Raw genomic sequence first — 144,179 nt, forward strand, 5'->3', positions numbered from 1 at the left:
GTTCCGTTCCATCTTAAAAGGGTACAGGCATGACTGTTGTGTGTCACATGCTTGTTTACTTCCAGCACTGTCTGCTGGGAACTTCCGTTTGTATGTTGCTTTTGCTTATAGCTGTTTTGCTGGACACGAAGGGAAGAAGACATGTTTTCCTTTGTTCCTGAACTGTGTTGAATAAATGCTGTAAATATGCTTACACATTTCTCTGTCCGCCTCTTCTGCTGTGAGAAGATTTATTCACTCTACTGATAGAGCGTGCATGGGTATCTAAACATATCTGAGGCTCGTGTCACTGATTGATGCTGTTCCAAGGGAGACCGGTGATTGCCCGGATGCCGGCCGGTGGCTGGAGCCAGCTGGGGGCCTGCCTGATGCCCCCGTCTCCCTGGCAGTATCCCAACAGAAATGCCATGGTGCATCCAAAGCAGCACAACAGGACGCATTGATCTGTCCCAGCTGCAACAAAACATGTCTGTCCTGCACCGGTCTCTACAGGCGCTGTAACATTCCAATGGTTTCACCTCACCCCAAAGGCGCACTCCTCCATTGTCTCCGGAGACAGATGGAGGCCAACAACTAACAAAAAGTTAAGATCTAAAACTGATTAAAATTCACATCAGCATTTCGAACACCACCAATGATGACCCACAGCCACCATAGTATTTATTCAATCACCTTGTTCATAAAACCCCCCTCAGTCAACGTGTATTGACTTGATATTTGTGTCCTGTCATTTTTGTGGTTCACAAAGATGATAAAGTTGAGCCAAATGGAATAGAATGAGTCTATAGTTGCAATCCCCCATAAGACTTTGCAGGGGATGCTTTCATTTTAGCCACATTATCAAGGACCACCATTTGCTACACCAATATGGCAACTAGTGATAGGGGAGAAATTCAGCTCAGTTTGCTTTTGAAGGCAAATCTACCTCTTTTGCATTTTCCAAAATAATACATGAACTGAATCACAGCCATCCTTCACTTCTCCATGTTTTGAGATCTAATTCTCCAGTTGCACATCATGTACAAAAATGCAAGGGGTAAAGTGTGCCTAGAAACACATATATCAGTGAAAATAACATGCAAAAGATGCATTATACTGTGGATCATTCCTTTGCAAAAATGTGCATATTAGGCAAAATTGCAAAACAAAAGTGTATAAATCAGGACAAATTTGCAGTAAAATGAGGGTGACTTTTCAGAAAGGCTTTAAGCAATTTTTTTCACAAATGATGTTGAACTGTAGAGAACTGAACTTCAGGCTGGAAAAAAAGAGAACCCAAAATGGTCAGATTCAGCCACCCCCAGCAGCAAAAGGCCTTTTTCGAGGATGGGAAGTGCAGAAATCTAAAATGGAGGCCAACTGGCTGTGCCCTAGAACAGCTGTCATGGATCTAGGCATTTTGGGGCATAACAAATGAGTTATTCAATAGTACGGCACATTGGAGCAAATAAAAAAAAATACTATTTTAGGTTTTCTGAAAATAAACAAAGGAAGCCAAGGCCCTGGAAGCAGATGTGGCAGACTCTGTCCTGGAAAAAGAATTGGGTTCAGTTCTAGTTGCCATAATTTGAGAAGAATGTGGATGTTGACAACTTCCTCAGGATTGAAAGGAGAGTTAAAAGGAAAAGTTTAAGAGGCTCAGAAGGCAATGAAGGCCTCAGGGGAAAGTGTGTTGACATGTTGTCAGTTTCAAAAGTGTTTTAAAAAGAAAGGGAACCATTGTTCAGCTCGCCCTGAAGATGGGATAAGAAGTAATTGGGTAAATTGCAGGGAAGATTATTTAAATAGGCCTTTAACAATCAGAGCACTATGGAAACAAAGCAAGTTGCTTTTACCACTCCCCAAACAGAGAAACTGGGAGAGACCAATGAAAATGTGCTCCGAGAGAACTACAGTGCAGAAGGATTTGCTGGAGTTGGAGGGGCAGGCCAAATCCTTATCCGTCTCTACCTGACAAGCCAACATTGTCAGTGGTTTGTGTGGGATGTACCGTATTTTTCGCTCTATAGGACGCACTTTTTCCCCTTCAAAAATGAAGGGGAAATGTGTGTGCGTCCTATGGAGCGAAGACGCCATAGCCCCACGACCCTCTCCCGGCTGGAGAGGTGACACGCGGCTATGGCAGGAGCCCCCATAGCCGTGCGTCACCTCTCCAGCCGGGAGAGCGCGCTCGGGGCTAAAGCAGCCCCCCGCGACCCTCTCCCGGCTGGAGAGGTGACGCGCAGCTATGGCAGGAGCCTCTATAGCCGCGCGCCACCTCTCCAGCCGGGAGAGCGCACGTGGGGCTAAAGAAGCCCGGCTTACTCTCTCCCAGCTGGAGAGGTGACGCGCGGCTATGGCAGGAGCCTCCATAGCCGCGCGTCACCTCTCCAGCCGGGAGAGCGTGCTCGGGGCTAAAGCAGCCCCCCGCGACCCTCTCCCGGCTGGAGAGGTGACGCGCGGCTATGGCAGGAGCCTCTATAGCTGTGCGTCACCTCTCCAGCCGGGAGAGCGCATGCGGGGCTAAAGAAGCCATATCCCCGCGACCCTTTCCCAGCTGGAGAAGTGACGCGTGACTATGGCAGCAGCCTCTCCGCTGCACCTTTCCGCTGCTCCCTGACCTGCTCTTTGGGGCTGGTGGTGGGCTTCCCCCCGCCAGCCCCAAAGAGCAGGTTGAAAGGAACCTTCCAAGGTAGCCGCCTGAATGCACCTTAAACGGCACCTTGTTTTAGAGTGGGAAAACAAGAGGGGGAAAATTCTCCCACTCTCTGCGCAGCGCCTCCTGCCGCTTCGCTGAAGGGGTGCTGGGCAGAGAGTGGAAGAATTTTTTTTCCTTGTTCTCCCCCCTCTAAAACAAGGTGCGTCCTATTGTCCGGTGCGTCCTATGGTGCGAAAAATACGGTAATCCACCGGGAGCAGTCAAATACAACATTCCTTGTTTTGCTAGAGTGGACATGCAAGGGAATGTTTGGTCCAGCCAGTCGAAACTTCCTGTTCCTCCTGGCCTGGAGCATCCTTCCTCACATGTGACTAGTGGGTGGGCGTGACCTTTCCAGACCAAGGCATGTGGCCACCATCTCTCCTTTTCCATCTTCCTTTCATCCTGTGAACTGCTAGATTGCTAGCCTTAGTCACTAGGTAAATCTCCCTTATGGGGTAAACCTGTTTGTATATGTTTGAAACTTCAAGCCTTAAGCCTGCCTTCAGGGATCACGCTGCGCTCTACCTGACCGTGAGTAAACTTTCTTTTTGTTACTTATGAATAAGACTGTGGTGTCTTTATTCTTTTAGGAGGGATTCAAGGGGTCTTATCATGAAAATATTAGAACACATTTCAATCTGGACAAGCCAGATTGAATTGCATATTGTCTTAAGAAACTCACACGAGTTTGCAACAAGTTTTCTCCTGGGTAAAGGAGAATGCACTCTGCTAAGTGAAGGAACTTGCTAGCGCAAGTTAGGAAGGATATCAATAGACATTATATCCTCTCCTGCCACCCTGAACATTCCCACAGTTTGGATGACCCATTTGCCTACCTAGTGTCATGGCAAGACAGAGGCAAAATAGTGGTGTTAGTTTAGCCAGGTGTTTATATGTGTTGGCAGGGGGCAATTATTCCCCTGGTAAATGGAGACATATCAAGCCTATATAGCCATTGGAAATATCATGTGAAGATCAGAAACAATGGAACATTGTGCCTCCCTCCCCCAAATTAATTCAGATTATGCAAGCCATGTTATCACACGAAAGAGGCTGTGGCGAGGATTCTTCCTCTAGTGAGAAATGGAGCTCACCAATTTGCTGTAGTGTCTGCCTTGGCTTCGCTCTTTGTAAAGACTCTCATAAGGATTGCACAGATGTTGCCTCCTGAATGGCTTTGCTTCAAGCCAGACAAAAATCAACACTCATAGAAAAAAGTAGCATGATGTCTATGATCCTGCAATGATTCAGTCGAGAACAAACCTGAAATGACTAACTGGAGAAGAGCCCAAGAGGAGATTTCTCCCACACAACTTGCCAGTGTGAAGTGCTTACAAGTAGCTATTTCCTCAGTCAGATTTGTACACTTGACCAACACAAACTACTAGAAAATTACAAAACGAGGAAAGTAGATAATAATTGCAGACCCGTGGAAATGTATATGTCCAGACAGCTTCTCTTTGTGAAGCGGGAAACCTGAACTAGTCCAGTGTAAATTTCATGGGGTATTATCATTTCAGCTTTTAGAAACATTAAAAGTCAGTTCAGCTTGTTACAGCATGGTGTTGATAACGCTAAGGTTGCAGGTTCAGTCCCCGTATGGGACAGATGCATATTCCTGCATTACAGGGGGTTGGACAAGATGGTCTTCAGGGTCCCTTCCAACTCTACAGTTCTACAATTCTCCAAATTGTCAAAATCAGTGCTTTTTTCTGGAGGTAAGTGGGGGTACACATAACCCTAAACAATAGCTGTCAACTTACAGATTTGAAAATAAGGGACCAGCAGCCTTGAAAATAAGGGACCTGCAGCCTCACTTGTTCCAGGCACTCCAGTCTTCCTGTCCTCCTGCAGTCTGGTCAAACTCATGCTGGTAGCTTCGAGAACACTGTCCAACCAACTTTGTAACCAGAGGTTCAACTGAATAGAATCTGAATCACATGCACCACAAGGCCAATGCAGCCTCAACTTAAGATGGCTCCCCGGCCTGGCTTTGCACTGCAAAGTTTGCAGCAGCACAGGCAACAAAATGGCATCCAGCATTCAAAACCCCCCTCAGCTTGCATTAACTAGCCACACACAAGGCATGCAAGCTCCACCCCCCAGTCGTTCTTAGACTTCTCATTGGGTGAGCAACACAGCCAAGCAACACAGTTGGAGCCTCCCTCCTCCCTGGCCGGCCAGCAGGGAGGGAGGGAGAGGAGCTGCTTCCTTTGAAATTTAAGGGACATCATTTAAGGGACATTTAAGGGACATCCATCAATAAGGGACAGCAGCGGGACATGGCGCTGGAATAAGGGACTGTCCCTTCAAATAAGGGACACTTGACAGCTATGCCCTAAACGTTTTGTGAATCTATGTTTGGTCTCACTGAGGGGCAGTATTTTAATATGAATAGGAAAATGAGAGTACCTCTAAACAATTTTTAAGGAAATAAAAAAAGCACTGGTCACAATGTACAAAATGCTTGATGAGTGCCATGGTACAGGCCATGCACTGCTTGGAAAGGAAGCAGAGTGTCTGAATTTTCGCAGGTGTAAAAAGGAACTGAAAGTACCCTAAAGCACCAAGGGCACAAATCAACATGAATGCACAATAGAAAGGATGTCTGGAGTAGACCTTTAAGAATCAGTGCCCAATACTGCTGCACTATTTTCTTTGCTACTCTATTTCCACACCTGTCAGCAGCTGCTACATTACGCAGAACAAGGAAGGGCATGCAGAACCGTTCCTTTGGTGCAGCTACAATTCAAGCACCTTTGGGCTCTGCATCCCCTTGAATTTTTCCATTCCAGCTGGTCAGTAACACCTGCAACTAATAACTTACAGCTGAGCATCCTTTCCCCCCTTCCCAATCCCATTTTCTTTATTGACATGTCTAGGAGTGGAAGAATCTGCCAATTTTGGTTTCCTTCTGTTTTTCATTGTCTCAGTCTTAAGCTTGGCACTCCCCAGTTCATGACAGTTTACAATTAAAAGGAAAAAGAAAACTCAGCCCGAAAATTCATACGCTGTTTTGTGTGCATTTCCAATGCATTTTCTTATGTAATTCTGCCTAATACATGCATTTTGCAAGCAATTCTCCCAAATACAGTGCATTTTTGTATATTTTCACTCATCTAAGCATTTTTGTATGCACTTTCCCAGAATATATGCTTTTTGGTCCACCTTTTGGGGTTCAAGAACTGCACTGCAAAATTTGGAGAAGTGTGAATTTTGAAAGATAGACATGTCTCAGTTTGTGTGTTCGTTAGGGAAATGGAAACTAGGAAGGTCCACATTAAAATGTAAACTGAATGGTCCCATCCCCCATCTCTAGTTGTGTCTTTTTAGACTGGTAAGCCTGAGGGAAGCAACTGTTCTGTTTGCATTGATATACTGGTCACACTGGGAGCCATTTTTGGGTTGAAGAGCAAGAGAAAAATTCTTGGGGGGCGGAGGAATAAATTTTAAAATTATAGGGATTGGGGGAAATGGCACAGGAGTGGAAGATGGGAATTATCCATCTCTCAATTCACAGCCCTTGCATGGGGAAAAGTAATTGAACTACTATTACGGAAAACTTGCAATCACTCATTGTCACTTTGAATTTCTACTGCTCTTCAATGGTCTTGCATTTTTCTGGCACCAGAGACATTTAGCATCTGTGCCTGGTTATGCTGAGGATAAAGCCTTCATTAAGATGGAGGCTGAAGTTAGCCCAAAATTCCTGAACTCCCAACCCATTATTCCACAAGTGCATTTCTCATTTTCTTATTGCTCCATTCACCCCCCCCCCCTTGTTGCTTTGGCGAATCTAATCGGACTCCCTCCCCAAAACATCTGGAAATATTCATAGAGTTTAATAGAGAGATCTGCCATAGATGCAGTATGATTACAATGGCTGCATTCAGAAAGTGATGAGGGGGTTGAAAGGTTTTGTTTCCACATTGGCTTTTAAGCCATAGTTTAATGTTATATCTGAAATACAAACTGTGGTTAATATTAACTGTGGTTTGTCGAAACGAGCCAATTGCTTACATAACCCATTATTTGAAGTTGGATTGTTTATAAGAAACCATATTTAATTCTGACCACAGTTTGTTAGATTTGGATGACACAAGCCACAGTAATTAAAAATAAATAAAAAATTGAAGCAAACATTTCTGATCTCAGACACATAGAAAGAGAAGAGACAGATGTGGAATGTACAAGCCCCAAACTCATGCAGGCTCATTCAAATCATGATAGACCATGGTTTAGTGTAGCATTCAAATGCAGCCACTGTCTGATTTTGCTGTAAGTAAACTAATAAGAACTGCAATTGTAGAAATTGTCCTGCTTGCTTGGGAGTGAACAGGGGCCATTTCCTAACCTTGCTCAGACCATGACAGGTCATGTTTGCCAACCTTCCTTTTGTCTTGGATATCACTTGCTTAGGGACTTTGGTGTACATTTGTCTAATTTAACTACATTTAAAATACATGGGTGCCCCCAAAGAATACTGGGGACTTCAGCACCCCCTTACAGAATTAAAATTGCCTGCGGCCATAACAAGCTATGTGCCAATTCATTTTGCATTTTTAAAAATAATTGCTGTATATTAATAAATAACAGCCTAGTGATGATGGCAGCTGTGTGGGGGATAAGGAAAATTTGTAGTGGTATGTTTTGCAATATCACATTTTTTCACCCAGTAGGAAGGAAGCCTCATTTATCTTGAAGTAAAACATACCCAAGCCAGCCAATTGTGGTTTATATTATACAGACACCACACCTGGGGAGTACATAAAAGAACGTGGACTTGGAGGAAAGAGTTTAAACAAACATACCCCAGTTCACTGTCAGGTTCTCCTTCTCCGTCCAGTGTCATGCTAACAATAATCACAGCGAGATTCTCCCCCATTGCTCTAGAAATCCCCCTTCCATGTCCCAGGTGGGGTTTTCAACATTTCTTCCTGTGATTGCTTAGCAACAGTAATTACGTGATTGCAAGCACCTTTAGCAACAGCCGCTTCTCTGCATCTGCCTCTAATAAACCTTAGAATGTCTCCACATTTTGCTTTTTAACTTTCTTTACAGATGTCCCATTGACTTACTTTTCTTAAAATGAAAGCTTAGGGTCCAGGGCCCATGCCATCTTGGGGCCTGATACAAATGTATCCCCTATCAGCAATGTAGGCTGTGAATGGCCTTAACAAGAACCATGCAATAAAACTACAGGGAAATAAAATGCACTGCTTAATTACAGTAAGTTGAAAAATTGTTACAAGAAGGTGTTGTTGTTGTTGTTTAGTCATGTCCGACTCTTCGTGACCCCATGGACCAGAGCACGCCAGACACTCCTGTCTTCCACTGCCTCCCGCAGTTTGGTCAAACTCATGCGAGAACACTCTCCAACCATCTCATCCTCTGTCGTCCCCTTCTCCTAGTGCCCTCAATCTTTCCCAGCATCAGGGTCTTTTCCAGGGAGTCTTCAAAAAGTGCCTGAGTGAATAGATATGTTTTTAATAGACAGCAAAAACATATTAATGTCCTGAATTCCTCGCCTACCTGGCAACAAGGCAGTATGCCAAGGTCAAAATCTGAGGGTCAATCCACACAAAGTCCAAAGGTTAAGAAATGCAGTCCAAGTTTGAGTTCCAGCAATCAGGATAGAGTCCAGAGTCACACCTGAAGCACAGTCCTATAGATGTCTAAGAACATCCAAGTCAAGGTCCATCAACATGGCAGTTGAACAATCGCAGCTCTTCTTCCCTTTTACAGTGGTACCTCAAGTTACAAACGCTTCGGGTTACAAACTCCGCTAACCTGGAAGTAGTACCTCGGGTTGAGAACTTTGCCCCAGGATGAGAACGGAAATCGCTTGCCAGCCACACAGCGGCAGCGGGAAGCCCCATTAGTGAAAGCTCGCCTCAGGTTAAGAATGGTTTCGGGTTAAGAATGTACCTCTGGAACGAATTAAGTTCGTAACCTGAGGTACCACTGTTTACTTTGCATGCTGATTGCAGCATCTGGGTTTGATGAGACATGTGACCTTCACCTGTTCCAAGCGTACTCCAGCACACCTCCTCCCAGAGCTAGCGAGCCCCACCTGGCCAGCTAGAGAGCTGGGCTGTGGGCCCTTGCCTGCCTCAGCCTCCTAAAGTACCCATACACCTTAGATCAGTGGTTCTCAATCTGTGGGTTCCCAGATGTTGTTGGACTACAACTCCCATCATCCCTGAGCTCTGGCCTTGCTAGCTAGGGGTGATGGGAGTTGTAGTCCCAAAACAGCTGGGGACCCACAGGTTGAGAAAGACTGCCTTAGAGCCTGCTGTTTTGTGGAGACAGGGGCTCCTCTGGCTCTGGTGATGAGTCCTGCTGCTCTGGTTCCTGTGCACTGACCCCCCCCCATCCCATCCCCTCACCATCCTTCATCACCCTGTGAGAACTTCCTTCCTCATCTCCTGCTTGCCATGGTGTGTCTGAGTCCCAGCTTCCCCCCTCACCAGGAACCTGTTCGTCTCCCTGTTGTCCTGCCAGTTCATGACAATTAAGTTAAGGACCTGTCCTATCTCAGCAGCGAGACTTTTCTACAAACTAGGTACCACGATGGAAAAGGCCTTTCTCCAAATTGCCCCAAGATGGTTCCTTGAGAAACTGAATTATCCTTTATATATCTAGGAGGTCACTGCATTCTGCAGTAAATTTTCTTTGTAAGATTCACACAATATCGGAAGCCTGCCCCACAGTACCTCAGAGCAAGGTTTGCAGTGTAGCTCCCTGGTTGTGTAGAAAAGTATTCCTGTCAAGATGTGACAGGTCCCCATCTCCTATACTTTCCAAAGAAAACCTGAAGACATTTTTGTTTTGACAAGTAGATGAAAAGGTCTCTCTGCCTTAGGTTTCATTTTGTGTTGTTATTCAAGCTATACTTTGTTGTTTTTGTACTTTTCTTAATGATATGTCTGTACATCTTGGGACAGACATGTCTTGGGACTTACGGTACATATGAAAAGCAATTCACAAATTAATAAACATTGGTGCTATTAATACTTTTTAATTTATTACCTGCCCTTCATCCTAAGGTCACAGGGTGGGTTTCAGCAACTTAAAATATGATACTAAAAACAGTTTCAAACACTTACAATGCAATTACAAAATGCCAGATGAGTCCTGAAAATGTACATCTCAGATGTCAAAGGCTAGGGGAGCATCTATTATAATTTCTCTATGTTGTAACATGGCCAGTAATTCTTTTAAAAAAGAAACATATTTATGTGTATGTAAAGTCATTATTTATTGTTTGTTAAGACAATATTCCCTCCCTTTTTCCTGGAATGACAATTTGCTCATCTGTTTGCTTATTTTTTTAAAGAGGCTTTCAAACTGTCCCCACCTCCGCTTACAATGTAATTGAATACATTGCAAATGTTTCATTTAGACTCATCTTGTGCTTTCTTTACTGGTTTAAAAATAGGAGCCTGCTTACAAGCTACTGAAGTTTAAAGGGGTTAGGTCACCTCTGTTTACTACTTTGGGTTGTGTGTGTGTATCTGCAGTCATAAATCACTGCCGCCCAGCTGAATTTGGAGGAAGAAAATTCCCCAGCATCAGCATCCTGGTTTAGGAGGGTATACAACTCAGCAAGATTCTTAAGATCCAGCCTAGAAGAAAACATATCACGCAACAATTTAGCTGTGAAATTTTAATGTAGTGCTGTTTATTGGCAAAAGGTAAGGTGAGTGAGTCACTATTGCTCCCCTTTCACAGCTGCTGAACTGTAAGTTAGCCCCCAACAAGATCCTGAATACCACTCCAGCTATCTATTCATTGAGAAGAAAGAAAGAAAGAAAGAAAGAAAGAAAGAAAGAAAGAAAGAAAGAAAGAAAGATAGGACTTTTCCCATAGATGAATGTATTCAGTAGGAGTTTTGGAAAGACAACAAGAGGCTTTTTTCTTTTAATGTCTTTAAATATATTTATGACTATTACTGACAATATTTGACAGTTACTGTCTGCTCTCATGTAATGTCAGTCTTTCTGGGGCTCATAAATCTGCCCAATGCCAAGTGAATATAACAAGAAGTATAATGTGGTTCCTCCACCCAGCACTGCTGGCATTAAGTACATGACCTCCAATGTACATCACTTCTGCCGCTTGCCAAGAAAGTGCCATAAATTTCAATAAGTGGTTATGGTTTATTAGCAGTTAGTTACAAGCTGCAAAAATTGGAGTGCATAGCCTTTTAATGGTGCTGAGTGTGTGCCATGGCGAGGAGGGAGGGTTAGATGTTTTTATTGTCTGCCAAAAAAACCTGAGGACTAACTAGTGATGATCAGTAGGTTACTGAGCTTTGACTCTACAAAGGTTTCACTGGGCCTGGACCACAGCAGTGATCTGAGTCCCAAATATGCTATGCCTTTGAGCTAGCCATCATCCATATTGGAAACAAACATACCGCAACTGCAGAGACATTAGATGTTTCCAATATGTTGAGGGAAGGACTAGCTGGTGGAGCTGCCACCGGGGTCTGCTTGGTTGGCACTAACCCATGCCAGGGCCTTTTCAGTGATGGTCCCCTGGTTGTGATGTGTCCTCCTTTGTGAGGTGCACCTGTCAGTATCATTATCAATTTTCAGGAGGAATTTGAAAGCATTCCTGTTTACCCAAGCATTTGGCATTACTGTTCCTGGCAATCATTGGGTAGGAGAATGTTTTTTAACTGTAACTACCTTTAGATTTTGTTTTGCTTTTGCTTTTAAATTGTGTATCTGTTTGCTGCCAAGGGCTCCCTGGGAAGGATGTGGGGAGATATATAAATTCTAATAAGAGATAGGGGGCAGCCCTGTTCAGTGAGATTCCACTTTTTGTTTCTGTGTTCATCAAGACGAGCTAGAACACCCACACAGGGCTATCACAATAGGGGAACTACAAGTACTTGATTGGTCCATTTATCAAGCATTTTTTAATTGGACACATGCCCAAGTCCATGGGGAGGGTGCCTCCATTCCACTCACTTAGAAACAGGAAGCAGTCCAATATCCAAAATTATACACACCTTCTCTTCATATGACAGGGAAGAACTTCTTTGGTGATCACACATAGCTGAGTAAGATTGTCTTCCATAAACATGGTTTTCACAGTGAGTCCATAAGTGATTGTGGAGGCCAATTCTGGATCCACATGTCCTTCCACAGTGGGGACATAGGTTTCCGGGCAGGAGTTAATCATGGTGAGGGTTTGCCAAACATGCCTTCCTCTTAGCACGTTTCTCCCCTTCGTCCTGAGTTTGAGCATCTTCAAAGCCCATGACACCTTTGGTAAAGGCTGTTCTCCAACTGGAGCGCTCGCAGGCCAGTGTTTCCCAGTTGTCTGTGTTTATATTACACTTTTTAAAGACTTGCCTTGAGAGAGTCTTTAAACCTCTTTTGTTGACCCCTAGCATTACGCTTGCCATTTTTAAGTTCAGAATAGGGTAGTTGCTTTGGAAGATGATAATCAGGCATTCTCACAATTACCCTGATGGACCACACTGAGGGTTCAGCATCCTGCTTTCTACCTGTGGCGGAGGAAGCCTCTTGGGCACCTGGGGCGGCACGGCCAGGGGCGGGGAGAACCACCCATAGGGGCGGGGTGCATGGTGCCCATAAGGACAGGATGGGGTGCTTGGCACTCATCAGGGCAGGACAGGGTGTTTGGCACCCATAGGGGTGGATGGGGTGCTCAGCACCCATAGGGACAGGATGGAGCATGGGGTGTTTTGACATCTCAGGAGTCGGGGGAGGCTCGGGAGTCGTGTGAGCAGGCGGCGCACTGAATGTGTGTCTGTCTGTCTGTCTGTCTGTCTGTCTGTCTCTCTCTCTCTCTCTCTCTCTCTCTCACACACACACACACACACCCGAGGGATGACACCCCCCTCAGGGATGACACCCCACCAGCAAAGCAGCGCAGCTCCCCTCCCCCATCCCCCAGGCTTCCTGCTTCGTTTTGACATCTCAGGAGTCAGGGGAGGCTTGGGAGTCACACAGGCAGGATGACACCTGCCCTCACTGCACCCTCTTTCTCCGCCACTGCCTTCTACACTGACCAACTGCATAATGACTCAGAGCCCACAACCAGTACATAAAAGCTATTGTTCTCCAGCATCAGGCACTGCCTCTGATAGACAGGCAGCCCTACACTTTTTTTTCACTTCAAGTGAATCTCTAGGCTTCTGTTGGGATTCTGTTGCCTTCAGGCTAATCTAATTCAGCTCGCTTCTTTCCTGATAGCTGGCAGCATCGCCTTCAAGTAAGCTTCAGGGCAACTGCAAGAAGTAGGAGGGAAAACATTTGAGGACTAGAGGTCTGCTAGGAGAAAAGCAAATGGGCTTTAAATAATCTTTTGCAGTGGAAACTTTTTAGTCCTCTCCCACTTTCCAGCCAGGGAGATTTATGTGACCCCCTTGGCTGTCGGCAACCTTATGTCGTCAATAGTTTATGGTCTGGACTCCCCTCCCAAACTGTTTGCTGTGGGGGAGGATCAGAGGTATTCCAGCTATTACGTAGGAGAAAATATGGGCTCCAGGCACCAGGAAACTCGCAACTGTGTGGGTTGACCTTGGAATCCAACTAAATAAGGCTGCTTTGTTGGAACTAAATATTATTGTTATCTCTCTTGATAAGAGAACTTTCATCGCAGGCGATCTGTTCACAGCATCGGCCACAAGCACACTCAGTATGGCATGCGGGCCTCCCAGTAGCAAAGGGCAAGGGTTGGAGGGTATGGAGTTATCCGTCTCCCCAAGCCGTCTAAAGGCAATCCTGTACAGGGAAGGGTTTTTTTTTTTAAATGTTTAATGTTTTATTAGGTTTTTATATGTGTTGGAAGCTGCCCAGAATAGCTGGGGCAACTCAGGAAGATATAAATAGTAAAAACATCATTATGGAATAAAGGTAAAGGGACCCCTGACCATTAGGTCCAGTCGTGGACGACTCTGGGGTTGCGGCACTCATCTCGCTTTACTGGCTGAGGGAGCCAGCGTTTGTCCGCAGACAGCTTCCAGGTCATGTGGCCAGCATGACTAAGCTGCTTCTGGCAAACCAGAGCAGTGCACGGAAACGCCGTTTACCTTCCCGCCGGAGCGGTACCTATTTATCTACTTGCACTTTGACGTGCTTTCAAACTGCTAGGTTGGCAGGAGCAGGGACCGAACAACGGGAGGGACGTCCCTATTTTCAACAATGTTGGAGAGTATGAGCTTGCCATTTCATCAGCAGTAATTGGACTATGGTTCAGACATGCAGTGGGATGATGTTGTGATCCTGGAGTCCAGCAGTGATTGGGATGCAGGGCTCAAGGCCACAGTGTGTGTTACCAGCTGGTGGGCCAGGCCAGGTTCAGAGCTCTGGGCCTGTTGCTTGAGGCTGGGAGACCACTGGCTGTGAGGCTGTCAGACAGGAGTCTATGGAACAACCTCCCAAAGCAACTGGGTCTGTAGAGCCAAAGCCAGGACCCTCCCAGGTGTCTTCCATAGCATCTCACAGGTTCAGTGCTGCATGGAGTGCAACAGCCATGTGGCTGTGGAGTCTAGGAGCTGTGCTCGCTGTCAAGCCAAAGGCCTGGCCCTTTAAGAGCCTGAGAGAGGTAGGTTGAAGACGGAGTTTGCTTTTGACCTTGGTTAAAGCCAGTTGTGCACTTGCTGCCTTAACAGGGCCAGAACAGGAGAGAAGAGACAATAACCAGGGATGGGGAACTTCTGGTGTGCAAGCCAGTCTTGGCCTACAAATCCTACAAGCCAGTCTTGGCCTACAAATCCATTTCTGTCCAAACCACTTGTCAAACCACTGGTGTCTCTGGGTGATTCCAGCTGATGGGTGGGGACAGGCTTCAGTGTTCTGGGTGGAATGTTCTGGCAAGGTAGACTCTGCACCCAGAAGGCTTGCTGTAATCATGACTCAGTTGGAAGATCATGAGATCTCAGAGTTGTGGGTTCGAGCCCCACATAGGGCAAAAGATTCCTGCATTGCAGGCTGTTGGACTAAAAGTGTGTATTGCTCAACAGTGGAAATCAATGGATGCAGAATGAATTATTTAAAAAGCTAACAAAACTGACCTGTTACCCAAGAGGTCAGTATAACTCACAAAATGACGCATTTTAGGAAAATGGTCTCTGTTCATTAATTTTTTGAATTGGAAATTTCAGGATAACCGCCCAAAGAATGTGCTTCCCCTCTGTATTTAACTGCATATTGAATGTATCTTCATTTTCGATGCCTATAAATATTTGTTCTAGTGCATTTACTGATATGAATGTGTGTGTCAGGGTATCAAGTCAATCAACTCTGTATATTGGTTCTTACTGGGAGGGCTCAAAGCAAATCTTTGAGTTTTGCTAACCAAAGCTCAGTGCGATGTTCAGCAGTAATAGCTTAGATGAAAATCTGTTGTTGGGTTTACGTGTGCAGCTCTCTCAAACGGTTGCTGCTTATAATTAACTGTTGCTTGTGTTGTGCATTTGGGGTTGTTAAACTGTATGCCAGACCCCATCTACTCCCTGGAGCCAGCATGTGTTAAAAGCTGATCAAGCCTTCTAATTCTTGGATTAGCCAAGCTAGCTTCCTGGTGAGGGGATGGGGTGATTAAGGGGCTTGTTGTAAGATGGCAAATGGGTGGGCCCTCGACAGACGAAGCCAGTTTAGGGCAGAGTTGGCGGTGAAGGGGGTCAAACGTAAAGCAACAAACTGGAAGAAGTGAGGCAGAGCGATGTTTGATGTCTGCTTGACTCCAAGGATGCAGCTATGAGGGAAACAAGAACCTCTTGGGGTGTTGATGCTGTGAACCCCTCCATTGTAGGATCAGGTTGTATATCTGTGTAAAGAAACCATAAAGACACCACATTCTCTCTTTTTTATATATATAATTTTTATTACATTTTCTGTTTTACAATTTAGAATATTCATTTAGACAACCTTAAAATATCAGTGACTTCCCTTCTTCTCTTTCCATGGTTCATTTTGCACAACATAAATCCCTGCATATTTTATATAAACTAAACCATTCAGTACTCCATTGTTACTTCCATCAAAACTTATTTACACTGTTGAATTTATCTTAATGCTGCCAATGTTTTCAAGTGTACACAATTATCCCCCATATATTCAACAAACATTTTCCAATCTTCTTTAAACGAGTGTTCTTCTTGTTCTCGTATTCTGTAAGTTAGATCCTCAAGCTGTGCATATTCCAACAGTTTAAGTCAGGGGTAGGCAACCTAAGGCCTATGAGCCACAAGCGGCCCATGGGGGTCGTTTAACCGGCCCATGAGCCGCCCGCCCCCGAACTGAGCCGCCCGCTTGGTGAGTCCCCATATGCTGCACTAAACTCACTTCCATGGTGCTGGAAATCGCATCTGAGCATGCGCAGACGCCAGAAATTTTGGGCATGTGGGTGCAATCCGGCCCACAGAGGGGTCTCCACCGGAGTAAGCCGGCCCAGGCGAGGTAAACCTTGTTGACCCCTGGTTTAAGTTGCCATTCTTCTTTGGTTGGGACCTCGCTTGTTTTCCATTTTGGGGCTAACAAAACATGGGCCACCATAGTGGTGTACATAAATAACCTTATCTGACACCTGGGAATTTCCGTCTGAGTTATCCCCAACAAAAAGGACTCAGGTTTTTTGGTGAAAGGTGCTTTTAAACATTTTTTTCCAGTTCATTATAAATTAGTTCCCAATACTCTTTTACTCTTCCACCATATATGGAAGAACGTGCCCTCGACCTCATTGCGTCTCCAGCTCTTACCCGATTCAGTCTTATACATCTTAGCAAGTCCATCTTGACCTGCTAAGACACCACGTTCTCCACTGTACCTCATTCTCAAAGTAAACATGAACCCAGGGTAGGCACCCGGAACCCCTGGAATCTCACACTGCTCAGAGATTGGGGTGGTGTCTCAGAATACAATTTTCAGAGATCTTCCAATATATTTTTATTATTCTCTCCGTCTCCACTCCCACCCTGGAGAACAGTGACTGCGCTGGCCCTGAATCCCTGGCATACCCAGGCAGGTGTGGAAAGGACTCCCTGTCTGAAAACATTGGAGAGCGGCTGCTGGTCAAGTACTGTGTATGATACTGAGCTATATGGACTAATGGGTCTGACTCAGGCAACTTCTATGTCATTAGATCATCATTTTTAATGTTAAAAAGCCCAGTTTTCTGTGCTGCACTGGGGTAGCTGAAGTGCCACTCCCCACATTTGATCCTATTGTTTGAAACTGACATGACCCACCTTGTCTGGGTTCAGCTGAGGATATTTTTTTGATGAAGGTAGTGAACGTTTGCAGGGCAGAACCATATATTACAACAGATGCATAGCTGGCTGCTGAAAACAGTTTCTCTGCCCACAATCTCGAGTAAGTGTAATCATGTGACATCATTGCACTATGCATTTTCCTGGCCCTGGAATGGCAACACACTTTGCTGTCACATATTGCATTTTCACCTATTAGATGCTCCCGGAGAAGACTGAGACTCAGCGCATGGACCTTTCAGTGGTATTAAAGAAAACAGAATTCCCATTTAAGCTGGAGTGTTAAATGGAAGGAAGGAGGCGTACAAGTACTCTGTTTGTTTCAATGTGCAATTTCTTGAGTTCAAGTGAGGTTACTTTGTTCTTTTTTTTTTTTTAAGGACATTGGAAAAAGTTTGCTGTTCTTGCCTCCCTGACTTGAGATATTTCTGGACTCTGTTCCCCTCCCCTCATCCTCTTTCTGATTGATTGATGTTACATTCTGAGTTTCATGAGTTTTGTATATCCATCTTCTGGCTCTATCTAGTGGTGAATGCATGCATCAGCTGGTCTACTGAATAGCTCCTAATCCTTTCCCAAAGTAACGCTCTGCACTACTCACTTCTCTGAACAGTGAACAGTTCCAGAGATGCAGGTTTGGTTTCCTCTGGAAGGAGGCAATTGGAGTTGCCTTGGTGTCCTTGTGATACTTGCATTCAGCGCTGGATCAGGGCGCTGAGCCAAGGGGTGCACCTGCTGAATGTATGCTTGTTGTGTTGCTGCACAAAAGGTTGGCCAGGAAATATATCAGCTGTCTCCAGTTTCATGAGCACAGATTGCAAACCTTCATGCCACCCTCACACAACCAATGGTTTGTGTGGTTGTGCTAAATTCTCATCTTAAAAGTACTCAGATAGTCATGGCTTCACGATAAGGAAAACAGGAACTGGGCTTGCTTCAGCCAACTCCCTATGTTACAAAGTCCAGTTTACTGACTTTTTTCAGATTTTCATAGCTCAAACTTACCAGCAGGTGGTGCATTTACTCTGTGTTTAAGCTAAAGAAGCCGATCTGCTTTTCAAAATCTGACTTTAAAAAAAAACTGTGTGCAAGAGAGTGTGAAGAATCATTTCACAGTACTTCACATGCATTACCTCAACAGATTCCTGTGAAACATTTGGTTCACACCTTCATATTTGTTCACAACAACACCTGAGACCACATACACTAGATAGATAGATAGATAGATAGATAGATAGATAGATAGATAGATTCTTTATTGTCATTACACACGTGCAACATTGCACAAGTGCAACGAAATTGGATGCCATCCCTTAAAAACAACAAAAGCAAAACAACAACAACAACCAACAAACCACATTCCAGCCACACCCACACCCATCAATCTCCCAGGTCACACTATCGAGTTACAGCATTCAAAAGGGCCACAGCTCTCGGGTAAAAACTGTTTTTCAGTCTATTTGTCCTTGACTTGATGTTTCTATATCTCCTGCCAGAAGGCAGTAGTGCAAACAGACTGTATCCCGGGTGAGATGAATCCTGCAGGATGTTGTTTGCTTGTATTACTTTATTTGTTTTGCCGCTCTTCTTACTTGTTTTCCCTTTTCTTCTGTTATGATCGGCTCCCTCTCAGTGGCTCCCACCTTGGGGCAAGGGCCTGTCCTTTGGGCCTGTGACCCTCATAAAAGCACCATGTTCACAGACCAGAAAATCACAGAGTTGGGAGTGGCAACTTATTCTACAGGCAAAGGTCAGTGACATCACCACTCCTTAAGCAGCAAACCAGAAAACTAGTATGATTTTCTGGAGCCCAATGGCTTGTGCTGACTGGAGAACTATTTACACATATCTGATATCGCAAACTATCTGATTCACAGTAGATTATATGTCCAACCCTCCTGAACTCCGTGCCTGAGCATTGAACAGAGGTCTCTCTAATTGCTCAAGAATGTTCTGCCAGCATCTTTGAGGTGCAGAGTACACCCATCCCTAGCTTATGGGTGTGGTACCCACCTGTCTTGAGCATCATGCGACACACACTTTCGTATGCCTTGCTTGATCTAGCCATGTGCTGGAGCATGCCAGAATGTGCTGGATGTTGTAATCAGCAGGCTATTACACAGCTCTTGGCTATGTGCGCTCTGTGTGGGGCTACCTTTGAAGGTGACTTGGAAACTGCAATTAATTCAGAATGTGGCAGCTAGACTGGTGACTGGGAGTGGCCGATACCATGTAACACCAGTCCTGAGAAACCTACATTGGCTCTCAGTACATTCCTGAACACAATTCAAAGTGTTGGTGCTGACCTTTAAAGCCCTAAACCAGGCATAGGCAAACTCGGCCCTCCAGATGTTTTGAGACTACAGTTCCAATCATCCCTGACCACTGGTCCTGTTAGCTAGGGATCATGGGAGTCGTAAGCCAAAAACATCTAGAGGGCCAAGTTTGCCTATGCCTGCCCTAAACGGCCCCGGTCCTGTATACCTGAAGGAGCGTCTCCAGCCCCATTGTTCAGCCCGGACACTGAGGTCTAGTGCCGAGGGCCTTCTGGCACTTCCCTCACTGCAAGAAGTGAGGCTACAGGGAACCAGGCAGAGGGTCTTCTCGGTAGTGGACCCTGCCCTGTGGAACGCCCTCCCATCAAATATCAAGGAAATAAGCAACTACCTTACTTTTAAAAGACATCTGAAAGTAGCCCTGTTTAGGGAATTTTTTTAATGTTTAATGCTGTATTATGTTTTTAATATTTTGTTGGGAGCCACCCAGAGTGGCTGCGGAAACCCAGCCAGATGAGCGGGGTATAAATTATTATTATTATTATTATTACTATTATTATTATTATTAACTCTGATGGCTGCAACCCTGGAAATATCTTGCAAGCCAGACTCTGACCCAATTACCAGATTCAGCAGGAGACAATACAGCCAGCCATAGCTCCTCGGTACCCTCCCTGCTTCTGATATCTACTACACTTGTTCATCTGCTATGGAGAGCAGGTATGACTCATGGGTGTTGAATGGAACAAGTGGGAGAAGCAAAGGCTGCAAAGATTGTAGAAGGCAATGTCTGGGTTGTTTGGGGGAAAGCTGCAGTTCGGTGTTAGAACATCTGTTCTCAGGTTCGGTCCCCAGCATCTCCAAATAGGCCTGGGAGAGACTCTCTGCCAGCCAGTGTGGACAATTGTATTGCCAGGGAATGGCCAGCAGGGGGTTCTCCTGCTTTCTTAGTTAATTTCTGTTTGTAAGCTGTGAATTTTGGTTAAATATGTCCTCTGGCTGTCAGTCAAGGAAAACAGGTATAAAAATAAAAATGAACTAGCCATGAACTGGCAGATGCCCAGATTTTGGCTCGTCCTCAGAGCTGACAACATGAACTTTTGCAGACTTGCAGGACAATTGAAGGAGGAAAGCTGGCATGAAGCCTCACAGAACTGTATATAATTCCAGAAGCTTTATGAGATCTCAGACATGGGCTTTCCGAGAGCGCCTGGCACCATCTAACTACTCTATGTGGGGAACTGTTGGCTGCTACCAGGATCTCCAGCAGCTGATTTCACAGGATGCTTTGCCTCATAACTATATCTTTGTCTATCATTGCTTTGTATTGTAAGTCTATGTTGGCACCTTCTGCTTCCTTCTGCTTCTTGATGGTCTGTTGCCCTCCATTTAATTGGGATCCAAAAGAACTTGAAACTGCTTGGTTTGTTGTTGTTTTTTGCCCCTGGCCAGGACAATTATTGAGCTAGCATCACAGCAATGCAGAGCTAGATGGACCAACAGTCTGACTTGGTATAATGCTTTGGGAGATGATACACAAAAAGGCACAGGGCTGCTTTGCTATTTAGAAGAAGGAGGAGGAGGAGGAGGAGGAGGAGGAGGAGGAGGAAGAAGAAGAAGAAGAAGAAGAAGAAGGAAGAAGAAGGAAGAAGAAGGAAGAAGAAGAAGAAGGAAGGAGGAGGAGGAGGAGGAGGAGGAGAAGAAGAAGAAGTAGTAGTAGTTTGGATTTAATATCCCGCTTTATCACTACCCTAAGGAGTCTCAAAGCGGCTAACATTCTCCTTTCCCTTCCTCCCCCACAACAAACACTCTGTGAGGTGAGTGGGGCTGAGAGACTTCAGAGAAGTGTGACTAGCCCAAGGTCACCCAGCAGCTGCATGTGGAGGAGCTGAGACACGAACCCGGTTCCCCAGATTACGAGACTACCCCTCTTAACCACTACACCACACTGGCTCCCTTCTGTTATCTCAGGAGAACATTGAGAGAGCGTCTTTGGCACAGGTGCACCTACATGGCATCTGCCAAAATGTCTTCCACAAGCCACACAGTCATTAGAGGTATACCTGTGCCCTGGCTTTATTTAGAAACATAAGAGGCTGTCTTATACTGAGTTGGCATCCATCAGTCTCAGGAGACGTTGTGTCCCTTTTCACCTTGCCAAGGCACACCCTCCTGACAAACAATATGGAACACCCAAGCAACTCAACCACATCTAGGGATGGGGAAAAAATTAAGACTCAGTTCCCTTTAAAGGTGGACTTACCTGATTTACACTAATAACACATCATTCAGCTTAGAGCTTTGTTTCCAGATTAGTCTCTGTACAAAAGGAGCGGCTCTGGTGGTATTCATAAGGTTGAGGAAATAGTTCTCCTTTTCTGCTACGAAACAAAGTTTGATAGAAGATCACCAAACCATGCAACATGTTTTCATTACAGTAACACTTAATAAACAACACACCGTGTTTGCCTCCTCTTTGGGTGCAAACAAGTATTGTAGTGATCAGAATAGTTTGTTGCTAGGAGTAGTGCTAGTGTCAGCAACACAGAAGTTGGAGAGGTCCTCTTTTATGAAAGAGGTTTGTTTGCTTATTGTATATATGAGAGACTGGTAAACATGCATCTCTCTCTCTAAAAAAAGCCTTTTGCTGCTGCTGGAAAAACCATCTTGATACTATGCATGTCCAGTAACAGCTTTGACATTTTAACAGGTGGAGCTATTTGCATCATTTAAATACAGAGAGAGGCCATATCTAGAGGTTGCATGTGCTATTGCCTGTCTTCTGTTGCTCTGAATTTGACTTATATCCTGAGACATTTCTTCCCCTTCAGGTGGTGCAATGGGTCAGTGTGTCTGGCTGTTAACCAGAAGATTGGTGGTTTAAGCCCAGTCAGGGATAGCTGTGGGCAGAATTCCTACATTGCAGAGGTTTGGACTAGATGATCCTTCTGGTCCCTTCTAAATCTATGATTCTGTTCTGAAACAAATTTGCACTAAAATCCTGGTGCATTGGCATGAAGACTGATGTGGATAACTGAAGATTGGGGGAAAGAGAAAGTGATAGAACCCAAAACTGAGATTCCCCCATCACTCTGCGCATCACACCCAGATTCTGTCTTATATCTAGCTATGCCACAATAGTTTCTGCTCTCTGCCCAGCACTCAGTAGAGACAGGCAAATTGATAAACAGCTTTCTATTATCTACAACTAAAGAATGGCTAATTAAAGTCTGGGAAGTGACAGGATTGCATAAACTCACTGCATGATGGTTGACAGAAGAGGGGAACAAGTAATGTCAGAGGTTAAGCCCAGGTACTTTGGAATGAAAAGAATACCAAACTCAATACCTAAACTCTACTACACTCAATACCAATATACTCACTAGCATTTGTGCAAACTTGTACTGCAGGCAGGGGTACAAAGTTCTTATGCCAGGGCCCAAGGTTTGGGTTCATTTGTCTTTTTTCAAATGCAAGTTTCTAGCCCTTAGTGCCCTACAGCTGTTAAGGTATGCTTTCAAATGTGGGGGAAATGAATTTATTTTATTTTATTTTATTTTGCTGCTCTCCAGAGTCACAGTGGAGCTCAACATGATTTCAAGTAGAAAGAGCACACGCCTTTCAAGGCTCTGCAAAACTCATGAACTCTCCCTTGAATCAGAATAAATTATGCAAGTATGGAAATGTTTGCAATTTTTCCATAATTTAGATTTACTCTGTTACCATGAAGCAACTTCAAAAACAGGGTTGGGGAACCTGTGGCCCTCCAGATATCCCTGCGTTCCAACTCCCATTGACCCCAGCCAGTATGCTCAGTGCTGCGGGATGATCACAGCTGCAGTCCAACATTGTAGAGACAGCCACGGGCTCCCCACTCTACCCCTGTTCTAAAAAAAATAAATGAGTGACAAAGACCTATTTGATCAAACTAGGTAGACGTAGGCATCTTATCTCAAATGCTGTAGCTCATTGGCAAAGCATCGCCAGGCAGTGCTGAGAATTCATGGACTGCTTCGGTGCTGTGCATTATTAGATAATAATTACCTGAATTTGGCATCATTAGCAGAGTCAGCCAGCTCTGTGACTAGAAGCACACAGTCACTGGTGGATATATCCTGGCTAATAAAAAGAGGATTATGGCTATTGAGATGTAGGTATTGAAAAAGCTGTATCATGCTTTAGCTGCGGTGTGATGCTTCTCTCGGTGATCACATGGATAACCGGATTAAATGCTTAATTCAATCAAAGCGAGAGGGCTGGAGTTGAGTAGATTAGTTTACAGGAGAGGCACTCAAGAACCTGCAGTAAACCAGCCACAGGTCAGTGTGTGTCTCAAATGGGGCAGTGGATTTACAAACCCAAGAAAGCAATTAATAGAAGTGGAATACAAAAAGGGAGGTGTGAGGAGGTCGTTGAAATAAGTAAATGAAAGATAAGATATTGAAATTGTTTGATGTGTTTTAAACTGCTTTTGTTTTGTTTTGTTAGTTTAATGTGTTAGTGTTATGTAGTGTTTTTGTATTGTATTGTATTTGTATTGTATTGTTCATTTTTTTTGTAGTGTTTAAATTGTTGGAAAAGTAATAAATATTATTTTTTTAAAAAAATACAAACCCAAGAAAGCCACTGTTTTGCCATCCATTACCCAAATGGCTGGCTTAGGAAAGACAGTTTCTGTTGAGCAAAGAATGTAAATGAAACTTTGGTTGGCAACACAGCTATGGCCATTCCTGGATCGGGATAGCTTGACGGTGCATTGGTAACCCCATGGCTGAATTACTGTAATGAACTGTATGTGGGGCTATCTTTGAGGCTGGTCCAGAGGCTGCAGCTAGTGGGTTGCCTTTGGATGCAAACTACTCCCAGCATATAGCACCCTGCTTAGGGTGTTTGCACAAGCTGCCAATCTGCTACTGCACCAAGTTCAAGGAGTTGGAATTAACATATAAGGCCCTATACAATTCAGGAGCAAGAGATTGTCTTAATATGCCTAGTGGATCACTCCAGTCTGTGGAAGAGTTTCTCGCCAAAGTTCCAAAGATTGCAGAAGTCCGCTCTGCAGTAACTCAGAGCAGCGTTCTTAGTATGACCCTGTTCTGTTGAATAGCATTCCTGCTACATCTTGTCCAGATCTCTTGGAAGTTTTTAATGACTGATGTTTTAATGTATTTTTAATCTTTTGTTGGAAGCCGCCCAGAGTGGCTGGGGAAACCCAGCCAGATGGGAAGGGTATAAAAAATGAATTATTATGATTATCCCATAATCCCTAATCACTAACTGTGCTTACTGAGGTTAATGGAAGTTAGAGTCCAACAGCACCTGGAAGGTCAAAGTTTCCATCTCCATCCCAAGTGCATTGCACTGGCTGAACCTGACTTCTGCAAAGCCATGCTCTTCATCTGCATAGCTTAGCCTTCCTTAGCCTGCTGCACTCCAGCTCTCATCAGCCTCAGCCGGCAGGGCCAATAATCAGATTTGATGGGAGTTGTAGTCCAGCAACAGATGGGGGCATAGGCACCAACTCTATGGAGCTGAGGACAACGCAGCCTGCCCACCCCCCAAATATGTGGGGGCAGGACTGAGCCCCCACCTCAAAAAAAATATTGAGGGCCTCATCAAGCCTGACACATGTAACATCACACATGTGACATCATGCGCAAGCGATGAGGACCCCCCCCCCATGTTGGATGGAGGGCTTCAGGTTGGTGAAGGTTGATCTAGAAGAAGGAGGAGGAGGAGTTTGGATTTGATATCCCGCTTTATCACTACCCAAAGGAGTCTCAAAGTGGCTAACATTCTCCTTTCCCTTCCTCCCCTACAACAAACACTCTGTGAGGTGAGTGGGGCTGAGAGACTTCAGAGAAGTGTGACTAGCCCAAGGTCACCCAGCAGCTGCATGTGGAGGAGCGGGGACGCAAACCCGGTTCACCAGATTATGAGTCTACCGCTCTTAACCACTTCACCACACTGACTCGGTAATACAGCAGTGTCTCTCCACCAAGGCATCTGAGCTGGGGGGCCTCCCCTCCTTCCTGAAACCTGTTTGCTGTAAATCCTGGCAACTGAACCGGAGTCCAATGTGTTCTTTCCTTGGACTATGGCTCTCTCTTCTCTCTGAACTTACTTCCTTTGCCCCCGGTTGACTCGGAGCAGCAGGAAGACATATATCAAAATGTCTCCCGAGAATGCAACGGTCTCTTCATTTGGCAGAAGCAAAAGACTTCCCTCAGCAGCTATCCGAGGTCATTCACCTGTGAGACAAGCCGGGCTCAGCCTCTCTTCATTAAGCCTGGGCAGATAACAACCTGTGCAACAGGGAAAACAGACAGAATACTTTTCAGATCTGTCTCAACAGCATTTCAATCTCTCCTTGGCCTCTTGGAGGCAGTCCGGATATACCTGTTTGCTGGAGATCCTTTTGCATACAAAACCGCCACCCCTATCCGCATCAAGTGAATAGCCTTGATGAGAAGCTGTGCGGCTGTTGATACAGGAGGAAAGAATGTGGACAGTGGCACTTCCGTAATGTTAACACAGGTAAATGAATAGCTCAGGTGCTGTTTACTATTGTGCATAGTTTAATTTGAAGCTTAGTGGATTTGCACTTGGTGGTTATTTCTCTCCCCACGCACCCCCAGCCTTTATTAGAGTCTCATTAAGATAAAGGGTGATTGTCTGGCAAGTGAGAAACTAATATTGGGAAGGAGTAGAAGAGCTCCAACATTGTCAAGGCTGAATAGTGTTGCTGCAGGCTCCCCAGGCGGTGAAAAGTTCCAGAAGCAGCCGTGCCAAAGTTGGGCTTTCTTTGTGGAATAAACCTCTGGCATTTTTGTAGGATTTGGTTTATTGACAAATCAACATGTAGAGAAAAGCAAAGAGTGCATTGTTCCAACCAGCAAATCTGCAGCCTCGGGTATTCTATCCGAAGAGAGGGACCCAGCCTCTAGCTCACATTTTTCTTTCTCTCTTTCCTTCACCTCTAAAAAGAGGACATCCTTTTTTTGAAGATCCTTCTAGAAGTCCACATCTGGTTTAAAGATAAAAAGCCATCAGACAGAAGAGAAGGGGCCTGGATGTTGTCTTTCAACAGTTAACAGTATCTGCAGTGCCTCTAGACTCAAGTGCATGCTGGGGAAATTATGCTTGCACAATTAGAATGGAACGAAAGACTTTGGGCTCATCCATAATGTTGTTTTATGTGGATAGCAAGCTTCCTGTACCCCCATTGATTCTCAATTGTCCAGATGACATTCGCCTCCAAATCATGGCCTTCCCCCACCCTCAGTCTGGATTTTCTCGCACCCTCTCCTTTTCAGAGTATCACCGGCGTGAGAAAATCAGGAGGGGAAAAGTGTGAGGAGGCTGTGATTTGGAGGGGAACATCACATGAGCAATGGAGAATTAATGGAGGAGGTACCAGAAGCTCACTATCCACATTAACTGACTGTCTCCCTAGCACAACCAATCTGCTTTTAAAAAGAAGGTGACTTTTGCGGTTAGGAAAGTGGTTGGGAAATGCATTGAAAAGTATAGAAAGAACCATGAATGGTGACAGGTGTGATGTTGGGGTGGAGGGCTAACATGCTCAACTCACACCTGGTGTCCATTCTTGACTTAATCAAAAATAGGTTTTTTAATCACATTCAAACCTGTTGTTTTTTTGTTTTGTTATTATGCACACACATACACAACCCCTCCCCGAAACTCTGATATCTTTTATTCCTTTGTTTTCATTTCAAGCATTTCACAGAGATCTCTACATCAAGAAACCATTTCCGAACATTTAGCTCGGAGCATCAAACATGCTGCTTTGGATGAGAGAGAGCTGGATCCTCTCTACAACTTGGGGTAGCTCACAGGTTCTGATCCTGAGACGTTTGTTTTTGTTTGCATTTAGATCCTACCTTTTCTTCAATGAGCTCAAGGTGGCATATACAGTGGTACATCGGGTTACATACACTTCAGGTTACATACGCTTCAGCTTACAGAGTCTGCTAACCCAAAAATATTTCCTCGGGTTAAGAACTTTGCTTCAGGATGAGAACAGAAATCGTGCTCCGACGGCGTGGCAGCAGCAGGAGGCCCCATTAGCTAAAGTGGTGCTTCAGCTTAAGAACAGTTTCAGGCTAAGTACGGACCTCCGGAACGAATTATGGTTCTCTTCCTCCCCATGTTATCCCCACAACAACCCTGTGAGGTAGGTTAGGCTGAGAAACTGTGCCTGGCCCAAGGCCATCTAGTGAGCTCCAGTGGCTGAGTGGGGATTTGAACTCTGGTCTCCCAGGTCCTAGTCCAACACTCTAACCCAGGGATCAGCAAAAACTTTCAGCAGGGGGCCGGTCCACTGTCCCTCCGACCTTCTGGGGGGCCGGATGGCAGAGGGACGGTGAGCAGTGAGCAAAAGAGCTCTGGAGAGGGGCTGCTTTAATTGGGGGCCACTTGAGAAGGGCGCTCAGCCAACCATGGCTCCTGTGTCTTGTGAGCGGCAGGGGCTGGTGGCGGCAGAGGAAGGACAGTGAGCGATACGCGAAAGGGCTCCGGAGAGGGGCTGCGTTAATTGGTGGCCACTTGAGCGAGCACGTTGCTGCTGGCACCAATCAAAGCCCAGCCCCCTTCCTCCATAGGGCAGGGAGAAGCCAAGAGGAGGAAGGGGGGGTGCCACCACGGTGTGTGTGGGGGGGGAATGGCGCAGCCCAAACAATCAGAATCAGATCCACGTGGCGATTCCCGGACCGTCGGCAGGCTGGATCCAGATGGCAATTGGGCCAGATCCGGCCCCTGGGCCTTAGTTTGCCGACCCATGCTCTAACCACTACACCACCCCGGAGCGATAGTTTAATGGTGACTTGTAAAGGCGGATTTATGCCCACCTACACAGAATATTGTTTACTCGGACTTGCCATGGTTTTACAAGATGCTGATCCCAACATTTTTATAGCAAAAGCTGGATTTTAGGGATAACTCACAACATTAGGACATATTAAAATGGAATCAAACATACAAGAGTTACTATGGAGGAGGAGAGATTAATAAAGGATGTTCACTCCTTCCAGGGTGGTGACCCATATGCTCAACAAGGACTATGGGTTGAGCACATTAGCTGTATTTGGTCAAGGGGAAGGACCAAACTTAATGATGGAACATTAAGTGTATCTGAGTGTTTTGATTCATCTTGGCTTTCCTGTAAAGCAGTGCCATTAGCAAAAGTACATTGGAACCAATCCACACATCAAGGGGAAACCTGCTACCAAGTGCAAAGAAAGTATTCTTAACTGAACTCAGTGCCAAGAGCAAAAGAACTCAGCATAGGCATCTGTCCTCTAGTTTTACTGCAGTTGTCAAACTGTTAAGGCCCTCTATGCTATCATTCCTCATCAGAGTGTTAAGGGGAATGCAGATTGATTGGTTAATGTGCATAACACCCAGGCATTGTGCACATTCCCCAGTCCTCGTGGAGAATGTGCGCAAAACCACCAACGAGGAGGGAATTGTGCAGTGCACATTTCTTGGTCAATAGACATAATCTCAAAGAAGCCCTGGAAATGTGCATATATCAACATAATTTGTACATTTCCTTGTCATTAAGCATAATCCCCCACAGGCTTTGGGAAATGACATCATTTTGTACATTTTCTGGGCAATATGCACATTGTTTGATCAGTGTCTCTAAGGAACACGCTGTACCAACCATATCTAGTTGAGAAGTTTGAAGTCCACACACCACTACCCTGGTCTGCTTCTGAACCAGAGAGAGCCAGGGTGGTGTAGTGGTTAGAGTGTTGGACCAGCGAGTGGGTGTAATAGGAGATCAGTGTTCGAATCCTCACTTAGCCATGAAGCTCACTGGGTGACCTTGGGCCAGTCACTGCCTTTGTCAGCCTCACCTACCCAGTGGTGGAGGAAGCCACTCGGGCGCCTAGGGCAGCACCCCCGGGGCGGGTCACACCATGGGGCCTCTGGAGTCTGCCTGCCTCCTCCCACTCAGCCACCTACAGCTGGGGGGGGGGAGGCAGTGGGCGGACCGCTTGGGGCAGCGTGGAGCCTGCGCGTGCCCAAGCCACTGTGTCTCTTCCAGGAGAGATGCATGGCTCAGGCGTGCTGCAGGCCCGTGGTGAGTGCCACCCAGACCCCCCTCAGTGGTGACACTCTGGGCAGCCCACACCTACCGAACCCCCCTACCTCTGCCACTGCACCTACCTCACAGGATTAAAGGTGGAATGGGAGAACCATGAGGTCTGTGGAGGAAAAGGTGAGAAAATAAATAGGTAAAGGGACGCCTGACCATTAGGTCCAGTCATGACCGACTCTGGGGTTGCAGCGCTCATCTCGCTTTATCGGCTGAGGAAGCCGGCGTACAGCTTCTGGGTCATGTGGCCAGCATGACTAAGCCGCTTCTGGCGAACCAGAGCAGCACACGGAAATGCCGTTTACCTTCCCGCCAGAGCGGTACCTATTTATCTACTTGCACTTCATGCTTTCGAACTGCTAGGTGGGCAGGAGCTGGGACCGAGCAACGGGAGCTCATCCCATCGCGGGGATTCGAACTGCCGACCTTCTGATCGGCAAGTCCTAGGCTCTGTGGTTTAACTACTGCCTAATAATACGTGACCCACAACATTCCTTCCCACTGATCAGCCAACCGGGGAAAGAAGGTGTGCAGCTCTAGGTGAGGATTAACATTTTTTCCCTGCAGTTCAGCCTCCTTTTCAACCCCCTCAGCTGTTCTCCAGTCAGCTGAGCAGCATTGGGGGGTCACAAAGAGGGAACAAATGCTCATTATGAGGGGTTTAGGACCTCTTAAAGCTATCAAAAATTAAGAGGACATTATATTAAGAAACAATTTGATCTCTATTCCTTTTGTGTCGAAATTCCAGACGTGATGTCATTTTTGTTATATATAGCTGACTCTGACAGGTTTGCATGTGCTCCATTAACGAAAAGGGAAAAAGCACCAAAGAATGCTCATGATCACGGTGGAAAACCTACTTTAAAATGAAGAAAGGTCAGTGCAAACTGCAAATCCACCCTGAGTCCTTCAGGAAGGAAAGCCGGTCATGCGTTTGTGGTGCCTTGCAAAGCCAGCCAGGAACTCTTCTGTTTCCCAATTGTCCTCTGAAGGAATCACATGCTGAACCAAAACCCCCAGCAGAATGACACTGATTGTTGAGGAAGGGAGAAGCGGGTTAGCACATGTTTGGAAGAATATACCGCAACTGTTTCCCTGGAATTCTTTCCGGAACTTGTGACAGGCAGGATGAGAATCGGAGACTCAGAAGCATCCTGTGACTTTGCATGTGACCCGAGCTCCAAACTAAAACAGTCTGCTGGAAGGCAAGCCTTTTCCTGTTGGAGACTTTCTCAGATAGTGCCGGAATCATAGAATTGAGATAAGGAAATTAGGCAGAGGTATAAAGCTGCTGGAAGGGATTTTGCCAGGGTTGCTGCACAGGTGGGAGAAAAAATCAAGGCATGATTGGAAGGCATGCAATATAGCCATTTTGCTAAATCATAATATTAACTTCTTTTTATATTGATATTATATTTATATTCCACCTTTCTTCCCAGAAACAGGACTCAAGATGGCATACAAAAATTGAAACAAAACAGGTGAAACACAGAAGGCTAAAAAAGAGAGAGAAAGATAATACTTTAAAAGTAATTAAACTATAATAGAATTAAAACAACATAAAAGCAAATCTAAGCAAGCCTGTATATTGGGAGATTTGGGATATATATATATATATATATATATATATATATATATATATATATACACATATACATACCCCGCCCTCCCCGGCCAAGACCAGGCTCAGGGTGGCTAACATCAAGTATAAAAACAATTGATTAAAATACAACTTAAAAACAGGATTAAAGTACAACTTAAAATGCAGCCTCATTTCAGTGGAAGCCCAGATCAAAAACTGTTTGGGGGGAGAAAACATCAAATCTTCACCAAGGCCAACTGTCCAGACTGGTCCTACATGGGCCGGAAAAAAGCCAGGGAAGTCCCCAAATAGGGATTCCAACACAGAAGGAAAAGGAAAGAGGGGGAAGGGATCAGGCTGATTCCAAGCCAAAGGCCAGGTGGAACAATTCTTCCTTACAGGCCCTGTGGAAAGAAATCAGATCCCGCAGGGCCCTGGTCTCATGAGATACAGAGCGTCCCACCAGGCTGGACCCAGTGTTGAAAAGGCCCTGGCCCTGGTTGAGGCTAATCTGAGTTCCTTAGGGCCCGGGACCTCTAGAGTATTGCTATTTATGGACCTTAAGGTCCTCCGCAGGGCATACCAGGATAGGCGGTCCCGTAGGTACGAGGGTCCTAGGCTGCAAAGGGCTTTAAAGATATTTGCAACAAAATGCTGGTGCATTTCATGAGGACTTTTCAAAATTAATAAATATTTTGCAAACTGATGTGGAAATGTGGAGAACTGGATGTATGATTGGAAAAATAAGAAGCTAGAAGCCAAGGCCTACATATTTGCCCATCCCTACATCTGACCCTGCCACCCCAGATTCCTCTGGGCCCAGGGTGGATATTTTGAGTTCCCCATTGCCATGATCATGGCTCAAAAAATGCTCAGTGGGCAGGCGACTTAATTCTAGCTCTTATGACAAGGCAACTATTAGAGGGCGGAGGGTAATTTAGAAAAGCTTTTGTTTAAGGGAAACATTAATTATAAGTAGATGAAAACTTCTGAACTTTAAAACAGCTTTTCTAATTCAACTCAATTCTGCTTCAGCCTCTAACATCCCAGAACAGCAGCACTTGAGCTAGTTTGATCAAAGGATTTCAAAAGGTTCTGTTGAATGAAAACACTGACTTCTCGTTCCTTTCTTCAAAGCCCTGCCTAGAGAAGGCAGCTTTTCCCAGGGGAACTGAAAGGCTATTAAATTAGTTGTGAATCTACTGACTTAAGCATGCTCCCTAAACCCTAGTCCAGGCAGGGCTTTCAGTTTGGTACTTGTGCAAAGCTGGTGGGAACCGCAATGAAATGTTGCAGCATATCATCATCCTTAATTGTGGGTTTTCCTGTGCAGAGCACCAGCCATGTCCTCTTCCAGCATACTGTATACGATAACAGAAATGTAATAGAAGCTGCATGTAGCTGGAGCAAGCGCCTTATGTTTCTATCTTCCTTAATAAACAGACACTTAGGTTCCATTGCTACTGAATATTTTTGTTTTAGGGGAAGAAGGAGGTTGCTGCCCCCTTACTGTTTGGATTTTTAAAAATTTTCATTTTTATTGCACTTCCACAAATCTCCAAATTCTCCTGAGAATGCTGATATTTTCTTTACGTTTCTCCTTGGACATCAATCCACCCCTCGATTTTTCAATGCAGTCAAATTCTGGCGCAGTTCATACCAAGAAATCGATGACTGGGAACAGAACACAGCGGCTGCATCCTGCCCTGAACATCAAATACTCATCATCTCCTCCCCTCTTAGCAGGTGATATTTTGTTTGTCTTCATTTATCAGGGAGGGGGGCCACACCCCTTTGGCTAACATCCCTGCAGCAGCCAAGTACCCCACCCCACCCCAATTCTCCAGAAACTGACGAAGGACCTATTGTTCAGATGGGAGTGTTATATAATTAGTTTTAGGGTAAACAGAAATAAAAGTATGGGTGAGTCTGGGAACCCCAGCACATGTTTGTGGCAATTCAGGGAGCTATGTGGCAATGAAGAATAACTGATCAGCTAGACTGGTGGCTGGAAGCTGCCGCTGGGACCATGTAACAACGGTCCTGAAACACCTACATTGACTCCCAGTATGTTTCTGTGCACAATTCAAAGTGCTGGTGCTGACCTTTAAAGCCCTAAATGGCCTTGGTCCTGTGTACCCGAAGGAGCGTTTCACACCCATTGTTCAGCCCTTTTATTCAAATAGCCTGGGACAAAGTTTCTGTGCATCACCCAAACTCCCAGAATTCAGAACAATTCGCATGGTGTTACAGTGATTGGCCACCCTTCTTTAGTAAAAGGCCCAGAATGAATGAGTGCAGGTATGCACCTTAAACACAACTGTCAGTTTGATACTGAACAAATGGGACAAAGCAGGTGACTTTTCTGGGAGACACACATACACAGCTATTCAGTTCTGTGACTAACTAACCCAAGTAGTTTACATTTGAAACTGTACACTGCAATCTAATTAGCCACATCCAGTTATTAGATTTACTGTACACCTGGGTAAACAAGAGTGTATTTAACTTCCAGCAGAAGCTGTTCAGCCTGGGCACTTTTCTGATCTCTGCTAGGAGATCATTTTGCAGGGAAAGTGCCACTATCAAGGAGGTCCTCCTCCCCAATGTGGCCAGATGAGGATTTGTGCAATGTCAGACAGTCAACAGAGGCTCCCCAGAAGATGCCTGTAACCTTGATGGCCTGTACAGGTGAAGGAGGTCTCTCACAAACCTGGGTCTCAAGCTGTTTATTGCAGGTCAAGACTAGTAAACTGGCAAGCCCTGCAGCTCATTCAGCATAAGGGTAATTTGTGCTGCATGGAGCCCAATAAAGGAGCCAGGCCACCACCTTCTGCAGTAGCTCTAAGGGAAAATCCACATAAAATATGTCACAATGATTCAATCCAGCATGTGGATCACAGTTGCTGGCTACCCTTCGGCAGGAATGGTCACTATTGGTAATGGGCTCTTTGCTATCAAGGCCACTTGGGCCTCTCGTGACAGACATGGGTCAAAGAGTTTCCCCAGACTATGTACCCGTCCCTCCAGAAGGGAGTGAAACCCTGGCAGATGTTTCCGGAATGAAGTTAGTGGGTGGGAAAAGCAAGACAATAACGAGCACATGGTGCATTCTGCTTTGGGACAGAAGCGAAGGGCCCCACCCAGCAAAAGGAAGAGCTCCACCACCCCATGAAACTGGGCTGGCGATCCACATTTTGAAATATGCATTGCCATGTAAAGAGCGGGAACACAGGAGACTCTCAAATTCAGAATCTAAAATTACCTAACAGTGCCCCTTGTGACAAATTAAATAACTGGCAGGCTGTTGTCCTTTGACGACATTCAAAATCAGCTGCCTCTGGCAACCACCTCACTCCACATAATGGTAGGGATGGCTCTATCTGGATATTTGTGTCCATGTATGTGCCTGTACATAGGTATGTGGGTGGCGCTGTGGTCTAAACCACTGAGCCTAGGGCTTGCTGATCGGAAGGTCGGCGGTTCGAATCCCCGCGACGGGGTGAGCTCCCATTGCTCCATCCCTGCTCCTGCCAACCTAGCAGTTCAAAAGCATGTCAAAGTGCAAGTAGATAAATAGGTACCACTCTGGCAGGAAGGTAAACAGTGTTTCCGCGCGCTGCTCTAGTTTCACCAGAATCAGCTTAGTCATGCTGGCCACAACCCAGAAAAACTGTCTGCGGACAAACGTTGGCTTTCTCAGCCAGTAAAGCGAGATGAGTGCTGCAACCCCAGAGTCGTTCGCGACTGGACTTAACTGTCAGGGGTCCTTTACCTTTACCTTTTTATGTGCCTGTACACATGCTTGTTTGTCGCTAGTAACAGAGACCAAGGTCTTATTCAGAAATTTTATGCACTGTTAACACCAATATACAAGTGGGAAGTTGGGTAGAACTTCCCCTTGGCAACACAGATGGGTGAGAAGAGTCTTATCACAAGCAGGTTTCCGCACATTCTGGAAGCCTGAGTAATCAGGGTTCTAGATCACAAGGGTACACCAAGGGTGCTCTCTCCTTTCTGATACAGTGGTACCTCCGCTTATGAACTTAATTCATTCTGGAGGTCCGTTCTTAAGCCGAAACCACTCGTAACATGAGGCATGTTTTTGCTAATGGAGCCTCCCGCTGCTGCCGCCCTGCCAGCGCGCGACTTCTGCTCGCATCCCGGGGCAAAGTTCGCAACAAAGGGCATCTACTTCCAAGTTAGCGGAGCTCATAACCCGCAGCATTCGCAAGGAGGCCAGTACGTAACACAAGGTTCCACTGTACTTGCATTTGATGCATAGGCATCAGGGGCAGTAGCAACTCAGCCTACATGTTGGTGCTACCTATGACCAGAGCACCCAAATAGTGGAGGAGAGAGATGAGCTGGAAGCACCATGTGAGTGGAGTAGCAGATCTGCTTGCATGCTTGTAAATAAAACCAAGCAGCTTCTGCACCAACGTAGACTTACCAAACTAAATGTTGTCCAATCACAAAAAAGCAGATTTGAATTCCTCACAACCACAACCCCTCACTGACGAAATTTTCGAAAATTAAGTTTCACTCTCTCAAATGACACTCTCCCCCCTCCCCACCCTGCAATAATTCTACCACCAGCGAAGTGGGCAAATGTTACAGTATGGATGGAACAAGAGTAACTGCCTAAATATGTGACTTGGATCTGCGCGTTCATAGTTCAGTGCCTGAGCCCATCTCATTTTGCATGCACAAGGTCCAAGGAAAGAATGCCATGCATAAAAAAAGAAAACACCTCATCATTACTATGATCACATCTGCGCTGTCCATAAATCCGATTGCTGGCTTCTTGCCACTTTCGCCATCAAATTAATCAGAGGTCCTTGTCCTTTCATTTCTCCTCTCTGTGTACCTCAGCTCCTGTACCCTTTCCAGTCTCTCCCCTAAAGATCATCAATAGCCACTTTAAAAGTCTTCTCCTATCCTGGTCTCTTATCTAATATCCTTTGTATCCCACCCCTTCTGCTGGGAGTTCAGGTTGGTGTATATGGGCTTATTGCATGTGTTCCAAAGCTGGCAACAGGTTCAATGTCACCTAATAAGCTTCAGAGCCTTTTGCAAAAAACAACAACTGCTTTTCTTTTAGGAATAATTGGTGGAGAAGTACTACTGAATGAGAGTGGGGTGGGGGGAGCTTATGTATGCTACCACAGCTGCTGAAATGATTTGTGCACAAAGATGGAAGGAAGAAACAGTTCTGACAAAGGAAGACTGGCCATTAAAATTAATGGAATACACAGAAATGGCAAAACTGACCAGAAGAATAAGGCATCAAGAGGAAAGACTTTTTAAAATAGAAAGGGGAGACTTTATTGACCATTTGAAGATACATTGTAAACAGATCCAAATATTAGTGGGACTGATATAAACATGTGCAGTAAGAGAGAATTAAAGGGAAGTTAGGGGAAAATTAGTAAATATATTTGAACAGGATATGCAGTAAAATAAATAAATAAATAAATAAATAAATAAATAAATAACCACAGAAAGCAGGGGAGGGAAGTCAAGGGGAAGGTAAATTAGATTTGCAAAGGTTTTGCTTTTCTTGTTAAAATATTTGTAAAAGGTAAAGGTGAAGAAGACTCAGAATCAGCAGCAGCAACAGCAGCAGCTTCAGAGCCAAATTGGGATCTGAAGCCAAAACGTAGGGCACAGAACCATCTTTTCTCACACTAACCTGTTAAGAGTACTATCCGAGGCCTTTTTCTGGGTCCTCCTGCCACTCACTGCCTTCTTAGATTAGATGGGTTGTGACTGTGAATACCTGTAGTGCTCCATTTATGAAATTCTGTCCCCAGGGCTGCTCACCTGGCACTTAATGGTTCTCAGGCCCCAGGGAAATATGTTTTTTCACTTTAGCCAGGCCTCCCCCACCCCCCAAAGTTTACCACATACATACAAGCCCACACAAACCTCCTGCTGACCGTGTTCTTTTCCTATTCTTAGTTTCTGGCCCTCTTTCTCTGCATTGCAGTCTCAGTGCATTAGTGTTGCAGTCTCACATTGCAGTCTCAACACATACATTAGTGTTGAGATGCCGCGTGGAGCAGTGTGGCCTGGCGCACGAATATCATATCAAGAGAGGCGCAACATACGTGACATCACATGCATGTGATGCGCGTCGCACATGTGGTATCAGGCCCCTCCCCTCCAATGCTGGGTGCAACTCGGTGCCTGTGTGTCATGAACTGGCAGGATTTGGGGGAGGAGGGAGAGGATACTGGTGAGGGGTGCAGCTAGGAGTGGGTCACACAGGATGGGGATGGGGAAGGAGAGGTTGGGGTAGCCAATACTCACCAGGTGACAGAGGAGGGTGAGGGAGGCAGGGACTAGAGCACAGGAAGCCAGAGCAAGAGAGGCCCCCATCCCCACAAACATGGCAGGTCTTAAGGTGCAGGGGACAGTGGGTGGGGCAGTCCAGGAAGCAGAGGTGGGCCAGGGCTTGCAACCTCATTCACTAGCTGGCCAGGTGGGGAAGGAGACCTGAAATTTCTCAGCTGGGAAAAGCTGAGAGCAGGTGAGGGTTGCATGCCTCATCAAGCCCAGATATTGAAAACAGCAGACACAGTATAAGAAGGCAGCAGAGCCCATGTTGAGGGACCTTGCCTGGGATTCTCCTTGGACCTTCATGGATTTCTGCTTCGAGATTGAGTGCTGAACTACTATCTTGTCTTACTTGGGCTGTCGCCGGACTGTGTTTCCTGATCTTTGGACTTGGCTTGCGTGGACTGGCAAATCCACACTTGGAACTCTGCTGTGTGGATTACCTTCTGGACGTGGAGCTTTGTCTTGGCGCACTGTCAGCCAGGGGATCAGGACACTGTGCCACCTTGGAAGCTTCAAAATGGAAAAAAAGTAGAAATAATAAAGTAAAAGCAGGTGGGAAACATCCTGTGAAAATCTAGACCTTGCCCGGGGAGGATGGGAGAAGAAAGAAGCTCAAGGAACTGTCACCCACCAGGAGTGGGAGTCAGGGACAAGTCAGCAATGAAACACCCAGTGTCTGTGAAGTCAACTCTTTGGTCAAAGAAACTAAGACAGCGCAGACCAAGTGATCACAGCAACTATTCTCAGTAGGTCTTGCCCCAATGAGGCAGTTGCAAGGACTGAAGGTCCACACTTTCCCACTGCTCTCTAAGTCTCCTCCCCCAGTTCCTTCCTCAGCAGCCTAATATAATAAAAACATCAAACATTACAGGCTTCCCTATGTTGTAACACTCTGTAAGGTAGGCGTGTATTGTTAGGTGTGCATTACATATAAACTCCTAGTAGCTTAGTGCAAGATGACCCAAAGAACTGACAATAGGAATGAGATTTGTACTGCAGGTTTTCCTGCTCCTCCCCTTTACGTCACACTGGTATTTTCCAATCACCAGTGCTATGCTGTGGTTGAAAGGCCACCTGGGGTTTTCCATCTACCCATGCCATTCATTCTGAGTCACCCTGCCCTGCCTCACAAACGCCGGTTAGCTCAGTTAGCTTTAGCTGTAACCGAATTAGTCATCAGCAACGATGCTCCACCTACTTCTGTCTTTTTCTGGGGTGACACAGCAAGTCTAGCTGCAGTGAGATGAAAAGAGGGAAAGGAAAGCAAGTGCAGTTGTGACATCAGTTCTCAAGAATTTCTCAGCTTATACAGAGAAAGTGATTTCAAAACCAGAGACCAAGTAAAACATCCAGATGTTCACTAAGTGTGGGAGTAAAAAAAATGTGTGCAGGTAGGTTTCACTGGGTGGCAAAACTGAAATCATTTTCTGTTTGCAGGAGTGTTTCACTCGTGCAGGCAAGAGAACATGCTCAGCATCAGTACAGCAAACTCAGATATGGCTCTAAGTTGAACATAGCCATTCAGTCTGTTGTGTTTGGTTCTTGTGCTTTAACAACTGGTCATATAAAATAAAATAGGGCACAGATAGGGACCCTGTGGTCCTTCAGTCATTGTTGGACTGCTACTCCCATCATCCTGCCAGCTGAGAACTGGAAGTCCAGCATCATTGAAGGGGCCACAAATTCCCTACTCCTGACCTAGGATATAGGAATGTAGGAGTTGCCTTCCTGAGAAGGCAAACACACTGTACCTTTAAAACACATCCAAAACAAAACACATCCCACAAAGAATTATGGGAGCTGTAGTTTAAACTATCATGCCCAGAATACTTTGAGGGAAATAATGTGTTTTAAAGGTACAGTGTGTACGCAGCCAGAGTCAGGCCATTGATCCATAGAGCTGGCTATTATCTATCTATGCAGACTGGGAATGGCTCTTCTGAGTTTTTCCAAGAGGAAATGCCAACCAGGGATAGAATCTGAGGGTTTTTTGCATCCAATAGTGGCTCCCAACAGACAAGTCAATGGGGAATATATTGAAAATGAATATATTACCATGGAACCCTTTACTATAGCAGGATACTGGAGCATATGCCAAGCCTGTCTTCCACTGAGAAACTCCTCACCCTTTGAAGGAACCCTGTGGTTTGCAGGAATAGTTTGAAAACAAATAGTGCAGCAGTTCATATGGAATGCTGGTTTCCAAAGCTTAATTTCTCTAAGCCCAGGTACCTTTGCAGAAGAACCACTTGTACTTTCAAAAGCTGGAGTGGTGGAATTAAATAATTAAATGCCCTGCTGGGACACACTGCACATCTTAAAAGTTATTTCTGCTATATAGTTGTTAAAGGCAAAAGAGCCACCTTAGCCAGTATTTTATCCACCCCACTGCAGAAATGATCCAGTAGGAAAAGGCTAGGCTGGTCCTAGCAAACATAGTTCTATCCTGAGTAATCCAGATTGTTTCACAACAGGTGGAGGAAGAGGGTGCAGCTGCTAGTATTCAGTAACTTACTAGTTAACCAAGCCGGTTTTAGCCACTTGTTCATATATATCAATAACTTCCTGCATTAATGCCATTTTGAACCACAACCCACGAGCAGCAGCTTAAACTCCTTCTACACCCGTTATTATATGGAACAGCAGCAACAACAAACCAGCAGCCCATCGTGCCTAACCAAGATCAAATATATCAGGATGCATGGCATTGAACACAGCATGAGAGAAGCCTGCTCCAAGGAGCTTACAATCTAAAATGGAATACAGGGGAAATTAAGAGAAGGGTAAACAGAAAATATGCCATTGCTTCACTTACACACACTTAGGTCTAGATGTTGCACACTAAGTTATAGTAGGTTATGGACCTACTATGTCCTATATGACCCTATAGTTCCCACCATTCCTAACCACTGGCCAGTCCCACCATCTGGAGGGCACCAAAAGTAGGAGAGGTGCCATCACAAAGGTGTTCTGGAAATACCTGGAAACAAAGGCCAGCAAGGCAGAAACCCTCCAGAGCAGGAAACCCTCCAATAAGTTGGAGGAGGAACATTCATGGATAGGGATGTATTGAAAGAGCAAAGAGAAAAGGGGGCAAGTCCCAGGGACAGAGCTTTGAAGATAATGACAAGGAGTTTGTGCCTGGAACCAGGAGGTGATGGGAAAGCAATGTCAGAATTTAAGAGATCCACCATATTATCAGAGATGAAATGTAGATGGTTGGTTGGGCTGCAGGCAGAATGCCGGATAAAATTCTGGGTTCCAATGTGAGACAATGGAAAAACAAAGAGAGCAAGGCCACAGCAGCAGTCTATGTCACGGACCAGAGTTTTTGCCAAAGGGACAGAAAGTGTTGTTTCTTCTTTCAGAATATTTGAAAAATACATTACTGAAAATCAAGAACAAAAGTACAGAGTCCAATATTAAAGCCAAGTCTGTGTGCTTGTTCAAAATGTGTGAAGAATGGAAAGGCATGGATGGAATAATGAGAAGCTTGCTTATGGGCATGCCAAGTTTGAGATGATGGCAAAGCAGCCAAACAGAGGCATCAGGGAGGGCATCTGAAGATGCAGGACTGGCTGAGGATGGGATTCTTCTCATTCGGGGTGTGGAGCATGAAGAGTACCAAGTGTCATCTGTGCATAGGCAATACTGAAAGCCAGGGGATTTGGTGAACTCACCCAGGGACCATGTGTAGAAAGTGAAGGGCAGATTCCCAAGGGACCCCAGTGCAGAAAGAGAAAGGTGTGGAAGACCTTCCACCTATGGAAAAACTGAACTGTCCCATTCAGCTAGGCTGGCGCTTCTACAGGGAGATCAGGTAACTGTTAAGCATCTCTAAAATCCATCCAGCAACAAAAACATTTACCTTTATCAGACTCAAGAAACTAGAGAATACAAGCAGCAGATCACCATGCTTTGAAGAAGAGAAGCTGCCAAGTATTTATCTAGGCCTCACTTATTTTGTCATAATGTTGCCACATTGCCAATGATAAGCAGAAACCACAAAAAGTTTAAGTAGGCATTCATTCATTAGCTTACAAAAAACTTGTTTTTCTAACTCCCAGATTTTTGTTGCTAATCATGGGGAGGCTATGAGACCTCCCTTTTGCTGATGCAGGTATATAATTGGATAGAGCTAATATTGCTCTAATAAAGTCATTGCCTCTGTTAAAGATTAAGTACTGGCCAGACTCAAAAGGCTATTCATTTTCAAGGAATATGATTCCTACAAAACATTTGAGTATCACCAGCTAAAGAAAAAGGATGTGATAGAAACAGGCACTTCCTCTGCAAGTTACCAGAGCCTAATTATACCGGTATCACAGGATAATCTGATTAGTTAAACTCCTGAGCATTAAACAGCATCTAGCCTGTTCCCTTGACTCCTTTATCATTTCTGAGGACTGAACAAGAGCTTCTACATGAATAACCACAGTTCTGATTTGTATCTCAGGCTTTGGCCAATTTCAAGGTGCCCTATAATTTTCACAACAGATATCGAATACAAAGCAATTTTAGATTGCTAGTTTAGAGATGGAAATATCCCTTCTACTGCCAATGATCAAGCGGTAAATAGTTTTGAGAAAACACCTTATAGTTCAGTACTTTATTTTTGCCATGTGCCAAAAGGACTTGAGCAAAGGGAGGCTTTAGCAGTTTGATAGGAAAAATCTCCTCCTGAACAAAAGCTGGTGTGTGTTTTCAGGACAATGCTACATTCCAGGTTCAATATTAGTTTATCTCTACATCCATTTTCAAGGGGCCTGGGAAAGATGCAAGCTGGATTGCAATACAGTCTCTCTTGAACACTGAGATGTCACAATAAAATGTGGCATGTGCATTAGCTTAATTCCATGAAGACTGAAAAGCAGCTCGGCCTCTGTATGAGATTGGTCTGGGTTTAATGAAACTATTGTATCTGAGGTTTCTGAAACATTGTGATTTACTGCTAACAATTTTACTAAGCTTTGGACATAGTAGCTCATGGTACTGTATTTGACATGGGCAAATGTTAAGGTTAGTTTTTATGGTCTGAAAGCAACCGTATCATGAATTTAAGGCAGCACTTTGTTAAGTAACCCACAGAAGAATCATGTATTTCCCAAAAGAGATTCTGGAATTATAAGAACAAAGAACACCTGGCTCACGATCCTGGAGAAAATTACCCAGGCCACTTCTCTGAACAATAAGGGGCAGTAAGAGTGTGCACATGTTCTTTCTAACAGAAACAGGTTGACCGTCTTCAGTGATTATAATGTTCAAAGTTCAGATGCTATCTCATGGAATGTAATGCGGGGGTGGGAGCGGAAAAGATTGAAAAAAGTTGACTTTTAAAAAATAGCTATCTGGCAAGTTGTTTCAACTAAACTGTACATTTAAGGCTTGTCTGTGGTTTGTGCTACATAGAACCTGCAGGTTAAACATTGTTTTGATAAATAATGTGACATCAATAGTCTCTTGGTTCTTGAATATATATTCTTTTTACTGAAAAAATCATTCATAAATTAACATACAAAAATGTACAAACACATGGGTAAATAAATGTAATGACACAAAGGATTGCTTTGCTGAAAATTGTGTGTGTTTTAAAACACTATAGATTTCAGTGCAAAAATGTACCCCTGGCACCTCATAGAAAACATAAAGAGCAAGCTCAAACAATAGGATGGAAGGAAGCTACATGTTGTTCAATGCTACCTTTTCCGAGCAGGTGTTTGGAAATGCATGGTGGTTGCTCAGCTGGTAAACTCTTTCAAGAAGAGGAGCTGTTTTTTTTGTTTTTACAAAATGTAGTGGCTTTAAAACAAATGTTTTAGCAAATAAAGACCCACATGGCTCATACAAAAAAAAAAAATAACACGCATTTTTATCATAGTGTTCTGCCCCCAGCAGTGTTAGCCAACCGTGCTGATGGAGATGGGGAGCACTGGCTTTGTTGAAATTTCAGCTGCCAAAGTATGTACAGTTTTTAAAATGATTTTCTTTTACACTATAACATCACATGCGCTTGACATTTATGTTTTCAACAATTACATTTACTATATAGTATTTGACTTAGCTGATAAGAATAACAGTGCACATTTCAAAGATATTCCACATTTTAAAAGAGGAAAATAAAACAACTTGATTGGAAAGAACAAAATAAACCAAAAGCCATTGATTAAGGAGTAAAACTGACCCTTTCATGCTAATCTTTAATGCCTTTCTGAGCAGAGGTAATTCCTTTTCTTGTTCAAGAATAGGGGTTCTAGAGGGATGGCAATCTACTCAAAAGCTTGAGGATTTAAAATGCCACACAGACCAATATCTATTCGGGTATATGTAGATGTGATGGTGAATTCAGACATTTTGAAAATACATTCCTCAACTGAAGCACCATTAAATAAAGATGTTGTTTTCTAGATTAAAAAAAAAGAAAGACAAGCAAGAAAAGGGTATGTGTCTTATCCACATCTGAAAAAAGTCAAAATTTAGAAGTCTTTATTGCTATATGTGCCATAAAAAAATAAAAAGACACACAAATCCTTACCTCTGCAGCAGCCATGAAGGGTTCCCCTTATGAAATATTTTAAAGCACACTTACCAGCATTCTCAAGAGCAGACTTGCTGCCTTTCATATGGGCTGATAAGACAGACACAAACACACGTGCGAGCACGCACACGCGCGCACACACACACACTTTCATAACTCTTTTGAGACGTAAGAAAATAGGCTTGGTCAGTCACACCCACAACAAATGTATATGGGGATCATACATCCACCGAACCAAAGAAACTAAGTGTAAATTATGCAAGTTAAACAAATTGAAGGCAACAATGCAATAAAAGAAATTAAAGTACTTCTCAGGTTAAGTACTCACAATCTGCATCTATAAATATATATTAGAGCAATCCAAGAAGATATTTACCAGGGTTATAAGCCCTAGTAAAAAAAAAAGTTTGTACATACAGTATGAACAGGTGGATTAGTTTTTGAAAAATGAAACAAAAAGGCACAAATCTAAGATGCCCATTTAAACAAAAACCAGATCTGTGAAACTGAATGGAGGATATGGACCAAGCACCTGTGTCACAGAGACTCACAATCTGCCCCCCTGAACTAATCTCAATGCCCTTCATTCTTTTAATTATGATTTGGAGTCTGGATATATTTATCACAGTATTTGTACTTGTGCAACACCTTCTCAGTTAACTGTAATAACCAAGAGTTCTAACCTACAATTTTAACCTAGATTAGTTCAGTGTACAGTTTCATTTACACAATAAATATATCAAAATACTATAACTTCCCCACGCCCAAAGTTCAATTACAGGAATCACTGTAGACTTTGCAAACTTAGTCTGAACCAAAAATGTGTGGATATGAGGGGTGAGTGACGACCTACAACTTTTTGGAGAACCTGTCCCTTGCAAAGGCGAAGCTGATTTAGAAGCATTTCTTCCTGTGTTTAGCTTCCACTATGAGATATATGGCAGAATGTGATCAATCAGCATAAAATTTGGAAAGGCTATCCAACCACAAAATGCACGAGGCTGGTCTTTGTTCATTAATGAATGGAATCCCTACTTCCAAAGTCAGATGCCACCCCCCAAATAAGCACTGCTATGGCTTCCATTTGTTAAGCTTCATAACTTACTAGCAGAGTCCCAAACCTGCAAACAGACAGGTAAGTAGCTCTGAAGAAAATTACTCACATGAATGTCATCTGATGTTCTGAAGTGTTTGCACAGGTGGGGGCTTACATAAATTATCTTATGTTGTAAACCTTCAGCTTCAGTTCGGGATCATAAAATAGTTATAAAAAACGCAATTTCTACAAGCTTATTTACACCTGCACTTCTTTAAGAAGTGATTCTGTTGTGTGTGTATGTATATATATTTATATACAGTATATAGTCTTCAAGCAGTTCAGTTAAAAAAAACCAATAGAAACACAAATGTAGAAGAATGATATCATTGTTAAGTAGCAGTTCATCTCCCATTAGGGTCATTGCCTCCAGGTAAGCTTCTGGCACCCAAAGTCAAAAAGCCAATGGCGTCCTTTTAGCCAAACTGGTTTGATGAACAGGAAAGCACATTCAGTCACAGTTTGGTATTGAAGATTAAGGAGATGGAATGCTGGAACAAAAGCAGCAGGTCACATCACTGTTCTTTAAAAAGAGAAATCAAAAAGCAAGTGAAGTCCAAGCTCGCTGCACAGTCTTGAGTGAGTTTATAATCTGACGATCTGTGTGCGTGGAGTATTATTCTTCAAAATTACTGCGATCCTTCATTAGACACAAGATTTTTCTTGTCCAAGAGATACCTACAAAATAATATGTTTTCTTCTTTTCATCTTCTCAGTATTCATTCACCAGAGCCAGCTCTGGCGTCAGGTTGACAGTTATGTTTTTATACAAGGCGTCATATGTAACATTTGGAAAGTAGTTCAAGTTATTGAGGCCATCTAATTCTTGCCTCTCTTTGGACTTCCTCAGCAGTGCATACCTATTGGAATAAAAAGTTGGAAGACATTAAGGTAAATATTCAAAACTGAAGAGAGAAATTAGTGTATTTCTACTAATAGGATGCTTAGTACGATAGACTTCTGTCCCTAAACATATTAAAACCATTCAGAAAGCAATGATCAGAAGTAGGAAACTGGGATTTCAAAAAGCACACTGAGAAATATTTTTAATTTGCAATTAGATTTGCATCAGACATATTGTGGCATGAAATGCAACATAATTTATTTTCAAGCCTAACCTCCTAAAAAAATCTATTCTGCACAACTGCAAGACTGCTTTCCATTTTTCTATATTGTGTACAGGGCTGCCACAAATACCAGGCCCAGAGCCCTATGTTCTTAGCTTTCATTTAGAAAAAGTAAGTCAATCTGACATACCTAAAGAAAGTTATAAAACAGTGCAGAGATACATCTCTAGGGCTTTGACCTCAGCAGGCAGCACTATTGCTAAAGACAGTAAAAATACTTCATCACTGTTGTTAAGCAATCAGATGAAAGAATGTTGACCACCCCCACCTAGAACTTGTGATTGAACGATTTGGCTATGCTCCTCCAAACACCTCTTTGAACCATGCTACAGATTTGTTAATTGGGGCAAATCTTCATGAGAGTTTAATATAGCCTGGGGCTATTTTCAAGGCCAGGGCTTAGCTCTGAAGTCATGTGCAGAGCGGCCACTCTCCAATGGGCTTCCCATAGGCATCATGGTGAGAAACAGGAACTTGAACTAGATGGGCTTCTGGACTGATTGAGCTGGACTTCAGTGACGCTCTGTCCCACATATTTGGAGTTAGAGAGGAAAGGCTGCTAAGTTGAGGGACATTACCTGCAGGCAGGTTTAATTCATGGCTACTCTGATTTTAAATGTTACACACAATCTCTGCCTGCCAACTGCAGCAGCAGAATGAAAGCTGGAAAGTTAAGTGAAATAATGCATCAAATGGCTCATCAAGGCAAAGGAGAGATTGGAAAACAGCCCAGAACATGCACTGCAGACTCATTCTATGCTTGAGTGTGCAGTTAATTTAGAGAGCATGCTGCAATACACATACAATATGTGTGTGTGTGTGCTTTATGCAGGACTGCCCTTGTATCTGATCTGGAAGCTGCAAGAAGTGCAGAATGCAATGGACACGCCTACACACAGGAGCAGGTTACCAACAATATGCCACTCATTTGCTGAAAGAACTGTACTAGTTGCCTATTTGCTACCAGGCCAAGATTCTTGTGTTAATTCACATATCCATTAAAAAACAAAAACAAAAAAACCTTAGGCACCAAGTACAGGCAACTGCCCATTTACTCAGGAGTTGCATTCCGAGGAACCACACGTTTCTGCAGGATGTAAGCCCCCCGGCCCTGCCAAAAATGTTGGGTGTGTCAGTGGTCGTACATGTGTCAATTGCACACCAATGGGGAGTTGCCTGTACCTTAAGGACTTCCCGATCCCTTACACTCCATCTCTATCACAGAGATCTTCTGTTAGGACACATTTGGTTGTCCCCCATCATCTTTATGTTCAGCCAGCCTTCACCAGGGACTGAGCTTTTAGTGTGGCAGGCTCTGCCCTTTGGAACTCCTTGCCAACGGTCTGGCAGATGTCATTCCTATTTTGGAACCCGAAGTTTTTACCTTGAATTGACATGCTATTTGTGTTTTTATTGTAATTTTTGTTAGGAAACTGGCATTTATTATTCAAATAAATAAATTATACACACACAAACTGTATAACACTTAAAAATTTCCTGTTTACTTCTTTATCACAATTTCTGTTATTTAATACCAATTGGCATTATCCTGCAAGAATAGCCACTACCAACAAAGTTGCCAAGTCAGCCTCAACATCTTTTTCTTAAAGCAAATGTACAAAATATCTAGCTGCCTGTTTGAGGAAAGGGGTGGGGAAAGCCTCATTCAAGTGGAGAATACTGAACTCATCAAGTTATTTACATTTAAGTGCTTGGATCGCTTTTAGATTTCTGAATGTCATGGTTCAGAATAAAGTAGCAGAGGCATGTTTTAGAATAAAATAGGAGAAACATATTTCCCAAGTGAAAGCATTAGTAAATCCTCATTTGTGGCAAGCCTTGCTAAGGCAGAGAAAACCATATGAGCCTCTGTCAAGTATTGCAATGGCTGCTGGGTTTGTACCCATGAAGCTGCCTTGTACAGAATCAGACCATTGGTCCATCTAGCTTAATACTGTCTATACCAACTGGCAGCAGCTCTCCAGGGTTTCAGACAATGGGTGTCTCCCAGACTTACATGGAGATGCTGGGGATTGAAAATTATACGCCTACATGCAAATCAGATGCTCCATTGAGCTATTAGCCTTCAATATAAATTAGTCAATATAAATTAGTGTGTCAGCTTCTTCTGCCCAAGTCCCATGCAATGAACATGTATAGCAAAATAATGGCATAGCTATATTTCAGTGAGGCGTGGGGGAAAAAATCACGTGGATTGTCCATGATCAGCAGTTGCATTTTATACATGCACAGCTGAAATTATCTTGGTAATCCAATTGAAATATTGGGCAGGTTTGGGCAAGGGCTGAGCAAGGTATTTTTATTCTATTTACATTAATTGGGCAACCAATGTGATTTCTGGAATTGAGACACAAGGCAATTGTATATGAATGTCTGGGTTGGTAGGTTTGATCCAGCACAGTGGAAGTTCCTAGTGCCACTACATATATTTCTGTGATAGACATAACACGTCAGCTATATGCTAAAATCATCTGCATCTCTCAGGATGGCTAAGCATGGATTCAAATGCTAAGGAATCACAGAGGTGCAAGCCAATATAATCTGTAACACCAGACAACGAAGCTTCAGATCCACATACATTTCTGAAGTGTGATTATACCAAGTTTAACTATGATGCTGGAGAATGATGTTGAAGAATGTAAGCAACAACACCCCATATATGGTTTAAAGTATCACACTAGAAGCTTTTAAGTCACTTGACTCCACCCTTAGTTTTTAAGGTGGCAGAGTTTTAGTGTTTGAGATCAGACAGGTTAGCAACAGACACATGCGTGAAGTGCCAGGAAATCTGTACTATCATGAGTATTTCTCTGATAAAATTTGACTTGCCTTCCTAAGAACTGCACTTCTCCTCTGTGATGATGAGGAATAGACTTGTATTTCCCTGTATCTCCTTCTGGCCGAGTCACCAAGTAGCCTGCATAGTGCACTCTGGAGGGGAAAGAGGAAAGAGAAAAACTTTTTAGCATTTTTGACTTCAACATTTGCCAGGACTGCACGATCTGAGCAATAACCCCCACAATATGGTTTGTAAGCTAGTGCTCCTGACAATCTTATGTAACCAAAATGATCATATTTACACCATGTGCAGGTCAAACACTTAACGGCACATCATACTTTAGTTAGGAAATACAATGGGCAATGGGGGGGGGGAGAGAAGCAAGCATGTGACCCTGAGACAGAGCAGCCCACCACCCCATCCAGAACTGCTAAGTAAAGGGACTTCCGGGTTAGCGCCATCGGCTAATGGCGGATTCCCTCCGAGCTCCGTAGGGGATCGGCTCCGTAGGATTTGGGTCTTGCCGCTGCGGTGACGCGGGGACCCTCAAAAATCACAGGCGGTGAAGCCTGTGAACCTGGTGACTCGGCGGGCACCATTTGCGCCCCCCCGACCTGCGAAGGAGCCTTTTTAAAGGCTTCGGAACGGGGGACGGGGTGAGCGGCGCGGTGCTGAGAGTCGACTGCTTCTCCTACGGAGTGAAGCCGCATGCCATGGTCGGAGAGCGCTGACTTCTTCTTGTGAACAATTGGACTCTAAAGCAACAACCCGTGAGCAGTACGGAAATTGGATTTGTAAAGGAATTTTTTTTTTTTTAATTAGGCACGATCGGGGAAGGCGCAAACAGGAAGTCCGTCTCCCCGTCTTATAAATGATCTAAAGCAAGGACCAACTAACTAAGGTCGAGAGAATTTTTTCCTTTTTATTGGGTAAAAGATATTAATTTCACGACTTGGCAGTATAAGTAATTTTACTGGAGGATAAGAGTTAATTTTGGGAGCTGAAGTGCCACCCCCCCCCCGGACCCGGGAGTGATCCGTGAGAGAGCCTGTTGAAGAGGTATTGAAGAGTTTGACAGCTGTCAAATTAGCTGTCAAGACGGAAAAAGAGAACTTTGTTTCTGTTGTCTCTGCTGGTTATATTTGTTACAATTTGGCTACATTTTGTTGATAACAAGGAAGAACTGATACAAACTAACTTGATTTTTGGATTTGAACTGGAAGGAATATTAAGTAACCAAAATCCCTCTAGAGGGGGTTTTGGGACATTACAAGAATGGCTGAAGGAGGGGAAATTCAAGCTAAATTGGACAGAGTTTTTCTTCTCTTGGGAAAGTTACAAGGCCAAATTGATGTTTTGGCTACCAATGTTGCAACTCTGGACTTAACAGTAAACAAACTCATTGAATTTGATAAGGACTTGACTCAGGAAGTTCATGCAGCTGGACAAGAGGAGAAACTTGAGAGCTTTGAGAGTGTGGAGAAAGAGATATATGTTGTTTCTGAGGAAAAGGAAGGAGGAGACGTAATGTTACAGATGACAAAGGAGAGCCAGAAGCCTGACATGATGGCTACAAAGGAAAATAAGAATTTGATGATGAAAATCTGGTTTGAATTGGAGATTGAAGAATAGAGAGATCTCCTTATGTGGAGATCTGAAGACCCAAGGATTACAAAATTGATTAAGGTGGAAGTTGGAGCTTTGGGGACATTTAGATTTGAAAGGAGTAAGAAACAAGATTTGGGCTCCACTTTTAAGTATGGAGGTCTGGCTGGAAGAAACATGGACCCCATCGGGCCAGAGCTTCTCCGAGATCTGGTGCTTAATACTATGGACTATCAAAAAAACCGGCAGAGAGGAATTGAGAGAGAATTAAGAGCCTCGGACATGAGATCTCCAGGCTGATAGTAGACTAAGACTGATGGACATTTGTTGGGGATTGAAACCGGGAAAGGGGAGGGGTGGGGTTTGGGAATCCAAAGGGTGCATAATTATAATCTGTCTTTCTTTTTTTATTTTGTTTTGTATGAAAATTGGGGAATTCGTGGAAGGGAATTTGGGTCGACTTTAGAAAAAAGTTTTAAGAATGAGCACTGATGTACAAATATTGATGTTTATAAGGCAAATTGGTTTTTTAAAATGAACTAAATATAAAAAGGTTAAAAATTGGGGATAAGAACTTGTTGAACTAACAATTTGAATTGGAATATAAGAAGGGGAGGTGTGGGGAAGTCAGGGAAATATGTTATAGAAAAATAAGGACTGTAAACTGTATGTGTTTTTAATTTTTTAATTTTTTTTCTTTTTTGACTTTTTAATGTATTAAAGTGGAAAATTTCAATAAATATCTTTTTTTAAAAAATAAAATAGGGGGGAAAAAACAGAACTGCTAAGTAAAGAAAACCCATCCCACAGGACATAAAAATGTTACAGATCCTGGAAGATCTTCCTTAAAATTGATGCAGAGGGGGGTGGGAGTTGTCTAAATGTTACTCTGAAAGACTGGAAGTCACGGGAACATGGCCAAATTACACAGAAGGGAAATGGGCAATGCCTATGGGCAGCTTATGCTGCCAAGATAGGTGTGTGTCAAAGAAGAAGAGTCACCAATCCTCAAACATTCCAAAGCTAAGCCAGCCCTAACCCCCATGCCACAATATTTTATATCATAATTATTGTTATTTATCTGGCACAGTGGGAATTGGATAGCCTATGGGGGAGTCATAACACAATTAGAACTTGCATGTAATGCACCCCCTGCCACCTATTTTGCATGCAGTTTACCTGTTCCAAAGGTCATCATCTTCTCCGCCCCAGCCCCAGAAGGCATTTGGAAAGCCATTGATTTTTTTAAACTGTTCCACTGTTAAGCCACTCACTCCTCCAAAGAACTCATTGTAAGGGAGGCTGTATAAAAAGAAGTTTCAGTCAAGGTTACTATGAACAGAACTTAATACAGGTAAGAACAAATTTGGCTTCCTTTTCATTGCCTGTCATAAATAGCACTTTTCTAGGATGCAAACTGACACAGAAGTGTCTGCCTCTGCTTACTTTAACCATTTTAACTTGAAAAGTAAAGCACATGATTGTAGTTACTTACAGATACATATATTTATCCAGCTTTGCTGCAAAGTGTCTTGGCATCTGCCCACATCCATAATAGTTACGGTCATTTTCAGGTATATGGTCCACATCATGGAAGATTAAACAATCCCAGTCCAAGTCCTTCATTGCTTCCCGAAAGCCAACATTGAAGAGCATGGCGCGGTTAAAGGGTTGGTTACCAGCCTGAGAGAGAATCCCAACAAATTAATTACATGTGTTCATTCATTTGTTTACAACACTAGAGATGGAGAATTCTGGTTCACATTTAAGTGCTGACCTAATTCATATCACTTAGTATAATGCATGGATCAGAATGCAGATTCTCAAAATTTTGCAACGGTTTTCAGCTCAAAAAAAATGAAACATGTAAAAAAAAGGTGGGTGTTTTGGGATAAAATTAGAAATGTGTATATTGAGATAAATATATTTAAATATATTGCAAAAGAATACATATTTATGGATTTAATACAATTTTAAATACATATTTTTCTTTTCTTTTTTAAATCACAGATAATGCAAAAATTGAACAGACTTCCACATGTACATGTGTGAAATCGACATTGACTGGAAAAAACCCTGATGTGTCCATCCCTACCAGGAACTTTAGGGATGCAAATCCTATGTTGTACCACTCAGCTATATCTCATCAATTGCCAGTGTGAGGACTACAGCTAATTGGCAGAGTTCATGCTTTACAAGGTTTCAGGTTCAATCCCAATCATCTCCAGTGAATAGAAATTCAGGGACTAGGTGTTGGTAAATACTTCTGACTGAGATCCTGGAAATCTGCTGCATGCTAGGACAATTTTGAGCTAAATAAACCAACCATGTGGCTCAGGCTGACAGAAAATTTTGTTAGAAAAACACAATGAGTAGCTAGGGATAAGTAACTGTCTCTCTTTTTCATAGAATAACTGCTTAGAACTAATTTCAGGAAAGACCTGAAGAAAAATACAATGTAAATCAAGGCAGAAAAATATTTAGAAGGTATACAAAAGATGTAAGGGCTTTTGGAATTAACTTGCAACACTGCTTGAACAGGTTAGGTTTCTTCTAGATCCCATTTGCCCAATACTACACAGACTGGCCAGTTTGGATTTGTGGCCTGGTCATTTTCTGCAGCCTGGGGGCTAGAAGCTCTACAGGTCTCATAAATACACTACAGATATATATACTTACTTTCTAACAGTTAATTACCTCCCAGATTGAATGAACAACTAGAGTAACTGCAATTTACTTCAGCTTGACAATTACTTCGACAATTTTCTTCCTTTTCTTGCCTCCCCAATAAATTCTGCTTGCTAAATAAACATAGGGCAATTTATCACACTTGTCTTTTTCAGTCACATAGGCTAAGAACTACTAGTGCCAAGCCCTGAGGAGTTCACATGCACCTTTAAGGGCAGCATGGCAAATAAAAAATGGTATCTCAGTTACTTGCAGAGAGTTTAGTTATAGGAGCATTTCACTGCAGCACAGCAATTTAATATGAAAAGTTCATTTCAAAACCAAGGCCAAAATCAGCAGTATCAGCTAAAAAGAACTTACGGGATGATTACATCAGTTTTCAGAGCAAAGTGTGACACCAGAAAATAATTTAAGTTTAATGGTACATGCTTGGAGAGGTTTCATAAAAACCTGCTGGACTGATTACAGGGTAAAGTGAAGTAGTATTTGGGTCCCAACTGCTGATCACAGAAAGAGGACATTCACTACCACACGGGGAAAGCTAACATGGCATGTATTTTGGCATCACTAACTGCAGGCACATTCTGGGCACATTTTAGGGATTTAATACAGTATGCAAGAGCCCTATGGAAAGCACAGTTTACTGTCTTTCTCTCAATGCATATTTCGGAAAGAAAACCATTACTAGGTCATCTTATTTCAATGTATGTTCTTCTGAAGAGAAATTAGATGGGGGGCAACAATACACACAAACTAACTTACTTGCTCAATAACATAAAATGCAAACTGTAAACGTTGGTGTTGCAGCATTGGAATAAGGTGTCTAAAGAGGACTGGCAGATGCTCATAACGGTTGCGGAATGGGATAAGGATTGCCACCTAGAGACAAAAAAAAAAGACCATTAGTTCTTTCTAGATCTTGGAAGCAACCTAAACTTTATCAGTTCACAGGCTACCAGCACAAAACACCAAGGACATGTAATAATAATAATAATAATAATAATAAATTTTATTTATATCCCGCCCTCCCCAGCCAAAGCCGGGCTCAAGGCGGCTAACAACAATCAAATAATCAAACAATCAAATAATCCAACATTCTAAAAACATTTCATTATAAAAATTAATTAAAATCAAATTAATGGCAACCATTAAGCAAAATTCTGTGCAGGTTGCCAGAGGAGGGAGTCAGGCTGGACCCTGACCAAAGGCCTGGTGGAACAACTCTGTCTTGCAGGCCTTGCGGAAAGATGTCAGGTCCCACAGGGCCCTAGTCTCTTGTGACAGAGCGTTCCACCAGATTGGAGCCGCAGCCGAGAAAGCCCTGGCTCTAGTTGAGGCCAGCCTAACCTCTCTGAGGCCTGGGACATTCAGGATGTTTTTATTTGCAGACCGTAGGTTCCTCTGTGGGGCATACCAGGAGAGGCGGTCCCGTAGGTACGAGGGTCCTAGGCCGTATAGGGCTTTAAAGGTTAAAACCAGCACCTTAAACCTGATCCTGTACTCCACCGGGAGCCAGTGCAGCTGGTATAGTACTGGATGAATGTGATCTCGCAGCGAAGACCCCATAAGGAGTCTCGCCGCGACATTCTGCACCCGCTGGAGTTTCTGGGTCAGTCTCAAGGGCAGCCCCACGTAGAGCGAGTTACAATAATCCAGTCTGGAGGTGACCGTCGCGTGGATCACAGTGGCTAGGTCAGGGCGAGAGAGATAAGGGGCCAACTGCTTAGCTTGGTGGAGATGAAAAAATGCCGCCTTTGTTATAGCTGTAATCTGCGCCTCCATAGAGAGGGAGGTATCGAAGATTACACCCAAATTCTTAATGGACGGTGCTGGCACTAATTGCACCCCCGCAAGAGATGGGAGTTGCCCCCCCAATCCCATATCATCCCGTCCCAGCCAGAGGACCTCTGTCTTCGAAGGATTTAACTTCAACCGGCTTCCACATAACCATCCAGCCACAGCTTCCAAACATCTGGTCAGTGTGTCTGGGGCCAAGTCAGGATGGCCATCCATCAACAGATAGAGTTGGGTGTCATCGGCATACTGATGGCAACCCAGCCCAAAACTCCGGACAAGCTGGGCGAGGGGGCACATAAAGATGTTAAAAAGCATCGGGGAGAGTATCGCACCCTGATGCACTCCACACACCAAGGAGTGGCGCGATGACAATTCCCCCCCAAGCGCCACCCTCTGTCCCCGACCAGAGAGAAACTAGCGCAGCCATTGAAGGACTGTGCCCTGGATCCCCACGTCGGCAAGGCGGTGGTCCAGGAGTTCGTGATCGACCATGTCGAAGGCTGCTGACAGGTCTAGAAGAATCAGCAGCCCCGACCCGCCTCGATCCAGCTGCCTGCGGAGATCATCTGTTAGGGCGACCAGAGCCGTCTCGGTCCATGACCAGTGCGGAAGCCGGACTGGAATGGATCCAGAGCCGGTTTCATCCAGAAACCTACCAAGCTGTTCAGCAACCGCTCTCTCAATCACCTTACCCAGGAATGGAAGATTCGAAACCGGGCTGTAATTGGATAGATCTAAGGGATCTAATGATGTTTTCTTTAAGAGCGGGCGCACCACTGCCTCCTTCAATTCCCCTGGAAATATCCCAGTGCCAAGGGACAAATTGATGATATCCCCAGGGGGGCCCGCACCTCGTCTGGACATGCTCTAATCAGCCAAGACGGGCACGGGTCAAGAGGACAGGTGGTGGGCTTTCCAGCTCGGAGGAGTCTGTCCACATCGGCTGGGGATATCTGGTCAAAGTGGTCCAATACTGGACCCGAGGACAGTCAAGGGGCCTCCAGTTCCTTTATTGTATCCAAATTGGCAGGGAGGTCATGGCGGAGCAACAGGACCTTCTCCGCAAAAAAGCTCGCAAATGCCTCACTGCTGTGTGTCAGATTGTTATTTAAATTTGGCTGTCCTTCATGGGACGTTAAAGACCTAATTATACTAAATAAATGCGCCAGGCGAGAACTAGCGGATGCAATGGAGGCCAAGAAGTAAGACTTCTTAGCGGCCTTCACTGCCATCTCATAGGTTTTCATAAAAACCCTATAAGATGTTCTTGAGGCTCCGTCACGGCCACCCCGCCATACTCGCTCTAGCCGTCTGAGGTCCCGCTTCATTTTCCGAAGCTCCTCGGTAAACCAGGGAGCCCGGTTTCTGCGGGGTCGCAGAGGGCGCTTAGGTGCGATCTCATCGATGGCTACCAGGAGCTGGATATTCCAGCCCTCAACAAGCTCAGTCAATGAGTTGCCAGGGGGAGCAAGGTCCCGCAAGGCTTGACGGAATCTATCAGGGTCCATCAGCCTCTGCGGGCAAGCCCAAATCGGCTCGCCACCTAAGCAGGGTGGGGGTGGAAAGTCAATCCTGGCTTTCAGAGCGTAGTGATCAGACCATGGCACCTTCATCGAAAGAGACATGATCACATCTATACCTACGCCAAAGATCAAATCCAGCGTGTGGCCTGCTTGATGTGTGGGGCCTGAAACAAACTGGGAGAGCCCTAGTGTCGCCATGGAAGACACCAGGTCCAGAGCCTGTGAGGAGGGAGTGGCATCAGCATGGATGTTGAAGTCCCCCAATACCAATAGGTTAGGGTATGTAAATCAAATGGATACAATCTTCAATAATAAAATCTGCAAGAATGGGCAACTGGCTAAACTATCCTCATCCCTTGAGAATTTGAACCAGGATTTCATAATCCTTCTAGCGTTTTAAAGCCTGCTGCAATTCAAACTTTTGTTATGTACAGTGGTACCTCTGGATATGAATGGGATCTGTTCCGGAGCCCCGTTTGCATCCAGAAGCAAATGTAACTAGCGATGGCACGTCTGCATGTGCACGCATTGCTTTTCGTCGCTTCTGCGCATGCACGCGACGTCATTTTGAGCGGCTGCGCATGCGCAAGCGGTGAAACCCAGATCTGTTACTTCCGGGTTGCCACGGAGCGCAACTCGAACGCGCTCAACCCGAAACGCATCCAACCCGAGGTATGACTGTACTCAAGAGTTACAAACAGGGATTTCAGAATATTAAAGACACGACCAGACAGCTCCATGTTAGGGAGCAGGATGGTCTGAACTTATTTAATTCTTTTACACAACAACAGAAAGCTTCAGCTGCCACAGGTACACATTTAACAACATAGACCAGGCTAGACTGTGCAATTCATATAGCCCGAGAAAGAGAAAGTTTGTATGGGTGTGCACCCACCAGAATATCTATAGCTGTGGAAAACAGTCCTTTCTAAACTGATTTCTTCTTCAGGACTAAATTAGATGTGTTAAAAAGGAGGCTCTTTTCCCCATCCCCAGTTACTATAATGGGGAATGTAAAATGGCTACAACTTGTTTTCTTTTCACAGAAGTAGATTAAATGTGCAAGCTCAACAGTCCCTCCAGAGTGTATTAAGCCTCCCAAAACTGGGGGCAGATACATCTGAGGGATTTTGTGCAGGCACTTTGGAAGTCTGTTTCTTTAAAAAACAAAGGGAAAAGTATTTTTCATTTTCTGCAGGAACTGGATGTAAGTTAGCTATGCAAGCCTATTATTTTCCTTATGGTATAATACTACTATTGTTTGGGAAAGATAAGCTTCAGCTTTCCCTGTCTTTAGATTACCTTCCAACGAGGCAAGCAGTCTTTAGGCTTCCAGTGGCCTCCTAGTTTGATAGCAGGGTCTTGAGAGTAGAATTGGTGGATCTCTTCCATACTGATTTCACTCATATTTACATCAATAGGGCCCTCTGCGTACATAGTTAAAAAGCAGGTTATGAGAAAAAACAAGTACAGCTCCGATTGAGAATATGCATTTTCAATTCTTGAATTTCTTTACCCCATTATATTGCTGCACAATTCAATTCTTACATTTTCATAACTCCCAGTATGTCAAAAGCAATTGATTTCTATATATATATGGGGTTATAATTGATTTTGAGGTGTGCTTAATATGTTTTGTAGAACGTTGACTTCTCATAGTAAAGGAATGATGCAGCTGAAGTTCAACACTTTGAATCAGGGGTCAGCAAACCTTTTCAGCAAGGGTCCAGTCCACTGTCCCTCAGACCTTGTGGAGGGCCGGACTAATTTTTTTGTGGGGGGGGGGGAATGAACGAATTCCTATGCCCCACAAATAACCCAGAGAAGCATTTTAAATAAAAGCACACATTCTACTCATGTAAAAACACCAGGCAGGCCCCACAAATAACCCAGAGATGCATTTTAAATAAAACACGCTGATTCCCGGACCATCCACGGGCCAGATTTAGAAGGCGATTGGGCCGGATCTGCCCCCCCCCGGCCTTAGTTTGCCTACCCATGCTTTGAATTTGGTCTTCATTGAATTCAACTGTAAAGTGTTAAGCAGATAGACTGTCTCATCAGGTTTAGGGTAACAACATGGGAGGCACTTATCATGGTTACAATCCTTATCCCTCTCATGGCTTGTTGGTATGTTTTAAACAGATTTTATATATGTATATGTATATAGTTTAAATTCTATCTCTGTTTAATTGTATTTTAATGATATATTTTTCTGTGTTTTTAGCTGTCCTTTTTTTATCTGTAAGCCATCTTGAATCTCATTAGGGAAAAAGGTGGGGTAATAATAAATAATAATAAATAATAAATAATAAATAATAATAATAATAATAATAATAATAATAATAATAATAATAATAGCAGCTTGCATTTAAAGTTTTTAAGAGACTCACGCAGCAAATGTTCAATGTGGTATCTAACCTGGTCCTTCAACATAATTATCTGAGTTCATGTTTGAATCTGAGTATTTTAAGACCAGCAATACATGGAACATGCTATCTCATCTTTAGACTGAATTAGTGTTACAATCTTCTCAATCGCTCAACCAGTGAAGCACTCATTACTACTAGAAAATTGAGAATTCCTGAAGAACAATGAAGACTTCAAATACACCAGGAAAATAAAGAGTACCTCCTACTTACTCATCCAACTGGCTCTGAAGCCCATAAGGATGATGAGGGGCTACGAAATGAAAGGAGTGATGAGAAAGTAAGGCAAATTGTTCTGCCAGTCCTTCGGTACTTACTCATAGAAGGGAGTCTTTCAGGGCAGGTATGGTTTGGAAAGTATGTAAAGTCTTCGGGAAGAAAAGTTGTTGTTTGCAGAAATGTTTCACTGTGGTTCAAATCAAGAGGATAATCTGGGAGGTGGGAGGAGAGAAAAGAAGAGTGCTATTTAGGCTATTAACTTTGCAGTCTCTTTTATTCATCAACAATATCTGTCGCTAACAACAACATTTAGAGCAGGGGTGAGCAAACCTTTTCAGCAGGGGCCGGTCCACTGTCCCTCAGACCTTGTGGGAGGCTGGACTATATTTTGGGGGGGGGAAATGAACAAATTCCTATGCCCCACAAATAACCCAGAGATGCATTTTAAATAAAAGGACACATTCTACTCATGTAAAAACATGCTGATTCCCGGACCATCTGCAGGCTGGATTGAGAAGGCGATTGGGCCACATCCGGCCCCTGGGATTTAGTTTGCCTACCCATGATTTAGAGTACTTCGCTTCTTCACCATCAAGTGTTATACAACACAAATAAGCATGTTCCTAGCATTTAATTCTATATTAAGCAATAAAACTATGGAATTATTAATGGGTTACAAATCTATAAAGCAACTAAGGCACTGCTGACAGTGTTTTTCCAGAGAAGCCATACAGTTCTCTCATACATTTGAAAAATTCCAGCCACTCATTCTAAGGTTTGTCATGCTGCATCTCTCATTTTGTACAACCTCAGTGCCTTGAAAAATAAGTTTTCATTATTAGTTTGAAAAAATGTGATGCACAGAGTTAATTAATTCAACTATGTAATAACTGTTCTGGCTGTTATCCTTTGCCCAAATCTAATCTGGTCAGGTAGGCTTTGCTCCCCTAAACCAGACTCCTACAACTGCCTTGTTCCCTTCAACCACAAGAACCTACTAAGACACTTACGGACACCTAGCTCAAACAAAAATTTTGCTTTACAGGATGCTGCAGCTGAATCTTAAGCTGTGCAAATTCTATGCACAGTTATGGTATTCTTGGTTTAACAGGAATAAGTCCCAAGGTTCTTCTGGGGACAATAGCACAGGTACAGCCTTGTGCCTCTCTGCCTAATCTTCTCCATCTATTTGGTCCCCCCCCCCAACTCCATCTCTGTCCAAGGGCTGTAAGTTATGCCTCCCCGCCCCCAGTCAGTTGAACAATTCACAGAGCATTTTTTTTAGAAAAAATGAAATGTCAAGTCACAAGTGCTTATTTGCATTTTTGGGGAATAATTCACTAGCCCCAAGCTATCAAGTGAGTCAGTAGGGCCTGCAAAGTTAAGACAGAAAAGGTATTGCAATTATAGTTTAACATTAAAAATTACCCCTCCATCATTTCAACTCATGCCATAAAGATCAGCAGTCATAAAGCTTATTGTATTGGAACATAATACAACAGAAGCTGACATGCAAATCAGCAATGACAATCCAGAGGACACCATTAGCATCTGGATGAGCCAGCTTATCATGCCTATTTGTTATGGCCATTGCCATATTTAAATAAACAAATTTCTATTAAAATCAGGCAAGTACATGTTGTATTTCTGCTTGCTTTGTTCTACTCATCATGCTTTTCATGAATGTTACTATTTTAGTATAGCATAGGGTTCCCTGCTAACACACTGAAAAATGCTAGAGAGTTCAATATACTACTACTAGCAGAAGCTTCATTTAATTACTGGGATCTTGCACAGAGCTGTTGCATTCAGGTTCTGCCTCCAGGTTTCCCATTGACATCTGACTGGCCATTGTGAGAACATGATACTAGACTAGACAGGGTCTTTGGCCTGATCTGGCAGCGTTCTTATGCTCTTTCCATAAATAAGATAAGCCTTCACTCCACTCATATTCACTGCAATTCTACCATTCTCCTAAGTTTTAGCTTGTTTGTCTTTTATGTGGATTATTCAAATGTAGCTGGATGACAGTCCTTCCCAAAATACAACATCAATAGTGCATCCTAGGACCAAAGAACCCTTGGACCAACTGCCTGGGTTGCATGCCAGGTTTCATAACTTCCTCAAGCCATCTAAAAATAGCATTAGGAAAATGAGACAACTGGCATTTACAAAGATGACTGGCTTAGTTGTGTAATCTAAAAAACTGTGACAGATGTATAAGGTTATTAAAGGTTCCTTCTTCCCATATGCATAGGGAAATCCATATCTTAGAGCTCCTCCTTCATTTATCCTCCCAGAAAGAGAAAATCTGCAGTAGTTTCCACCTCTTGGGTGTGGTAGTTAAATGGAAATTAAAATGACATTATTATTGCCAAACAATCCCGAACAAATGAGACCAAGTTGATTTTGCAACCAACTGTGATTCAAGGGTTGTGTGTCAGCCCAAAATGATGACAATTTCTATGAATGTATGCTTGATGGTTTGGGGTTCAATATAACACTAACAGCAATGAGAAGACCAGTGCAGTACCTAATTCCAGCTCAGAGTATTTGAACAGCCTAGGACTTTGAACAAATAGACATGTAAGGTAAACAGAATTTTCTGGTTGTATATCTGCTTTGCTTTTTGCATCACCATCATTTAGTGCAGAAACAATGAGCCTACTTCTCCCCATACTTGCTCAATGTTCTGGGAATGTAGTGAAACTAGATGGCTTTTCCTAGGTTTCAGAATGAGTCAAACTAACAGGTCTCCAATGAGCTTTTGGCCTAAAGGTAAGGTAGGCTATACCTTCTTGTAGATAATGAGCACTCAAGTTGAGATACTGTTTGTTATTTAACTGACTACAGGCATCCTTCTAAGGGTCCACAAATGGAGCCCAGGTCCAGAAAAGAAACTATTGAGTTTGTTCCCACAGCTAGACTGGCTTGTTTTGTCTGCAGTACTTCAGGAGAAACAGAGGCGCACCATGGGAAGTACTGAGAAGCATACACAAGCATGAGGCTGGTTCATATAAAACCATGTTTGTTCTGTACTATAACTTAATATGATGTGCAAGCAAGGCTAATGTGTTGTCCACTTTAGCTCATTCAGTGTGAACTGTTCATATAGCAATGAGAAGTTCAAAAATGTTATTTGGCTATGTATTTGAGACAGAAGAGTGTCAACTGTGTCATCAGCAGGCAAAAACACTGCAGTGGGCTACTGGTAAGACTACTAAGTGACTTGTCTAACCATCCAGAAGATGGCATAAACTGCAGAATCACTCCTGGTTTTTTTTCATAGAAACACAGGAAGCTGCCTTATACTAGGCCAGACTATTGGTCCATCTTGCTCAGTATTGTCTACATTGACTGGCAGCAGCTCTCCAGGGTTTCAGGTAGGTAATCTTTGCCAGCCCTGCCTGGTGATGCTGGGGATTGAACCTGGGACATTCTGTGTAGCCTAGGTGAAACATTTGAAAAAAGACCTCTGACAGATCTAATGTATTAAATAGATGCCCAGCTGAGAAGAGAGCTATAATGCGCAGCTGAACTCCTGGCACCATATGTGAGTTCATTAAACATAGGATATAGGCATTTTATTCAGGTCATAGTAGAAACGGTGTTAGTTAAGTGAAGTGTGTTATATATTAGTAACAGCCCTGTGATCGAATCAGAGTAAAGCTTGTAAGGTTAAAATTCAAGTCAGGAACACAGATGATTACTATCCAAGATATTCAAATAGAAAACAAGATACTTCAGTATCCTTACAAATGCCACTATCATACACTGGTTCCACTGGAAATCTCAATGCAACAGCTTTCAGTCTACGGTGTCTAAAAGCTGTTCAATGCTTCTTGGGATAAGGTCAGGCAAAGGGAAGTTCCCCACTCCTACCTGAGATGGTCTTTTTTACCTAAGGAGAAAGGTTTAGTAAACATACCTGAGTCATTCCCACTGCTGTTCCTCTTGGCATAGGCACTGCGGACCACCTGTTCATAAACCTGAGCTCCTATTGTTCTCATGTTTTCACGAATCATGATGCCTTGGGCTTGCATCATGAAGAGGTAGGTGTTCACTGCAAGAAAAACGAAGGTTAAATTAGTCACAGCCCTTTTACAGAAAGAAGACAAGTTCTAAAATCTTTTTAAAATTATTTCTTTGCCACTGGTCACTACAGAATGTGTCTTATGTATATTGCTTCTCAATTGCTGTGTATTTTAGATTTGTGATATATAGAGGTTTTTGTTTTGTTTTTGCTTAAACCCACATGCACTGGAACAGGTTTGTGTGCTTTGAGGTGAAGAAATTTAATAAAATTAGTGAAAGCAGGAAGAGACCACAAGGGCCAACCTGCAATGCCAATACTCTGCAGGAAGGTCCATCTCTCCTCACCCTTTAGAAAATGGGCAAAACTAGCTAGACATGCCTCCCAGGGCAGGAAGTTTTTTAGGGTGGGGGTGCCACTACCAAGAAGGACCATGAAGTGAGAAATAAGGTAGCACACATATGCTACACAGGGCACCAAAGACATCAATTAGGTATGCTTTACAATCATGCTATGTAGTGAACTGTGAAGACTAGATGCGCATTTTGCCACAGGCTATGCAGGCAGGGAGATAAGTAGTACTGGAATTTTTTCAGATGTGTTCAAGCACAGAGTTTGTTAACTCCAGGCCATTGCTTTTATTTTGACAGAAGTGGAAAATAAATTCCGTCCAGGCAGAATGTGCAATGTCAATGCAAGTTGACAAAAAACACCAAGTTTTTATTCAGTGAAGGGCTCTCCTATTTGGAAACAAAGGCCCCTTGCAAGTTTACACTACAGAGGAGAATGTATGAAGAAATTGTTCTAATTATTGCATATTGGAAAAGTCCAGTGGGGTGAAAGCCCTGATCAATACTTATTTTCACACTGAGGTTATTTAATGCAACACACACAAAGTGAACCATGTATTTCAGATACTAATGTATGAAAACTGTATGAAAACGCCCTTGATTTTTACTTGATGCAGTACTAAAAAGTTGGCCTGCAAATAAAAAGAAACACAATGTTGGCCTTAAAAACATACATCAGAGAGTACCACACAAAGGGCTAGACTCTAGATTGTTAGTCAGCAAGAAAAGACTGCATCAAGTTAGATCTGAGGAAGCTCATAGATAATAAATTCATTTGATTGTGCCATGGCTCATAAGAGGAAAGCAGGGAGTCACTTTCTCAGGAAGATTCTTGTCAACCATCCTGTGCAAGAGGCCTACAGTTTTCCAAACTACAGTAAGCCCACAACTTACACACATTTAATTTGTGCTCGTTCAGCTTTACATACTTGGCAAAAAAATTAAAAGGGGGCCATCCAGGAAAAAAATACTTTGGCAAGCTCACCTGCCATTTGAACCCAATGTATTTTGACTATACACACTTTTGGCTTTAGATGCAATCCCCACATAACACCCACATAGGTTGCAGGCTTGTGGTTGGTAAAAAAAATTCTATGCTGAGCTTTCATACTAGGTCATATGGGAAAGGAGTGGTACTCACATGAATGCTCTTCCATGAAAAAATAAATAAATATATCCATATGTTCAAAAAAACTAGATGTTAAAGGAAAGAGTTCTAACATAGCCTTCTCCCAGACAAGTTAATTTTATATGGACGGAGTGGGGGTGGGCTTTGGAGGAAGATTCAATAATGTGAGAGCAGTCTGACATGGTACAGCCCAGATAAAATATTCTGATACAATCTTCTGCAACATGCTTTTTTGAGAAGGCAGATCCAAAACATTCCTCATGCACCCTCTACTCCAGTATCTCATCAGCAGCAGGGAGGGAGGGAGGGCATCTAATCTACATATAATTGTGCTAGGCAGTGGATGATGTACAGATAAATACACCAAAACAGCTGTCATACAAAAACACCTAACAAATTACTAGAAATTTCAACCAGTAGTAATGCCAAGTTATTATCCAAACAGTGTTGCCTGAAAACTTCCTTTAAGTTGAAGATAATGAATCTAAATTACTGGGTGGGCTCCTGGAGGCATTCAGGGCTTGTTCACAAAATATTCTTAATAACTATATTTGAATATTCTGTTTAATCAGACATTATCCTTCATCAGACGTTTTGAAAGAATATTTGAGTTTGCTTTTAATGGCCAACTCATAGATATCTGTCTTGCTTTTAATGCATTTTTACAATGCCACTGGTAGCCATGGTAGAAATTTAGTAAAATTGCATTTCTTATTAAAATCTTTTAGACCTTGCAGGGTAGTTTTTATAGTCATGTAAACCAAGGGGGAAGAGGGACTCCTCTAACACATGAATATGGCAACTATAAATAAATTGAATCAACAATTAGCATTATGGTATAAAGTACACAAAGAGTGGTAGCGGCATCCTGGCAACAAGGAATGGACAAGCACAAATATTCAAGTATTTAGAAACAAACTCAGTCCCATTAAAATGCTGCTTAGCAGGGGTGAAAGTACAGCATTTCCACTTAAGCAGAATACAGACACGAGTTATTTTTATTTTTTCAAGGAATAAACTTTACCAAGCTACCGGTACTTCTTTCACAATAGCATTTCCACTTAATTATATTAATCAAAATGATTCCATGCTGTGTTATTTATAGCCTTACCTTGGCTAAAAATTACAGTATAGATGCTCTAAGTAAATAAAGGGTTTTCACTCACAGCTGCCACATTAGATTGGTTGAGTTAAAGAAAGCTGGACTTCATAATGTTCAGCTCAATTTGATCAGATACTTCTATAAAGCAGCTTTCTATGAGATGAGATCCATGGTAAATATTCGTCTGCTTTAGAGGGCCTAAAGGTCACCTGAACTCTCTAGCCCTACCCACATCCTTCTGAAAATTTGCAGGTTATTTCCCTAGAGGCACTTATATGATATATTTCATTTTCATAATAAAATTGTTCACCACTAAACCAGAGAGGGGGAAAGAAGTTACTTAAGAGTTTTACAGCTTAGGAGATACCACAGAGAATTCCCTCTACTGCATCAACCCCACTCCTCAACTTCTGAGAGCAGTAGAGCTACCTAGAGGACTTCCTCTGATGCTCCTAACTCCCAAGAGAGTCTGTCAGGAAGGATGTACTGTACAGGTGTAATGATGTATAGGTAAAGGTAAAGGGACCCCTGACCTTTAGGTCCAGTTGCGGACGACTTTGGGGTTGCGGTGCTCATCTCGCTTTATGGGCCGAGGGAGCAGGCATACAGCTTCCAGGTCATGTGGCCAGCATGACTAAGCTGCTTCTGTCAAACCAGAGGAGTGCACAAAAATGCCATTTACTTTCCCATCTGAGCGGTACCTATTTATCTACTTTGATGTGCTTTCAAACTGGTTGGCAGCAGCTGAGACCGAGCAACGGGAGCTCACCCTGTTGCAGGGATTCAAACCGCCGACCTTCTGATGGGCAAGCCCTAGGCTCTGTGGTTTAACCCACAGTACCACCAGCGTCCCATCTAATGATGTATAAGCAAGAGCCAAAAAGAGCAATTCCATTTAGGTATCTATAAAATATTTGTACTCTCTCAAAAGCTCAGACAAGTTTGTTTGTTTGTTTGTTTGTTTGTGTTTGTTTTTTTAAAGCACCTATACATTAAGGGGTATGGACTTCTGCTCCTAAAAGGCTCAACAAAAACTTTTCTATTACAGACTTATTTTTTCAAATAATCATAGCTTAAATATCAGGACAAGGGTCCAAACCTGAAGAAGCACACAAATCTTGGTACCTCTCAGGAGTCAGGACAAGAGACAATTACATATAACTCTCATATTTGTTTAAGCTGATGGGTGCAGCAAATGCATACAAGGAAGGGAAGCAAAACCCAATATGTAAATATTTAGTTCCAAAAATAATCTGCATATCCACATTATCATAGCAAATGGGATGTGCAAAATATTTTTTTCTGGTCTGGGTTGTTTTGCCCACTGCACATTTATGCATCAGAATGTAATGGTTTGCAACAGCTACCTCCAAAAAGCACTCAGCAGAATAATTTCCACATATGTCATACAGTTTGAAAATACTCTAGTTGATAAATGAGATTATCTACAGATTACAAATTATTATTATGCAGATTAATGGGTTTATCTAGCCTGGTGGATTTTTGAAAAGGGTAAATATGAGATCCAATCCAATTTTAGTGTGGTGGCAAATTTTGACATCTGAGCCCCTGCAGACCTAAAAGCAGAAGATTAGCCTGCTGAGTGGCAGTAGATTGCCAGCTGCTAACAAACAAAAATCTTTACAACTCCATACACAAATAGTTGCTGACAAAAATGCAAAACATTAAACACTTGTGCACAGTCTTTAGAAATGGTTCTGATGGCACCCACATTTCTTCATAGTCAGTCATCAGATGGCAGTTTGTCTCAAGTTCTGATAAACTCTCAGCAACTATGAAGCACAATCCAATTAGGTTTTGCGCACAAAATATTTAGAAACTGGTGGTTACGTCAGTTACTTGCAAGAATGTATCACTGTAGTCCTGTCTGCCACAGGAAGAAGACATTGTTGCTCTGTGGTAGATAATGTGTTTTCCTATGCAGGAAGCCCCTGGTTTATTCTCTGCTTTTTCCGGTTAAAACGAATCTTAGAAGGGAGGGCAAAATCAAAAACCACAATGAGATACTGCCCAAAATAGACAGTACTGTGCTAGATGGACCTTTGATATAATTGTGCATAAAGCAGATGCATACGTGCATGCCACTTGTCCCATTTTCAGACCCTGGGATCAACCAGACTCTCAGACTGGCATCTGCAAGGCTTGATGGGCAGTGTAGTCATTGCTGTTTCAGCAGCCCCAGCACTCATGCCAACTGGGGCAGAAGTTGGGAGGAATAACCATTTGCTGCACCAGCTCTTACTGATGCAAGGGAGAGGCTTGTATCAGGCTTGTTGTCATCATGTGACAGCAGCAGGGTCAGTGCAGGAACCAGTAGATCCTGGGCTAACTTTGCCCCACAAATACCCTATTTAGGTGGTTTCCACTGCCTACCACAGCTATGCATGCTGCTGGTAGCAGTTCCTGCCTGCCATTTAGGAAGGCACATTGATGTGTAAGTGGAGCTGGGCAGATGGACTCCAGCAACTAGAGGTGGTAGAAGAAGAAGAAGAGTTTGGATTTGATATCCCGCCTTTCACTCCCCTTCAGGAGTCTCAAAGCGGCTAACATTCTCCTTTCCCTTCCTCCCCCACAACAAACACTCTGTGAGGTGAGTGGGGCTGAGAGACTTCAGAGAAGTGTGACTGGCCCAAGGTCACCCAGCAGCTGCATGTGGAGGAGCGGAGACGCGAACCCGGTTCCCCAGATTACGTGACTACCGCTCTTAACCACTACACCACACTGGTAGACTGCTCTGCCCCATGCCACAACAAATCCCACTCCTCACACAGGAAACTTCAATTGCAGAAGTGAAAACTCCTACACCATTCCACGTCCCACTGTACTGCTGTTTATTATGGTTGTTGATTGTAAACTAACTTCCTATAGAAACCCAACTCTTGTAAGTCACCCTGAATGCTGCAAATGCAGTAGAAAGTATTTGGAACAAATAAATAAAATTGGCTTGCTTTCTCAGTACACTTATTCTGAGGTCCACTTATGACATGAAATTCAGACTTGAAGCCATAACAATGTCACATTTTTCCAACTTGTGATGGATATAAACAACAAATTTCAACTTTCTAGATGTTGCCAAATTAACTTCATAACATGCCTGGCAGTGGGGAGCGCGTCTCAAAGCATCTCTATATACACAGATTAGACACCATATATGAAAAAAAACTGTAGTGCAAAATACACTGCAAAATGTAGAAATTATAGTGTTATAGGTAAGTGTTTCATTCTCATTTGGAACATAGGAAGCTACCATTTACAGATTCAAACCAATGACCCATCAAGCTCAATTTTGTCCAGAATGCTGATTGTCAGTGGCTCTCCAGGGTTTTAGCCAGTGGTCTTTCCAAGCCCTATGTGGAGATATTGGTCGCTGAACCTGGGAGCTTGTGCATGAAAAGCATGTGCTGTATCACTGAGCTATGCTCCTTCCCTGTACATTGTATGAACTCTGAAGTACTCAGAACTTTCTAACTTTGCATGGTGCATGAACAGGCTTGATTCTGCTTGCTGTGTGGCTGAGCAACTACAGAATGGGTTTAATGGCACATAGCCAATAGATAGACAAGATATTTTCTTCTGTTTTTAGAATTGGACCAAATGATATCATCTGAAGTCAAATTATGTAATTTGAAATTCAGTTTGTATTTTGCTATTCAGCAGAGATAGCCATGCCTAGTGAGGTGAGGTGAGAATATTCTCTGCTAGAAAATTTTCTGGAGAATATTCTCCACAAACTGTAAATTCTAATGTAAGAACCAGTTTTACAATGCACATTTAAAAAATCTAGTAAATAATAAGTCAAGCTGTGATATTGCTAGTGTAAGTAATGAATAATGTTTTTTTGATCCAGTTACATTACTGGGCATTGTGTCATTCACCACTGGCAGTTCTGAAATGTGAGCTACAGAAAACTTTTTTTTAGTTTTTAGTTTTAAAAATGCTATTCATTTAATTTGATGAACATTTTAATTCATATGTATTTCAACTGTATGTAATAGGCTTTTTTCTATTTTGGTGTGACCTTATTCTTAGCAATTCTATACCCTTGGCCATACAGTGTGATTACACACACACACACACACACACACACACAGAGAGAGAGAGAGAGAGAGAGAGAGAGAGAGAGAGAGTAGCTTTAATGCTTTATACACTTAAAGTACCTAGGCCTATACAATTATGTGTAACAGCATGTAAGGTGGCCTTGATTTAAACAGTTGACCTTTCTGTATTTTTATTTAGTGCCAGTAACTGGTTTTTGCAGTGCCATTCAATGGTACAAGGTGCCATTTACCAGAGATTGACATACTGAAATATATTAATATTATTATTAAAGTTATATCATTTTCAATGCATTAAAATGAATATTCTATTTTAAATGAAAATTCTTTAATATTCTCATTAATCGAGAATATCCTCCAAAATATTATTCTTGAGAATTTAACATCACTAGCCATGTCACACTGCATCCTATTACCTCAGAGGAGATGCTTGGATATTCCTCCACTAAGAAGTTACAGTACACATGTAACAAAACCTATATAAAGGTTGTATAGACCTGTCCCTTATAATGGAGCAGACTGTACAGTTAATACAGACTGCAGAAACTGATGTAATGGACCTGAAGAGAATATTGTTCTTTAGCTTCTAGGCATCTTCATAAGAGCTTGAAGTGGAAGTAATTAGCACTCCATTAGAAATCTCACTCAATAACATATTGCCTGATTTTTGCTTCCTTGAATCTTAAAAGCGCCATTTCAGATGGCATTTTAGCAATTCTTTGAATAAATGGTTAATACAAAATCCAAGAAATGTCAAGGGCCAAACAATAAGGCAAGTCATTTGACTATGTCCGTAGGTAACAGTGTAAGTCACTGAATACTGCAGACATTTTAAGGACCTTTAGATCTGGTAACCAGCTTTTGACCATTCTGACTGCTTCCATTCCATGCCTGAAAGTAAACTTTCCTCATTAGCAGCCTTGGAAACAAGCACGCCAAAGCTCTGCGAAGCAAGTGGGAAGGTTCACTGAGTTAATATAAAGCATAAGACCTTATCTTGTTTGTAAGGTTGTGCAAGCTCTGAGAGAGAACCGCCTGATACTGCATGGGTACAAGGGCACATACTTGGCACATACCTCTCTGCCAAAGTCACAGGAAAAGAGCCTCATCACACTACAAGTAAGATTAAACCACCTGATGCTGATCCAAGGAAAGACGTGGTGTTTCAGAAATATTCCTAAGATACTTAAGTGAAAATTTAAAAATCTACATTTGTAGTGAGGAGAAGATCTCTTTGATTAAATACAAACAGAAAGGACTCATAATAAGGATGCTTCACTGACAAAATCAGTTTGAGCACCAATGATAAGGGGGGCACAAAAGTTTGGCTTCTGGTACAATTGTGTCCTAAAGTACCTAGAATTGAGGCTGGAGATTTTCACCCAGCAGAGAGTTAATATCACTAGTATCCGGGGGGGGGGGACATGTCTCAGGAATCAAAAGAGGATTTGCTGTAAACAGAATGCAATTGCAACATACATATATATTCCTGAAAATCCTTGAAATGACTCAACAATGTTTCTATTTCTAAATCTGCTACCAAGGATTGCACATGTTATCCTTTTCATTTCTCTCATCCTATCCAAAATACAAATTTATAAAACAGGCGGTGGTCAGTGGTAGGAGGGTAGCAGGAATGGACACAGCACAAGTTAAATGTTCTACTCATAATAATCACCAAGCACAGAGTGCCTGTAAATTCTAGAAATTTCTGTGTCTTGGAAATCCCACTTTTCTCTTAAAAGGAACACATGCGGCCAAAACCTTGGAAGTTCATTGACAAGGATCAGACATGCACTACAACATCTTGGATATCATTTCTATACACAAAACTTTATTTTGAATAAATCTTTGGTCTGCAAATATTTGGGAGCTAGCTGTTAAAGTAGAGGCTCTTAATGTTGCTGACTGGAAGATTCCCAACATATTAACACTGGAACACAAATACTAGAGAAACATTGTATACTTATTTGGTCTTCCCTAGTCACTCACTCACTCACTCACTCATTTATTTGTTTTGGGGTACTTTTACTCCTTTTGTATAACCAAATTTCTCAAGGCATCTTGCAGTATATTTAAGACGCAGAAAAATAAATTCCAAACTTGCCAGGAGCCCCTTCCTAAAAGCACATTACCCAAGAAATAGTTCACAGCTTAAATGACATTTAAAAAGGAAATGTAACCACAAGTTACAGTCTATTAACTGCTGCTCTCAGACAAGTACCACATAAATCTAAACATAGCACCCAATTCTACTGTTCTGAATATTCATCCCACAGCTGGTCAAGAAGATGACATCCACATAATGATTGTCTTTTTAATAAGTATCTGCTTTCTTGCAAGGTTTTTAAACACAAAGTCATTAAAAATATTTAAGTAAATAGGTGCAAGGAAACAAAAAAAATATATATAGTACAAGCTATCTCAAGAATTCATGTTAGCAGTAGTGATTTACCTTTATTTTTTTAAAAAAAACTTACTGAAATCAAAACAGAACAAATTCTTCATATGTAGTACACATAGCCTCCAGAAAAATTCTGGTATGTTCATGGTTGCAAGTCCTCACTCAGGGCTTGGAAGAATGAACTCAGGATCTTAATCTGGATTAAGATTCTCAAAACTGCTATTTCCATCTGCCTCTGAACACTAGTCACATTGGAAAATGAGATTTGCTTTATTACTGGACCAGAACCTGCTGTACTGCTTATATAAGAAAATGAGCCCAGACATTAGTGACAAATTTACTGTTGTTGTGTTCAGTCTAGGAAGGTGAATTTAGTATTTTACTCTGCATTATTTAAATCCCTTCCCTACCTAGAGTCAGTTTTTGCTGCATGAAGTACACACTTTAATTTGTCTAGCTGTTAGTGAGCCTTTATTTCATTTTCTTTGCTTGGGGCTGCTTTAATTGCTTTCAACTCTCTTGTTTTCTCAAGGGATTGCCATTTACACACAGCCACCTCCTTAGTGGCCAGGTGTGCCTGTGTCAGGTTTCAAACCAATTACAATTCTAGTACCTCTAGGTGTATTTAAACAAAGCAACTCCACAATCCTTGAACAGGGTTAGAATACAGCTTTCACCAAGCCACACAACAAAAGTTCAAATACCTGAAGGCTATGAACCTATCTGCAGCCTTTGCCTAACTAACATAGCAATCCTATGTACAGGAAACCACTGAAACTTATACCAGTTTCAGTTAAGCCAGTGCAATAATAAGTGTGCACTCTTGTTCCAGAAGCACATATACATACAAATAGCATGTTAGGCTTTACTTACAACATATTGGCCAGAAAAGGTAGCCACTACTAAGCAAAGCAGACCACTGATTTCACTCAGTGCTTTGTCCCTTTATTTGAAAACTGACCCACTGAGATTATTTTTAAATCCCAAAGCCATCTCCTTCCTTCCTACCTCCTTTATTAAAACATAGTCGTGCCATCACATGGCAACTATCTGAAAGCTATTTTTGAATGGTAAGGAAGGTTGATTCATTTCAAGTAAAGCTGTGAGCTTATCCTTTGATTAAATTCAGAGCTTAATCCACCTAAATCTTGTTAGATCGCAACTAAGTCCCTTGACTTATACGCTTATAGGTGTATAACTACACCAGCTCGTATTTTGCTGGTATGAAAAAAAAATCACAGATAATTTTTGTGTCTAAAACCACAGCTGAGAAAGCTATCTGTATATTGGCACGAAGGAGAAAGTGCTGAGCAGACAAACTATTATCACAAACAAAAATTCTAATAAAGGCTGAAATAGGATAAAATATTCAACTTAAGTGCAACAGGGTAAGCTAATATTGATTAGGGCATCTGACTCTGGTTTCTTTTAGAGACCTGCAACTGTAAATTGGATGTATAAAATACAACAGTCAAGACCAAAAAGATGCAATGTTCTTACTAAAACAAGCAATGATTGCACAGATATTTAAGAAAAAGGTATACAGCACAGACTTAGTATTGGCAGAGTTCCCAAAACTATGTGCCAACAACTTGGAACACAATCCTTCAGCTCCTCCATGATAATATGACAGAAACTATTACAGATAACAATGGCTCTCAAAGTGAACCATTCACAGTGGGGATCAGGTGTTAAACAGGGTTGTGTTATCGCCCCAACTCTATTATTTTCATTGCCATAATCCTACACATTGTCAAAGGGAAACTACCCACCGGGGTAGAAATCATATATCGAACAGATGAAAAGCTCTTTTAACTTGAATAGGCTAAAAGCAAAGCGTAAGGTTACCGTAACTTCCATCATAGAGCTTCAATATGCTGATGACAATGTAGTGTGTGCACACTCAGGGGATAACCTCCAAACCATCTAAATATCTCCGCAGAAGCTTACAAAAAGCTTGGCCTATTGCTCAACATCCAAAAAACCAAAGTGCTGCACCAACAAGCACAAAAAACCCCCTCTACAGTGCGACAAATCCAATTCAATGGTGTAACATTGGAAAGTCAATCACTTCTCCTACCTGGGCAGTTACCTTTCCACAAGGGCCAACATTGATGGCAAAATCCAACATCACCTGAACTTGGTGAGTGCAGCTTTCTCCCGATTGAAGTGCAGTGTGTTTGAGGACTAGGATATTTGCAGGGAAACCAAAATGCTTGATTACAAAGCTATTGTACTACCAGCCTTACTGTATGCTTGTGAAACATGAGAACATATAAACCCCATCTCCAACTCCTCGAAAGATTCCATCAACAGTGTCTTTGAAAAAATGCACATATCACCTGGGAAGATAGGTGAACTAATGTCAGTGTACTGGAGGAAGAAAAGATCACAAATGTCCAAGCAATGATTCTTCATCATAAAGTTCGTTGGACTGATCATGTTTTTCAGATGCCTGATTATCGTCTTCCAAAGCAACTACTCTATTCCAAACTTAAACATGGAAAGCATAATGCTGGTGGACAACAAAAGAGGTTTAAAGACTCTCTCAAGGCAAATCTTAAAAAATGTAGTATAAACAACAATTGGGAAACACTGGCCTGTGAGAGCTCCAATTAGAGCCTTTACCAAAGGTGTCATGGACTTTGAAAACACTCAAACTCAGAACGAAAGGGAGAAATGAGCTAAGAGGAAGGCACGTTTGACAAACTCTCACCATGATCAACTCCTGCCCAGAAACATATGTCCCTGTGAAAGATGTGTGGTTCCATAATTGGCCTCCAGTGTCACTTACAGACTCACTGTTAAGACCGTGTTCATGGAAGACAATCTTACTCAGCTAGGAGTGATCACCAAAGAAGAAGACAACACAACATAAGGGAACATTATCAAATTAATTTATTTTGAACATACACATTTTATTCTAAAGTGCCTTGGGAGGTTTATACCAAAAGGTGGCATATAAATATATTAGATAAATTAAATAAACTTTGCAAAATGCTTAAGTTTTATGTTGGTCATATTGTCCCAGACATATTGCAGGAGCTAACAATCTCATTTCACTTTGGTAGCATACAAAATTTATTCTTGCCATAAGGAGAGGACAGGATCTTCTGACATTACTCTAAACTTGAGACCTAGCAAAATTGAGCAGGGTGAGTCTTAGCTAGGAGAGGGATGGGAACTTGTCACCTATCCAGTAAGCTTCAGGTTTGAGAAAGGAGCAAGAAGTCTCTCAGCTTTCCAAGTGCCACTGAGGCTTAAAGCAACATCCAGGAGAGCTCTTCCCATACTTCAATGCTTCTGAACTTAGCCGGGCATTGTGAAGAGTCCTCATGATTTCCAAGGAACACAAGGGTGGGAACCACCCTCAATTCTGTGCTCTTGCCAAATAAAAAGTGTACTTGCCAGGCACAAACTAGCAAACACATAGGTGCACAACACTTGCAAGTGTTGGTGAGAAAAGGCTCAGAATGAGGGTGAAGACACTTTTCCTAACTAGATAGCCTTGTCTTTTGCACAGGATGGTCATATGGAACTTCCTCTTGCAAATCAACAGAGTATATTAGCACTTCTACAGCAGTTGACAATTCACTCACTCAAGAATGAACTTTTCATTCAGCAGCACCAGGATGAAAACTAGTAGAAAGTGATTTTATCAATGCTGATAAGAGCAGGAACTTTCTACCTATTCTCTTCTGGTACAGTGGTACCTTGGTTTTCAAGCATCTCAGAAGCCCAATAGTCTTCTGGAACCAATTATGTTCAAGAACTGAGATACCACTGTACATTCACATATGAGACAAGCAAAGACAACAACATAACATGGGCTTAAGTAGATCTCTATAACTTGCATTCTTATGATTTGGAGAGCTTATTGTCACTGCTCACTGCCCTCAGTTAAAGTTTTTTCCTTTGCTATATAGACCAGTTTTTCCCCTCTTTGAGTAGCCATTATGCCAAAAATGTTTGGTTTTTTTAACCATGTATGACAGCTGTTTTGTAAGCCAAGTAATCTTTACTACCAGTACGGAATTCATGCAAGCATATAACACTTAAACCTAGTCAACAACTACTGGCACACTAAAAGAAATATAATTAGTCAATCATGTTGGTTTAGTAAAACTGACAGGAAATACATTGTTTGATATGCTATTTGATATATATGTGCAGTTTCTGCCAGAACTCATCAGATAAGGCTAAAGAACAAATAATAGACAGGATATTAATGCATTGGTTATATATTATTGCAGATAAAACAGATTTTTTAAAAATGGTATAAAATGAAGAATACTTTAAAATGGAGGTGGGGAACCTCTTTGGCTCCATGAGCCAGATCCTTGGCAGGATCAGCCTTGTGGATCAAATCTGACATGTGGGCAGAGCAACACACACCTCACAATCCTTTATGCAAAGTTTTCAGACACCAGGCAGCCAGCTGGCAGTCGGACACTTGAGAACCTGCAATGCCTTCAAAGCCCCTTCACTGTTTGTAAGCAGTTTAAAGATGGCCTCAGCACTCTTGTGTGAGCCTCCAGAGCATCAAGCAGGGGCTGTCTGAAATCCTTAAAATTTTTAATCACTTAGTCATTAATCACTTAGGGAAAAAAATGTAGTTGATGGCATATGCAGTTATGCTTCAAATATTTCTTAAGAAAGCAGCAATCTACAGATAAACTCATTCCCCTCTTCAGGCATATACTAGATGGAAATCTTAAACTAAGATCATCCACTTTAGATGTACAATACATTCTTCAGTTACAAACTGGTGAAACAATCCCATTCTTGTTTGGCTTTTCAAACCAGGACATCTTTAGCAAAGACTTTCCTGCAGAGCAGATGTGCATAACAGATGACAGCACAACAGCACTGCAGGAGGATTTCATTGCTTTCTGCTGCTCTGGAGGCTGCTGCTGTAACAATCTTCTCTGACTCAGCAGCTGAAGGGGATGCTGGGAAGGCAGCGACATAAAAAAGCCGTACATTATTAATGTGGACTCTGGCAGTGGGCCATGAGTCAGAAAAACACTGAGAAACACAGGGCTGTGGACAGAGAGGCAGCAAGGCCTTTGCCTAGTTAAGCATTTCACACCATTCTGTTTACATTTCCCATTTGGATTCTGGCTGCACTTCACATTTCTGTCTCAATAATTGGCCAAAGGTGTGGGGGACGTAGTGGAAACACTTCAGGGGAAAAGAGCACTCAGAACCCTTAAATGGGGCTTCTCCCTTCTCCGTGTGCTTCAGAGGGTCTTTTCACTTCTCCCAGTGCACACCATCTTTACTATGGCTGTGGGACATGAAACCCAATTCCTAAAGCATCCAACAGAGCTTCTTTATCTAAGTAACAGTGAAAACGCATTGTTTCCCACATTCAATATATTGCTGGTCAGGGACTTCTTGTTTATGCTATTTATGCTTAAACTCAAATGTAGCTGGGACACTGAAATTGTGTTTCCCGATATACTACTCTATCTAAAGAATTGCCTTCAGCTCTGGATTTCTCACTACCCTCCCAGTCTTACTTGGCAAGCCATTATTACATTTCTGGCTAAAGGAATGTGTTAACGCACACTGAAGTCAGCTTAGAGTTCGTATTTAGTACTTGCATGTTTAGGCCCTGATGGGGCAGTAGGTGTGTAGACAGCTTCCCAGATCAAAAACTACGGTATACTTCTAACTTGTTCCTGTCAGGGAAATGTTCTAAAGGTGGTTTCATTGTAGCCTAGCTTAGTATTGATTGTTTTTACATCATGAAATCTCCATGGTTCCTGGAATTGGGTTTACAGACATACTTCAAGTAATCTATTATTAGACCCTGCAAACTATTGTGAGTATAACCAAGTTACATATTAGGAGAAGGGGTCTGAAACTGTAACAGTAAGTGGCTTGCCTAAGGCCATAATTAATTTATGGTGACGGTGAAACTTGAACTAGTGATCTTTCCTCTCTTGTTGTAGTGCTATGACTTCCTTGCCCTAAAGATCTTAGTGATTAGCTATTGACATGTACTTAGACTACATTTTATATACCGTTTCAAAGGAAGACTCAGTGCTGATAATCAGCTTCAACGAGGAATGAACAATCAACAGCGTGCAAGCCACTGCATGTGCAACAAGGAGCCAAGGACAGGTGTACTATGATACAGGGCAATTTAACACTGCAAACACCACCTTTGGAATGTATTTATGATGCATTTCTAGAACCATCAGCAGCTTTGTAAATGGCGATGTGGCCCAAAGTCTACAATTGTGTTCCTTACAAGCATGAAACCTTGGCAAAAGGCATTTAAGCAGTTTTAGGACCTCTTACATTTGACATCAAGTTTTCATAACACACACGTTAAGTGACTCCGCTTGTCTACAACTTGTTTAGAGAGAGAAAATAAATCAACTAAGTAAATCCTCATGAATTCAGCCCTAGCTTTTTCCACTGAACTTTTCATTGAGAGGCTGTACATCAGTTAAGAAAATTCTTCCAGTTTTGGTCCCTTCTGATGTCAGTGACAACTGGCCAAATCTTCCCCTCTATACATGGTGCCAAGAATTCTGGAATCTAAAAATAGCTGTCTAGTGTATACTGAAAGGTGCAACTGGAAACCCTCCAAAGCTAAATTACACATATTTTCAAGATGCTGCTGAAGACTCTACACATTTTGGTTTTGGCTCAGTAATCAGCCATTATTTGTGGTCACCACTACCCTTCCCTGAATCCACAGAGCATTCTCTGACCATGTCCCAAACTCTGACATCGCTTTCCTTTTCCCTGCCCTTTTTCTGCCATCTAGTTAAGAAATTAAAAAAACAGATATGTTATCAATTTGCGTGGTTAGATTTTTTAAAAGTTAGACCTAATACTTTAGCTGACTTCTATCTACAGATGTTCAGTTATACTACATGTTCATGTATATACTATGTTATACCATGTTCATGGAACATAATTTTTCTCGGCTATAAGTGATCGCCAAAAAAGGCAGTAATTTTTTCATGCTATATTATTTTGTTTTAAGTATGTAAAAAGGCAGACTATAAATGTTCTATAATAAAAAAATTAAGTTGTTAGTATCTTGCATTGTGCTGGACTTTTGGGAACCTCATATTGTTTCTTCCCAGTATGCCAATGTTCAGCACAATGATACTCCTACTAACCTCTCTCCAAGTGCTCTCCCTTTGGGATAGGTTTTGCTTGTACTGTTTTTGACTTTTCTAAAGCACAGAGTGACAGTAACTCAAACAGGAGGATCTGGGGTGCAGCTAGGCATCTTGGCTAAGGCAACCCTGGTGAATTCATATTGTACATTTTGCTATCTACCTTTTGAGTGGGTGGGGTGAATAAAGCTTGCCTATACCAAGTTGGAAAGTTATGTTTCCATATGGAAATGACAGGTAGATAAGGAATAAGAGGCCATGGAAAGTGGACGAGAGTTTTGCCAAGAGCTAGCCCACTGACTATTGCAGCCCCTATTCATACTTTCAACTAGCAAAAGGTAAGGGTAAGGTAAATAACAGCTGGTTGATTAAGTCCAGTCAAATGTGACTATGGGGTGCGGTGCTCATCTCGCTTCAGGCCAAGGGAGCTGATGTTTGTCCACAGACAGCTTTCCAGGTCATGTGGCCAGCAACTAACATATTTTTAACAAACCATCAGCCTGTTCACTATGTGGGCTGTAAGCTTTTAAACTAGACTTTAAATAAACCCACAAAATTAAAAACATGCAAAACATGTTTAGTAGCCTAACAGGCTGTATTTCAATGTTGGCTGAAGTATAAAGGAATCTCACTCCTCCACAGCCAGCATGTAAACACAGGCTACTTGCCTCTCAAGAAGGCTAGTAAAAAAGCCTTATCTCAAGCAGATACCTCCTCTGCCAATCCACTGCAAACCTGCTTGGTTAATATGATGGCCATAGAGAAATGGGATTTCATTCCTCTGCAGCTAAGCTAGCATAGGTAGCACAGCAATTACGTGAACTAACAAGAGGAGGGATAGAGAGATTTGACCCTCCTCCACCTGCTTAGTCGCCTGCAATGAATTCCACATACTTGTATGCATGGAATTCCTGGTTGCCTATGGCTACCAGGCAAGCTGTTAAACATGGCTGTCTTAAACTAAGCATCAAGTCTCATGGGATTCTATTCAAGGTATACTCCATATCTTATTCCCTGCTCGGCAGGATACTGAAGCTTCATTTCATGAGTGAAAGGCAGGAAGGATTTTTTTATATGGACAACTCAAAACACAATAGTCAAGCCTGGGTTTCCTCTACTTACAAGAGGATGTTATTTTGCTCTCTGCTATAACTACAGTATCTAAACACTCCAGAGCTCTCTCCTGTTGGGAGTCTGCTGTATAGGGAAGCCTTTAATTGCTCCTGGGACTGTGCCAGTAAAAAAAGGATCTTGAGTACATTTCTCCAGAGACACCTCTGATGGAAAGATAAATCTAAAGAGAAATGTATAGTATAGCTTTTTCTCAAAAGCAACACCAGTTCCAGGAGGGAGCAATAATAATTGAAAATGATGATTTATCTGATGCACCATTTTATCTGAGATTCAGAACCACCATTTAAAAAAAATAGTGGCACTAATCATATTTGAAGAACTTAAAATTTGCTTCCCAAACAGAGCGTTGTGGCACAAAACAAGGCAGAATGTCACTTTCCTGACACAAACCCAATTAACACAGTATTGCAAATAAAGACCACCTGCCCACATACCTATCTTGATAACTTGTGGCCTAAAGTAAAGAATAACTGCTTTAGTAAAGCTTCCCTGCTTAGTTGCCTAGAACCAATTAAGCAAGTGACCATTTACAAGCATGAAATGAGCTCAATGAAGTTTCATAACTCTATTTTTATGAATTGATGGAAATTTTTTATAATAGAATGGAAAGTGTTACATCACATAGACACCATGCATGCCTTCTTATTCCCTATCTTTTTACCTTTGGTTTCCTCAACGTCAAAACTGGCATACATGATGTATGTGTTGTTTGGATAAGCAATTAGCCCTTTATGCAACTCTGAGATTAGTTGAAGTCTCTTGTGTACAAGGAGACAACATCATATGCAACTAAACAAACCTAGCAGGAAACCAGTATTCAGATCCCATTGTAGAAAATGGCTGAAGTAAGAGTAACCAATGCCTTGACATGATTTCCTTTTGCTACTTATGGCTGTGCAACAGAGGAACATGTGGAAGAGATGGCCTTTTATGCCACAGCAGCATATTAAGTGGCCAGAAACTCACATCCGGAACTTATGTGTGATTTAATGCTATGACAAAAATGAATTAAGTTCAAGAAAAATTTAAGATGTACCGTACATACTAAGAGATTATGAAAAGCTGTGCTAAAAAGAAAGCTTTCAGAGTTAAATAGCAAGTGGACTTCCTATATGGACTCCGGGATTTAGTGACCTTGGGAAAGAAAGCAGGAAAATGCTGATGGCATCAACTCTGGCAGCATTGTCTATATGAAAAGGAGGAGCAGGAAGTCTGTGTAGAATGAACTGGATGGCCTTATGAACTCATAAGGTGAAAAAAAAATGTGATTAAAGATTTTAAAAATGAACTCAGGGAGATAACAAAACATTTTTGCCATCAACAGGAAGCTGATCTGTCAGAAGAGGATGTAAAGGAAACAGGCATCTTTGGGTTACGAACATCAATGTGATACAGCTATAGGTGATCAATGCGGTTCTAAGACATATTGCACAAAGTCTTTCAGGACACAAACAATCAGATTGATGTAGAAGGCACTACTCTTGAGTACTGTGTTCCATTTGAAGAATAATTCCAGACTGAGAAGTCTAGTGTTTTGCCTACATAAACCTTTGCTAACCAGGTTAGAAGTATTATCAAAAGTTGCTTTTTTTTCTTTTTAGGATTGTCAAAGACTTTTGGGAATGCCAAAGAAACACATATAGCTTAGCAACATCATGCTTTATCACTTTACCCAACTTGACGCATCCCCTGACAACCACTGAACAACTTCCAAATAAAAATCGATTAAAAAACCCAAATTCCTTCTTTCTGAAAAAGGCAACAAGCAAACAGCAGTGTTTGGACTGCTAGAGAAACTCATTCCTTTCTCTTGATATAGTATTTCCACAGGTTACAAAAAATAATTTTATCAACTTGTTTATCTTTAATATACTGCCTTATTATATTGAAGACTAAACTACATGTTTGCAGGAGACATTGTTTTGTTTTTACTTTAAAGGGAACCAGAGGGGAAGTCAGAATTTTATCACATCACTGGGAGAGGGGACATCTAAGACTTCCCACCATATCATTTCCCCCTAGTCTAAACCCTTTCTCTCAAAACTGATGTTAGCTTAGCCAGAGGTAGGGAAAAGCACACCATCCTCTGATGCCAATGTCTGGTCAAATTCAGAGCACTTCACGGATGTTTCAAAAACACAGTTTAGCAATAAAATCACATATATCCCATGTAACATTTAGTTTGGCTACAAGTTAGATTTCCAATTCTCTGTTGAAGCTGATAATCAATTTAATGCATGCTCTTTATATCAGGGTGGCCAACTTTTCATACCAAGTCGACTGCAAGAGTACTTTGACACAGAACCTGCAGGCTGCCCACTGCCTTGTCACATGAGGCAAGAGGGAGTGAATAAGATCAACATCTGATGCCTCCTCCCCATCCTCATGCTACTTTCTGAAAGCAGGGTCAGCGGGCTTCGGAAAGGAGGCATGAAGCTTTGGCACGGTCCTAGAACCCTCCCATCTCCTCCCCAAAGCTGGGGGGAAATGGTAACTAGGCTTTGGGAAGGAAGTCAGAGAACTCTGGGGCCCTATCAGAGCACTCACACCTCCTTCCCAAAGCCCAATGCCTTGCTTACCCAGCTTTGGGAAGGTGGTGCAAGGATTGAGGGGGCATCAAATGGTGCTGAGTCACACCAAAAAAGGCACTGCAGGTTGCATGTGGTCCTTGGGCCATACGGTGGACCATCCTGCTTTACATGTTGAATTACCTCCCAAGGAGAAAGGTACCTCAAATTACAAATGAATTTCAGACTCTCATTTCCCATTTCAACCTCGGTCTCACAGTGTCGGATTCATATAATCTGTCTCTATTGCTTTAACTGATGGATCCAAGGTGGTCTTTAAACATTATTAATGCCATAAACAGTGTTTGAAATCCCCTGGGCACCCGCTGCAGAACAAACATACAAACTTCCAGTTCGGGGGGGAGGGTGACCCACACAAGTTGTGTGATTTTGCAAAGAATGAAAAGCATAAAACATTAACTGTAACTGGCCTAATGAATGCAATATATTCTTAATGTAATATATTGTTTGGGTGTGAGGGACTAGACTTTCTTCATGTTTAATACAAATTTCTGAACACCTTTACTACCACTGCTCCAACATGTTTGACCACATTCATGGAAGACAATCTTACTCGGCTATAAGAAAGAAGATATGAACCACATTCAATATTATCATCAAAATGGCCACCATTCAGCAGCAAGGAAGAAAATCACTGTTAACAAGCAAACTGGCAGTGACAGGTTGAAATAGCACCAAGGATGTATAAAATTGATCCATTATATCAGGTTGTGTCAAAACTGAAGGTTTGACGTGATAGCTCAATCTCATATTTTCCAAAGAATATTTACAAGCCTTGCATTTTCAAGAGATGTTTTCACCACTGTCTCATTTAAATCTGATCAGAACAGACTGAACTGACAGAGAGCACTTAAAAATTACCACTGCAAGGAATCCAAGCAAGACTTAAAGGACCAGGTGTTCAGAAAACTGAATGTACAGTTGCACCCATCAAGATCTGTATGCATAAAAAGCAGTGACTGGTTACTTATTGCTCTAGTTGCATATAATATAAAGACACACAAACCATATTAAAATGCCCCATTGCATAGATTTTTGTGAGATTCCAAACATAGTTCTCCATTCAATACTATCATTTTTAAGGGCTTTGTTAACTATAGAAAGGGCATTCTCTGTGGCACTTCCTAAGTTATGGGGCTCCCTAAGTTATGGAACTCCCTCTCCACAGAGGTGTGGCACACCTCTTTATAACAGCTTTTCATACCTGAGATGCATACGTTTAGGACCCATTTTACTTCCATAAATGTAAAACTGTTATAAACTGTTTTTGATATTGTGTTTTAATTGTTGTAACTTGCTCTGGAACCTTAGGGTGAAGGGCAGGTAATATATTGTAATATTAACGCTGTGCAGCAATTAATGCATTGCAGGGGGGGGGGACTTGACCTTCAGGATCCCTTCAAACTCAATAATTCAATGATGCTATGGGTCAAACTGAAATAAGAGATAAACATCCAGTAAAAAAAAAGATTCACACGCAAGCAAGGCTTTATTGCCCTCTGAGATCCTTGTTTGATTTGTTTTCAGTCAGGATTAATGTCCAAATGTTCAAGCAGTTACATCTTGATTAGCCTCATAGAAGCCAATATGCAAGGAATACAGTCAGAAGTCCAGTTCATAGATCAGGCAGCCTATTCAGATAACATGGAAGCGGGAATCATAGAACTGTAGAGTTGGAAGGGACCAGAAAGGTCATCTAGTCCAACCCTCTGCAATGCAGAAATCCTGCCCACAGCTATCCCTGGTTGGGCTTAAACCACCAATCTTCTGGTTAACAGCCAGACACAATGACCCATTGCACCACCTGAAGGGGAAGAAATGTCTCAGGATATAAGTCAAATTCAGAGCAACAGAAGAAAGGAAAGAGCACATGCAACCACTAGATATGGCCTCTCTCTGTATTTAAATGATGCAAATAGCTCCACCTGTTAAAATGTCAAAGCTGTTACTGGACATGCATAGTATCAGTATGGTTTTTCCAGCAGCAGCAAAAGGCTTTTTTTAGAGAGAGAGATGCATGTTTACCAGTCTCTCATATATAGAATAAGCAAACAAACCTCTTTCATAAAAGAGGACCTCTCCAACTTCTGTGTTGCTGACACTAGCACTACTCCTAGCAATAAACTATTCTGATCACTACAATACTTGTTTGCACCCAAAGAGGAGGCAAACACGGTGTGTTGTTTATTAAGTGTTACTGTAATGAAAACATATTGCATGGTTTGGTGATCTTCTATCAAACTTTGCTTAGTAGCAGAAAAGGCGAACTATTCCCTCAACCTTATGAATACCACCAGAGCCACTCCTTTCGTACAGAGACTAATCTGGAAGCAAAGCTCTAAACAGAATGACATGTTATCACTGCCCCATTGCTTTGAGCAATAAACCCATTAAAGCTGAAGAGTTATGGAGCCAAGCAATATTCCATTTAAAGACTGACCCTACGATTTGCAGATCATGCACTATTCAGCAGCCAAGAATACAAAGTCCAGTCAGCAACAGTATACAAGGTCACTTCCACCATGTGGAAGGGGTGTATATTAGAGGATTGATCACCTTCATTCAAACTTGAATGCTCTACACTTGGGATTTTAAGGAAAATTGACATGGTAAATTAAAGGCCTTATAGTAAACTGCATTTTTAACCACTGCAATGTGGATCCACTGTATTGAAGATATTAAGTATAAAACTATTTGTTAAATTTGGTAGCATAATGAGGCACAGGCAGAAAGAAAATTGGGATCTACTTGTAGATCTAAACGTTTTGCTGGAGATCAGCAAGGACTTCAATTTCCAATTGTTTTCCAATACTACATTGCATTATATGCCAAGCTGCCTTTGAAGATGGAAATGATAGCTAGTACAGCCTTCAGCAGCCGGACTGCTGACTGGGAACAGGAGGGCTAATTTTATAAGACCAATCTTGGCCTGAAAGCATCAGCTTCTGATTACAGTCGTACCTTGGTTTTCGAACAGCTTAGTTCATGAACAACTTGGAACTCGAATGTTGCAAACCCGGAAATAGGTTTGTGAACTTTGACTCTGAAGCCGAACATCCGGCGCGGCTTCTGCTCGGCTGCAGAATGCTCCTGCAGTCATTTGGAAGCTGCGTCTTGGTTTCCGAATGTTTCAGAAGTCGAACGGACTTCCAGAACGCATTCTGTTTGAAAACCAAGGTACGACTGTAGTTTTCTGCCTCAATTCAAAGTGCTGATTTTTACTCATTTATACAGCTCTGGATCACAATACCATAGGGATCTCCTCTCCCTACAATGTCAGGGGTGCCCAAACTTTTTTCAAAGAGGGCCAGATTTGATGAAGTGAACATGTGAAAGGGCCAACCAAAGTTGATGAGCTTTTTTTAGGATTGCAGTTGCTAAGCTTTTTTAAGGATTTTACCCCAAGACATATCCTGCTATGGGGGCCAGCTAGCAGGCTGGATTAGGCCCCCAAGACAGACTTAGGACATGCCTGCCCTACATGAACCTACCTAGACCCTGAAATTGTCAATTTAGGCTCTTCTTTGTGTGCCCCCTCAGATGGGTGTTGAAAGTGGCAACCTAAGGACAGGCTTTTCAGTGGTGCCTCCCCAGTTGTGGAATATTCTCCCCGGAGAGATTTGCTTGGCACCCTCATCATCAACTTCGAGGTGCCAGGCAAGGATGTCCCTGTTCTTCCCATACATTTGGCTCTTAATTGGGGTTATACAGTATAATGATACCCAAGCCTATACTGGTGTTCATCATCCTTTTTATGTTATTGCAGGATAAGCACTTTTAGTCTTATCTTCTTTTAAATTTTTATATTTTTAAATTTTTGTATAATGTATGGGTTTTGAATTACAAGTTGCTATGAGACATTTTATGTATAAGTGATGAATAAATGCTATTAATAATAATAGGTTTGTCTTAAAATAAGGAAGGCCTAACTATCCATATTTCTTGATCCGATCCAGGAAGGATCCCCTCCTCACAGGCAAGAAGCTAGTCCAAAAACACTGCAAGATCAGAAACACAGCTCAGAAAGATCTTATATTTATAGATCTGCCTATCACTCACTACCCGAGTAAAATATACAAAAGTCTGCAGCCAGTTTGCATAATGTACAAAGATACAATTTGCATGAATATGACATCAGGTCATGATTACAGATACATTTTCATGCATTCTGTAGCTGCATACATATGTATTTCCATTTTTAAAAACCCATTATTATTCATAGAGATAAGAATGAGCCCCAGATTTTTTTCTTATGATAAACTGCAGGCCAAGCTTTTGAAGAGCTGACTCTCTTCAAATTGTGGGATAGAACCCTGCTGGGAAACAGCACCGGAGTCAACTAGTGAAAGACAATTTTTCATATGTCCCTGTAAGTCAGGAAATGAAAACAGCAGCAGTGTTATATGGCTCAAGTGGTGAAAAATTAGCTGCACTTGCTTACAAAAGTGAAATGTGTAAACCGGTTCATCTGGCATTTCCCATGTTCATGCAAAATGGTCACCATGCATACTGGCTGGCCTGGTAGATGTTCACCATTTCCTGAAACAGACACAGGCAGCCACCCTGCTGCCTGTATGTAGAATGCAGGAGCTGTTGTAGCCTACAGGATTCAAGGTGTGCTTCTGAGTGGGTGCAGGAGGGACAACTCCATTATGTAAACATGCATTCAGCACACCCTAGACCCATTAAGTCAACCCCACCCAACTGAGGCAAGGGTCAAGAGAGCAAGAATCTGGTTACATCATTTTGGGAGTGCTATCAGTATCACAAGGCTGCATGAACTGAAATTTATCCCACTGGGGAGGAGCTGCATTGGAAACTTCAACTGGAGTTGCCACAACAGTGTTATCTAAGCCTAAGGAACTACAAAGCTGAATGACTTTATCCTCAAAGTGCCATGCCAGGTATTCCACTGGGAATCTAAATACATGCGATAAGAAAAGGAAGATGTGGTCCACGTGAAAAACTTTTTCTAATTCACTTAGTAAGATTTTCTGATAACCAGAATATTGTCAAACAATGACCAGCATGTAAAAAAACCTGCAGCTTAGCAGCTACTGCGCATGCGCAAGCGGCAAAACTCGGAAGTAACCCTTTCAGGTACTTCCGGGTCGCCGCGGGACGCAACCTGAAAAAATGTAACATGAAGCAAACATAACAGGAGGTATGACTGTATATGAAATAGCTGTAGCCCTTATGTACTGCCAATACCACCTGAGTACAGAAACCAGGCTTGGCTTTAGACTGAGAGAAAGACAAGGGAGCAATGGAACAAGTTTGTTCTCTTAAGATAAATTTTAACTAGTCCAAACTTTGGTAGAAAATTAGTGTATACAACTGACAACTGTTTGTCTAGTGAGACCCTGAGAAGTATACCTGTTAGGAGCTAATGTTTATAACAGTGTGCTTTGTAGCCTACTAAGACTATGATATTTCTCAAAGCCAGCCAAAGGTTTCCTAACTACAAGTGAGTTCTCTCTCTTTCTGAAATCCAGGTATCAAGCTAGGAAAATAGTTTGCATTACACATTCCCAGTCAGCAATTGCATGAACTGTATTCAGTTCACATTAACACAGTTCAAGGAGGATTGCAAGCTTGAAATAATTTGTAAGAAAGGATTAGGGTCCAAGAGAAAACCCAGCTAATTAGGCCAATCCCCAGCTTGAAGACAAGACCCTCTTCCCTGATCCACTAAATGATCACAAGTGGGCAGGGGGGGGGAGAGTCTGGTGCTTTTTATTTATTTTCAATATTTCACAAAGTTGTTAGAGCTTGCAGAATGAGACTAAAGTAAAAACATGCACTGGGTAATAAAAACATGATGGAGCTTTTAAAAAACAAACATGAAGTGCAGGGTAGAAAATAATTTATCTTTTTTTAATCTATTGCCTTTAGAAGGCATGGGGAAATAATTTGACCACCTAGGGCACAAGTACATTGAAAGTAGGCACTGTGAGCTCCCTATGGAGGTCATTCTGTTCTGGGGTGCCAAAACTGAAAAGGTCTTTTTACTCATAACCACCTGTACCTAACCTGGCAGGAACACACAAAGAAGGGCACCCACTTACTTACTCAAAGGAGCCCAGGGCAGCAAACAAGCAATAAAACAATTTTAAAAACATATTTAAGACATCTAAAAAATGTATATAGAAAAAAGAAAATTCATTGTTAAGTGGGTACATGTGAAGAAAGTAGTTATTGGTTGCAATTTAACCTACTTTTCATCCATTTGGATGGGTGATAAAATAGTTCCTTAAAGATGCATCTGTCACACAAAAATTACTAACAAAAGATCATATGAAAGCAATTTACAATCATAAACAAATTCAGTGCAGCAAAAACAACATACCAATGGCTGCACTCTAAAAATATATTTAACTCCCAAAAGTTTGAAGGAGAGAGCAACATTTGGCACCAGAAACCTGTCAATGTAGGGGACAAATGCATTTCTTTTGGGTAGGAATTCCACAACCAGGGTACTACTACAGTGGTACCTCGGGTTACAGATGCTGCAGGTTACAAACACTTCAGGTTACAGACTCCGCTAACCCAGAAATAGTACCTCGGGTTAAGAACTTTGCTTCAGGATGAGAACAGAAATGGCGCTGCAGCAGCAGTGGGAGGCCCCATTAGCTAAAGTGGTACCTCAGGTTAAGAACAGTTTCAGGTTAAGAACGGACTTCCAGAACGAACTAAGTTCTTAACCTGAGGTACCACTGTACAGAGAACTCGCTGTTCCAAATTACTGCCAGTGTGCTACACTAATTAACTGGACTATGAGAAGGGCTTCCCCCACAGCTCTCAAGGTTTGGGTTGGCATTTTTCAATAACATTTTAAGCTACCCTGAACATAGGAAATGACCTTAAACAATTGGTCTATCTAGCCCAATGCCATCTACTCCTTGCCCAATACTGTCTTGCGCTGCCTGCTCTTAAGGATCTCAGTCACAAGACATTCTCATTAAAAGAAGAATTTGTGCTCTACCAAGTTGCTAAGCACAGTACACCATTAAACCTATAAATACAAACCTGCTTTGCAGAAAATGCAGACATGCAAGCCACAATATATGGTTCATGGGCAGCATTTGGCTTGCAATTCATACATTGTATAGTCCTGCTTTAAGCACATCATATTCTATTTAATGGGGGAGAATCCCCTTCAGCTCCCATTCTAGATGTAAACTTTGGAAAACACATGATGTGAGTTAGCTATTAAACTTAGTTATTTTGCCATCATTAATTATTTTGCTTATCGATTTCAGGACTCTGAAATGTCTACTGCAGCACTAATTCCAGAGAGTAACCATATTACCCTATTGCAGTAAGAACAACATTTTGTGGTATTTTAAAAACAAGCTTACAGACTCCATGCATCACATTTTGTTTGTGACCATGGAAATATCCCTGTGATATATTTCCCCTACTAGAACTGCCTTTGCCTCAAAGTACATAGCCTGAGGAAGCCAAAGCTCACTGCCACCAGCAGCATCAATATTGAGAATTATATTAAGAAAAGCAAGTCAAAACTTTTAATGAATAGGAGTGTCTCTAAGGACAACACATCTAAAATAAAACCATGGGAAAGAGAGTTGAACTATCTTATGATACTGTAGGAAAATGTAGTTACTATGAAAGGAATTGCTCTTCCATATATGTAACAGATAAGTCTATAATTTAGACACCATTGATAGTCAACCCAAATTAGAATTCAGCACTGCCTCAACCCTCTCCCTAGAAAATGTTGATGTCTTCAGTGGAGAGCTTCCAAGGACCTGTGCAGCTATGGGGTAGGATATCCACCTACAATCCAAGTTGATTGGGGGACATATTGCCTTCCCAGACCCCCTGAGACTATGTCTGAGGTAAACAAGATTACCCCATTCTTCTTCGCACTCATGAGAATGGTAGGTGATCTCACTAATGCACTGAACAGTGGCAAGTTGGTGAATTCAATAGTGTGGACTGTTGAACACATCTCACATTACATTTTTAAAGCTATAAGAACAAGATTAATAGCCCAGTCCTATGTATGCTTTTCCAAAAGTGCCAGTGTATTCAATGTTTACTCCCAAATGCAAGTATGTACTGAAAGAATAATGCATACAGGACTTAATGTTCATTTAGCACAATATGTGAGGCAATGCTAACAATCAAGTCTTCCTGGTGTTGCCTCTCTGGGATAAGATTGCCTTTACCATATAATAAAGACTTTTCAGTGTTGGTACTATGCTTACAGAATGTTTTGCCATCTGAGATCTACACCAGGGACATTTTAAAAGTGCCAATATATTTTTTAAAATAGATATAGTTAGGCAGGTGTGTTGTTGTTAAAAGTGTTGGTTTTATAGCAGATATTAGACTGTTTATTTCCTTTGCCAAGTATGACTATTATGAAGTGTTTATTATTAGATTGCTGTAAAAAAGGTGTTTTTTATTTTTAAAAAACTAATTATTTTCAGTGCACATTAATAAAAAACAAATTCCTGATAGTTACGCAAACTGATAACTTACATGGCCTATGCAAACTGGCAAGAAAAATCACAACCTTGCTAAATTGAACTGCTTGCCATCAAGTTTCAGTGGCTCTAACACTTTACTGAGTGCAAGGCACAGTGATTCAGATTGTTTTCAAACTACTCTTAACAAGCAATAAATTCATTCTTAGGTTTCTGCAACTGCAGTATCACTAGTTTACTTAAAGTAACCAATGACTAATGCATTCAGTATCAATTGACATTTAAGCTAGCTACTCTGTGTGACATTAAACTGGCAGATATGCCTGCCATCTCCTCTATAGGTGAAGCTATATCCTAACTGTTGCTGGCCAGGGGTTGGGGTTGTAGGAGTGTGGGAGGCTGTGTTCACCATTTTTTGCCTTTCCAATGCCTTCAATTGGGTGTTTAATTTATGTTGGCATTTTTGGTGAAGTGCTTGGGAGCAGAGAATGAATTTAGGACGACATGTAACTGTGTTTATCCCTCTCCTCACCTGTAACATGCCCATTCCCCACTCTTTACACCAGCATAACTTTTGCCAGAGGGTTTCTCCTCATGGTAAGTAGATATGCCAGGACAAGTTATTTATGTTGCTGAATAGGGGCAAGAGAGCAAGGGGGAGAGAAGTGCGGACTTCCGGAGGCGGCGCGAAACAGCAATGGCGGTCCTCTTCAGTTGTTGAAGAGGGGCTCCGCGGAAAAGGGTCGTGCGCTGCGGCACAGCGACGACCCGTTTAGGAAAACCACGGGTAGAGTGAGCCCGTGGCCGTGGGATTCGGCGGGCACCAGGAGCGACCTCGGATACGCAGAAGGGACCCCGTAAGGGGCTCCGGAACGTGGAGGGGGTAGCGGTGCTGTGAATCCATCGCTCTTTCCGCGGAAGCGAAGCCGCGCGGCTGCTGCTGATGAGCGCTGACCTTTCTTCTTTGAACATTTGATTGGAAACAACAAACTCGTGAGTAAGAAATTTGAGGCTTTATTTGGACATCAAATTGGTGAATTTCGGCTGAAAGCGGGAGACGCTAAAAAGGAAGTCAGTCTTCCGTCCCTGTTTAAAGTACTGAGCAAAGTTTTTTTTAAAGCGGAAGCGTTGAAAGGAGTTTAAAAGAAGTTGGAACTTACCCTGCAAGTTTGGATTTGATTGTGAGACTGTGCTATACCTCTCTATATTTTGTGGATTATAAAGTTATAAGCCCCAGCTCACGGGCTGCCTGGATACAAAGTAACATCAGACTGTGGCAACTGTGTATAGAGACATAAAGTTACATTGGGCTACTTTGCAGTTACAAAAAAGGAACTGTTGTTCACACCTTCGCAAAGAACCTTTATCATCTGCAGTTTAAAGTGAATTTAGAGGGTTTCCCCCCCTTATTTTGGATTTTACTATATTTGGGAATTAAATGGTGGAAACTTTTGGGGAGCTCCCCCTGCTGGATTGTGGAAATATAAACCTCTGAGAACTGCTGGTTGTTTTGGAAATCTTTTTGCCTGGATGATTGCTTTTCCCATGGGATTTACAATTTGACCTTGAAACCTAGACAGTTGTGGAATGAGTGTGGCAGGAAAAACAAGGGCTGCCAAGAAAGCAAAACAAACTGAACTATTGCAATCAACTTTGCCTGTGCAGCCACGTAGATCATCTGTTCCAATTGTGACAGGTCTGCAAGAAGGACAATTTAAACAGCCAGTTTTGGAGGATATGGCTGCAGGAGGATTAGACCCTATTTCTAAAGAAATATTGGATCAACTGGCAGCATTAAATAAGAAAGCTGATGAACAAGCGGCTAAATTTGACCAGGTTACAGCAACGATTAATAAGTTGACAGACCAAGTTGCTCAAAACACACAGGCGATAGGAAATTTTGAAAAGACTATATCAGAGAACCGAAAATTAGCTGAGGACGCAAACACGAAAGCAGACCAAAACAAAAAAAGGATTGAGGAATTAAGAGGGGAAGTAAGACCACTGAGTAGACAGGTCACTGAACAACAGGCCTATCTGTCTATGGCGGAGCTGAAAAACCGGGAAAGTAATCTTAGGATTAGAAATATTCCAGAACTAGAAAAGGAAGATTTGGCTGGCTTTTTGACTGCAGAAATATCCAAGTTCTGGGGTTTGGCAGAAGAGAAAGACTTCAAAATCGTCACCGCTTTTAGATTGGGAAGAGTGGCCAAGAAAGATAAACCAAGGGATTGCTTGATCATATTGAGATACAAGCAAGAAAAAGACAACATACTTGGCCTACATTTTAAAAACCCATTGGTGATACAGGGAAAGACAGCAGAAATCTTCAGAGACATACCAAAACAATTGTTGGACTTAAGAACTACATACAAGGATCTGGCAAGATTATTAAGAAACAACACAATCCCTTACAGGTGGGAATTCCCCCAAGGATTATCTTTTAATTTGAAAGGGAAGAAGGTGAGAATCAGAACAGCAGAAGAGCAAGAAAAATTCCTAAACGATCACGGGGAGGACCTTCGAAAAGGGACAGCAGGTACCTGGCCACCCCCCACGCCTGGTACAAAAGATCCACCTCCAGACATAGACGAGAAGGGAGACAACCCCATCGGCTAACAAGCTGATCCAGGATGTCTCTGCAGCTTTTTAGTTGGAATATCCATGGGGCAAATTCCCCTGAAAAAAGGAAAAGGATTTTTCACATTTTGAGGAAAGAACAACTAGACGTCATTTGTCTCCAGGAAACCCATGTGACTAGGCTCCACAGAAGAGTGCTAATAAACAAGCGACTAGGCCAAGAATTTATTTCATCAGCTAAAGAAAAGAAAAGGGGAGTCGTGATATATGCAAAGGAGAGCCTAGCACCAAAATTTGTGTTCAAAGATGAACAAGGAAGAATTTTGGCGATCGAAATACAATCACAAGGAGAAAAATTTTTGATAATTGGAATTTATGCACCAAATGAGGGGAAATCTGAATTTTATGGGAAGCTGCATGAGACAATGCTGGACCATATGGACTATAATAACATCATTCTGATGGGAGATATGAATGGGGTTGTCTCCACACACATGGATAAGTCACAAAATCAAAATGTGACTAAAGATGGCAGACTACCAAAGACTTTTTTTGAACTCACAGACAATATGGACTTGATTGATATCTGGAGGACAAAGAACCCCCTAGGTAGAGAGGGAACATTCTTTTCTGAGGCCCACCTATCCTGGACAAGAATCGACCAAATCTGGATATCTAGAGGACTGGCACCCAAGACCAAAAAAGTAGAGATCTGCCCTAAAACTTGCTCCGACCATAACCCCTTGAAAATGGACTTGAGACTTACACCAGCTGGATCCTTCAGATGGAGAATGAATGATGCATTGTTTAGAGACCAGGAGATAGTGAAGAAGGCCCAAAAGACGATGAAAGACTACTTTGAACTAAATTTGAACACTTCGGTGGAAAAAAAAACAATCTGGGACGCAAGCAAAGCTGTTATGAGAGGGTTTCTGATACAGCAGAATTCTATTAAGAAAAAACTCTGGAACGGTAAAAAGGACAAGATCTTGGAAAGGATAAAAGACGGAGAGAAAAAGTTGAGACTAAATCCAAAATCAAAAGAAGTTTTGAGAGAAATAAAATTCCATCAAGCACAATATGCAAAACTGATAAATCAAGAAGTTGAATGGAAAATCAAACAGATGAAACAAAGATCATTTGAATCGGCAAATAAATGTGGGAAGCTGCTATCATGGCAGCTGAAAAAGAGACAAAAACTGAACTTTGTTACCAATCTAGAGGTTGAAGGAGAATGTATTCAGAAACCAGAGGAAATTAGAAAGTGTTTCCAGAGATATTTTAAAAAATTGTTTTCCCAAGGACCCCAAGTGGAGACTGAAATAAATAAATTTTTAAAAAGCTATGGCCTACAAAAACTAACACAAGACAAACAAACTGACCTGAATTATAAAATAACCCAACAGGAAATCGAAAATGCCATTCAGAACATGCAACTAGGCAAATCCCCGGGCCCAGATGGACTTACCTCCAAATACTATAAGATATTGAAGGAATACCTGACTCAGCCATTGATGGAGGTATGTAATCAAATTATGGAAGGGAAGGGGGCACCAGAATCGTGGAAAGAGGCATTCATCACTTTGATACCAAAATTGGAATCTGAAAAGACTCAACTTAAGAACTACCGTCCCATCTCACTCCTAAACGTGGATTACAAGATTTTTGCTGACATTTTGGCAAATAGATTGAAAAAAGTCTTAAATGGAGTTATTCATAAAGACCAAGCAGGCTTTCTCCCTGGCAGGCATTTGTCAGATAATACTAGGAACATTGTTGACGTTCTGGAACTTCTACAGACAAATTTGAATACAAAAGCAGTTTTGATATTTATAGACGCGGAGAAGGCCTTTGACAATATATCTTGGAAATTTATGAAGAAGAATTTGGAAGGGATGGGAGTGGGAAGGGCGTTCCAAAATGGCATAGATGCAATATATTCAGAACAAAAGGCTAAATTGATAGTAAACAATGTGGTGACAGAAGAGTTTAAAATTGAAAAAGGAACACGACAGGGGTGCCCCCTATCACCCTTGCTATTTATTTCTGTCCTTGAGGTTTTGCTAAATTTGATCAGGAAGGATCAGCAGGTGGAAGGAATACAGGTCGGAGGAAAACAATATAAACTGAAGGCCTTTGCAGATGACTTGGTTTTGACATTACAGGAGCCGGTGTCCAGCACAAAAAGAGTATTGGAATTAATTTCTGAGTTTGGTCGGGTGGCGGGATTCAAGTTAAACAAACAAAAAACTAAGGTTTTGGCAAAAAACTTGACACCTTTAGAAATAGATGGGTTTCAGAAGGAAACAGAACTAAACGTTGTTAATAAAGTGAAATACCTGGGGGTCAACTTGACTGGGAAAAATTTGAATCTGTTTAAAGATAATTATGAAAAATGTTGGTCTGAAATTAAAAAGGATCTAGAAATCTGGTCAAGATTGAAACTTTCCTTGTTGGGAAGAATTGTAGCAGTAAAGATGAATGTATTGCCAAAAATGCTGTTTCTGTTCCAGACCCTACAGATCGTGGACAGAGTGGAATGTTTTGGAAAGTGGCAGAGGGACATTATGAAGTTTGTCTGGCAGGGCAAAAAGCCCCGAATAAAATTTAAAATATTAACAGATGCAAAGGAAAGAGGGGGTTTTGCCCTGCCGGACTTAAGGTTGTATTATGAAGCTGCATCCCTCTGCTGGCTGAAAGATTGGTTTTTGCTAGAAAACACTGATGTCCTAGATCTGGAAGGGTTCAACAATGCTTTTGGGTGGCATGCATATTTGTGGTACGACAAGGTAAAGTCTCATAAGTTGTTTAAAAACCATATTGTAAGGAAATCTCTGTTTTCTGTCTGGACTAAATACAAGGACTTATTTGAAAACAAGACTCCGAGGTGGTTATCACCGATGGAGGCTAAAGCCACAAAAATACTTAATATGGGGGGTGGCTGGGCAAAATACTGTGAAATAATAGAAAGAGTGGGTGACACTTGGAGGTTGCAGAGCTTTGAAAAATTGAAAGGGAAGGTGCGAGACTGGTTTCACTATGCCCAAATTTTAGAGATCTTTAAAAAAGATAAAAAAATTGGTTTCCAGGTGGAAAAATCAAAATTAGAACTAGAATTACTTGAACCTAAGACGAAAGTGCTTTCAAGAATGTACAACTTGCTGCTTAAATGGAATACTCAAGATGAGACAGTCAAATCAGCCATGATAAAATGGGCACAAGATATTGGATACAACATTATGTTTGAGGACTGGGAAAGGTTATGGACCACCGGTATGAAATTTACGGCATGTAGTGCCTTAAAGGAAAATATTATGAAAATGATGTACAGGTGGTACATGACCCCAGTCAAACTTGCAAAGATATACCATTTGTCTGATAATAAATGTTGGAAATGTAAGGAGGCTGAAGGAACTTTTTACCACCTCTGGTGGACATGCCCGAGGGTGAAGGCCTTCTGGGAAATGATTTATAACGAGTTGAAAAAGGTATTTAAGTATACCTTTCAGAAGAAACCAGAGGCCTTCCTCTTGGGCATTGTGGGCCAGAGGATACCTAAGAAAGACAGAACCTTCTTTCTATATGCAACGACTGCAGCAAGAATTCTCATAGCTAAATACTGGAAGGCACAGGAGCTACCCACACTGGAAGAATGGCACACACAACTGATGGACTATATGCAACTAGCCGAAATGACTGGCAGAATCCGAGACCTGGGAGAAGAGGCTGCGGAAGAGGATTGGAAAAAATTTAAGGACTATTTACAAAAACATTATAAGATATATGAATGTTAAAAATTTGCTAAGGTTTGAGGTAAATATGCTTCAGTATTGAAATTCGGAGTTGATAGAAACAAAGTTAATGATTGAGAAAAGTTTTAATTTCAGAGTGAATAATTAGATGAAAATACAAAAACACAGGAAACAAGGTATTAATTTGCTGTTTATATTTATTATAAAGAATGCAGGGATGGAGGAGATGGGGAAGTCCAGTGGATGATGAAAAAAAAAAAAAAGACTTCGAAAAATGAATTTTTTCTTGTTTAATTTCTTTTTCTTTCTGTAAAACCGCTTTTGTTGTGTTATTGATGATGGATTTAGATTCTGGAAAAAAGCAATAAAAAAAATTTATAAAAAAAAAAAAAAAGAGAAGTGCCACATCCTAACATCTCCCAGCTAGCAAATCTGAGGGTTAGGATTGCACCACACTACTGAAGCCTTTAGGTTCAAAAAGCTAGGTTTATTACATTGTTTTAAGGGTCAGGTGCCTCATTGTACAATAAATGAATATTACATGTTACAAATGACAGGCTTCATACTGCAGGGAAGGTACCGAAATCAGCATTCAATCACATTAGAAATTAAATATTACTAAAGTTTGCACCCAACATTATAAGGGGAACATAAACCTGCAAATTCCTTGGAAAGCACTACAGTAATAAAGAAATGTTTTTAAAGAATTTGATCATGAGGTAGAAGCCATTTCTTCTCCATGTGTCCAGATATGTCATATCAGGATACTAACATAAGAATTTCTAGGCTGTTACTGCCTTGAGGTAACTGTTTATTTACATCTGTATTTCCCAAACTTCTGAGTTCACTGACCCATTTATGAGCATATAAAATTGTCATTGACCCCAACCAAAAATCTTAATATAAATGAAATCAGGTCAAGAAATATCAGTAAGCAAACACCTTTTAATCAATCACCACTATTAGGAAGCATAAAATGTACAATATAAGGAATATTATTATAATCTGGAACCACCTTATTAAATGCTGAGACTCCTCACTGGCAAGGGAAGGGCACTCTGTATATATTCCCATGCCCTTTACTTCTGAAGCTCATAGTTCCTAACTATTTTTTTCAAACTATGTTGTGAATTTCTTTCCCACCCAAAGAGCCTTTTTCAGCCCCTAGATCTTTATTCATCCCCTGCACAGTACCATCAACCACTTTGGGAAACACCAATTTAAACGGGTCAGATCAAGGTATCTAACTGAAATAATACCAAAATTCTGTCCTAAAGCTTGTATACAGGAACATTCACATACTCAGCGAACCATTTCTGTGATATAAAAGAAATTGCTATTTAGCATTAAATGAATACATTCTTACTGCAAAACCATCCAAAGTATCCCTCAAATTTCGTAATTGTATGTAAATTCAAACACAGCCAAGACCTAAATAAATACTGTTATTCTCAAGAGGAATGATCTGATCCCAAACTCCATTAGACAGTAACAGTAGCAATGTGGCAGGTGATCGAAAGTATAATAAAACTTTGTTTCACTCTCACCAGACATAAAAAGACCACAAACATGACAGCACAGAAAGTAAAATCTGCAAGGAGATAGCAATTAGATGAACTGCAGTAATTTTTGCTTAAGTGAACAGAAAAATGTCCCTTATAATAGATGTTTAATAATAGGCATTTAACAACCAGCAGAATATGAGCTTAACTACATAGACAGCAGCACCTTATGGTATTTAGGAGCGAGGCAACCAACATCACTAATTATTCATTCAATGCTTTTTACTATCACCACCAAGCATTTGAACCTGCTGCCAAATCTCTACCTGGAAGGCCCAACCTGCAAGTTTTACCTATGCTTTTTAACATATCCATTTGGGAATTACTCAGGCGGCGGTCCTAGCCAACCAGACCAATTCCCTCCATTATGCCTTTTTAAAAGAGGCACCAATGCCCAGATTACAGGAGGAAAGGAAGAGGAAATCTACACTCAATCACTCTTCACAACCTCCCATGAAAATATACCTAACATCTTCCTTCTGTTTGTATGTAGAAGGGGAGAGGATAAAATGGTGAATTAGTCAAGGTCAGGATACAAAGGGGGGGGGGGCGGAGAGGGAGGGAGGGAGAGAGAGAGAGAGAGAACACAGATGAAGGAAGAGATAATTCATAGCCAGGAGGGAGGAACTGGTGTCAAAAGACTATTCTTAAAGCACACACAGAGATATACCGAACCCACAAACGAAAAGCCTAAAAAAAAAAAATACTTGCAAGAGTGTCTTGCCTACCAAAGCGCACGGACTTTATGTTTTATAAAGAGGAATAACACTGTGGACATGCTGCAATATAGATCCACACCAGAGACACGCTACAACAACGCAAAGTATACCTCAACCCCCCCCCCCCCTATTCCTATGCGGGAGCAATGAATGCCTCGGATTCTTAGAATGGAACCGGGGAGGGCGAGAGGCGAGGGCGGGAAAAGCGGGCGGCGAGGTGTACTGGAGACGGGGGAAACTAGCCAGGCCCAAGCCAGGCGGCGGCAGGGGGGGGGGGTCACTGTGTGTGTGTGTGTGTATGTGTGGAGGTGGGTTAGGGGTATCCTCTCGAAGTTTCTGTGTTTGCATATAATATTGTGGGGTGGGGCTGTAGGCTACGAAAATGTGCTGTTTTACACACAAATCTCAAGGCACACACCTTTGGAGGGGAGGGGGCGAGATATGGCTGTGGGGGCGGGGGGGGAGATGCCTGAGATCCCGCCCCAAGTCTGCGGCAGTCGAGACCACGCAGCTTGTCAGCCGGGCCTGAGCAGCATTGGGGGGGGGGCTGTTCGCTCCACATCACCTCCCGCCCGGCAGCAGCAGCAGCAGCACGCCTAAACATCCGGCTCGCCCCCTCCCCTTTCCCGACCGTTAGGAGGGAAGTGGTTGTGGGAGGGGGGAGAACCCTCCTCGCCTTTCCTCAAAAAAATAAAACACCCACCCACTCAGGCGAGGGGGGGGATGAAGAGGCGACCCCCCCACACACTGCTTCTCCTCACAGGAAAGAGGCAGGGGAGGCTCTCCATCTTGGGGCTCCCCCCCCCCACATATATGAAGCAGCCGTCACCCCATTTTATCCCCCCCCCCCACACACACGGTCACTTTCAGGTCCTGAGGCGACTGGCCGGGAGGGCGGACCTCGAGAACGCGCCCGCGCGCGCGCTCCCCACCACCACCACCACCCTCGTTTCCCTCACGGATTCTCCCTCGCCCTTCTCCTCACCGATGCCGGGCGCCACATAGACGAAGTAGAGGAAGGAAGAGGAGAGCGAGAAGAAGAAGAGGGCGGCCAGCAGCGAGCGCCGAGGGAGCCTCCAGGGCCTCCGGGGGCTCCGCTGCCACCGCATGGTCCGGCCCCGCCGCGCCCCCGCCGCCGTTCGCGGGAGGAGGAGGAGGAGGGCAGCCCGGCTGAGGAGGAGCGGGAGGGCTGAGGCAGGCGGCGGCGCACTGAGGCTGCTCCTGCTGCTGCTGCTGCTGGCTGTGGAGCTGCGGCGGCGGCGGCGGCGGCTCCTCTTCCCTTTCCCTCAGTCGCCTCTCTCTCGCTCCGTGCGCGCCTCTCCTCGGCTCCGACGCCGCCGCCGCATGAATGAAGAGCCGGCCTCCGAGGGCGCCTCATAAACACCCTCCTTTCCCTCCCCCGCTTCCTCCTCTTTCTTGTCCTCCTCCCTCGCCTCCCCTTTTCTCCTCCTCTGTGGTCGCGGCCGAGGCTGGAGCCGGCGGCGGAGAGTGGCTGTAGGGGGCGGGGAGTGGGAGGTGCCAGCGGGAGGCGGAGCCAGGCCCTCACCGAGAGCGCCTCACCTCACGGCCCAAAACGGAGGAGCCCGGAGGCGTCGCCGCTATCTCGCTCTCCCTTCGCCCAAGCTGACCCCTGGTGTTACACCGGTAGCTTTTGACCTCCCTCAGACATTTTTTTTTCTTCCCTCATAATCAAATTTAATTATACAATCTATTAAGGTACAACCTGTCACAAGCGTCGTCGTTGTTGTTTTTTTAATTAAAAAATGGCATCAGGTATACACGCCATCCATGCATTTAAAAACGAAAACAAAAAAACAACTATGCTTGGAACAGGTTGTTTACCTATTAACTATCATCTTCCTTTTCATTATTCCTCCGCTGCGTTTAATACAGTACTGGACACGTCAAGGGCAAACAAGTAGGTTGACGTAAAAATAAAAAAATCTGCACTTAAGACGTACACCTTGCTGTCTTACTCAATATATTGTTATATTTTTCATTTATTCGTTACATTTGTATACCGTGCTTCGTCTTAGAGATCTCAGGGCAGTTTGCAGCATCAAGGTATATAATAGAAACAAAATACATAAAACACACACGTTTTGATTACGTTTATCATGTGTTTTGTGCTTTTTATATTGTACCTACGGGTATTGGGCGGCACACAAATAAATAAATAAATAAATAAATAAATGCAAAAGGATATAAGAGGAGCAGTGCTCCTCTGGCAAGGTTGGCCCTTCATCCCGGTGACACACCAACTGTATGATGTGTGTTATACCCCGAAAAAGCAATGTCTAAGTAGAGAAGTGTTTGAAACAACGTGTTCCCAGACGTCGCTCTGCCTTGACCTGTTTTCTTTAAAGAGACCTCAGTCCGAACATCAGCATCCTGGTCCAGGGATACAAGTTCGTAGTCAGCTTCCTCGGTCTCTGCTAAGTAGTCTGAATGTAGGAGGAGCTTGGCGCCCTTTAGTCAAGTTGCCTCAGCAAGCTGAGATGCTGGAATGGAGCATGTTGCTTGGTCGCTGTATTTTGGTTGGGAGGAACATATTGCCACTGTTCCAGCTGCGTTGGCCTTCTAATACGCTCCACACTGTATGACCTTTCTGTCTGTGTAAAAGGTCACACTCTCAAATTGGAGGCCCAATTCCTTTTCTATCAACTCTGCCAGTTCTACTGCCAGCATGGCACCACACAGCTCAAGCCTTGGCATGAAGTGTCCTTGGAGTGGTGACAGCTTGGCTTTTCCCAAGACGAAGCCCAAGTTGAGGCAATCTTCAGCAGGTTGATGGCCTCATCTGGAGTGAGTACAGACTTCAGTCCATCATCCATGTAAAAGTCTCTTTCAATAAATTGGTGCACATCTTATCTAAACTTCTCTTCTACAATCTTTGCAGTTTGGTACGGTCCATAGTTTGCAATAGCAGGGGATGGTCCATTTCATGCAGTATTCCTGGATGTCTGCTTGTCACTGTACCATAAGAAGCGCAGATAGTTACGGTGGTCTTCTCTCATGAGAAAGAAGTAGAACATTTGTTGGATGTCAGCCATGACAGCTATGCCTTCCTTTCTGAAGCGGAGGAGACCTCTGACCAGCCTGTTGGTCAGGTCCGGGCTGATGAGGAAAGCCTTGTTCAGTAAGAAGCCCTGGAACTGGGCGCTGGAGTCGATCACTACTCTGATCTGCCCAGGTTTCTGTGGACGGTACACACCAAAGAATGGGAGGTACCAGAATTCTTCACTGTGGTGAAGGGTTCTGCATGTACGTTCGCTAACATCTTGTCCATGAAATCGACAAAATGGCTTTTCATCCCTTTTCCCTTGCCTCATGTGCATGTACTACCACTCGGTAATGTTTTTAGAGTCTCCGTCAAATTCCAGTAATTAGCAGTTATATCTGACTTGGTTCTTCATAACTTAATCAGGAAATACTGCTGCAATTTGTACAGACCCAAATTTGTGAAAGTAACGTAGATCTTTTTACCATAATGAATATATTTAAATATCTTGTCTCACAGTGAAGCATTGGATATATACCGTAGATATGTATATGTGAAGAAAGCTTGACTTGTTTTTCTTTTTTAAATAAGTTGGCCTCTCTTTGTTTATCACTGCTAACTGTCCTGGTATCCAAATCTTTCAGTGGCTCGTTCTGTGTTCTTGTTTATATGGAGTTGTGTCTAAATTTTTTACGGAGTTGAAAGGGGTGGGCGCCACTACCAAGAAGGCCCTCTGTCTGGTTCCCTGTAACCTCACTTCTCGCAATGAGGGAACCACCAGAAGGCCCTCGGCGCTGAACCTCAGTGTCCGGGCTGAACAATGGGGGTGGAGACGCTCCTTCAGGTATACAGGACCGAGGCCATTTAGGGCTTTAAAGGTCAGCACCAACACTTTGAATTGTGCTCGGAAATCACAATTTAAAATGACAAAGAGAAAAAATAAAAGCAATTTAAAAACAAAAACGGAGCCATCTCTGCCCAGTAGCCGTAGAAGCACTCCTTTATGGAGCCTGTCAGGCCCCGCCCCAAGCCAGGTGGAGAGAAGCAGGGCAGGGCCCTTCAGGCTCCCAGCAGGTCAGTCCTGGCTCTGGACACCAGCGCACATATTGAGAGTGAACTGTATCTGTTTCCCACCCAAGCTGAAGAGGTCAAAGAACTCTGGTCTAGCCAGGGTTTGGTTGCTTTGCCCATCCAATACAACATACATCTTCACAGCCTGCTCCGGATGCCCTGCAGTGAAAACCTTGGCCAGGCTTACCTGATTGCAAGACCGGCCACCATTTTCCACACCACAAACCTGAGTGCAGCGGACACCCACCTCTGTCCTGGGTCATTCGCAGCTGGTTTTGGCGTCCTTTCCACTGCCACTGGAGCTGCTTCAGCTGAAGAACCTGAAGAGTGTGCCGGAGGAGAGCTATTTGGGTGTAAGTCAGTTGGGTGCTTCTCCCTGCTACATTCACGACACCTGACCTTGGTCCGATGGTCCTTTGCCATGTGGTCCTTGGTCCTTTAGCAAGGCTTACCGCTCTCCCAGTGGCTCCTCTCTGAACTCTCTGCATTTGTTCAAAGGGTGTGGGTTCTTGTGCAATGGGTAGGCTGACTCTGTCGACTTCTCCATCTTGGGCTTGCTGGCATCGTCTAACACGTCTGTCTTCCTCACTGAAAGCACTACTTTGGGTGTGATGTCCCTAGTGGATTTATTCTCTTTGTAAGAATCTCCATAGAGGGACGTGGGTGGCGCTGTGGGTTAAACCACAGAGCCCAGGACTTGCCAATCAGAAGGTCGGCGGTTCAAATCCCCACAAGGGGGTGAGCTCCCGTTGCTCAGTCCCTGCTCCTGCCCACCTAGCAGTTCGAAAGCACATCAAAGTGCAAGTAGATAAATACCTTCCAGCGGGAAGGTAAACGGCATTTCCATGCGCTGCTCTGGTTTGCCAGAGGCAGCTTAGTCATGCTGGCCACATGACCCTGAAGCTGTACGCTGGCTCCCTTGGCCAATAAAGAGAGATGAGCGTCGCAACCCCAGAGTCAGTCACGACTGGACCTAATGGTCAGGGGTCCCTTTACCTTTACCTTTAAGAATTTCCATAGAATCCAGCCAAGTCAGTTTGTGGGTCACTTCTTCCTTTCGTGATCTGTGTGACAAATGGAAAAACAGTTGTGAAAGGGGGATAGGCACCACCATGCTTTTCTTTGTAGGTGGTGACCTCTGTACCCCACCTTTCGTGTAGAGGTAGCAGAAGCTTAGCTGTGATTTCTTTCTGGGACATGTGTTGATCAAGACACGCAAGGCCAGGAAGCTGCTAATTTCTTTTAGCTGCTGCCAGCCTGAATAGTATGTCTGCCAAGTCCCACAGTTTGATCCCTCATAGTCAATTTTGGAAAACATTGAAGTCATGGCACTCCTAAACTTGCTGGAGTGCTAGTTTTTGTTCATCCACTAGAGCTGCATGGATGCATCTTGCCTGATCTGAGGAAGCAGACCCTAGCCATGCGGTCAAAAGGGTCAGTTCCTCCTCTCAGAAGGCTCGCAGAATTTAGAATATTAAAACCGCAATAGCAGTTTTGAGCCACATGGTAACACTGCTGCTGAAAGTCCTTGACTCTCTTAGCTGTGGCAGAAAGGATAGGAATATCTTCCTTAAGAAGTTTGCTCTTTTTTTTAACCCCTGCTTTTAGCTGTGCCTTTTTCTCTAGAGTTTTATTCCTGTAATCTTCCAGTTTAGCTGTTTGAGAAGGTATGTGAGCTTTGCAATGGGGAATTAGCACTTCCATGGAATTGCAATGGAGAAGGCTTCCTGGGTGTGGAGAGTTACAGAGTTGCATAAATTTGCTAGGAAAAGCAGGATGCACTTTTCTTGCTGATTTAGACTTTAAAACATTGTTTGCATTTGTAAATTGCTCTGGGAGACCAACAGGGCTAGTTTCACATGTACAAAGGGAAGGCTGATTTGTAAACCACTTTCTTCTTTACACATGCAAATTCTTGTTAGAGAGACTGTCCTTACTGTCCCATCTGGAGATTTTGCTCTCTTTCTGGATAGTATTAACAAGACTCCCCAAAGCTCTCGTACATGGATTCATTGAAGATAATCAAGGCACATGTAGAAATATTACCCACATTCCAATAAGCTGTTCTATGGCTCTGAATGAAGATGGTTAGAAGCTTTCTATGAAGTTCTCTGTGGAGCTCTGTAAGGACAAAGTGCATTCGCCCTTCTTCTTGGGTTTGCGATAACTAGACTACCACTAGATTACAAAGGAGGAAGGGATGTTTCTTCCCGCACTGGCCACAGCCAATAGAAGGAAGATATTTTCCCACTCTCTGGCAGAGCCAATAGAAAGTAGACTATTGCTGTGCCTACATTTCCCAACCTGCCTTGGGGTCTAAAAAGGGGAAAAGGCACTATCTTTTGTGAAAGGGGCAGCATTGTTATTCCTTCTACCTACTACTAATACACAGATTTGCTATCACTAAATAACTGACCGGGGTGTGTGTGCAGAACAGTTGGGCTGCCCTGATATAGATATTAACCAGCCAAAGGCTTGGTTGAAGAGGAATGATTTCACCTGGCACTTAAAGGTGTATACAGTGATACCTCGGGTTACAGACGTTTCAGGTTACAGACTCCACTAACCCAGAACTAGTACCTCGGGTTAAAAACTTTGCTTCAGGATGAGAACAGAAATCGTGCTCCGGCGGTGCAGCAGCAGCGCGAGGCCCCATTAGCTAAAGTGGTACCTCAGGTTAAGAACAGTTTCAGGTTAAGAACGGACCTCCAGAATGAATTAAGTTCTTAACCTGAGGTACCACTGTACTTGAAGGTGTCCCCCCAAACCTCCCTGGGGAGAAGATTCCACAAATAGAATCTAACCCCACGTTGAAGTTTCCATGGGGCTGAAGAGCACTCTCCGAGCATCACCCTCTTGAAACAATCATCTAAGTAGCACTGGAACCACAGCAAAGCAATGCCACCCACCTCTAACTCAGACAGCTGCTCCAGAAGGATACTGTGGTTGATGGTATCGAAAGCAGTTGATAGGTTGAGGAGAATTAACAAGGACACATTTCCCCCTGTCTCGCTCTTGACAGAGGTCATTATACAGGGCAACTAAAACAGTTTCTGTGCCAAAACTGTTATCCCCATAACAACCCAGTGAGATAGGTTAGGCTGAGTAATCGTGACCTGTCAATGTCACCCACTGAGTTTCATGTCTGAGTGAGACTTGCACTGGGATCATGCATGCCCAGAAATCCAAGTCCGGCCCCCTGTCTCCTGTGTGGTGTCTGGGTTTGGATGCTGCCAAGCCCGACCTGGCTGCCTGTTGCCAAGAGCATTGTCTGGCCCTGGCAATATGACTCGTAGAGGTGCAGTACGGTTGTTAGAGGAACATATACACATGGGCACTCAGGTGGAATTAAAGGTAAGCAGAGACTTAATTGCTACTTTACATTGTGTTCCTCTTTTGACCTGGATTTCCAAATAGTGAATCACTATGGCATCGTTTTTGTACCAGGTTCACTTTGACCTTGTGCAACCAAGGGCTTGTGAGATTGTAGACTGACTTCAAAAGGAACATGAAGGTATAAAACAACAGTGTTGAGAAGATGAAAAGTAATTCTTGGCTAAATTCATGTGGCGGGGAAATCTTCTGTCCAGATGTGTAGCAGTAGAGCCCTGTGATATAACCAGTTTATCTAGTGATAAATGTGCCCTACATGACATAGGCCTTTTTTAAGGAAGTGCTTCTCTAGGTGGGGTTATCTAACTTCCCCAAATGTCCAGCCTGCAATATATACTGGTAGTTTCACACCCTGTAGTTCTCTCCAGCAGCAGAGAGCTGCAGGACAAATTTACAGGAAAGATTCCTCCTTTTGGAGGTAATACTTGTTTCATAGTTTTATAACTGAGCAGGTATGATGACTGGGGTGCAGAAGCAAAGCACACAGCAGCCTGTGCTAGATTCACAGCACTATCACTTTCAAGGCTGATGCAGCATTACTACAGCTGGGTCCAGAAATTTAGGGATGTAGTGGTTAGAGTGCTGGACTAGGACCTGGGAGTGCAGGGTTCAAATCCCCCCTCACTGGATGATCTTGGGCCAGTTACTGCCTCTCAGTGTAACCTCTCTCACAGAGATCACATGACAAGAAGGAGAACCATGTGTGGCGCCTTAACTTCCTTGGGGTGAAAATTTGAATATAAATGCAATAAACAAACAAATTATGCATCTCCCATCCCTAGTTTGTGAGGGCATCTTTAAATCAATTCCCCAGGCAATAGCAGTGATATAGAGAATATTCCTAGAAGAAAGGGGCGGACAGGACTGTGGATAAGTGGATAGTATTAATGCAATATGCTCTGTTTTTGTGTATATAACAGCTGGGTGAGTGTCGAGGTGAGAAGGCAGACAATCAATGAGAACAGAGAAACAGAAAGGCAGAAAAAGTCTTGTGGGGTTGTTGTTTTTTTACAGAGAAGAGGCAAGTGGTGAATAATAATGCAGCCAGAGACCACTGCCTTTTTCTGCCACTCCTGCTTCCTTTTCATTCGACATGCTATTGCTCTGATTCAATTTCTTCTGCACTGTGAGCCCATTTTCCTGCACTCTACACCATTCGCCTTGTACGTCAGTAGAGTTCCCTTTCACATTATTAGCTAGGCTAGGAAAACCACCCACTGGCCTTTGACTAACATCTCAGAGCCAAACTAGATGAGATGTTAAATGCATCTTTGCATTTCACAATTCACAGGTTTTTTTTAAAATGTCACTTGCATCATCGAGGGAGGGAGGCGATAATAATTATCAGGATCACAGCAGGCACAGGAGAGCAATTTGACCTTTTCTTCCTTTGTTTTGGTCCTTGAAGAAAATCCCTCTCCTGCAGATGGCATTTACACTGGGAGGAGATCCCCCTTCAGTGCCAGTAGCAGCTTCAAGGGAGGGATTTTCCTCAGGACTGAAGCAGAAGAGGAGATTGTTATGTTCCACTCTCATGCTTGCTGCAAACTCAATAACCCACTCTGGATTGTATTTGCACTTTTTGAAACCTCTATGTTAAATGCAAATAGGCATTTAATATCACATCTAGTTTGTTGCTCCAAAGGAGGGAATATTTTAGGAAATATTTGGATTCTTTTGGTGCAATGCGGACATTCTTTGCTCATCTCTTCCATTTCACACATTATCTTTTAGGTGTACCCCCAAAAAGGTAACACATAGATGAGACATAATGTTTCTATCTCCCATATAGAGCAACACAGGAGAGAGGAGCAAGCGTGAGCTGAATCACTTGAAACTGATGTCTGTAAAAAGCAGAAAAAAGAGGTACTCCTGTCACTTATCAAACCCAGTAGCATTCCTGCTTAATCTCCTTGTTTTATTGTGCACCTTTTACTGCATGTGAGTGAAAGTAGTACTGGCTCAGTATTAACAGACCTGAACAAATATTTAATGCATTCTGCTGCCTTGTTAAACAGACAGCTTTAATGAGAAGCATTAATCGAGCAAATGCTGAGCACAAGTCTTTAAATGTCTGACATAATTTGAACTACGGGGAAAATGGCCACTTATGCACACCTGTAAGTGGCAAATCTCATTGGGCCTGTCTATAGTTTAAAAGAAGGGTGGCTAACCAGTGGCCCTCCAGAATGTTGTTGGACTACAACTATCATCAGCTCCTACCACTGGACAACCAACAACATCTTGCAGGGCCACAGACTCCCCATCCTTGGCTTGATTTTTATTATGATTACGAATATGAATATGATTTGCCCAGGGTAAGGTTACAACATTTAAAACAAACCTCTACTAGTGACTGCATTTTTGTTAGGACAATCAGCTGCTAAAACAGCCGAAATGCAGGATACGTAATTGAAGGTGGAAGTCTGCTATCAATGTGTGTACAAAGTACAAGAGACCAGGTCCCTGCCCTAATGAGAAATGTAAGTTGCTGCGAGACACTTTTGCAGAAAGTGATGAATAAATGCAGCTCACAGTAACAGGATAAGACATCGGTGGAAGGGGAAGAAGATGAATGCAGGCGATAAGAGGGGAGTTGAGGAGGGAATTTAAGGAAGACAGATTGCCTCACACTTGTTAGATCTTTCTGGACATATGGAGCAAGGAGGGAGAAGTGGCAGAGTCAGCTGAGTGAACAAAGAGATCTTCAGTTGGCTGAAGGTTCTGGAGAAGCAAAGGTCGCTGTTTGGGGATACAAGAGTGGTGTGATAAAGGCAGGAGAAGGGAACGGAGAGCTTTGAAGATAAGGACACAGAGTTTGTGCTGAATCCAAAGGCGGACTCCAGAGAGGGGAATCACACGTTCAGAGCAACAAAGGAAAGTGAACGATTTGACAGCAGAGTCCGGGATGGTAATAATAGTAATAGTAATAGTAATAATAATAATAGTAGTAGTAGTAGTAGTAGTAATAATAATAATAATTAATAATAATAATAATAATAATAATAATAATAATAATAATAATTTATTATTTATACCCTGCCCATCTGGCTGGGTTTCCCCAGCCACTCTGGGCGGCTTCCAACAAAACACTAAAATACAATAACCTATTAAACATTAAAATCTTCCCTAAACAGGGCTGCCTTTAGATGTCTTCTAAAAGTTTGGTAGTTATTTTTCTCTTTGACATCTGGTGGGAGGGCTTTCCACGGGGGGCGGGGCGCCACTACCGAGAAGGCCCTCTGTCTGGTTCCCTGTAACTTGGCTTCTCGCAGCGAGGGAACCGCCAGAAGGCCCTCGGCGCTGGACCTCAGTGTCCGGGCAGAACGATGGAGGTGGAGACGCTCCTTCAGGTATACTGGACCGAGGCCGTTTAGGGCTGCACCCAAAGGGCAAAAAGAACGATACAGTGAAACCTCGGGTTACAGACACTTTAGGTTACAGACGCTTCAGGTTACAGACTCTGCTGACCCAGAAATAGTACCTCGGGTTAAGAACTTTGCTTCAGGATGAGAACAGAAATCATGCAGCGGCGGCATGGCGGCAGCAGGAGGCCTCATTAGATAAAGTGGTGCTTCAGGTTAAGAACAGTTTCAGGTTAAGAACGGACCTCCAGAACGAATTAAGTTCTTAACCCGAGGTACCACTGTACATGGAGAAAAGTGCTGTCCTTTCATGGGTGGCATTTTATTTCCTTATTAAACTGCTGGCTTTATGTACTCAGACACATGTGCCAGTCAGTTGTGCTACTTTGCCCTGGCGCAGCAACTTTGCCCTGGTAATTAGCAATATTGCTGAACTGCATGATTCCATTTTCATATTTTTTTTGTTCCAGCACTTATCACGGCTGGCAATGGCTGATGCAACAGGAGCAGGTTTGCACAAACAAATGCTCATACGCATGTGAGGTGAGCTACTGTTGCTTTTATTTAAAACCAAGCAAATGGGGAGGAGGGGAATGGCTTTGACAGGGATAACACCCATCTGTAATACATTACCCGTTTCTTAGGCTTCAAGTGACTGTGAGGATGTAAGCTGAGGAAGGTTAAAGGTTAAATTGAATGAGTAAAGTCTGTGGGGAATAAACAGGAACAAAACATAATGGAAAAGATCACAGGAGAATGCTGCTCTAGGGATATTAATGCACCGTAATGGCACATTTTCCTTTTAGTATGTCTTTGTATTAGTGTTCTGAATCTACCAAACAGTCTATGTTTATATAGCTTTCGTCTGAAAAATCCTGCTTGGCTCTACCATTTGGCTTCAAATTCGACATCTTAATTCTGGTCCTGCATCTTTTTTATTTTATTTATCTTCCTTTTTTAAAAAAATAAATAAACACCCTTATATTGACATGTTACATACAAAATTCCTCTCATACACATGTTTTTGGCATCTGTCACAATGGAGTATGCCAAAAGTGACCTCCCTGGGATGCATGCACATATTTAAACAATATTCCCTATATTACAAAGGACCCTCAAAATAAAAATGCATTATTTAAAAAAACAAAACCTAAAATGGCGAAGCAAAATTTCTAGTATCTATGAGGGTGTGCATATGTGACTAGAATAATTTTGAAGGACTATCTTCCGGTCGGTGCCAGCGATTAATGGCGGGTTCCCTCTGAGCTCCGGAGGGAACCGGCTCCGCGAAGCTTGGGTCTAGCCGCTGCGGCGAAGCGGAGACCCGAAGAAATCACAGGCGGTGAAGCCTGTGAACTTGGAGACTCGGCGGGCTCCATTTGCGCCCCCCCCCAACTGCAAAGGAGCCTTTTTAAAGGCTTCTGAACAGAGCGGGGGTGAGCGGCGCGGAGCTGAGAGTCGTCTACCCTCTTCGCGGGGTGAAGCCGCAAGCCATTGTCGGAGAGCGCCGATTCCTTTCTGGACAATTGGAACTGAAAGCAACTACCCGTGAGTAGGAGCAAGAAGCCAAAATTTTTGAAAACGATCTAAATTTGGTACCGAAACGGGAGAAGTATAAACAGGAAGTCTGCTTCTCCCGGCTTGTAGATAGAACAAAGCAAAGAGATTGTAAAGCAGTAACTTTGAAAGACGCTTTTTTAAAGACCTTAAATCCACCACCAAAAAAGAAGTATCCCCCTCCTCTTAGCAGGGGTGGAGGGGTGAGTTTGGAGCATTAATTTCCTGCAAAGACAGTGAGAAGTAAAGTTTTATCTGCTGCCTCTAAAATCTGGGAACGGACTGCGTTTGACAGCTGTCAAAGTGCTAAGGGCAAAGAATATTGATACTCTGTGAAAGGATACAACTGCTTTCAGAACGGATTTGGACTTAAAAGTAACTTTTGATTGAAATTGTGTATATCTAGAGAACAAAGGGGAGCTACTAGGACTTTATTTGTTGCAACTGAAATTGGAAGTGTGTCCCCCTGGAGGAGATTATGTTGTAGCAAGCACCAAGCTACTAAACAACTGAGCCTGGAAAATTCCTTTCCAAAACAAAGTGACTAGGCGTGAGACTGACCTTGGACTGTTTATGGGAGTGCTATGGCAGATGAGAAGGGCAAGATAGAACAGACGGAAGAAAAGACGCTCAGGTCTGGTAAACAATACAAAATAGATATTGCTCAGCAGATAAGGGCCTCAACATCTGGAGCAGTAAGTTCAGTAGGAGCCGCGGCTTCACAACTAAAGCCAAAGGCTATGTCATCACAAGATCCATTGGCTCAGGTACTTAGTAAAATTAATGCATCTCTGGAAAATCTAGCCAAACAGGTTGCAGAGAGAAATAAACAAGTAGCTGAGGCCTCAGCAAAAATTGATTTGAACACTACAAGTATAATTGAACTGGGAAAGAAGGTGAACTCTAATACACAGTCTATTGATAAGTTATTGGAGGAATCGGCCTCGACTCGGAAATTAGCTGAGGAAGCGAAGGAGATTGCAACTGCTGTCCAGGAGAAGATACCACCGGTATACAAGAAACTTGAGGACCATGACTTGACCTTGTCTATGATCGAATTGCAAGGGAAAGAGAGGAACTTAAGACTCAGGGCAGTACCGGAAAAGGAGAAGGACAATTTGGTGGACTATCTTACAAAGGAATTTACAGACTTCTGGCAAAAAGACCTGGGGAAGGAAGAATTCAAGATAGTGAGTGCATTTAGGATTGGCAGAAGACAAAGAAAGAATATAGCAAGGGACTGTCTTATCACTTTAAGAACAAAAGAAGAAAGAGATAAAATTTTGAATCTACAGTATCAAAGAACCCTGGAAATTGAAGATTCTTCTGTGGAGATTTTCAGGGACATACCTAAACTTATACTGGATGTTAGGGCCCACTACAGAGATCTGGTGGGCCTATTGAAAAGAAATAGAATTCTCTTTAGATGGGAATTCCCCCAAGGCCTATCTTTCAAATTTAAAGGAAGGAAAATAAGAATAAGGACAGTGGATGATAAAGACAAATTTTTGAACGACCACGAGGAGGATCTACAGAAGGGGGTGGGAGCTGGAGAGGAGCCAACCGCATCAGAAGGAATTGGAGACATAGCAAACTTATCATTTTGACTTCCTGAACCGGGGAAAGATACACCACCGACAGAAGAAGAACAACAACTTGGTGCAGTTGGTGGGAGGAGTAAGTAATTCACTATGGCTCTGCAACTTCTAAGTTGGAATTGTAATGGTCTGAATTCCCCTCGAAAGAGAAAAAGTGTTTTTCACATATTAAGAAAAGAACAATTGGATTTGATCTGTCTACAGGAAACACATGCAATGAGGCTACACAGGAAGATGCTTATTAATAAGAGATTGGGACAAGAATTTATCTCATCTGATAAGGTCAAAAAAAGAGGAGTTGTGATATATGCAAAGGAGAAACTTTCACCGAAACAAATTTTTAAGGATGAACAAGGAAGATATTTGGCTATTGAAATTCAACTTCAAGGAGAGAAATTTCTGATTGTAGGGGTGTATGCACCGAACGAGGGGAAATCTGAATTTTTTAAGAAGTTGCATGAAGTTCTTCTGGACTACATGGACTATAATATAATCTTAATGGGAGATATGAATGGAGTTGTTTCTACAAATATGGACAAGGCACAAAGACAGGTAATCACCAAAGATGGTAGACTACCAAAGACTTTTTTTGAATTGACTGACAATATGGACTTGATTGACATCTGGAGAACTAAGAACCCCCTAGGGAGAGAGGGAACTTTCTTCTCTGAAGCTAAAATGACCTGGACTAGAATTGACCAAATTTGGATTACTAGAGGAATGGCACCAAAGATAAAAAAAGTGGAAATCTGCCCTAAAACTTGCTCAGTCCATAATGCAGTAAAGATGGAGATGAAGCAAATGACACCTGGCTCCTTTAGATGGAGGATGAATGACACTCTATTTAGAGATGAAGAAGTATATAAAAAGGCCCAAAAAACTTTGAGAGATTATTTTGAAATAAATATGACTACTAATGTTGAAAAAAGAGTAATTTGGGATGCCAGTAAAGCCGTGATGAGAGGGTTCCTGATTCAACAGAATGCAATAAAGAAGAGAAGCCGAAATGAGAAAAAGGATAAAATTCTGGAGAAAATAAAAGAAGGAGAGAAAAAACTGGGAGTAAAGCCAAAGTCACAGGAGATCTTGAAAGAAATAAAGTTACTTCAGGTACAATACATGGAATTGATGAACCAGGAAATAGAATGGAAAATTAAACAAATGAGACAGAAGACATTTGAATCAGCAAACAAATGTGGGAAACTACTAGCTTGGCAACTGAAAAAAAGACAAAAATTAAATACAATTACAAATCTGGAAGTGGAAGGAAAAGATATACATAACCCAATTGAGATTAGAAACTGCTTCCAGAAGTATTTTAAACAACTATATGCACAAGGGCCACAGAACGAAATGGATATAGATCGATTCTTGAAGATAAATGGATTACAAAAAATTTCACAAGAAAGTAAACTTATGTTGAACTGTAAAATATCTGACCAGGAGATAGAAGGTGCCATTCAAAATATGCAAGTAGGCAAGTCTCCAGGACCGGATGGGTTGACTTCCAGCTATTACAGACTCTTGAAAGAGTGGCTATTGCAACCATTGAAGGAAGTCTGTAATGAAATCTTGGAGGGGAAAAGGGCACCGGAATCGTGGAAAGAGGCCTATATTACACTAATACCAAAAACAGAGACTGAAAAGACTCAACTTAGGAACTACCGTCCCATATCCTTATTAAATGTGGATTACAAAATTTTTGCTGACATTTTGGCTAAGAGATTGAAAAAAGTACTGATTGAGGAGATTCATAAGGACCAAGCGGGCTTTCTTCCGGGTAGACATCTTTCTGATAACCTGAGGAATATAATTGACATTTTGGAAAAGCTAGAAGTGAACATAAATACTAAGGCAGTTTTGATATTTGTGGACGCGGAGAAAGCCTTTGACAATATTTCTTGGAGTTTTATGAAAAAGAACCTGCAGGGTATGGGGGTAGGCCATGGTTTTGAGAATGGTATAGGTGCAATATATTCAGAACAAACGGCCAAATTAATTGTAAATAATGTGGTTACGGAACAATTTAAGATAGAAAAAGGAACACGACAGGGATGCCCAATTTCCCCTCTGCTCTTTATATAGGTCCTGGAGGTTTTGCCTAATATGATTAGAAGGGACCGGATGGTTAAAGGCATACAGGTCGGAGCTAAACAGTTCAAACTGAGAGCATTTGCAGATGATCTAGTTTTGACATTACAGGAGCCAGAATCTAGTACCAAAAGAGTTTTAGAATTAATTCAAGAATTTGGTCAGGTTGCAGGGTTTAAATTGAACAAGTTAAAAACTAAGGTTCTTGAGAAAAACTTAACACCGATTGAAAGAGAGAAGTTTCAGAATGAAACAGGACTGACTGTGGTCAAGAAAGTGAAATACTTGGGGATTAATATGACAGCTAAAAATGGGAATTTGTTTAAAGATAATTATGAAAAATGTTGGGCTGAAGTGAAAAAAGATTTAGAAATTTGGTCAAATTTGAAGCTTTCCTTGTTGGGTCGAATTGCAGCTATAAAGATGAATGTATTGCCTAGAATGTTGTTTTTGTTTCAAACATTGCAAATTTTGGACAAAATGGACTGTTTCAAGAAGTGGCAGAAAGACATTTCTAAATTTGTCTGGCAGGGCAAGAAGCCTAGAATAAAATTTAAGATATTAACTGATGTAAAGGAAAGGGGTGGATTTGCCCTGCCAGACTTTAAACTGTATTATGAGTCAGCAGCATTCTGCTGGTTGAAAGACTGGCTGCTTCTTGAGAATACAGACATTTTGGATCTTGAAGGTTTTAACAATGTATTTGGGTGGCATGCATATTTGTGGTACGACAAGGTTAAAGCACATAAAGCTTTCAAAAACCATATCGTCAGGAGAGCATTGTTTAATGTTTGGACTAGATATAAGGATCTATTGGAAAATAAAACTCCAAGGTGGTTGTCACCAATGGAGGCTAAGGCTCAGAGAAAACTTAACATGGAGGCCAAATGGCCAAAATACTGGGAAATTTTGGAACAAGAAGGGGACAGACTGAAATTGCAGAGTTTTGAGAAATTGAAAGATAAAGTGCGAGATTGGCTTCATTATTACCAGATAATGGAGGTTTACAATTCAGACAAGAAAGTTGGTTTCCAGGTGGAAAAATCTAAATTGGAAACAGAATTGTTAGAATCCAAAACTAAGACTTTGTCAAAAATGTATAACTTGCTGTTGAAATGGAATACTCAGGATGAAACGGTTAAATCTGTAATGATTAAATGGGCACAAGACGTTGGACATAATATTATGTTTGCTGACTGGGAACAGTTGTGGACCACCGGTATTAAATTTACGGCATGTAATGCCTTAAGAGAGAATATTATGAAAATGATATACAGGTGGTACATGACCCCAGTCAAGCTTGCAAAAATCTATCATTTGCCCGACAATAAATGTTGGAAATGTAAGGAAAATGAAGGTACACTCTTTCACCTTTGGTGGACGTGCCCCAGGATTAAGGCTTTCTGGGAAATGATATATAATGAATTGAAAAAGGTATTTAAATATACCTTCTTGAAGAAACCAGAGGCCTTTCTCTTGGGCATGGCCGGCCAAGTGGTGCCAAAGAAGGACAGAACTTTTTTCATGTATGCTACAATAGCAGCAAGAATACTCATTGCAAAGTATTGGAAGAAGCAAGATCTACCCACTCTGGAAGAATGGCAGATGAAACTGATTGACTGTATGGGATTGGCAGAAATGGCGAGCAGAATCCGTGACCAGGGAGAAGAGTCGGCAGAAGAAGACTGGAAAAAATTTAAGGACTATTTACAGAAATATTGTAAAATTAAGGAATGCTGAATGATGTTGGATTGAAACTGAGTGGTTTCTAGCTGTAATGATATAAAGGAACATGGATGAAAAAAAGGGTTTGGGTAGAAAATAAGGTGATATTATAAGCTGTAATGCTTTAAATTAAGGATTTGCTGAACAAATAATCTGAAATGGAATACAAGAAGGGGAGGTATGAGGAGGTCAGAGAAATTTGTTATTGAAAAGTATGTTTTATGAACTATATGGTTTTTTTAAATCTTTTTGTTTGTTTTTTGTTTGTATAAAAAATTGAAAACTTTAATAAATATCTTTTTTAAAAAAAGAATAATTTTGAAGGACTAAATCCCCCCCCCCCTTTTTGGCAAGCAACTGGGGGTTTCTCACATTCATTATTCTAGCATCCTTACATTTGGCTGGAATCCGAGAATTGCAGATACTTGGGTATTGTGCTGGAATCATACTGCCATTTCTGTTTATATCCATATATAGAATAATATAGAATAAAGTCTTGCCACTCACTCAGCAAGGAGTCTTCTTTTATTTGGCCTCTGCCTAAAAGAAGTTTTGGGGATAACTTTTCTGCTAGCAATGTTATCCTTACTTGATTATGACATTCTTCTTTAGTAATCACTTCTGGTTTAGTAAACACTCCTAGTTATTCGTACTCATCAATCTTGTGATTGACACTTTAGCAATGCTAAGTTAAGCAGCGAGATGCCCCATTAGCTAAAGTGGTACCTCAGGTTAAGAATAGTTTCAGGTTAAGAACGGACCTCTAGAACGAATTAAGTTCTTAACCCAAGGTACCACTGTACTTCTTTGCATTTAATTCCCATTTGACCCCACTGTTAACAATGTTTCCCTTTACACTCATGTAGACTCAACAACCAAGAACAACTGATCATGCAATAACACATTTACAATAACAGATTGGGGTGTTGTAAACAGTATTCTTTGACCTCGGGTCCAGATTTTGTTGGACTACAACTGCCACCATCCCTAACCATGGTTGGAGCTGATGTGAGTTGGAGTCCAACAACATGAAGGGCCAAAGGCTGGCTATCTGTGGTTGGAAGCATATTGTTATCATGCCGGTTACAGAGATCAGATGTACTGTGTTGATCTCAGAATTCATGTCCTCTAGTAAAAATGGCAGACGAGGAATAACAGTCTCAGAGAGACTGGAACAGTGCAGAGGACAGAACAATGTGCACAACAGGCTCAAAATCCATTCATGAGATGGGCTACAAAATCATAAGCATCTTCAGTGACCATTGTCTCCTCCTTGTTGAGAAATTAAGACTCTCTTATATTTGCTATTGACAAAACTATTTTATCTGGAAGCAGTTCCCTTATGAAAACTCTGGGGGCTGGAGAGCAGAGCAAGGCAGATGGAAACAACTGCCCCCCTGATGGGAAACCCAGAGTCTCTCTCTCCTCAACTCTGATCTGAATGGTCTTACTCAGGCATCCCCAACCTGCCGCCCTCTGTTGGGGACCCTCCTGCTCATTCGGTTGAGAAGGCCTTGCCCTGATAGCACCACTATAGAGGAGCAGGTCTGCTCAATCCCCTGATCTTTTAAACTGTCTCCCTCCCCTTTTCCCTAGCTTAACCACTGACCAATCCATGATATGTATGCTGCTAGCCTTACTTATTTACTTTCCTTAATTGCTTCCTGAAAAGGGCTCTGACAAAAGGCAAGTGCAAATATGGCTTTGGGAAAGGCCAAATCAATAATCTCTGCTACTTTCCTTTTATCTTTTTCTTAGATGCCCCAAGAAGCTTTCTCCTCCCCTGGGAAATTTCAGGAAAGGACAGTACCTGCCATATGGTGCCTGCTGTGGCAAAGAGAATTAGCTGTCCCTCCAAGACATTTGCTGCTGTTTTTCGGCTGAGTCCCGGAGATGTCCACTCTGACAGAGGGGAAATGGACAGAACAGAAAGAGGATGACTCTCAGGAAAGCAGAGTTGGTCTTAGTCTTTGAGGGTGGGGTGGCGGGACACCTCACAAACTCTTAATAATTGAATATGCCTTTCAGCCACAAGCTACTTCTGAGAGGGGACAGGAAGCTCCTTTTAAAGCATTTCAATTTCTCGGTTATCTTTCCTTGTGACTTGATCAAAAAAGGAAGAGCAGAAAATACTAAGCATACCTTCATCTAAAAGGGATTGTGTGAAATCAGGAAATTTTTAAAGCCATAAATATTGATGCACAGTTATTTCCATTGACTTCTGACTTCCCGGTGTGGTCCTACTTGTGTTTTTCCTCCTTCTCTTTATGCCCTTTTCAACCAAAGCTGATTAAAGCAAACTTTAATTTTTATTTATTTTTAAATAGACTTTAGCAACAAGAAAACAAAGTTTCAGGTGAGGTGAGTACAGCAACTTTCATTTGCATTGCTCTCAGTGTATCTGCGTCTTGGCAGCATTGGCAGGATTGTACCTGACATCAGGCCCAGAGGGATTCTGTGGAAATGAAGATTGCAGCAGCACTCACCTGCCACCTCTCACCTGCCACCTCTCTGCCTAGTGCCAGGATCAGGGAGCACTGGCCAGCTGGAGCTGCACCAATGTCTGTTCCCACTCCTTCCCACAACCTGCCATGCCTTGCAAATGGTAAGCTTGCTTGGAGGACAGCACAGTGGAACCCTTCTCACGACCTCCTGAATAGTTCAGCCTCCATTGATCTCAAAGCAAAGAGGGTGCCTGGGATAGAACTGGGCTTTAAGCCAACTAAGTGTTGACCCATTGAAATCAATAGACACAAAGAGAGAAGACCTTGCCTCTCTCTTGAAGCCCTCCATGCATGACAAAGAATATGGGGTCTTCTTCTTTGGCGATCACTCGTAGCTGGTGAGATTGTCTTCCATGAATATGGTCTTAACAGTGTGTCTGTAAGTGACTGTGGAGGCCAATTCTGGATCCACACGTCCTTCCAAAGTGGGGACATAGGTTTCTGGGCAGGGGTTGATCACGGTGAGGATTTCCAAACGTGCCTTCCTCTTAGCATGTTTCTCCCTTTCTTCCTGAGTTTGTGCTTCTTCAAAGACCATGATGCCTTTGGTAAGGCTATTCTCCAATCAGAGCACTCGCAGGCCAGTGTTTCCCTATTATTCATGATTATACTGCATTAAAAAGTTTTGACTTGAGAGTGTCTTTAAACCTCTTTCGTTGTCCACCAGCATTTTGCTTTCCATTCTTAAGTTGGGAACAGAGTAGCTGCTTTGGAAGACAATAATCAGGCATCCAAACCACATGGCCAGTTCAATGAAGTTGATGTTGAATGATCATTGCTTTGACACTGGTGATCTTAGTAGATTGATGGCCAACATAAATAATGTCTTGCAAGTCAGCCAAGCCAAAAATATGTGGAACCCTGATTAGTGTTCATGCACATACTTAACATGTGCACTAGGGATGAGATGCATCCACCCACCCAGCATTTTAAGTGACATTCTAGAGATCCCAGGGATAGAGTTAAACACTGAAGAATGACAAACCCTTGCAATTCACGCTAATACCTTAACAAGAGAATTATGCACTTCCAAACAAAGTGCTTAGTTTAACCATAGACTCCACTGCTGTGAGACAAAGTCATGACCATCAACTTCAATGGCTTTTAAATTGGATCGTTCAGATCCATGGAGGTAGGATCTTCCTTGATTTATATGGGGTATGGAGATGCAGAAGGGAGTCGTAAGTGAAGCAGTGCGAGAGGTAATAGTAACACTGTGATGGGAGATGGGTTAGTGTCACAGTAAATTCCGGGTGCGAGACTGCTCAGCCACCCAGCTCGTCGGACTAAGTCCGCGGGTCCTAGCGGAAGAAAATGAGCTCAGCCGGAGACAGGAGCAAGATGCGGAGATCCAAGGTTTATTGCGCAACAGGTTCAAGAGGAGATTGAACCCCGAGAATGGGGCGACATAAACTTTTAAAAGTTCCCTCCAAGTCCCAGAATACAGTGCAAGAAACGTCATGAATACATTATGGGAAGGTTGGGTTTCACGGATTACATCTTGAATATATTACAGAAAGGTGGGGTTACACGGATTAGCATTTCAGGGAAGGGAGGGGGAAGTATGCAGAGTGAGAGATATGCATAGATAAACACTTCCTGAGTACCGGTGATGATAAAACAATAGTCCAGATATGCACCGTCTGCCACCTGGCATTGCCCGGAGGAAGGGCTTGGCAGAATGATCTGACAGGATTAGGGTCTTCCTGAGTACGTGACTTGCCGCTTTGGGGATTATGGAGGTAGGGGTAGCATCATGGAGTCCAGAGGGAACTGAGTTGAACGACACCAAGATCGAGGAAATCGGAGTTATGGTTGATTTTATATTAATTTCCAAAGGTTTCAGTTCTTTGCCGGTCAAGTGTGTATTGAAGATCAAAAGAGGAAATGAAATAGATACATTGTAGCAAGATTTTGACAGTTTTACGAGGTCACTGGTTTCGGTTCCATTGTTCTCGCAGCGGGGGGCTGTCATCGACTTGTCAAGGGGTTAAATGAGGTGTGTAAGAGCTAGCTGAGCTAGCTCTGCAAAGGGAATGCATTGTTCTGATTGGCTAAAGCGCGGCCATAGGAATAAGCGGGGATACAGAAACACACGGTCTACTCATAATAGGTATGGAGTGTGAATAGGCATAGCAGAGAAAATACAGAAATATATTTGAGCTTATTTCGCTCGTGAAAAGGAAGGGAAAGAGGCACTTTATTGGGGTTTGGGGTGGAGTGTGGTGCTTGTGAGACATTGAAGGGTCCTTGTGGGAGTGGGCTCCCTTGAGGTCATCGCCTCGGACCCAGTGGTAGTCAGTAAATGGGTAGAGGAAAGTATGCCCCCCCTTTCCTCCGTATCAGTCCCCCATTCGGAGATAGATTTGCATTAAAGTTCTGTAAGAACTTGCAAATCCTTTCTCCGCACCCTAGAGTTCAGTGATCTCATATTCCCCTTCCCCCAGGTGCCTCATCTGTATGTACTCTGGGAAGGTTGGGGTGCCTTGGGAGCGAGAGTATGCTCTAAGGGGGAAAGTGGCAGGTGGGGTCGGACAGTGAAGGAGAGAGCAGCAAGGGGGAATACAGCGTATAGCACAGCAGAAAATAGAGATGCAGAGGATAACAATAAGAACAGTAAAAAACACAGCCTTCAACAACTGTTGGAGCCATCCCAGCTTGGGCAACCATCCCCACAAGTCCACATCGGATAGTCCCTCATGCTGTATTGTGGAGAGAGGCTCAGAACTCACAGGGTTAAGAAGTTCTGATTGACGTCTCACATTCTGAGGCGTGGTTTTAGAATACTGAGGGGAGTGTTTTCTGTGCCTCAGTCAGTGTGTGTTCTGCTCCGTTGCGAGAGAGCAGCGATGAGTGAATTGTCACCAGGATTTATAACTGTTGTGTTTTGCTAAGGAATAAAGACTTAAAACTAAGATAAGGAGACAGCCTGAGTTATTACGCACACACGACGATCCTGCTTCTGTTCCGCTGTGTTTACGTTCTGCTGAGTCGGAGGTCCCTGGGGGAAAAACAGCCGCGCAGAAGAAGCGTGCCGGACCCCCCGGAATGGCTCATGTATATCATTCAACCTTCCTGCAAGTTCGTGGATATTGTTTAGATGTCCGGTTATATTCAAGGATTGATCAGTCACATACATGCAGCATTCTGCACCTGTTAGAGCACAGGTTCCCCCTTGACTGGACAAAAGGAAGTCTGTCGCAATCCTAGTCTGTAAACTCAACTGTCTTACCTCAGATAATTCCGACATGAGAGAGTCTGTGATCTGGGTCGCCTCTTGCATGAATTTAAGGAGGATGTCAGTGAGCCGAAGAATGTCTACATGGTTTGAGCCTGCCCCGTAGGCGGGGAAGAGTGCTCGGCCTACGGTCTCCCCGTTTGCAGCGACATCGGATAGGTCTGACAGTCCCTTTTGTTCCCTTTTATTCCTCTGCCTCCCAGGGGGTAGATGTGGGACTACTCTTATGCCAGGGACGATGTACCCTACGAAGCAGGATCCTGACATATGTGGGCTCACCCAGGTATATGCGCAGTGGCCACATACCCAAAATAAGCCGCTGAGATAGGACTCCATTCTTCCGGAGGCAAAAGCTTGCAGTAACAGAGAGTCAGTGGGTTGAGGTTGCCAGGTGGGAGGGTGTCCGATGACAGTGGCCCAGGCGAGGGTGAGATTTCGGAAAGCTCGGGACCCTGTCGTATCAGTGACGGTGACATGGCCGGTGGTAAAAGTTCTAAGTTGGAGGTGCAGGTACTGGACCCGATGAAAGTCCCTTCCCCGGTGAAGGTGCGGCAAAGAGGTCCCTTTGTAGGGCCAGTAAGGTAAAGGTATTGGTGGGTCATGTTCAATGCAGTTAGATTCCAGGAGGCGACGTCCCCAGAACGGAACTGTTCTATAGTTACCGGGACCGGAACGAGGGGAAGACTTTGTTGGAGGTGGCTGGGTGCATGGGCGCAGATCCAGCATTCCGGGTAGGGCGCCTCCTTAGCCACCTGGCTAAGGAGTTTGATGTAGGAATTCTGTTCCCAGGAGGAGAGAAGGTCTTCTCCTGGAAGGGAAGGGTCAGTGCCGAGCTGACGGGGTGCCGTGCCGAGTGGGTGAAGTGGGTCGGTGGTGTTGAGGAGTCGCCTGTCCCTGGCTATGCCCCCACACCTCAGAGGCCCAACGTTATCCCATGTGGGGGAGCGTGAGGGATGTGCCGGATGGTACCAACCTTCTAGGTATTCCGCCCCTCTCCAGTCGTGGGTGACTCCGAGGTTCCAGAGGCAGCAGAACCTCCTCAGGCAAAGTCCTTGAAGTTGGGGTTTTCGGGGTTCCGGGGTCATGAGGAGGCATTGTAACCCGAAAATCAAGTTGTCGGAGGGGTCGGTTGAGTCGGTGTAGGATTGTGTGGCCCCCCTCTCTCGATCTCGGTCCAATTGGGGTTCCTCAAGAGTTCCCCGTTGCCATCAAGGAAATGAGTCCCGTTCTTACAGTTGAGGCGGTAGTAAGGATGGTCAAGGGTGACGGCGGCTGATCCAATTCGGTGTAGATTTTTGTCTCGAATGAAGAGTTCCTAGTATTCGTTGTCAGTTAGTTGGGGTAGCAGTGTTCGAGATTCGGGGAGGCAGAAGTCAAAGTCCCCCATTCGGTCAGGATTTGACTTTCCACCGGTTTCAACTCGGTGGTAGTCTAAGAAATGGTAATCCGTGGGTAGTCCAGTGCAGTGGTCTGTTGGGATGACTGAAGATTGGGTCAGAGTTCCGAAGAAGAGGAAGACGAAGAGGAAGTTCATGATCGGAGTCCGGGGATGGCAGGGCATAGAGGCGTCGAGAGAGTCGTCAGAGAGAGAAAGAGATGTCAAACGCGGTGTCAGGGGAGCTGTCAAATGAGCTGTCAAAACGCGCTGTCAGGGGAGCTGTCAAATGAGCTGTCAAACTCGTTTCAAGCGTAATTTGATAGCGTTGGAATGTGGGACGATCTCGGATGTCCAATTGGGTGGAACTGTGTCTGGTCCGGTCTGTTGAGCCCGAATTTGGCCCCGATCTGGTCCGGTCTGTTGGGCCCGATTCTGACCCCGATCTGGTCCGGTCTGTTGGGCCCGATTCTGACCCCGATCTGGTCTGGTCTGTTGGTCGTTGTTGTCATCGATGTGTGAAGTTGGTGGGGTGGGCGGAGTCGAAAAGGTGAAGTCCTCGCCAAGGTTCCATCTCTTGAGGGGGGGTGCTGACTTACACCTTGTGTGATGTAGCCACGAGTTCTTCTCACCTACTTTCACGGCGGTTGGTGATGTCAGGAGGATTTGGTAGGGACCTTCCCACGCAGGTTGAAGGGGTTCCTTTTGATAGACCTTGACGAGGATCCAGTCACCGGGATGGAAGGAGTGGGCTTGGACGTCGATGGGCAGGTTCTGTCCTTCGATGGCCGCATACTGGTGGAGGCGCTGTAGCTGTGTCTGGAGCTGAATGACATAATTAGTGAGTTCTGCTTCCCCTAGTTCAAGCTCTGAGAGGGGAAATAGAGTGTTATAGACGGGAGGGGGTCTCCCAAATAAGAGTTCGTATGGAGATAGTTTCAATGGTCCAGCTGGGGCACTCCGTATATTATGGAGAACCAATGGGAGTGCATTTACCCATTTCAGTCCAGTGAGTCTGCAGAGTTTTCCCAGTTGTATTTTAATTTCCTGGTTCATGCGTTCTACTTGGCCAGAAGACTGTGGGTGATAGGGTGTATGAAGGTCCCATTTTATTTGTAGAGCTTTGGCCACTAATTGTACTATTTGAGCGGTGAAATGGGTTCCTCTGTCACTGTCTAGGTGACGGGGAACCCCAAACCGAGGAATGATGTCTTGCAGGAGGGCTCTGGCTACTACAGAGGCGGTGGGTTTTCTACAGGGGAATCCCTCCACCCAGGAGGAGAGTTTATCTACTATAATCAGGGCATGTTTGAAACCCTGACAGTGCGGCAGGTCGATAAAATCCAATTGCAGGCTTTCAAAGGGGACGAATGCCCATAACCTGGCCCCTGGTGGCGTTCGGGGTTGTCGTTTGGGGTTAAAGGAGTTGCAGGTAATACAGTTCTTTGATGCTGTTGTGGCTGCGACTGCAAGCCCCGGAGCATACCAGGACCTCTTAACATGCTCTATCAACCTCCCTTTTCCCCAGTGTGTTTGTTGGTGGAGGACCCTCACCAATTTTGAAACCCAAGCTTTTGGAAGGACGGTTCTGCCATTGGGGAGGACCCAAACATCATTTTGCTCAACTGCACCCACAGAACGCCAGAGAGTCTTTTCTTCCTCAGGGGCTTCCTTGTAAATTTGTGTGGGATCTATGTTGAGTGGAATTTGTAAAGCTTGAAATTCTGATTCATCGTTTGGGGGGCGGAGCGCGGGGGACTGAGCCGCCTTACCAGCTCGTCTGTTACCCCTTGAGACTGGATCCCTACCCCGGGTGTGCGCTTTACAATGGACAACTGCGATTGCGGTAGGTAGGTGGATGGCGGTCAGTAGCCTCTCTACTAGGGCAGCATGTGAAATTTTAGAGCCGGCAGCAGTTAAGAAGCCTCTTTGTAGCCAGATCTGGCCAGTGGTATACACCAATCCGAAACAATATTTACTGTCTGTGTAGATGGTAGCCCGCTTGCCTTCACTGATTTCACAGGCGCGTATGAGCGCTATTAATTCTGCAGCTTGGGCACTGTACTGTGGGTTGATCGGGTTGGATTCTAAGACTTCAAAGTCAGTAGCCACGGCGTATCCCGTTTTCCTCTCCCCCTCCACAACTTTTGAGCTGCCGTCTGTGTAAAGTATTAGGTCTCCAAGGGTAGGTGATCTAGGTCTTCCCTGGGTCTCTCGGCTTGACGGACTATGGTGGCGCAGTCATGGTGTGGGGTCCCATCATCGGGGAGAGGCAGAAGGGTAGCTGGGTTGAGGGAGTTGACTCGCTTTATGGTGACGTTTGATGGTGTTAATAGAAGAGCTTCATACTTGTTTAGTCGGGAGTTTGAAAAGTGATGACAGCCTCTCAGAGTTAGGAGGGTGGAGACGGAATGGGGAACATGAATGATGATTTCGTGTCCTAGGACTGTCTCTTGAGCCTTTTCAAGGAGGATCGCTGCGGCGGCTATAGCCCTTAGGCAGCTTACTGCCCCTTTTGCGGTGGTGTCTAATTGCAGACTGTAGTATGCCACAGGTCTCTCTTGGTCTCGGAAAGGCTCAGTCAGTACCCCTGAGGCTACCCCCCTTTGCTCATGGATAAACAAGTTAAAGGGGATTCTGTAGTCGGGTAAGCCTAGGGCAGGGGCGGATCTTAGTTCTCATTTTAATCGCTCAAAAGATTTGTATGCCTCTTCTTCCCATATTAGGATGTCTGGGTGGTCTTGGCGGGTCATAGCGGACAGCGGCTTTGTTATTTCGCTGTAACCCACGATCCAGGCTCTGCAGAAGCCAGCCATTCCTAGAAATCCCCGTAGTTGTCGCTTTGTTTTGGGGAGGGGAATTTTAGTGACTGCTTCTATCCTATCCGTTGCTAAGCTTCGGGTGCCTACTCCTAGGATGTGCCCAAGGTACTTTATTTCTTGCTTGCAGTATTGCAGCTTTTTTGGTGAAACCTTGTGTCCCTTTCGGGCTAGTTCAGCAAGGAGATGCTTGCTGTCCTTTTTACATGCTTCCTCACTGGTGGAACAGAGGAGCAGGTCATCTACGTATAGAAGGAGGGCGGAGCCAGCAGGGAGGTGTATATCCTGCAAATCTTGGTGTAATATGGCTGAAAAGATTGCAGGCGATTCCACGTACCCCTGGGGTAACCTTGTCCAGGTTAATTGGCTGGGTCCCCAGGTGAAGGCGAAGAGGAATTGGCTGGCTGGGTCCAAGGGTATGCTAAAGAAGGCGAAGCATAGGTCCGCAGCAGTGTACCATTTAGTTTCTGCCGGTATGGCATTCAAGAGGGAATTTGGGTTGCCCACTACTGGGTGGCGGGGTATTACAAATTGATTCACCAGTCTCAGATCCTGGACAAAACGGTATCGGACTGGGGCTCCTTCCGCAGATGGTTTCTTTACTGGGAGCACTGGAGTATTGCATGGGGATGCACAAGGAACCAGGATCCCCTTTTCGAGGAAGTCCTCTATCATGGGAGTTAGTCCCTCGATGGCTTCCTTGGGTAAGGGATATTGTTTTGTACATGGAAAGGGTAAGTCAGCTCTGTAGGTAATTTTTACTGGGACTGCTGATATTAAGAGACCCACTGAGGTCGACTCGGTGCCCCATAGAGAAGAGGGTAAATCGTTTTCCAGCTCAGGAGGGAGTTCCGGAAATTGCCTGTCTGTTTTTGCTTCCTCTATTATTCCCTGAAATGCGGGGATGGATTCTTCAGGCATGTATAAATAGATACCTTCCTTAGAACATTTAATTGTCGCATTTAACTTACAAAGTAAGTCCCTTCCGAGGAGGTTTACAGGGCTGCTGGTTAAGAGGAAGGTATGCTCGGCCAGTAGGGGTCCGAGGGTAACTTTAGTTGGGCGTGAAAGTGGACAAGTGTGGGGTATCCCATCCAGACCCATAACTTTTCTGGTCTCTGAGCCTGGTTCCAGGTGGCTATCGGTTAAAGTGGAATATGTGGCTCCGGTGTCCAATAGGCATTGATAGGGATGGCCATCTATCTCTATGGTGCAAAATGGGTCTTCGGAGGATAACGTTAGGACTGGACAGATGGTTTGGGTTTGGTCGGGATCCCCTTCTAATTGTCAGTAGGCCTCTTGATCGTCCGGAGGGGGTTGGTTAGGGGGGTGTAAGGGTGGTGCAGAGGCATTTGTCCAAGGGTGGGTGGATGGAGTTATTGCGGGCATTTGGGTCCTCGGTCCTGGTAGAGGTCTTTGATTTTGAGTAGATGCATTCGGAGGCGTTTGTGGGTTGTAGGGGGCAGGGGCTGCTTGAGGGGTATAGGTGATGGGTGGTTGGTTTCCATACCCATGGGTCGTGTTGGGATGCGGTACTCCGTAAGCCATATTATTGAGGTAGGGGCAAAACCTTTTTATGTGTCCCTCTTCCTGACAATAGAAACATCCTCCAGCGGCAGGTCCCCACGGTCTATGGGGATTGGAAGGTCCTCCTCCCTGGACCCCCCTTCCTCGACTGAAACCTCTGCCCCTGCTGGAGAGTTTGGTTCCATGCTAAGGGCAAGGATCTGCTCGACTTCAGGCTTGGGGTCCTTTCTCTTCCTCTCGTCTCGAGAATTATAGACGGATTTAGCGATGGAGAGGATTTCACTAATGCTTTTTCCATCATACCCTATTTGTAAATTTAGAGCTTTTCTAATATCGGGGCAGGCTTGGTCCTTAAAGAAGCCTTTCACTATGACCTCGTGCTGGGAGTTATCTGGATCGATCCCTCCCCAGGTCTTGATAGCTGATACCAGCCTGCTATAATAGTCAGATGGGTGTTCATTTGCCCCTTGTAATACGGTCTGGACTTTCGTCCAGTTGACGGTACGCTGTCCAGCAGCCTTAATGCCATCAAAGATTGCTTTCTTAAACAAATTTAAAAACCAGATCCCATCGGTGGTATTATAATCCCAGGTCGGTTCGATGCGCAGGCATTGAGCCGTGAGTGCCTCCACCCCTTGTGGGCACCCCGTCTGGTAGTCCGGGAGTTCAATCGCTTCTCCGGCCTTGGCTAAAATATCTGCCTTTTCAGCTTCGTTGAAAAGGGCGTTCAGGAGAACGTGAACGTCTGGCCAGGTCGGCTTGTGAGTTGAAAAAATAGCGCTGACCTGGCGGTGGCACTTATCCAGATCATCTCTTAAAGATGGCATTTGATTTGACCAAGTTACCAGGTCTGCCATATAGAATGGTTGGTGAGTGTATACCATTCGAGGGGGTCCATCCGGCTGCAGGGGTGGGATTGGCAGGGCCCTTAAGGGCATCTGGATAGCTGTAGGGTCCGTTTGCTTGGACGTCCCTGGGGTCTCTTTGGGTTTGTCTATGAGGCTAGAGTCTTCTGGGGTAGCATTCTTTCTTTCTTTGGCTCACAGCCTGGTAATTCTCTGGCTCATGCCCCCTCGTGCCCCTGGTTCCCCTGTCTCTCCATCGCTATCTGAGTCCTCGTTTAAGGCGGGTGGAGTAGTTTCCCTATAGTAGAAGGGGATGAGTGCTTGTTCCATAGAGTCATCTACAGGGTGTCCTTTGTAAGGGGGGGGGGGGCAGAGGCTGCCTTCCATGACTTAAGATAGGCAGTTGGTAGGTCGTAGCTCCCTTTGGAACTTGGAGCAATCCTCTGACCGTCTCAAAGGCGGCTAGGTATTCTAACTGACGGGGCTTCTCCTCCATCAGGTATTTCCTTAGATGTTGCAGGCGGTCTTCATTAAAAGAGCCTCCCGTTGGCCAACGTAACTCAGGTTTCGCGGAGGCTGTGCCGGCAGGCCAGGTTTCTCTACAGAGGTCCTCTAACTTCTGTCTCGATAGCAATTTGTGCCCGGGAATAGACTTCCAATAAGAGATGACAAATTCAAGAGGGGAGTCGGGGTCTCTCTGGGATTCAGATGGCTTTCTGGAAGCCTTCCTCCCGGAGCGAGCCCGCTCATGCTTGGAAGCTTGGGTACCCATTTTAGATTCACGCGTGTCTGGGTAAAGAGAAGGGGGAGAGAGGTCGTTAAGGGTACTGGGGTTTATTCATTACTGCAAAACCAGTTTCATGTTGCCCCGTTGGTCCCATTTACTGGGGATAGAATATTTTTTTGTATTGGTTCCCAGTCCTTCGCTATCCTTATCCCCCCTTTTGCCAATGTGCTGTTACTGTGTTTAGTGCAAACCCTCCAAGTGTCCTATTTTCCAGGGACAGTCCTGGATTTACAGAAGCCATCCTGGTTTCTGATTTGATCCCAGAATGTCCCGCTTTTCCTTAGGACATCCCTATTTTCACCAGAGAAATGTTGGAGAGTATTGTAATGGTTCTAGGGGTTGCTTGTGGGTAAATCGACGCCACACCTGGCTAGGTTACCTGGGTGAACCCTTTCTGTCCGGACAGCCACTCACCCGTGGCTGTCTCAATCGCTGGCAGAATCCGTCAGTGGGCGTTTCTTGAACTTCTTCCAGCAAAGAAGCTCGTTGACGCCTAATCGCCGCCTACTCTCCCTGCGCGGAAGCCTTCTGTGCAGGGAGGGTGTGGGCAGCGGAGGACCCGTGCTCTCCCCGCTGGTCTCCGGCGAGGAGTCATGGAGCCCCCTCTCTGCTTCCCCCATCTGCCCCCCTTCTCCACTGGTGCTACGCTGAATTCCTTCCCTAGAAGATGGGCTGCTTCTCTCCCTCCCAGGACGCTCTCCGGAACCCCTGTGGAGCCCTCCCTCTCCCTCGGGCTCCGATGGCAGTTCCCTGACAAGTATGGAGTTATGCAACCCCTAAGCTAAGGAGCTAAGTAACTATACAACCTTTAGAAGCCATCTGAAGGCAGCCCTGTATAAGGAAGGTTTTTTATGTTTAATGTTTTATTATGTTTTTATATATGTTGGAAGCTGCCCAGAGTGGGTAGGACAACCCAGTTAGGTGGGTGGGGTATAAATAATAATATTATTATTATGGAATAGGACATCCCTATTTTCATCAGAAAAAATATTGAAGGGTATGATAGTTTGAGTTGTTACTGTCATTCTTCAGCTTTTGCTCCATGGGCTTCAGAAGTTAAATCCCAGGATGGGGAACGAAAACATCAATGAACTTGGTGGTAGCCAATGTGATGCACTCCAAACACTCTGGGTGTCAGGAATTGGGCAGATGAGGAGGACTGGTGGAGACCGTCTCCCCAGGAACCATCCAGAAAGGAGGAAGGGGCAGAGAGTATTGACCTACAAGCATGGTTTGAGACTGGGCACACCCCAGTAGAAGAAGATAGGAGTTGGGAAATAATGGGTGATGAAGAGCAGGAACAAGGTAGCATTGAACAGACAGAGTCTGTACTGCAGCAAAATGACATGCTGTCCCTGGAGAGTCTACCAGAGCCCCCACCTTCTCCAAAAACCAGACGTTTGATGCAAACAGCTGAAAAAAGAGCCCAAAGGAAGTTTGCCCTTAGCAGCCACCGTAAGCAGCTGGAGGAGTCTGACTGACAGGGAGGAGCTTTAATCGAAGCAACATTGGTTCAGAGTAGGTATGTTTCTTTGAGTTCCTGTAAAAATAAAAGAACGGAAAAGCTCTCTCTTTCTCTGCCTCTCTGATTTCCTGGGCAATTAGCCAAGTGCCATTGACAGCACCCTGACACTGGACTATAGCTCCCATCATCCTTTGCCCATTGACCACAGTGGCTGGGACTGATGAGATTTGAAGTCCTACAAAAAAATCTGGAGGACACCACATTGGCTACTCCCGATCTGGGCTACAATTCAAGTTCCTGGTCTACTACACTGGAGGTGATGGTGTGAATGGGGCCGAGTCTGGCAGCATGAGCCAATCTATGCATTGTCTAATTTAAAACAAGCAATTTAAAACAAACATTGGTTTTAGAGCCGAATTAGACCCATTGTGTCATGGTCAGGTCTACAGGCAATCAAAGTCCCGGCTGAAGACGTCGGGACCGGGGGCAAGATGGTGGGGTGGGAGCAGGAATGAGAGTCCAGAAGTCAGGGGTCCGAGGGTCAGGAAGCAGGGAGTCACAAAGTCAAGGGTCCAAGGGTTGAGAAGCAAGGGGTCATGAAGTCAAGGGTCCGAGGATCAGGAAGCAAGAAGCCAAACGCAGCAAGGCAGGAAACATGTTGCTGTGGCAAAGAGCTGAAGGGAAATGCTGACCTTATACCGTATTTTTTGCTCTATAAGATGTACCAGACCACAAGACGCACCTAGTTTTTGGAGGAGGAAAACAAATAAAAAATATTCTGAATCTCAGAAGCCAGAACAGCAAGAGGGATCGCTGCGCAGCGAAAGCAGCAATCCCTCTTGCTGTTCTGGCTTCTGTGATAGCTGTGCAGCCTGCATTCGCTCCATAAGACGCACAGACATTTCCCTTTACATTTTAGGAGAGAAAAAGTGAGTCTTATAGAGCAAAAAATACGGTATCTCTTCCCAGCTCTTGCCACCAGATGCAGTGAGTTACCTCACCTGTGCAGCTGCGCCTTGCCTCTCCAGAACAAACTTAGGAAGGCCCCAGTCCTGCGAAGCCCTACTGGTCACAGGGCCTGGCTCCTGCACACTCTTCTGACACATTGCGTTCAGTGGGGCTTATTCCAAATTGTGCAGAGGATTGCAGCCTTTTATAAATCTGAGACTACAAAAGCTGTAAATGAACAATTAGGAATAAGCATGCAATGAAAGGAAAGGTAAAAAACAAAAACAAAAAAACCACCTTTGTCCTACAGTGCTTTGTTTTGCTTGACACAGCTGCTGCTGCTGCAGCCGCTTCGCTTCCATTGCCCGTGATTTATGCCTCATCTGGAGAAGAACAGTTCAGAGCAGAATTGCTGCTGCTAATGATTTATTTGGCTGCACTTGGGTTTTGGCAAGGGCAGTCTTTGCAGAGACATGTTAACAGGAAAGAAAGTTAATTGCTTTTAATGTGGATGGTGATGACAATGTTTTTGGAAAGCTATTTGCATACATTTTCAAGACAATAAAACAAGCAATTCTCTCCACGAGTCTACACTTAGGCAGATTGATGCTGCTCTGGCAGATCCCTCAGCTTCACATTAAGGCTCAAAAAATTAACAGATGGAAGTCCTGAGATGTAATGAAACAAAAATGTGTAGCCAATGTAGCAATGCAGTTAGATGGACCTCACTAGGAATGGGCCATTTCAGTCTCTTGTTTTTTTCAGATCTTTGATTCTCCACATCAGTGTGTGGCTTTTCTTTAAGTTCTCGTGAAAATTCATCAGCATTGTGTTGCAAGTTTCTCCTGATATGCATACTTTTGCAAAGCAATACTTTTCTAAGGTAATGCATTTTTCTACATTATTTTTTTACTAAGATGTGTGTTTTTCATGTGCACTTTATTCACTAGAAGAAAATGCTGGGTGTTGCATAGGATTTCTGAGAAACTGAAGAACACTGATAATTTAGAAATGGATAGTGTAATGTGTTTGTTTTAGGGCTATGTAACCCCCCCCAAAAAAACACCTCACTAACTCCCCACTCTGATCCTACCCCCAATCAATTTGGGGGCAGGGTTAATGTTTAATTGGGTTTTTAAAAAACTCTATAGGACTGCGCTCCAGGGAGCAGGGTTCAGTCCTGCTGCGTGCCACTTTGGCAGCACATTCCTTGTGCAGAACGTGATGGCAAAGCAGACCTGTGCAGCCAGAAGAATTGCACCTTCCATGGGAGAATCTTCCACTGCTGCTGCAGGAACCAGCTCTCCCTCAACTCTTCGCCATATCCCTTCCCCAATGTGTTTTGGGCCCAGCAATTCCACTACCACCACCACCAACGCCAGGTGCTTCCATGACTGCTGCAGATACCTCCGCCTTGTCAACAAATACTGTCAGGGAACTGCCATCAGAACTAGAGGAGGAGGCAAGGCTCCACAGCTATGCTGGAGAAGGGCCCAGCAGGGAGAGAGGCAGCTCTCCGGCTGGGGAAGGAAATCAGCGTAACACCAGGGATAAAGGGGGGCCGATGGGGAGTGGAGAGGAGGCTCCAGGACTCCTCGCAGGAGACCAGCGAGGAGAGCACAGGTCCTCCACTGCCCACACCCACCCTGCGCAGAAGACTTCCACGCAGGGAGAGTAGGCGGCGACTTGGCGTCAAAGAACTTCTTTGCTGGAAGAGGTTCAAGAAACGGCCACTGACGGATTCTGCTAGCGACTGAACAGCCACGAAGTGAATGGCTGCCCAGACAGAAAAGGTTTAACCAGGCAACCTAGCCCAGAGTGGCGGTAACTTACGCATGAGCAACCCCTAAAACCATTACAAATACCTTCTGCCATTTTGTCAACATTAGATGAGCATTTTAGCCATTTTGCATCAAACATTTTTAATGCTCTTGTTTTTGCCATAGGCAACTAACAAATGTCAATCATCCTCGTCAAGGATCCACGCTTGGGAGAATGAATTCACTGGCGCTGTGGTCTAAACCACTGAGCCTCTCAGGCTTGCCGATCAGGAGGTCGGCGGTTCGAATCCCTGCGACTGGGTGAGCTCCCGTTGCTTAGTCCCAGCTCCTGCCAATCTAGCCGTTCGAAAGCACCCCAAAAAGTGCTCCGGCAGGAAGGTAAACGGTGCTTTCGTGCACTGCTCTGGTTTCGGTGTTCCGTTGCACCAGAAGCGGCTTAGTCATGCTGGCCACATGACCTGGAAAAACTGTCTGCGGAGCGGAGAAACGCCGGCTCCCTCGGCCTGTAAAGCAAGATGAGCGCCACAACCCCAGAGTCGTTCACAACTGGACTTAACTGTCAGGGGTCCTTTACCTTTCATTTAGATATCAATACACAGGGTAGACCAGTATACTATACCAAAGATTCAGACCTGTTTTATTTTCTCTCTCTCTCAGCCAGTGACATGTGGGCCTGGGTCACTAGCAGTGAGAAGGGAGTGGAGGAGGAACAGGCATTAAACACTGCAGAATGGTACGTTTTGGAAGACAAGACTCCGTTTCACAGGCTCCCTAACTTGTGGTCTTTCAGAATTCAGCGGTAAGGTGGCTAGAGATTAGAATGGCTGCCTGCTGCCTGTTCACCTTAAAGAAAACAGGGAGATGAGGTGTCTTGAAGCTGCCTATCAACAGTTTGCATCTGGACACCAGCCTGAGAAGAAACAGAGGTCATGTGGTCGCAAGTATCTTCACTATGGCAAGATGTATTGCACTTCTATTTCAATTATAGCAATCATTTCCAACTTTGCATCTGCGCGCATGCACATTTTACGCAAATCTGTGAGCTCTTCTCTTTTTTTCATGTGTCGCCAGCCACTCTGCCCAGATGTCTTTGGCTCCAGTTCCCATCAGTGCCAGCCAGCATGGCCAGTGCAGGGATGATGGGAATTGTAGTACCTCAATATCTAGGTGGGCCACAACTTCTCCACTCCTGCTTTAGGTGCAACCTTACTCACTCCCTACATAACTAGATGCATTTTGATACTCCAGTTATATAACAATTGCTAGCTGGCACACAGACAGCCATGAGAACTTGTTGAATTAGTCACATTCTAGGAAGCAGCAAGCGTGCTCACACGGAGTTGTAGCACATCCATTATCTTTTCCAGCAGCGCTGCCAGCCCGCTAAGTGCCCAGCTAAGTAAAGCAGCAGAAGTGTAAGAAACAGTTCTGTGCCAAGAGAGGGAATTATTCCTTTATTATCCCATTTACCTTTACAAATTAACAAACCACCAGGAAGAGCCAGAGTTGTTGTTGTTGTTGTTGTTAATTTATTTACATCCAGCAGCCTTTTTCCCTGACATGGACTCAAAGAGGTTTACAGACAAAAGAAGAACAGCGAAAAACATTTTTTGGGGGGAGGGGAATCCTTAAAAAACAATTAAATATTAATAGAATTAAAACTTTATATATACAGTTGCAATAAAAGCAACACGGCACCAGCCCTTTCAATAAAAGCAGCTGGTTCCCGAAAGCCTCTTGGAATGAGAATCTTATATGTCAGGTTTGTGAGTTCGAGCCCCACGTTGGGCAAAAGATTTCTGTGTCGCAGAGGGTTGGATGAGATGATCCTCATCGGTCCCTTCCAACTCTACAATTCTATGATCCTATGATCTTTCCCTACCAGCAGAAGGACAACAAGGATAAAGGCAGCCTAATTTCTCAAGGGAAGGAGTTCCAAATTCTGGGAGCAGCTACCACAAAGGTCCCTACTAAGCATGCCTGTGAGGGAGACAGGATGAAGAAAAGGGCCACCCATGAATATCTCAGATAAAAGCTGCTGACCGAGGATGTTTCTTTGGAGGCAAACCCCATGGGAATCAATGTGCCAGGACACAATGCTTTTGACTTGGGATGCAAAGCAGAGCGAGTTGACTTCTTCCATTCCCAAACAGACTAGGTAGAAGTAACAGGTCACAATCATTATGTAGGAGCAGCAGGTGTGACCACACAGTTAGGACTTACATTCAAGTTAACATGCACAAGGCTCTACAATCCAAATAAAAATATGCATAAAAAAGATAGATAGATAGAGGAGTTAAACCAATGGTTCATGTCGTGAGACTGGCGTAAATGAGCCTTTATTTACAAGGCAGTTAGCTAATTTGTTTATTCATTCAATCCATCCGTTCTGCAATATCCCACCTTGCTGTTGTGGTGGGTTGGGTTGTGCCAGTTTCTAAAGCTACTCTTGCAAAATTCTACTGACAGCTGGCATAAGGAGAAACAGGGAAGCTGTCAGTAGGGATCTGTCACTTTTGGCTTTTCTTAGTTTCTCATTTTTCTAGTCTTAATTTCCACATCAGTTTGTGGTTTGTTTGTTTTTAAGTCCCCTTGAATATCCGTCAGCATTTTAGTACAAATTTCACATCCTATTCACACTTAGATTTGCAATTTTGCCTAATAGATGTTCGTCACTCGAAGGTCGGATAGAAGTTTTCATATTTAATACAGATCTGGAATATCAGCAGTGCTCAAAATAGCTGTTTATCACTGCACTTGAAGGTCTCCAAGCAATGGCAATGTGTACATGCCCATCTTAGGTCAGACCCTCCCAGATGAGTGGTTCCTGACAAGCTTTAAAGGTAAAGGGACCCCTGACCATTAGGTCCAGTCGTGGCCGACTCTGGGGTTGTGGCGCTCATCTCGCTTTATTGGCCGAGGGAGCCGGTGTACAGCTTCTGGGTCATGTGGCCAGCATGACTAAGCCGCTTCTGGCAAACCAGAGCAGTGCCCGGAAACACTGTTTACCTGCCGGAGTGGTACCTATTTATCTTCTTGCACTTTGACATGCTTTCAAACTACTAGGTTGGCAGGAGCAGGGACCCAGCAACGGGAGCTCACCCCATCGTGGGGATTCGAACTGCCAACATTCTGATCGGCAAGCCCTAGGCTCTGTGGTTTAACCCACAGCACCACCCGCGTCCCTTCCTGACAAGCTTTACCTATGAATAATTCCTTCAACAACTCTTAAATGGTACCGGAGCCCTGCAACTTTTTGTTTCCAGCCATCCTAGATCAAGGATCCCCCACCCCCATGTTTTTGGACTACAACTCCCATCATCCTTGGATATTGACCATACTGGCTGGGGCTGATGGGAGCTGGAGTCCAGCAACACTGGAGGACTACACTAGTTCCCTAACGCTGCTCTAGAATGTCTTTAAATTTTTGGAAGTAAACAGATCTATGCAAACTACTTTGCTTCCTGGATAAATCCTTGCTATAAAAGCTGAGTGGAAACTTCTAAGCAAAAGAACAAAAACGACAAGAATAATAGAGAATGTGGCCAAGATAACAAGCCCGGCATTGTTGTTGCAGTTAAAAGCATGAGGTGAAAGCTTAAAAGATCACAGAGCAGACTCACTCTATTTCCCATCAAGGGCAATATTTCAGGACTTATTTCATAATAAAAGCTACCACCTCCCACCTCACAGCTTGCAGCATTTATGCAGTGGAGTTTCACATCCTCATGCAACACCGATTTGCACTTGGAACTGTGAGCTACTCTGAAGCCTGGAAGCCACCAGACACATTACCTTGAAACAACAAAATAGCCTTGCCTTGCAGCAGTCACTCGTGCAGATAAACAGAGAGTTGCCCTATAGTCTGTAAGCTGTTCCAAACTGTCCGCTTCTCAAGGATACAGCAATAAACAGCACTTCTGCCTGAATCTTTCAAGCACTGCAGATATTCCAGATCTGTATTAAACATGAAAACTTCTGTCCGACACCAGTGAGCATAGAGAAGCGACTGAATGTTGGCCATCCTCCTTGGAGAAATACACAAACAGACCAAACTCTGATGTCATCAGTCAATTAAAACACACAAATGAGCAGTCCAAGAGCACGAAAGGTGCCTTCCCAAAAATTTCCGTGTCATGCATAGCACCACTGAAATTTGAGCCCAAAGTCCACTACAGTGGTACCTCTGGATGTGAATGGGATCCGTTCCAGGGTCCCGTTCGCATCCTGAAGCGAACGCAACCCACGTCCGCAGGTCGCGATTCACCACTTCCACGCATGCGCATGACATCATTTTGAGCATCTGCGCATGCGCGAGCAGCGAACCCCGAAAGTAATGTGCTCCGTTACTTCCGGGTCACTGTGGAGCGCAACCTGAAAATGCTTAACCCGAAGCTACTTCAACCCAAGGTATGACTGTACTGTAAAGGGGGGGGGGTGTGATTGTACAACCCAGGGCACAAGTAGAATCGTATGGAAGCTATGGGGGACCTTTGGCCCTCTAGATGTTGTTGGATCAAACTCCCACCACCCTGACCATTGTCTAGCTGGCTGGGGCTGATGCGAATTGTATTCCAACAACATCTGGAGGGCCAAAGTTTTCCCATCCCTGGACTATGGCCTTGTCTTTCATTTATAAAGACTTTGCTTTCCTTTGATGTTTGTAGTATTATATATATATATATATATGAATGGTTGTTGAGAGCAAACATTCCACTAACCACATTGTGATGACTCTGCTAGCTATTACACTTTGGCATTTTAAGAAACAGGATGCAGAAAACAGGACACAGGAGACCACAGAAAAGCTTGTGCCACATTAAAAAGGATGTTAGTCCAAAACAGGTGCTACCGGTTACAAACTTTTAAGCCTGATATTTGTTAATTAATGTTTTCTTCAATTTGCTAGAGAGCTGAGGCAGATTTAATGTCTTCTATTTAATATACTTAAAATATATTAAATATACATTTAATATATTCTATTTGCATTTGAGATGTGACACCCGAAGATGGTATTTACCGTATTTTTCGCCCTATAAGACGCACTTTTCCCCCTCCAAAAATGAAGGGGAAATGTGTGTGCGTCCTATGGGGCGAATGCAGGCTTCAGGAAGCTATCCGCAAGCCCCAGGCTTCGGGCTTCGCACAGCTCTCCCACGGCTTGCGGATAGCAGCCTGTTCTGGGGGCTGGGGTCGGGGGAAGCTCGGGCTTCCTCCACCCCAGCCCCGCACCTGGGGGGAAATAAATTTTTTCCCCTTTATTTCCCCCCAAAAAAACTAGGTGTGTCCTATGGGCCGGTGTGTCCTATAGGGCGAAAAATACGGTAGATCACAAGAATATTGTAATTCCAGAGATGTCATAAAAAGCTTCACGATTCCTTGACATGGCAATCAGCTGATGGTTGGCACCTGGGAAGGGCACTTGCACAGAGCTTTGTAGGCACTGCCATTCAGTTGATGGAAAAAACGGGCTTTGCAGGAACCCTCAGCCAACACCTTTACCTGCTCCATGTTTGACATCATATATGGCGGCAGGTGTAGGGCAGGTGTATGTAGGTTGGCCTCATGGGCAAAATGGGGAACCCTGGGAGACCCAGTTAACCCCATTCCTGACCTCCTTGGGCCCTAAATATCTGCAAGGAGTGCATCCTCCAATACCAGTCATTTTGATCCTTAATGGACGGAGCTCTGCTCACAGTCTCTGCTAGGATTCATAGTGAGGGGATGTGTAGAATAATCTTCCCTGTAGTGGGGGTCGGATTTTGGGATGAACTCCCCCTGGACTTACACCTGTCTCACATGTTATTGGATAAATATGTGTCATTTGAGGATAATTTTAATTTGCTCAGGATTTTTCACAGTTTAATGACGCCAAATCTTATTTACTTTCATATTGAGAAACTTAATCCTTAATAGCAATGGGCGAGCCTGTGTTTTAATGATTTTGTTATTCAATGTTCAGCTGGTATATGTGCTTAGTGACGCTTGGTGTGTTTTGGTTTTGTGCTTGTTGTGTATTGCTCCAAGCTTCTTTTGGAGGAAGCGTGATTCATTAATATCCTAAATGAACAAAAATGCATGTGTGGTTTGGGGCCAAGCACCCACACTTCGTTTCATCAAATGTTTCTCTCATTATTGAAAGCTAGACCTGCGGTTCATTAATTGGCTTTTGTTGGAATGTCCCTTAAATCAACTGTTCTGGCTACATCCTGGTTTCTTTTTATGTAGGGCAAAGAAAGCCATGCAGATTGTGCAAGATGCTTAAAACTAGAGGGTTCTGCGTCCCTGCTTGCCACTGTCTCCACCTGCCCCAGAGATAAGACCTTAGACCTTCTTCCTTTCCACCCCATGCAACCGCTAGGTCTCACTTTCACCTTCCCAACTTTATTTCTGTCTTATATGCTTCACTTCCTTGAGCCCCACCAGCTACAATCAGGAATTATGGGAGCTGTAGTTCAGCAACATCTGAAGGTCCACCTTTATTTTGAAGTTTCCTGGTTTTCAGTGGAATTAAGTACATAACAGCTTTTATCACTGAAGACTGTGGATTTTCAAAGTGCTTAAATGATGGCTGCATTGTTGTTGTTGTTTAGCCGTTTAGTCGAGTCCGACTCTTCGTGACCCCATGGACCAGAGCACGCCAGGTACTCCTGTCTTCCACTGCCTCCCGCAGTTTGGTCAAACTGATGCTGGTAGCTTCGAGAACACTATCCAACCATCTCGTCCTCTGTCGTCCCCTTCTCCTTGTGCCCTCCATCTTTCCCAACACAAGGGTCTTTTCCAGGGAGTCTTCTATTCTCATGAGGTGGTCAAAGTATTGGAGCCTCAGCTTCAGGATCTGTCCTTCCAGTGAGCACTCTGGGCTGATTTCCTTAAGAATGGATAGGTTTGTTCTTCTTGCAGTCCATGGGACTCTCAAGAGTCTCCTCCAGCATCATAATTCAAAAGCATCATGATGCTTAAATGGTGGCTGCATTATGACCTATTATTTAACATAGAGTAAATGAAGGTTCAAATCGTGCACCCACTTACATGACAGCGAATCTCACTGAACACCTCCCTCTCATTCTTCTAGATTCCCCTTTTGCTCCCAGCCAGTTCCACCTGCCGAATTCTTCCTTTCCCCCTTCCCTTCCCCCGACCGCAAGAGGACCAAAACTGTCATATTAACCTGCTCTTACTCATTTCTCTCCCCACCCCACCCCACTGTTCTCAGAGCAACGTCACCCCAAGATATAGGCCCCATATATTATACAGGAGGTGATTTGAGTTCCTTGCATTGACAAGAGGTGGCTTTATCAGCAAAGGTTCCATTAGATCCATGATAAATTGGAAGCAGGCTGTTTTATCAACCTAGAGCTACATAGATAAGCCGCTGTGGCATATTGCGTCAACAGGAAACAATAATAAGCAGAAGCAGCTTGCTGAGTAGGGCAAAACTGTTAACATTAGCTTCTTCTGCAGGTGGGATGCTGCTGCTTTCTGAGGAGAGGGTGAGGGGTGAGATGGTTGATCCAGTGCAAGGGCACCAACAGGAGCACTGGATAAGCTCTGCCAATGTCAGGCAGCCACCCAGCAATAAATCACATGGAGTACGTGGCATTAATACTTTATTAGCAGAAACAAGGCCTGCTCAAGGGAGACAGGCCTAAGGAGCACAGCAACTCTTCTTGGTCGGTCTTGTCCCTATGAGGCAGTTGCAGAGGCTCCTCCTCCCCCAGGTCCTTCCCAAGCAATCTCAGACTATGCTGACGTGCCTGTCTCTGCTTCTCCCTCTTCATAGTTCTTCTGGACCTGGGAGACCAGCGGGGAGAGAAGCTTCTTGCAGCAGGAGGGGAAGACACCCTGGCTTTTCACCAGCCTGACTCATCTCTGCCTCTTGGTCTCCTTCTTCTCTTGCTTCAGCCTCTCCCTGCTCACTAAACCCTCTTATCTCTTCAGCTCCCAACATCTCCTCCTCCCAGGCTCCCCTTCTCCCCTGTCCACTCTTCGTCCTCCCACCCCCAATCCCCAGGTCCTGAGCTTTTGTCCCTTGGGGGTTCCCCAGCTGGTGCCTCCCACCACCCCTCTGTCTCCAGCCAGCCCATGACAGCCAATGAGTTTGCACCATGCACCTATTCCTTTTGACAGAGGCCCTTACTTCATACTAAACATTTAAGAGGCACCGCTTCTTTGCAAGACTGCTTGCATTTCTAATTCAAAGCTAAACGTTGCGTTTCAGCTGACTGAAGACCTTCTGTTAAATTTCAATGTGTTTTACAGGCTGAACCTATGCAGTCAGCAGCAAGCGCCACAGAGGTCAATGGAACTTACTCTCAGGAAGCTATGCATATGAGAACCATTGTACTGATCCCCCAATTTACTATGCAATTTATGTTTTCCGGAAGCAGTATGACACAGTGGTTTGCTGAGTAAAATAACAGTCATTGTGTTTGCTAATATGTTACCAAGGTAGATTAACTCTCCTGTGTTTAATCTCCTCTCAGATGTTTGCTCAGATTTCAGTGCAAGGCTGTTCCTTTGAACAGCAGATAATGCTGTCTCCCTTTCTCCCATTCAGGCTCCCCTCCATCGATAGACATTAAATCTTCATGTGTCAGAGGTTGTGGCAGATTAATCTTTGCTCTTGTACATGTGCAAATATAAAGGCATATGCATGGAGCACAAAATGTCCAGGCCTTGCTCCCCCTTCCATATTTGCTTATCCAGATAATGGAATCAGCTAAGAAGTTTAAGGTGCAGCTATTCTGTAATAAGTACAGCCATATAACTATTATGAGATTAAACATTCCTAAGCTAAAGTAAATGGTTATGCTTAGTTAACACATCCTGTTTCAGCAGCCAGTGCAAGGAAGGTACAGTAATTACAGAATGCAATGTATGGAATTCTGGGAAAAGCCCTTTTCAGTGCGGAATGGTGCATAAAAGCAGCAGTCCTGCCTTGGTCACCAAAATGTTGGCAAATAGGCAATCT

General features: G+C 43.4%; 1 protein-coding gene across 1 annotated transcript; it reads right to left on the reverse strand.

Annotated features, from left to right (window-relative positions):
* Positions 1 to 42,727: 42,727 nt before the first annotated feature.
* Positions 42,728 to 101,529, reverse strand: B4GALT5 (beta-1,4-galactosyltransferase 5). The gene is made up of 9 exons (XM_053394221.1): positions 101,101 to 101,529; positions 63,011 to 63,145; positions 59,181 to 59,294; positions 57,737 to 57,861; positions 53,877 to 53,993; positions 51,922 to 52,109; positions 51,606 to 51,728; positions 48,872 to 48,973; positions 42,728 to 45,754 (listed from the first exon to the last, which is right to left on the reverse strand). Exons 1-9 carry the CDS (start codon positions 101,222 to 101,224, stop codon positions 45,607 to 45,609), a joined length of 1,176 nt encoding a protein of 391 aa, XP_053250196.1. The 5' UTR covers positions 101,225 to 101,529; the 3' UTR covers positions 42,728 to 45,606.
* Positions 101,530 to 144,179: the final 42,650 nt, after the last annotated feature.

This window comes from Podarcis raffonei, chromosome 6 (genome assembly GCF_027172205.1).
Source record: "Podarcis raffonei isolate rPodRaf1 chromosome 6, rPodRaf1.pri, whole genome shotgun sequence".
NCBI classification, from domain to species: domain Eukaryota; kingdom Metazoa; phylum Chordata; class Lepidosauria; order Squamata; family Lacertidae; genus Podarcis; species Podarcis raffonei.

Excerpts from the sequence above, each read along its gene's own strand:
- B4GALT5 (XM_053394221.1), bottom strand. The coding sequence starts at position 101,224 with ATGCGGTGGCAGCGGAGCCCCCGGAGGCCCTGGAGGCTCCCTCGGCGC. Across the intron at positions 59,295-63,010 it reads CAGCAGTGGGAATGACTCAG|ATTATCCTCTTGATTTGAAC; the intron begins GTATGTTTACTA and ends CCCACCTCCCAG. Across the intron at positions 51,729-51,921 it reads CTGGATAAATATATGTATCT|CCTCCCTTACAATGAGTTCT; the intron begins GTAAGTAACTAC and ends CTTTTTATACAG.